Source organism: Sorex araneus, chromosome 6 (assembly GCF_027595985.1).
Source record: "Sorex araneus isolate mSorAra2 chromosome 6, mSorAra2.pri, whole genome shotgun sequence".
Taxonomy (NCBI): Eukaryota; Metazoa; Chordata; class Mammalia; order Eulipotyphla; family Soricidae; genus Sorex; species Sorex araneus.
In genome coordinates this window covers 136,670,646-136,814,824 of record NC_073307.1, presented here as the reverse complement: position 1 = coordinate 136,814,824, position 144,179 = coordinate 136,670,646, and the positions used below count along the sequence as shown (strand labels likewise).

The following is a 144,179-nucleotide window of genomic DNA, read 5'->3' as shown; positions in this document are numbered from 1 at the left end:
AGCTTTGAGGAGGGAAGCTTAGGATCATGTTTGGGACTGGGACAATTTTGCTATATCCTTTCCTGGGGGCTTTGATGAGATAAAGCCAAGGAGAAAAGAGCCTATCATGGGCTTCTCTAAGGACTATGTAGTCTTTCCTTCTTTCTGTTTCCTTCAGAGACCCAGATCCTCTACCTAATTATCTCTCTTCCTTGAGTTTTCCCTTCTCTCACCTTCTTAAAATCATCAGTTTCCAAGCCCCTTAACATTTGTATTTTTTATAGTATCAGTTATATAATGGCTGCTATATATACATGTATATATATGCATATACAAATATATTATCTCTTTATGTATGTTCCCACACGGCAGAGCCTGGCAAGCTACCCGTGGCGTATTTGATATGCCAAAAACAGTAACGATGGCCTTCATTCCCCTGATCCTGAAAGAGCCCCCAGTATACCATCAGGCTACACTAGCATATGACAGGGGCTAATGGAGACATTACTGGTGCTTGCTCGAGCTAATTAATGAACAACGGGATGACAGTGATACAGTGACATAGAAGTTATATGGTTGTGTTTTATACCTATGCTTCATCATAAATATAGTTTCCATAGTATCTATGATATACATATTAGTTTCGTTAAAGCTCCTAACAACCCTCTGAGGAAGAAACCATGAATGTCTCAATTTTACAGATGAGAAAACTTACAGACACATCTGACCACATGCCCAAGGTCACACACGATAAAGTGGCAGAGATAAGATTCAAACCCGGACAGACAGTCTCACTACAAAGTCACGGTCTGAGTTGCTACATAGTGATGACTCTCCAATGTTGAGCAGTATGCTTTAAACTACGATTATTTCCAAGGCCATTAGTATTCCAATAAGAAAATAACCTTCAGCTGGGGGAATAAAGGACTTCAAAGTGGGACTTCTGGTAGTGAGAAAGAGGAAGAAATGGGGAAACCACTGCCTGGAAGGTGTTCTTTTTTTTAAAAAAAATCTATTAATTTGTTTTATTTTTAAAATTTAGCTTTTATTAAAAACACCATGATTTACAAAGTTTTTCATTATACAGTTGCTTCAAGCATTCAATGTTTCAATACCACCAGTGTGACCTTCCTCCACCAATATCCCCAGTTTCCCTCCCAATCCCAAACTTTGTTATGTGCAAATGTACTTGATATTGCGTATTCTAACAAAATTTTAAGAACTGGAAAATAGAATGATCATAAAATAAATCAGTAAAGGACAATTTGTGATTGCTTTATGATTTGGCCTATATAACTAAGAAAATTTGAACCATTTAATACAATATAAAAATGACTATTGTCATTTACATACATACCTTTTTTAACTCTGGAATCACTGTCACTATATCACTATCATCCTGTTGCTCATCAATTTGCTCGAGTGGGCACCAGTAACATCTCCATTGTGAGACTTGTTGTTACTGTTTTTGGCATATCGAATATGCTACGGGTAGCTTATATTAATTTAATTTTAGTTTATAATTGGATCTCATTATGGTAATAATCATGTCTCACCTGACATTAATAACTCTTTTAAAGTAATTCTGTGTTCATATATTTCGGCATTTACACGGGATAAGTAAGGCCTACATATGTAAATTTCCCCTTACACTTTATGTCAAGATTGTGGTTTGCAAAGTTGTTCGTAATGATTTGTCACAGACATTCAATATCCCAACACCAATCCCACCACCATCACACCTTTTCTCCGTCATTGTCTCCAACTTTTCCAATCCCCCTTTAAGTCTGCCTAATAGCAGACCCTCAACAATTTATTTTGCATTTCTTGTTATCAATAATTTGCTAACAGAATGATCAAAAGATGTTTTCTTAGAAGAAAGTTAGTAAAAATTGTTGTATTTTACCATGGAGCCCTTAGTTTCCTTGTATAAGAGATGACTAAAACGTTGTTACAGGTTAAGTCTTCCGTGTTTATATTTTGCTAAGTTGAGACCAGTTGCCTTCTACATTGCATCCCCTCCAATCTGGTGTGCTACTTCTGGTTTTTAATCAGTGTTGTGGAGTTTGAGATGTTGCTCCGGGAAGTCCAGAATTTGTAAATGGGTGGTACAGCAGGAGCTAAGTATTTGACTGAGTGGCAGCTTTGGGGTGGGTGAGAGACTGGCAGGTGTCCTTTATCCATTTCATATCCTGTCGCCCAAGCTGAGGGATGCACAGGGATCCCATAAGGGAGAATGTTTTGAATAGGTGAGCTCCACCTTGTGTAGTTTTTTTTTTTTTAAAGAACTGCAAATAACATTTAGAATGTGGAATTCTACTAAGCACCAGAGGCTGTGTCAGGAGCTGTTCACATACTATATCAACAATAGTGTCGGACTAGCTAATATTAATTATCTTTTCAGGATTAAGAAATTGAAGTATCCATTGGAGCAGAGGTAAGTAACTTGGCCCAAGTCACACCAGTTAAACTTGGCACTTTTAGGTTCAGCTGAAGCTAACTCTTGGCTGTTATTTTACTACACACACACACACACACATACACACACAAACACACACATGACTAAAAGATTAATGTTTCCAGTTTTGTATATTTTATTTTTAGTAAAATGTGTCCATTTTGGCAAATGGCAAGGTAAGAATATAACCTTTCATTTCCCATACAGAGTTCAATTACTCCCTCAGATTTTCACATCATGGAACATTGTGAGTGAGCAGGCACTAGAAACTGCAAGATGCATATCGCAGTTTCTAATACTAAAAGATGTTTCTATAGAACCTGTGTGTAGTGCTAAACTGGGAGTCAATCACAAATGAGAAGAGAAGGACAAACAACGGAGATCTTATCCCTGATGATATCACATGGACCACTAAAGGCAAACGTTACATAGTGTTGCTGTCCGAATATTTACAAAGAACAGATCAGCATGCCCCATGACTTCATTTCACCAGAAAAGAGTGGTACATACTTCTCTCACCCCCCACCAGCTCACTACTCTTTTTTGCTTCTGTCAATCTCATCTACAAGCTCGTAGCAAACCCCAAGCCCTAACCTGAGAGTAAGATGGGCTTGGAGAGCAAGTCAACCATATTCTCAGGTTACTAGGTTACTGAATAATATATTTTATTCACACCAACTCTTGTCTTTTGAAGGATGACTTTCAAGGAGCTGGAGAGAGAGTACAGGGGGTAAGGTGCTTGATTTGTATGATGTCAATCCCAGTTTGATTCCTGGCTCTATGTATGGTCACTTCCAGGAGTGACCCCTGAGTACAAAGTCACAAGTAAGCACTGAGCACCCCCAGGTATGACCCCAAAACCACATCACATTTGCATCACAATTTTCTATGCAACATTTTATAATTAATAAAATAGTTTAAAATAAAAATAGTTGAGAAACTGATGGGTAACTGGACCTCAATTTTGGCAACAGTACAGCATCAATATTAGCTTAGGTACTCACAATTTAAAAACCCGGGACATTTTCCGTTTGCCAGCAAGTCTATCAATGCTACCTACAAAATGCTTCCTGAGACCATTTACTCTCTCCATCTCCACCAACAGCCCCTGAGTCCGGGTGCCACAACCCATTGCTCATCACTCCTGGCCGTGCTCAGGGGACCATATGGGATGCTGGGAATTGAACTCAGGTCGGCTGCATATAAGGCAAACGCCCTACCTGCTGTGCTATCACTCCAGCCCCGGCCATGATCTTCTTAAGATATGAGTTGAATCTTTAAATTAATCTCCCAGTTGGATGAGATGTTACTTCCTGCTCTCTCACTGGTTTCCAGTGTTGGTGGAATTGGAAATGCTCTTCTGTATTTGGGTCTTTGAACCCATGCCAATATCATCTCCCCTGTACTCTTCCTATGATTACTGCCGCCTCAGAAAGATCCACTAAATATGCAGTAGATATTCTCCTTATTCTAAGATGAAATACATCCATCCATCCAGTTTGCCTCTTAGCAACTGGCTTACAATAAGCACTCCACTAATGGTTTGGTTGTTGTTCTAGTAGATGCTTTAAAGTGATTGCCTAAATGATTAGATAAATAGAGTAGGAAAGAGAAATAATAATAATATATGGGTACACAGAAGCTTCTAAGTAAGGTTAAACATTGTTTAAAGAATGTGGATTGTAAATCCTCTTCTCTGACTCAAAAAAATGCCACCCTATTATTGTTACACACAATTACTGCATATATTTAATGGAACCATATTCCATATTTACAACAGCAATGTAAAGAGTATTTGGGAAAAGATAGCAAGAACACTTAAATTTTAAAAAGCAGTGTCTAGACCTGTCTGATTGATTTTCCTAAATAAGTTTCTGTCTGGCTTTTACAGTTTCTTATCAAGCTTTCTTCCCCTTAAGACTTAGCAACAAAACAAAGTCTTGGTTTTAATTTTTCCATATTCTTGATAAAAATCTGGGAAATGACATCCAGAGACATGGAAATAAAAAAGAAATGAAAAAAAGTTGGATAATAATAAAACTTCTTAATTAGATATAAGATTTGGAACAATTAAGAATTGCCTCTAACAGAAATAATGATAACACCTCACAGCCAAAATCAGACTCATCTGTGATAAATAGTACACTGCATTATGCACAAAAATAGCCATGCCAGACTTACTTACAATACTCCATGTCCAATACTGAGGGTCAACTTCAGTGAGTTATGGGACAATCATTTGATGGAATATTTTAAGATCCATTAAAATAATAATGGCAAAAATTATAACACATAGAAAAAACCTTATAATATGGATAGAGAGGACCCATAAATAAAACATGTGATTGTCCTGGTCTTAATTAGTTCATTTTTTAATTTATAATTTTATTGCAGTTAATGTAACATAGTTATAATAATGTTACGAATTTTGATTGTGATATACAAAGATACTCCACCTTTAGCATCACTAAAGTTTCTTAGAACCTCTACCATACTTATCGTACTTACATCTCTTCTAATCCACCTTTTTATAATTCCAACTCTCCCCACAACTGCTTGGTAATCTGAGTTTCTTAATCCAGGGCCAAGGCTTTTATGTCATTTTATATTGTCTATTCCCTTTGTTTTGTTTCTCTGTAAACTACAGATGCAGTCATACAGTCTTCAACCTTTCTCTGACTTATTTTTCTTAACACAGTACCCTCCAGTCGCATTCAAGTAAAAGCAAATTGTAAGTTTTCATCTTTTCTTATAACTGTGTAATAGTTCATACTACAGCTTCTTTATTTCTCATCTGCCGTTAGATATTTGGATTATTACCATATCCTAACTATTGTACTTAGGGCTACAGTGAATATAAGTGTATACATATCTTTTTTGGGGAGGAAATACATCAGTCAGTGCCCAGGACTTATTTTTGGTTCTGTACTTAGTGATCATTCTTGGTGCACAGGGAAGAGTGTGTGATTCTGGAGATAGAATTGGGGTCAGGCACATGAAAGGTAACCATTTTTAACCTCTGTATTCTCTATCTGGCCCCTTAATCTTTTCAAATAAATGTTTTTGAGTTTGTAGGGGTATATTCAAAGAGACGGAAATGCTGGACCACGTGGAAGTTCTATTCTTAATTTTGGGGGTAGTCACTATTTTCTAGCCTTACTTATTAAGCTGACTTAATTTTATTCTAACCTTACTTTTTTGCTTCGTTTTATTATCATTCCCACTGTAGCACTGTTGTCCCTTTGTTCATCGATTTGCTCAAGCAGGCACCAGTAACATCTCCAATGTGAGAATTGCTGTTACTGTTTTTGGCATATTGAATAAGCCACGGGTAGCTTGCTAGGCTCTGCCGGGCAGTCCGGATACTCTTGGTAGCTTGCCAGGGTCTCCGAGAGGGATGGAGGAATCGAACCCAGGTTGGTCACGTGCAAGGCAAACGCCTTACCTGCTGTGCTATTGCTCCATTCCCAGATAGGCAGAAATAGAAAAAAATGGGGGAAAGCAATGCCATGAGATCCCAAGCTATGTTTCCTGATCTAAGAGCAAAGATTGGGAAGACACCAAAATAGTATTATGCATTTTATTCACTGCTGACTGTTCTTGGTTCCTCTCTATTTTTCAAATATTCTGATGATTTTTCAAATAAGATTTTTATTTCTAATTTTCTCTGGAAACTTTCGAAAGGTCAGTGCTGCGGGCTTACAGAAAGTTCCCTCTCCCCCAAACATGTATAAATAAAGACATACCTTTGTGTCTGTCCTTTGAAGCAAGTCAAATTTTCCCCTGTAAGTTGATATTCTGACCAGAAGTTTGTGGGTGGCATGGGTGTTGTATTTTTGTTGTTGTTGTTGCTGTAGCTTCTTTTGGCTGATAAAGTAGCAGTTAAATGTTTCCCTTTTCCAAACCCCCAATTAACAAGTAAAGTGGCCCAACCACCATTCCCAACAGTAATGGTTCTGAGGACACTTATTTTTAGTTTGCTGTCTAAGCAAGAACTGGGCTGGGTAACTCGGAGTCTTGGGATCTAAACTTACAAAATCCTGAACGTGGAGTTAATGCAAAGGAAAGCCAAGTGAAGCCAGCAGACCTCACTGGGAAAGTCCAAGCATATTTCTCTAGGTAAGCCAGAGGGAAGAAGCAGGGCTCCTGTCTTGAGTGAAAGAAACTATCATATGTTTCATGCATGGCTTCATCTTATGAAGCATACTGTGGACTAGAGCACATTAACTCAACTTGGATCTGGGCAGCTCTGAGGAACTAATTACAGCCACAAGACTGGTGATAATAAGCAGAGACTGTGGTGGACATCTGTCCTGAGACCTGCTTAGCACCCTGCTCTGCCTTCTAACAGCCTGAAGCAGGGGGTATCACCATCTGCTGGGCAAGTGATTGGCACATCATCAACTTGGGCCAATTAAGTCTTTCCAAGAGCAGACATTCTGAGTAAAGGGACCCATAGGTCCACAACTTCTGGAGAGTTCTTTGGCTTCTTCCACCCAGGTCACTGAATTTCCTATCTTATATAAAACCCACATCAACTGTCTGCTTAATTCTGTAAACTACCCTGTGGATTTCTTATTTAATTTTTAACTTAAATTAGCCAATGGTGGATTCTTCTGTTTGGAACTCCCCTGAAAATGAAAAGCCCAATATTTTTTACTGTATATGCAAACCTTGGCTTGGCGGACAGAAAAAATTTCTACCCCACCATGTACTTACCATGGTGAGTGCTTCTCTGCCCCCCACAACCTGACCCAAACGTCTTCAAGTAAGGGAGAAATGAGTCCTCCCTCTATAATAGGAACTGTGATGTGCAGGGTTTTTACGAAAGCAGTGATGATTTTTCTTCCCCTTCCTTTTCCCTTGAATGCAAGATGCTTACTATTTTTCTAGTCAGGGGCAGTCAAGCAAATCTAGCCTCGAAAGACCCCGTCAGGCAGGAGAGGGCATGAGGGCAGCCCACTTCCTCCTCACAGCCTGCCTGACTATCTGCATGACGATGCAAAAGATGGTGGCTTTGCTCACTCAGGGTCTCATTCACGAACTGGTCTCCTGGCTCTTGCACTGACCCCTGAGAGCCTGCCAACCCCTAACAGAAGCACCCTGGACTCCATGATAGAAAATTTCAACATCACAAAGCTCCGCTCTTGCCTCTTGGGATGTGGACAGAGCAGGAGGGTGCTAAGTGAAATAGGCCAGATGAAGAAATGCCAGATGATTTCACTCATCTGCAGAAGAGAAACAGAGCAATTGTGCAAACCAAGCCAAGCAAATGAAAACAAAGTCTTACATAGAAAGATTGCACTCATCTGTGGAATATAAAATAACATAGTGGGAGACTAACACCCAAGAATAGTAGAGATAAGGATTAGGAGGCCTGCCCCACAGCTTGGAAACTGGCCTCACATGCTGGGGGAAAAGGCAGCTCAGATAGAGAAGGGAACACCAAGTAGAGGATGTCGGGAGGACCCATTCGGGTTGGAAGATGCGAGCTGAAAGTAGCCTATAGACTGAACATGATGGCCGCTCAATACCTCTATTGCAAACTACAACACCCAAAAGGAGAGAGAACAAAGGGGAATGCCCTGCCATAGAGGCAGGGTGAGGTGGTGGGGGATGGGGTGGGGGTGGTGAGAGGGATACTGGGATCATTGGTGGAGGTGAATGGGCACTGGTGGAGGGATGGGTAAAGGATCACTGTATGAGTAAAATGCAAACAGAAAAGTTCATAAGTTTGTAACTGTACATCACAGTGATTCTCTAATAAAAAATAAACATTTAAAAACAGATGAAACTAATAAAAAAAACAAAGTCTTAGAATCAGAGAGCAGATTGATGGTTATCAGAATGGAAGGGTGTTGAGAGGCAGGAAAAAAATGGGTTAAAGAGATCAACTCTTCCATGTGGTAGATAGAAACTTTGGTAGTGGCTATAAACAGATGCTGAATTATGCAACTGTATACCCAAACTTTAATAATGTCATAAACCAACATTAATAACAACTTTTTTACTTTTTTGCTTTTTTTGGGTCACACCTGGCGATGCACAGGGGTTACGCCTGGCTCTGCACTCAGGAATTACTCCTGGCAGTGCTCAGGGAACCATATGGGATGCTGGGAATCGAACTAGGGTCGGCCGCGTGCAAGGCAAACACCCTACTCACTGTGCTATAGCACCAGCTCCAACATTAATAACAGATATTTCTAAAGTAATGCTTTTTGCTGTTGTTGTTTTGGGGTCACATCCAACAATGCTCAAGATTTACTCCTGGATCTGTGCTCAGGTATCATTTTCGGCGGTGCTCAGGGAGCCATGTGGAGTTCTGGAATCAAACACAGGTGGACCATGTGCAAGCCACTTCCCTACTCACTGTATTATTTCTACAGTCCCAGCAATGCTCTTTTTAAGAGAGGAGGGGAATTGGGTCACAACTGACAATGCTCAGGGCTTCCCTGCTTGCTCTGTGTTCAAAGGACACTCCTAGTGATGCGCAGGGGACATAAGATTGCATAACATCCAACCAGGACCAGATCCATGAAAGGCAAGCTCCTTATACCTCTACTATGACTCCAGCCCAAAAGCAATGTTGTTATTATTATAATTATTATTATTACTATAATATAGCACTGTCGCACTGTTGTCCCATTGTTCATCGATTTGCTTGAGTGGGCACCAGTAACGTCTCCATTGTAAGACTTGTTACTGGTTTTGGCATATCGAATACATCACGGGTAGCTTGCCAGGCTCTGCCGTGCAGGCGGGATGCTCTCGGTAGCTTGCCGGGCTCCCAAATGCAACATTCTTAATAGTAGAAAGTTCTGTCAAAGGTTATGCTAGAAAATCTAACCCACTCACTTCAACAAAATCTGGCTTCTTACAACCATAGTTAAAGGCACATCAATGTAATGGTATTGGATAGACAATTTCTCTCCTACCACCACTGCTATTTATATTATTACTTTGCCCAATATAGTCAATAGCTCAAGGTCACTCTCCACACGTTCAGACGAGTCTCATGCATGAAGGGGTTGGCAGAAGAACCCAGGTGTTTGGGACCCGGGGCTGAGATTTCCAAATCTGCTCAGATTGGGACTGGGCCTTCTCCACCCAGACCCCTCCATTTTCCAGTAGTTTGGCAGCCACACCCACAAACTTCCCCCAGTGCCGTGTAATCCCACCAATGCCAACATCCAGAGACTATAAGACCAAGCTCCCGTAGACATCTAATAGCCTTGTTCTCTCTCTTGGAGAACCTGACAAGCTACCAAGAGTCTATTGCCCACACAGGAGAGCCTTGCAAGCTCCCCATGGCATATTCATATCCCAAACACAGTAAAAAGATATATACATACCCTTCGAAGAGCCCAGCAAACTACCGGGAGTATCCCACCCGCACGGCAGAGCCTGCAATCTACCTGTGGTGTATTCAATATGCCAAAACCAGTAGCGATAGGTCTCATTCCCCTGGCCCTGAAAGAGCCTCCAATCATTGGGAATGAAGAGTAAAGAGAGGCTGCTAAAATCTCAGGGCTGAGTGTAATAGAGACGATACTGGTGCCCTCTCGAGTAAATCGATGAACAATGGGATGACAGTGATACGGAATACAGTCAATATCTCCTATCTTCATAAGTATGTCCCACCACCCCCTATCCAGAGTATCTCTTACCCCATCATCTAGCAAGCTAGGAAGGGCCAGTAACACTAGTTACAGGTGATAATTTTAAAAGCCGGAGTGCAATGGTTATGTTACATGGGATTTCTGTTTCTGTTCTTAGTATTATTTATATAGATGTCTCCCCAGCATTGCTGGGGGTGCCCAGGGAAGCTACTGGAGATAATCAGCGTGATAGTGCAGTGCTGCTCAGCCAGGCTGTGTGGGGGTCACCAGGGTCACACCCACTGGTGCTGGGGACAGGAGAATTCAGTATCAGACATAGAATTCAGGACTTTGTGTGCTAGTTCTAGTAGCTGTCTCCCCCACCTCACTACTAAATCTAAATAGTTAGCCATTTGACATAACAATGCTGTTCATACAAGTCAAATTATCTCCCCTTTAAGTCTCTTCTGAGCACAAGAAAGAGCAGAATCATTCACACTTATTCAGTGTTCCCTCTGAGACTTAAATTTTCTAAAGTAGGGGTTTAGAAAGATTCGGTAATCTGCCTACAACCCCATGATTAGTAAATGATGGAGTCAGCATGTAAGCCCAAGTGGTCTGACTTCAAGTCATGCCCTGGACACATAAGCCATGCGTCTGTTGATCCTTTCTTTGGTTTTGTTTTTGCTTTTTGGGTCACACCCAGCGATGCACAGGGGTTACTCCTGGTTCTTCACTCAGAAATACTCCTGGCAGTGCTCACGGGTCTATATGGGATGCAGGGAATCAAACACTGGTCTGTCCCATGCAAGGCAAACGCCTTAGTCGCTGTACTATAGCTCCAGCCCTGTCGATCCATTTTTAAAAGAGAAACTCCCACTAGAGTCTTCAGTCAGATCCTTGTACTTGGTCCTGTTTTAAACAGACCTTTCTGTGTAACCGGTGGTAACTGAGGGCAAACATCCTCTATCCACTACAGAAGTGGCTCTTCACTAACATATAAACTCAGAGTGAGAATGTGGAACAACTAGGAAGGAAAGGTGTCCGAGGCCGTTCCACAGGCACAGATGACTTAAAGGACTTGAGCAAATACTTAGCTAAAAAAATGTTCACAAAGCTCCCTTTGTGGTGATTAGTGATTGCTTCAGTCTGTGTGTGGCCGACCAGCATAGAGTATCAAGGATCTGTCCAGGAATGCACACTGAAACCAAGCTTGACTTCCTCTGCTGTGTTTATCTCTGCAATTCCATCGACATAGACTGTAGGCACCAACAGGTGACTGGAGACCTAGTGACTAGGCTAGCAACATATTAAACAGCACGGGGATGGGGTGCAAGGGGAGAAGGTTAGTAATAAGACACAACATTAATTCAATCAGGGCATTTGCCCTGAATGCTTTGCTTACAGAGGCAGTCCCAGAGCTCAGGGTTGAATGCAGGAAAGTTGGTCACGTGCAGCATCTAAGGGAAACTCCTTGACGTAGGAAGTCTCTTCCAGAGACTCACTGTTCTCAGGTATTATCTATCCCCAGAAGTGCGGTCTCTCAGATGTCTTCCATACAACTCTGGCCTGTCTGATTAAGTCTTTGGGATGTTTGTTTCATGAAGAAGGAATCTTAGTGTTTTCCTCATAGTCTTTCATTCCTTCAAAGTATTAATGATGAACTCAAAACAATAGGAGAATTCATGAGCTTTCTGTGATTTTTATGGTAATGGAGAGACATTGGTAATAATGGCTTAATACATGATTACTCTCATAGACCTCTGGAAATTTAACCCAACAATAACTAATGGAATTTTTCTGGAACCCTGCAAGGTTCAAACACCAGTGGGAGTGACTCACAAGCACCGAGTCAGGTGTTGTGTATGTGTGAATACATGTACCACACAGACGTGCACACATACAAATCCCACCTGATTCCAATGCATTCTCTATTAGCCCAACTAGGAAGATTTTCTGTTAGAGTGAAGTCCTCATCTCTTGTAAATAACTAGTTCTTGAGTCCATACGCTTACTCTGGGACTGTTTGAACCATTATGAGTGTGACTCAGAGTGTGACTTTGGCTTCAAAGTTGCTCACAGAAGGAGGCTCTTAACCAGCCACCCCACTTCTCAGGTGTCTACAGACCACAGCCCACAATTCCTCCTGATTTTCATAAGTCATTTTGCTCCATCTATTCACGCAAATACCATCACCCTATAAATTATAGAGTGTAATGCCATTGGGGAATAGGTCATCTCAGAAGGAAAATTATAATTGTATTAGCTAAAGGGTGAGGTGCTCCTAAATTAAGGTGTTGTGTTTGGCTTAAACAGAATTCTGCAGAGGGAGCTCATTGCAAATCCAAAATGATATGAGCAAAATGCTGCAGACAATTGGTCACACTCTGCAATGGACACATACATTTGTGAATACACAACTACTGATCATTTACTGTGGGTATGTACTATTCTGAGAAAAATTCATAAAAGGCCTGACAAAGAGTTTATTCCATGTATCAGCCTCTTCCCTTACTCTGGACTAGAAGGGAATATGTAGTATGTGGCATTAAAAAAAGAAGACTGGTAGAATATACAATTCCAAAACTCAGAATGGAGTCATGTCTTTAGTTTCAAGAAATGGACCAGTTCATTTCCAAGGATAAGTCTTTCAGAAGCTTCCTCCATGGCTTCCAAATGGGAGTTTGCACAAATAAGGAAGAGTAACAGGTAGGAAAGGCAGATAAAAGGAAAACCCTGGGGTCTGGACAGGTAGTACAGTGGGTACAGATGTCTTACATGTGGTCAACCTGGGTTGAATCCCATATGGCACCTCAGCATTGCCAGGAGTAATTCCTGGGTTCAAAGCCAGGAGTAACCCCTGAGCACTAAACAAAACAAAACCAAAAAATGGAAAGTTCCAGAGAACTGGACTATTGGCTACCTTTGCTTCCTGTCCTCCTAAGAGAGGAAGTTGAATCTTTATCAGTTTTACATTTAGGATTTTGTGTAAGGTTACATTTAAGAAAAGGTTCCCTGGGGCCAGCGTGATGGCTAAAAAAACTTGAGATTTGGGTTCCATTTCCTATACCTCATGATCTCCCAAGCACTATCAGGTCGAGTCCTGGAGACCCCCAGTACCACTGGGATTAAGCACTGAACTTTCAGAACTGCACAGCCAAGTTGAGTATCATTGGGAGTTGCTCTTGAGGTCCCCTGAGCACTGCTTGGGAGGCAAAAATAAATGAATCCAATAACCACAATTTCCTGGATCTTACCTGAAACCTGTGGAAATAGAATCTCATAGGAATTTTTACTTCCTGATGGATATATCTGACAGATGAAATAGAAGACAGATTACAGACAGCAGACATAATATATCATTCAAATTTAACAGACTACTAATTTAAAATGCATATTATAATAGACACAAAAATATAAAAATGTAAAAGATGAGACAAAATTAACTAATAATATTTTCCTTCTCAAGGGATAATCTTGATTACTTTCAATATAGCACAGCAAGTAGGGCATTTGCCTTGCATGTGATTCCTCCATCCCTCTTGGAGAACCCAGCAAGCTACTGAGAGTATCCCACCCGCATGGCAGAGCTTGGCAAGCTACTTGTGGCATATTCCATATGCCAAAACCAATAACAATGAGTCTCACAATGGTGCCCGCTCGAGCAAATCAATGAACAATGGGACAACAGTGCTTCTTTAGATTTTACACAGGACCATTCTCATAGTCTTGTTAGTAATGTAATGTATGGGAAATAAGGGGATCACTTACAACTACTTGTAGGTGCAAATCCACCTCTTTCTCTCTCTCTCTCTCTTTCTCTCTCTGTCTCGCTCTCCTTCTGACTCTCTCTGTCTCTCTCTGCCTCTCTCTCTCTCTCTCTCTCTCTCTCTCTCTCTCTCTCTCTCGGTCTACACGTGACCAAAACAGAGTACCTGTTCCTTCCTTTGTACCAGGACAAGGCCTAGGGCTGAGTAGATAATAACTGTAGTTGATTACAAAACAGGGAAAAGAATACATGTCTTCTCCAAACTAGATTATATGTCCCCTTCTCTTTCAGCATAGATTGAGCAAAGCAAAGCTTTCAAAACTTATACTATCACCAATGTTTACAATATTTGGAAGAATTGCCAGCACTTTAGTTGATGATGTATCCTAGATCTCATCTCTGAAAATTGGTCAAGAACGCATAGCCACTGCTCTGAGGAAGACTAGAGAGGGACCCCAAAGAGAGCATCACCCAGTGCTAGGAGATGTCAAGGTCTGAGAAAGCAAAGGCAAGTATCATCAACACCCTGGGGAGAACAAGAGGCATGAGAAAGGCACCAGATGTGTTTGTGTCATTTCTGTGACTCAGCCTCTATTTCAGGAATTGACAAATAACCGTTTCCAGGTATGCTATCCTTGGTTTGGTTAAAATCTAAACTTGAACATTAAGTATAGCCCAAAGTTACTAAACATTCATTGTTTTAAACCACAATTATTTCACAGATGTTGGACTGAGAAGAAATTAAAATTAGAGCACAAAGGAAAATGAAATAAATATCTGTGGGTTTCCCACACGATCTAAAAATCTCCCTTTACTATCAGTTTAGCACAGGAGTTCTGCTTCTGTTTTGACAGCTCTCTTTCCGTCCCAGAGACCTGCTTTCAGTAGTATTTCTCCAATGTAATTTCCCACCTTTGGTTCATTCACATTTTTCTTCCTCCTCTCGGACTCGGTTCCCTCCAAATTCCCAGTTGTCAATCTGCCTTCCCAGCCCCACCTCCGGATGCATGTACAGACTTTGCCCCACAGCCTCCCCAGTGAGCAATATCTTTTTCTGAGGAGAGTAAGCACTGTGACTCATTGCCTCCTTCTTACCACAGTTTCCAAAACACAGTCTTATTTCACCCTTGTCTCTACCCAGATCTTCGTAGGTCTGGGCCACCGTGTGCGTAAACAGATTCTTAATGGGAGATCCTACCTCACCTCCCTGACTTTTTCACACTCCATTCTTCTGATGCTTACCCTCCCAAGTTTCTGAAGAAACCAGAACCTCTCAAGATTCTTTTTTCTCTGCTTCTCAAAGTCTAGTTCACCAAGGAAAAGACATTTCTGTCACCAAGCTAAGACTCTGGAAGTCTTGAAGTTAGTGATGCTATAAAAAAAATAGCCAATAGAACTTTCATTTCCATCTCATATTCAACACCTGGACAGGAGCAACATAATCTAAATATAAGTCAACATTGTCTCTGAATGGAGTTACTGCAGAGTCACAGAAAGGCGCTTCAGAATCTTCATTGGTGTATTCTTCTTCAATCAGAAAGAAATCCTCTCCCTCCTACTTTTTTTTTTTTAAGTGAAATTTCCACTCAGTGAGCTATGTTAAAGAAGGTCTGACTTTTATTTGATTCAGGGCATTCATTTCCTTCTATCAAATGAGAATATTTATTTAAATATTACCTAAAGACTTATGGGTTGGGGGGAGGGTGGGAAAGGGGGGTTATACCGGGGATATTGGTGGTGGGGAATGTGTATTGGTGGAGGGATGGGTGTTTGATCATTGTGAGATTGTAACCCAAACATGAAAGCTTGTAACTATCTCACAGTGATTCAATAAAAATAAAAAAAAATAATACTTATGGGTTGAGGAGCTTTGAAAGGGGGACCCTGAGGCAGTAGTAAAGGAAAATGGACACTGGTTGGTTGTGTGATATTGGAATGTTGTGTCCACGAAACTCTACCATTGAGAGTGTTGTAAATCAAAATAATTTTTAAAAATATTTTAAAAGACTTCTCTGGAATGGGTTCAGAGTGATAGCATAGTGGGCAGGGCATTTGACTTGCAAGTGGCCGACCCAGGTTCGATTCCTCTGTCTCTCTCTGAGAGCCCAGCAAGTTAGCGAGAGTATCCCACCCGCATGGCAGAGCCTGACAAGCTACCTGTGGCATATTCGACATGCCAAAAACAGTAACAATGAATCTCACAATGGAGAGGTTACTGGTGCCCGCTGGAGCAAATCAATGAACAACAGGACAACAGTGCTACAGTGTTACAGTGCTCTGGAATGGATCATTGAAAATACTTCAAGTGTTCAAATATGCATGCAAGAATAAACACTCTTGCTTTTTTCCCTGTAATGTGCCCTCTCTATGCTCCCCAAACACACAGAACACACACATACGCACACACACACACACACACCAGTGGTGATGCTGAAATGGAGTACCGCAAGACTGCAGAAGGAAGTAACAGCGTCACAGAACACTCCTTGTGCATCTCCTCTACCCCGAGGCTTTGGAAGAACCAACTTCCTCAAAAACCACATCTGATGAAACGACCCCGAGCAAGTTATACTCAATTCCTGTTTCCTAACATCCTGAACAGGGGGCCCAGCAGAACTGATAACATGGTACTTCCCCCAAGTCACTGACCACAAACTGAAAGGGGGAAAACCATCTACTTAGAGACAGCCAGTAATGGGGACACAAAAAACAAGCTTGACCTGGGGCAGCCGCTTGAAAATCTACAGGGGTAGTTGGGAGTTTCTTCTCCCAAAATAAGTCATGTTGCACCTAAGTCAACTCCTGGTTGTAGTGACTTCCCTTCCCTGACTCATTATTGCTCTTGAAATTGCACTGGGGCTCCATCACCATCCGGAGTTTCCAGTGAAGTTGTTCAGTTACATATATAATTTATTTATTTTTGCTACACCCAGAAATGTTCAGGGATTATTCCTGGCTCTGCACTCAAAAATTACTCCCGACGGTGCTCAAGGGATTATATGGGATGCCAGGGATCAAACCTAAGTCGGTTGTGTGTGAGGCAAGTGATAGTGAGGTGAGCGTTCTATCGATCTCTCTGCTGAGTAATTTATTGAGTGTCTCTTTGCATGTCGGGCTCTGCAGCAGGTGCAGTGAACAAGATTGACATAACCTGTGCCTTTAGGGACTTCTGTATTATGTGGAAAATGGGAAACAGACTAATAAGTAGCTATAGTGAGTGACACTTAAAAAAGGAGTGCAGTGCATTGATAGAGGAAAATGAGAAGGGACATGTGAAAATATATTTGTGTAGAGTGACTACAGAAGTTCTCTCCAGGAAGGTGGTGTTAAAGAAGGGGACTGGAGGACAAGAAGGACCAGCTATGAAATACAAGACAGGGTTAGGAACAGTGTGTAAAGTCTGATGGTGATGGAGTGTGTATGATGTGTGTGATGTGGGGGATGTGTGTGATGTGGGGGTTATGATTGAGGGTGTTTCTAGCATCTAGTGGTATATGCATGTAGCGTGTGTGTGGAGTGTGTGCGATGTAGTGGTGTGTAGGTAGTGTGTGATGTGAGTGGTATGTATACACATGTGGTGTGTGTGGAGTGTGTTTGTGTGCATATTCTCATATTAGGAGTGAGGGAAGCAGTAGCTGTACTGGCAGAGGGAAAAGTAAGTTGGTAGGAATGTCAGCCATCCATGCTGAAAGAAGTCCTATATGGGTGAAGCAACGGGGAGATGAAATTAAATAAGAGTAGTTAGCTTGGCAGATAGTAGAAAAAGCAAAGGTTTTAAAAATATTATATTTTTCCATAAACATTTCCCCCTAAATTCAATAGGAAAGGATTAAGGCATTGTAAACAGAAGAATAACATAGCTATTTGTTTCTATTTGTTCTGTGAATAACAGAATAAAAATTAGAGTAAAATTGAAAGCACGAAGGCCAGGCAGGAAACTCTTGTTATTATTTAGTTAAGAAATAGTGCGATACGTGTGTGCGGACTCTCCGCAGCTGCTCTAGTGTGACTCCAGACACCAGCTAAATTTTTCGGCATGGGCAGCTCCTCGCAGAATGTCTCCAGACAGAGAACTAAGTCACGGCCCCATGCCCGCCCAGGAGGGGAAAGGTATTCTCTCTCTCTCTCTCTCTCTCTCTCTCTCTCTCTCTCTCTCTCTCTCTCGCCTCTTCCTTGCCAGGGGTGAAGGGCGTGGTGACCGCCATATTATGATGACCACAGATGGGGTTTACAAACTTGCAATGATCCAATATCTGGAAGAAATCTCCCTGGACTTAGTTGCTAAAGTACAGAAATCCAAAACCGCGCGGCCGTGGTAGATAGAGACCTCATATCTCTTCACAACAGGTCTGACTAGTGGGGTACTCCTAACAATAATAGTGAGGTTTGTGTTGAAATATTGAATGTAACCAAAGTAAATAGAAAGTAAAGTGAAATTTATCAGTTACATGGCTGGGGGGAGGGTGCGGGGGGATGGGATGGGAGGTGTACTTTTTTTTTTTTTGGTGGTGGGATATGGGCACTGGTGAAGGGATGGTTGTTTCAGCATTGTATAACTGAGACTTAAGCCTGAAAGCATTGTAATTTTCCACATGGTGATTCAATAAAATAAAATTCTTTAAAAAAAATAAAATAAAATACCAACAACTGCTAATGACTTTTAAACATGTTGGAGTGACATCTTCAATGCTCTGCTAATACTATTTCAGTGCTTGGAAATCAAATAATTACAAGTTGAGGCATTAAAACAGCAAGAAGGAATTACAATTCTGTGAATTAAAATAAGAAAAAAAGGGTCCATCACTGACATAAAGAAAAGGAACACTCAAGAAGTCATTGTTCAGTAGAAATCAGCAATTGCCTAACAATGACTGTAAAAGCTATTCTTAGATATTAAATGTATATCTATGTATATTTTTCCTGAAAGATTTAATTTTCTGAACTTACAGACTGAGTTTTTATATGTTGAACCATGATCAAAGTCTCTCAGATTCTGTTTCCTTTGTGAAATACATATAGCAAATATACTTGTAATATGACTATATATAGACACATATCTCATCTACCTCAAGTATCTCCTTGCTATTTATTCTATAATGTATTGTGTACTATCCGTTGTCCTTTTTCTTCATTAATTCTCCTGTTGTTCCAATGAGTCTACATTAATTAAAACAAGGGTGAATTCTTATCATTCATGAGATAATTGATGAAATAGTAGCCTATTATGTACAACACCATTGACTGGAAGGTATTGTGTAGAATGGGCTTAAATGGATGTTATACTTAGCACAACAACCATTTTCAATAAAGATTTGAAAAGAAAGAAAAAGAAATAGTGCAATAGCAGGGCTGGAGCGATAGCACAGCGGTAGGGCTGCCTTACATGCAGCAGACCCTGGTTCGATTCCTCTGTCCCCCTCGGAGAGCCTGGCAAGGTACCCAGAGTATCTCACCCACAGGGCAGAGCCTGGCAAGCTACCCATGGTGTATTTGATATGCCAAAATCAGTAACAACAAGTCTCACAGTGGAGACATTACTGGTGCTCGCTTGAGCAAATTGATGAGCAACAGGATTATCATGATAGTGATAGTGAAGAAATAATGATGGAACTTTGTACAAGTAGCACTTACTTTGCACAACCAATTTGCCTGGCACTGCATGTGGTCTCCCAAAGACCACCAGGAGTGACTCCCAAGAGTGAAACCAGGAGTATGCCCTGAGCACTGCTAGGTGAGGCCCCCTTCCATAAAAAAATAAATGGTGCTGGAGTGGACTGAGTTCATGGCTCTTAACTCAATTTCTCATGGGACACTTGACAATGTCTGGCATCTAGCAGATAGAGGTCAAGTATGGTGCTAAATATCTCAAAATGTGCATGCCACTCTCCCACAACAAAGAATTATCTAACCTAAAGAAGTCAATGTTGTTCAAGATGTCAAACTCTGCAGTAACGAGACGAAGAATGTAATGGGATGAAGTAATTGGATTCCAGGTGCATTTTGAAACCGAAATGACCATCATTTCCAGAGAAATTAAATGTGGGTGTGTAGGAACAATTCAAACACCCAGATGCTATCAGATTTCTGCCTTACATAACAATGTTGGATTGATGGGTATGAAAATGTCAGTTCAGTAGAAAAAATTGGTTGCTTAATTTAAAATTACAGATCTATGATTTTTACCAATTGTGAGCTGGAAGATACACAAGCAACTTTTGTCTCAGCTTCTATAAAATGAGGATGACTATGTATCTGCTTCAAATATATAGGATAAAGGTCAATGACTCAATCATGTAATGTAGTTCTAAAAGACCTGGCATGTGGCCAACACAACAGGTTAGTTAATTCTGTTGTTGTTGTTGTCATTGTTACTAGAGCTTGGACCATTTATCACCATCATTATTATTGTTACAGCTACCTGGTAGTAACTGTAAATTTAATCCATCACTTTAAACCTCACCCATGGAATAGGAGCCAATCAAAATACATACTGGGGATAGCCAGGATAGGATGGCGGATCAGGTAGGACTGGTGTGCCCAGGCAGATGGCAGATCAGGCAGGGTTCAGAGACCCAGTGACAGAGATGAGCACAGGCATCTTACCCACACGCAGGTGTGGAGTGGAGAAGCTGGAGTGGAACCACAGGAGAAGAGTCCAACGAAAGACCCCTCGACAAGACGTCAAACTAGGAAAACATATAACTGAAGAGAGAGCAGCAAAGGGACAAGGCCAGGTCACTGCAGGCAGGTAGGCGAGGAGGAACAGGACTTAGGAAGCCACACACGGTACTGGGCAGCATGGGGCAGAATGAGGGACATTATGCAGTGGGAAAGCAGAGGCCTGGACAGTTGGGGAGGGACTCAAACCCCTCTATTTGAACTGTATAATAAACTCTCATGTTTTAACCTTCTGCACTTTTTTGTTGTTTTTTGGTTTCTGGTTTTTTTTTTTTTGGGTCACACCAGCAATGCACAGGGGTTACTCCTGGCTTTGCACCCAGGAATTACTCCTGGTGATGCTCAGAGGACCATATGGGATGCTGGGAACCGAACCTGGGTCAGCCATGTACAAGGCAAACACCCTACCCGCTATGCTATTGCTCCAGCCCCAATCTTCTGCGTTTTTTATGAAAATCTTGAATATAATTCTCAAGAACTCATGAGCTCAGGAAAATTCACCTTTGTGGAAACAATATTATGAGAGTTTGTACCTCATCAAATCTTCCAAGGCGGAATGTTTGAGAGGTATCAGATAGAGATTGCTATATCAGTATTTAAAGCCAGAAACTGAAACACTGAAAGTCTTGAGACTATATCAAAAATTTCCAGAGGGTCCAGAGAGAGAGTACAATGGGTAAAGCGTTTGCCTTGCATGCAGTTGACTTGGAATTGATCCTAGGCATCCAATCCCCTGAACCCCAGCACCATTAGGAGTTATTTCTGAGCACAGAGCCAGGATTAAGTCATGAGCACTGCCAGCTGTACTCCCCTTTACCTCTCCCTCATGCCCCCCCCTGCAAAATAGAAAATGATTAGGACTAAAACTTGGATGCTCTTCTGTTAGGATATAAAGGGGATATCAAGTGACCAGTCAAGGAGGCTGAGAAAGATCAGAGAATGAAGTGAGAGAAAAGAAAAGAAAAATAGGAAAGAACATTTAAAGGAAGTAGAGCACACTGAATTGATGAAACAGGGAAAAAATAATATCTTGAATTTCAAGATAACCCTGACAAAATTCAAATTTAGTTAAGAAGTAGGGATGGGAGTCAGTATGGAATGAGCTAAAGATAAATTGGAAAACATGGCACAGAGTATGTGGAAACTTTTAAAGAATTATGGCTAAGAACAGCATAATAGGGAGAGGACTGTTAACACCATATAAGATGGGATATTTTCTTTAAAGTAAATCTTATAAAACTACGTTTATATGCTGGTAAAAATAACACAGATGAAAGGGAAGCATTAGAGAGTTATGGGGGGGAGAAGAAATATGGCAAATATCAAATTTCTTCTGAGGGGGAGAGGAGGTGGGAAGGAGGCCTTTGCTTTGATGAGACACAAAGTGCACTGGAAAAAGTTAGTTGAATGTGGGGATCATTTAGGCAGATTTTCAGTTTTTATATTTGGGAAATAAAGATGGTTTGTGGCTGATCACTTTTATTTTCTTAGTGAAGTTTGACAGAGAAGATGAAGATGAGGAGAAGAAGATTGTGTGCTTTCAGTACAAAATAACCTTACCTAGGGAACTAGACTATTTTGATATTCATTAATTCAAAGGAAAAGAAAATTTTCTCATTCTGTGACTTTTATCTGCAATGTTCCATTGTTTTAACACAAACACAGAAAAGGTAGACTATTGTGCTTGTGGAGAAGTTGAAGTTTGGTCCACTGAATAGAACTGGGAGAAGATAAAGTCAGGATACTTACAAGACAGTGACTGCGATGGTAAGGCATGAGATCTAATCTGGGGTATGATGAAATGCGCTTAAAGAATTGATTGTGGAAGAAAGTGGTGGAGAGTCAGAGGATTTGCCTCTGCGTTAAAGTAGAATGGAGATGAAGCAGGAGAGTTAGTACATTGATAGGGCATGTGCCATGCATGAAGCCAAGCCAGGTTTGATCTGTGGCATCTCCTATGGTCCCCCAAGCTCCTCCAGGAGTAATTCCTGAATGCAGAGTCAGGAGTAACCCCTGAGCAACGCTAGGTGTGGCTCAAAACAAACAAAAAGTAGATGAAAGGAGGAAGTGAGAAAAAGGTGGGAGATAATTGAGTGGTATTAATACCAGATTTCAAAGGTGGTATGTTTTCTGGAGTGACAGTGTCTAGTGTATGATGAGACAAATGATACCTAAGATGGAGAGGCTGGGTGGGGGCCAACTTATGTGTAGGGACGGAGGAACAACCAAGGAACAAAGGCGCTTGATCAGTGTTCCCAGAAAGTTGAGTCACTGAGAATGACCATGGGGGTTGACCTACAGAGGAAGACAGAGATCTAAGTCTCAGAGGTCTGACAAGTCCATTGAGCAATGAGGGAGGGAGGGAGGAAGGGAGAGAAGAGTTAGTAAGAGAGTTTGTGTCTAGAGACTTGAGGGAGGAACACTTTCTCCTGGACCTGTATGAAATGTTTAGAAACTAAAAAACTTCTCTCTGATTGAAACAGTTGAAGGCGAAGGATGGAGTCATAAACTACCAAGTGCTAGACTGAAAATGTGTAGTCTGGAGAAGAGAGTTCAGTCCCTCTCACCTGCAGTTGTAAAGTTAATTACACAATATGATTTCTAAGCCAGATTGGTAAAAAAAAAAACAACAACTCATCATTTTTCAGGAGAAAGGAAAAATGTTTGAGGGTATTTATAAGCGAGTAAAACCCCAATCCCCATTTCCTATTCCCATAGCAAAGAGAGTGCAAGTTAACTAAGTGGCGTGGGTGATTCAAGCTACAGCCCACACTTCACACTAACGTGGATTGGGTGGAGACTGTTTTTCTCGGATTCACATTGTTTTGAGAGCCTCTCCCTAGCATTTGGGTTTAAAACATACTTCTAAGTTTGATTTTTAATAAGCTATAATTCAAAACAACATGGAGGAATTGTGAGAAAAATGAGAAATTGCCAGATTCACCCCAGTTTTCAATAGGGTTTCTGTTTGTTTTGGAGTCACACCCAGTAATGCTCAAGGCTTAATACTAGAGATTTCTAGCACCATATGCCACATTGGGGATCAAACCCTAGTCAGTTACATGCAGGACAAGTGCCTTTTTTTTTTAATCTCTCAGGCTCTTCCATGGACTTTTAAAATCTGATCCAGATCCTTACATTTTATGGAGTTTCCAAAGCCATTCATTATAATTTTTCTAGGATAGCAGAGAGAGCTATTTTATGTACCTAATGTTTACTGAGTGCTGATTGTATCCGGGCATTGTTCTTGCCAATGTTCCTTTGTTCTAGCAGTTAATGTTGAGGGGTTTTATCTCATTTTCACAAATTGGTTTATGAGACACTAATGAGATAAGTCAGCTGTCTAAGGTCACCAGCTATGAGGGATTGTAATAAGACTATCTTCAGAATTTGTACTACTGACAATTATTCAAATATAAATACATATAATACATACATATTTCCCTATCTCCCATTTCCAGGGCAGACATCACCTGTCAATTGCAGAGCAATTGTTCTGGTGGTTCCTCTAAGTGGGTGAGTGCTGGCACTAGAGAAGAAAGGGGTCCCCTCTTTTCTCCCTAAACCCTCTTTTTTTGCTTACTCCTGCTCTCTCTTGGACCCTGTCTGTCCTGCTTCCAAGGTGGGTCCTATTTTTCCTCTGACCCTCTTACCCTCAGTATGATAATATTAATGATAATCAATAATTAAGATAATAAGTTCTCTTACTTTTAATCAAATGAATTGTAAACACAAAATTATCTTTTGGAGGAAATACTGGATATATGTTATTCATTGAATATGCTAAGGGGGGCATTGAAAATTAGTGCCTTCAATGGAATACTACACAGCTATTAAAAATGAAATCATGAAATTTGCATATAAGTGGATCAACATGGAGAGTAGCATGCTAAGTGAAATGAGTCAGAAATAGAGGGACAGACATAGAATGCACTCATTTGTGGAATATAAAGTAATATAATATGATATTAATGCCTAAAGACAATAGAAATAAGTGTCAGGAGGATAGCCTCATAGCTTGGAAGCCGATCTTATATGCTGGGGGAAAAGGTTGCTGGGATGGAGAAAGGAACACTAAGTAAATGATGGTTGGAGAGATCACTCGGCATAGTAGATGCATGCTGAAAGTAGGCTATAGACTAAACATGATGGCCGCTTGATACCTGTATTGCAAACCATAATACCCAAAAGGACAGAGAGAGTGATGTGTCTGCCAGAAAGGCAGGGGAGGGGGAGGGGTATGGGTGGGAGGAAGGGACACTGGGAACACTGGTGGTGGAGAATGGGCACGGGTGGAGTGATGGGCACCTGAACATTGTTTGACTGAAACGCAATCATGAAAGTAGTTTGTAAGTCTGTAACTGTATCTCACGGTGATTCATTAAATTAAATAAATATATGTGTAAATATATATGTATATTTTAAAGAAAAGTAGTGTCTTGTAACTGGTTGGCTATTGCTGGTGTATCACTTAGTCTTTCTGAGTTGTGGCTGGTCTGTAAATCATGCCAAATAAATGCAGGGTATCTTAAGATCTTTCAGTGTTGTGTGTCAGTTACCACAGGCCAAAGGATGTGATACCTTTTTAGCTGCATCTCTGCCATCACGTTTTCCACATCCCTCCACCCCCAATAAAACAAAACAAAACTGTACCATTACTTTGAGTGTTTCCTGAGTGGCTAGTTCTACGGGCTCTAATGCCTATCAACTATCTCCATCATCTTGGTTCTATGGTACTAATGTCCTTCTGATACCAAAACCCTTTTAAGAATTTGTGTTCTGTGTTGTTGAGATCTGAAATAGGACTGCCAAACTCAAACACTGACTTTGGAATCTGAGAGTGTTTACTCGGACTTGCGGTAAACTTTTAGAGTTTAGAGGAAACCTTGGAGTCCCTATCAAAACCTGACAGCATGTCAATTTCTTCTCTGTTTGTATCTAGATCAGTACGTTGCTAGCTGAGCACCGGAGACCCATTACATAGAGGACCGAAAGTCACTGAGGCAAGGTCATGTTCTGAGGAGCCAGGACAAGTTATAATTAGACAGTTAGTGAGTCAGAGCTCATGGGAGCTGGCTGTGAATTTCCTCACTTGTAAATGACACACTAGTTTGACGTCCACTGAGGCTCATCCTGGGCATCAGAATTCAGCCTTGCTTGTCCTTTGAATGAGAGACTCCTGGAGATGAGAAAGCTTAATGGAGCCCTAAAACTGTTCCTAGAAGCCGAACCTTCTTATATGAAGGCGGCATCAGATATAGCAAGTGCAGACAAGTGATAACATTTTCACTACGGGGCGGGGGGTGCGGGGGGAACACCACTCCCTTCATGGCAGAGGATTTCTCTTTCATTTTTTTTTTTTCTTAAGATGGTGCAGTTGTTAATTAAAGTCTTTCACATGTCTTGCCAGCAGGGAATTGCATTTATGGCTTCACTGCACAACCTTCCATGTTGAGAAAGGAGATGAACTTCAAAATCCCAGATCTATTATTTGCCTAACTGTGACCATGAATAAAACTGCCAAACTTAAAGGTCCTTTTATTTATAAAGAGGGACTTTCATGAAGCATAAAAATGTAATCATTTACATTATTATTAGGAAATAAGGCAAAGCATCTGGCTGGGGATCCCACACGTGATGGATGGTGAGTCAATGTCAGTCTTGCTGTCTCTGAACACAGGCCATCAGATGATACTGGCTGCAGATCTCTCGGGGAGACACAGAACACACCCTTGAAAGTGCTAACGCTGTTTTAGCTCATCAGACACTTCGTCTCAGGAAAGCCATTAGAATCCCCCAAAGTACTATATTTTTCTCCTGGTAAACATCTCACTTCCCACAACTTCCCATCACTTTATATTAAGCGAGCCCAAGCAAATGAGTCACAACTACTTACAGAAGCAAATTTGGGAGCCCCGCCCCAAAGAGAGGCATCTTGACTTTTCACAAGAAACTCAGTCCCAGCCAAAGGAGGCTTTGGGGGGACCCCGCATTTTAAGTTAGAAAACTCCCATGTCCCCAGCCGCCTATGAATTTGTATGCAAACCCAGCAGCTTGGTTCAGATTTTCAGTGAATTCTGATTCGCTGCAATGACAGAGAGTTACTAAGGCACTTAGACTTTTGCCGAATGTGTGGCTTTGTCAGGTGGGAAGGCAAGAAGAAAGGGACACAAACATCTTATCTGTAATGAACGACTGTGAACTACTTTATGAAAATGAAATGTACAAAAATTGCAAAAAAAGTGTTATTACCAGAGGACTGAACTTAAGTAAGCAATCTAAGAGAAAACAAGGTAAGTATATTTCAAATGTAGTGTTCCAGGGAGAGATGAGGAAATAAAGGAAAACAGTCAATGAAATAAAAGATTAACAGGACAGTAAAACCAGTTTAAAAAAAAAAGTGAAAATTAGTCATTATCTGAGAAGCTAAAACATTATAATTAGACAGCTAATGAATTAAAGCTGCAGAAATATATGGAGTATATCACATAGTACAGAAGGAAAAAAAAATAACCAGATAGGATAAAGGCTGGATTAATCAAATTCCAGCTCATAAAATATAGGGCATGCACAATTAGAAGGCTCACCTTTTTTTTTTTTTTTTTTTTTTTTTTTTTTTGCTTTTTGGATCACACCTGGCGATGCACAGGGGTTACTTCTGGTTCTGCACTCAGGAATTACTCCTGGCGGTGCTCAGGGGACCATATGGGATGCTGGGTCGGCCTGGGTGGCCACGTGCAAGTCAAACGCCCTACCCACTGTGCTATCGCTCCAGCCCCAAAAGAAGGCTCACCTTTCAAAGAGAATTCAACATGAATGGTATTTCTTGGATGATTGCCACCATTTTATAATCAGAATTATAGAAGGCAGGAATACCCCATGATGATAAAATAATAAAAATTAAAAAAAAACATACAAACTTTCCTAAAGCGAACCAAAACAATAATACAGTGGGTAGGGTACTTACCTTACACCTTGCATGAAGCTAACCTGAGTTCAATCCCAGGTACACCATATGGTCTCATGAGCCTGCCAAGAGTGATCCCAATGTACAGATCTAGCAGTAAACTCTGAGAACAATTGAGTGGAGCCCCAAAACAAAACAAAACAAAATTATAGTTTTAGTGGACTGAGAGATAGTACAGCAGATAGGTCACCTGCCTTGCACTTGGCTGTCCCGGGTCTAATCCCTGGTACCCCATATGGTTTCCTGCTCCCACTAGGACTGATCTCTGAGTGCAGAGCCAGGAGTAAACCCTGAGCAATTCTGGGTGTGAATTAAAATACAAAGGGAAAAAAAAACCCTTTCCAAAAGTTGAAAAAGACCTATATTCTCAGTTTTGAGGGGAAAAAATGTATAAGAATCCAGGTTGAAAAAAAAGTTAAGCGTATAACTTAAATAATTTGTGAGAAAAATGAAACCATCAAAAACAGTGAAAAAAAAAAGATGGGGCTAGATATAGTACAGTGGGTAAGGTGCTTGCCTTGCATGCAGACTCAATCTCCAACACTCCAAATGGTACCCTGAATCCACCATGAGTGATTCCTGAGTGCAGAGCCAGGAGTAAATCCTGAGCACTGCCGGTTCTGTCCTAAACCACCCCACCCCTAAGCAATATTTTTAAATAAATAAAAATAAGAAACAGAGATAAAAGATGTTACCTAAAAATTAAAGAACAATAAAAAGGACTGAAGACTTTATACCAACAGTGCATGCCAGAAAACAATGAAGAAATAGGATCAAAGAGTGAAAGCAACAATTCTGGCATTAAAAGTTCTAAACTCAGGGCCAAAGTGATAGATAGTTCAATGGGTAGGGCACTTGCCTTATATGTGACTGACCCAGACTCAATCCCTAGCATCTCTTAGAGTCCAGAGAACTCGCCAGGAGTGGTCCTTAAGTGCATTGCCCTGAGTAAACCCTGGCTATTGGCAGGTGCGGCTCCCCATTTTTGTAAAATTCATGCATTTTTATTCAGCAACAGGGTGTGGCTTAATCGTGCCAGGAAAGTTCCCAATGGAGAAAGAACATCGTAATAATTCGTAAATGAGATATGATCATTTTAGTGTGAGAAATGAAAGAAGATGGGTACAGTAACTCCTCAAAGAAGTATTGTAATTGGGAGACCATGGAGGAAGACGAGAAATGATAGGATAGGGGTGAAAGCAATCATTATACCATTGACAATCTCTTTAATATTTTAGGTGAGTGATCCCTTTACTAGGAACACAAAAATTTCTAAGAATGAATCTGTAAAGAAATAGAAAAGCTGAAGGTGTCATTAATAAGTATGAAAAAAGAAAAAATAAAAAAATAAAAACCTTCTAACAAAGGAAAAACCCAGGTCCATGGGAAAGGCATTCAGTGTCATGCAAATAACCTTAGAGATGATGGAGGTGTGGCAGGCACAGCACTGGGAACGGATTCCACAGCCCCAAACCATCTGCTTAACATTCTGGAAATAGTAACTTTTCTATTATAAGCATTTGACCACAATTTGAAGCATTGCCTAAGTGTAGATGCCTTAGAAAAGCAATTTAAAAAGTGGAGTTTAAAACCAATAAGTCAAAAAAAGGTTTCTTTTTTTTGGTGGGGGTGGGGGAGGTTGTTGATCCACACCCGGAGGTACTCAGGGCTTATACTCTTGACTTTGTGCTAAGGGCCACTCCAAACGGTGCTCAGAAGCCATTTTGGTTGCCTGGAATAAAACCCAGACCACCATGTGCAAGGTAAGTTCCCTATTCTCTGTATATCTGTTGGACTCCCAAATAAATACTTCTACTCAAAGGGAAGGCAACTGTATAGGGAAGGAGAGAGAAAGAGAGGGAGGGAGGAAGGGAGGAAGTGAGGAAGGGAAGAAGGATGGAAGGAAGGAAGGAAGGAAGGAAGGAAGGAAGGAAGGAAGGAAGGAAGGAAGGAAGGAAGGAAGGAAAGAAGGAAGGAAGGAAGGAAGGAAGGAAGGAAGGAAGGAAGGAAGGAAGGAAGGAAGGAAGGAAGGAATATTTTACAAAATAAATGTTATCACATTCCTGTATGCTTTCAGTACTCCTGCCACATTCTTTGTAGCTATCATAATGGGATATGACCTACATTGGGAGCCCAGGGACAGATCCCTGGATTATAAAGTCAGCTAATCTTTGAGAAAGGAGCTAAGAGAATGAAATGGAACAAGGAAGTGTTTTCAATGAATGGTGTTGGGAAAATGGTCAATCACATGTAAAAAAAAAAAAAAAAGGAACTCAAATCCCTATCTCACACCATGCACAAGTCTATTCAAAATGGATTAAAGGCTTTGAAATAATCCTCAAATCCATAAATTATATCGAAGAAAACATAGCCCTTGATATTAAATCTAGAGTTATCTTCAATAAATCAGTGCTATAGGTCTAGCAAAAAAAAAGCAAAGATGAGCATATGGGACATTAAATTAAGAAGCTTCTGGACTGCAGGAGAAATGGTCAGAATAGGGCTTGCACACAGCCAACCCAGGTTCGAATCCCAGCATCCCATATGATCCCCTGAGCACTGCCAGGGGTAATTTCTGAGTGCAGAGCCAGGAGTAACCCCTGTGCATTGCCGGGTGTGACCCAAAAAGCAAAAATAAATAAATAAATAAATAAATAAATAAATAAATAAATAATCAGAATAAAAAGACACCCCACAAGGTGGGAGAAAATATTTGCCCAGCAACTGAAGTCCCTGATTTATAAGTTCAGAATTTAGATTAGATTTTTGTTCCTCCGGTCTCCAGTGTTACTGGGGTAGCCATTTGGTGCTGTGGCCACCCCTGCTGGCCACTTGAGGTAGCAGTGAGCTGTGTACAGACCACTGCCACAGTTAAGAGAAAATACCAGGTCAGAGGGAAATAGAAATTCTGGTTCAGATCTTTAAGACATGTGCGGAAGTAGAGGTTGCCCAGTCCCACTGCAGAGTATAGAGAGAGCTCTCAAAATCGTCTTGAGGAGATTTTGTCATCAACTGTGCAACATAAATCTACAACTGTTTGTTTTGTCCCTTGACACTTTTGCAATAAGTCCTATAGGCAACAATGAGCCCTCTTAAAAACAAAACAAAACAAGAAAAGCAAAACCCAAACTCAAAGTGTTTGGTCAGTGAATAAGCAAACACTACATTTCTGGGTCTCAAGACAATGGTGTAACTGTAATAATGTTCATAAAGTATGTCCGGCATTGACTGTTGCTAAGGGTGTCATAGTGACTTCACAAGTAACGCAAAAACCAGAAGTGAGATGAAGCAGCTGAAGGAGCCTCAGCTCTGCCTGACTGCTAAGTACCTGAAAGAAGGTTGTGCTAATAGACAAGGATGGAAGCTAGTTTCATACCAAGATGCTCTATATTTACAACAAGAGAACATCTTCCTAAGTTAACCTTGCTTTATAATTTCAAGCTTTTTGTGCGCATTGAAAGTGTACAATACTCTGCAAACAAGTAATACTTGCTTTTTGCCTCTTTTTTTGTTAATCACTACCGGGTGATATCTCAGAAAGAAAATCAGTTTAGTTATTTTCTGATAGGGTTTTTCTTGGTTGGTTGTTTTGTTTTGTTCTTAATCCAATTTTTGGAATCCAAGAAGAGTTTTGGAAGCCTAGCCTGCTTGAAGTGAGACTCTTGAACTTTTTTGTGAATGTAACTGTAAGTTCAAATAAAATGTTTAACAGTGAATGCAGAAGGCAAACAGTCGGAATTGACAAAATGTAAACACAGAAGGTTTAACCTGTAACAACGTCTCTTATTCAAGGACTTAATGGTTCTGTGGTGAGATACAACAATCTTCACTAAATTTCTTCTGAGGAAACATTGTCTGGCCATTCTGTTAGCAAATTATTGATAACAGCAATATAAAATAAATTATTGAGGGCCTGCTATGGGGGCAGGCTTAAAGGGTGGTTGGGAAAATTGGAGTAAGTGGTGGAGGGAAAGTGTAATGGTAGTGGAGTGGGTGTTAGAATATTGAGTTGAACTGTAACAAATCATCATGAGCAACTTTATAAACTACAGCATTTTTCTTGGCATTAAAGTGTAAGGAAAAAATACATAAAAAAATAAAACACCTAATTTTTTTTAAATTTTATTGAATCATTTTGAGATAGTTACAAGCTTTCATGTTTGGGTTACATTCACACAATGATCAAACACCCATCCCTCCACCAGTGCACATTCCCCACCACCAATATCCTGGGTATATCCCCCCTTACCCACCCTCCCCCTGCCTCCATGGCAGGCAATATTCCCCATACTCTCTCTCTACTTTGGGTCATTATGGCTTGCAACACAGACACTGAGAGGTCATTGTGTTTGGTCCATTATCTACTTTTGGCACACATCTCCCATCCCAACTGATTCCTCCAGCCATCATTTTCTTAGTGATTCCTTCTCTAAAATACCTAAAATGTTTAACAGCGATGATAACTTGTTTTTTTTTGCTGGTTAATATAAACCAAAGTTTGGCAAAATGCAGACATATAATTAAAACATAGTTCTTAATTGTTTAAAACAGAATAGAGGGTGAAATATAAAACTAATTGGTTAGCATATTCATAAACAAAATTTTGAACAAACAATCCAAAATATTTTGCTAAAAAAATAGAAGCTGTACATCTATGGTATATAGAATAACAGAGTGGGAGACTAACACCCAAGAACTGTAGAAATAAGTACCAGGAGGTTGACTCCATGGCTTCGAGGCTGGCTTCACGTTCCGGGGAAAGGTCAACTCAGAGAAGCGATCACCAACTACATTGTAGTCAAAGGCCATGTGGGGGAAGGGAGTTGCGGGCTGAATGAGGGCTAGAGACTGAGCACAACGGCCACTCAACACCTTTATTGCAAACCACAACAGCTAATTAGAGAGAGAAAACAGAAGGGAATGCCTTGCCACAGTGGCAGGGTGGGGTGGGGGGGAGATGGGATTGGGGAGGGTGGGAGGGACACTGGGTTTACGGGTGGTGGAGAATGGGCACTGGTGGAGGGATGGGTTCCCAAACTTGGTATGAGGGAAGTATGAGCACAAAAGTGTATAAATCTGTAACTGTACCCTCACGGTGATTCTCTAATTAAAAATAAATAAATTTAATAAAAAAAAAAATAGAAGCTGTAATCAAAATTGATACTTACCAACACACAACACAAACACACACAAGGCAACTAAACTACCAAATTTTTGTGGCAAAACTCAAGTTGGAAAAAAAATTCACATAGTAATATGAATTTTATCTCTTTATTGCCAATAATTAGTCATATTTTAGAAAATTTCTAGCTTTTGAATCATTGTTTTATAAGCTATCACATATCTTAATATGAATTAAATGTTTATTTTGGAGCAATACGTCTAAAATCCTATCGAATTTTATTTAAGATAAGATGAAAATCTTATAATATACAGTGCCTGGAATGCTTCCAAATGTTTTGAGCTTTTGGAGAACTGCCATAAAGCAAAATTTACAAAAAGAATCCTTTGAAATATATTGTTATCAAAAATATATGTATTCTTCTTATTAGCAAAAAATAAAAATAATATAATAATGATCCAAGCAGTATACGAAATTAGATTTGGAAAATTGGTGATTGAATCTGGAATTTCTCAACATGAAAGAAGTATAATTTGATTTAGTTCTATTTTTTAAATTAGATATAATTGATATTCCGAGCCAGAATGGGAAAAAAGACATGATTTTTTTTTCAGCATTTAAGTTTTATGAACTACTAAAACCAATAAAAAATGTAGGGAGATTTTATGATAAGTTTTTTATTTTCTCCACGAATTTTATGTTATTAAAGCACAAATAGATACAAATTTATCCCTAGTTAGGATTTTTTTTTTCTTTTTGGGTCACACCTGGTGATGCACAGGGGTTACTCCTGGCTCTGCACTCAGGAATTACCCCTGGCAGTGCTCAGGGGACCATATGAGATGCTGGGAACCGAACCCAGGTGGGCCGAGTGCAAGGCAAACGCCCTACCCGCTGTGCTATCTCTCCAGCCCCCCTAGTTAGGTTTTTGACGTACAATGTTGTCATAGATTCTGCCACCAGTGTCAGCTTGCCTCCACCAGTGTTCCAGGTTCCCACACCACCACAGCCCCAGCCTGCTGTCATGACAGGTCCCTTTCAGTTTAATTATTCAAGTTTGTGTCTCGTGATTTCAGTGTTGTGGACTCTGGGTTTGGGTATCTTGCTCTACATAATTTAAGTTAGCAGAGGAAGAGTTGGTTGAACATACTCCGTAAGTTTGTTTATCTGATAATTATTCATGTAAATAGTGCTTATTTCCATAAGAAGCTTTCTGAAAATCATTGGCTTCCACTACTCAGACACTAATATGGGCCAGAGCAATAAAATAGCACAGCAGGTTGGGTGCTTGCACTGCATGTGACTGACTTGGGTTCAATCCTCAATACCTCGTGTGGTTCCCTGAGCTCACCGGGAATGATCCCTGAGTGCAGAACCAGGATTAAGGCCTGAGCACCACCTGAAATGTCTCAAATACACACACACACACACACACACACACACACACACATCACAATATACATTAATGCTCCACCACCAAACACTAGGATAAACAGCTCCTTTCTCATTTTTATTATTATTATTATTATTTTTTAAATTTTATTCTTTTATTGAATCACCATGTCCTTTCTCATTTTTATCTTTTTTTTTTCTTTTTGAGTCACACCCGGCGATGCACAGGGGTTACTCCTGGCTCTGCAATCAGGAACTACCCCTGGCAGTGCTCAGGGGACCATATGGAATGCTGGGATTTGAACCCAGGTTGGCCGCGTGCAAAGCAAATGTCCCACCCGCTGTGCTATTGCTCCAGCCCCCCTTTCTCATTTTCTTATGCACAACAAACATTGCCTGGAATCTCAGCTGCTCTGAAGTGAAGATTAGAAAATTTAACTTCATTTATGGTTTCCATGAATCAAAAGTCAAAATCAAAGCACAACCACTTGTGTCCCATTAAAATTGTCAGGATGTGTAAGTACGATAGAACCTACTTTGAAGAAAGCCTGCTTGGAATCTCAATGAATCTTCTCCTTGTCAAGGATTGCCTTTGAGGTTCACATCAAAAAAATCAAGCAACTAGTGGGGACATCTGGTCTCACAATTTTGAATGTCTGTGGTGTAGAAATACTTGTTCACTAACACTAACATAATTTGTGAAATCAATATACTTGCAAGTGCCATCAGACTCCAAGCTAACCAGACAAACTCTACTAGCAGGTATTGTTGACTAATTGTCTGCAGTCATTGAGTTCCCATTGTTTGTCTATTTACTCGAGCGGGCACCAGTAATGTCTCTATTCCTCCCAGCCCTGAGATTTTATTTTATTTTATTTTATTTTTAAATTTATTTATTTTTAATTAGAGAATCACCGTGAGGGTACAGTTACAGATTTATACACTTTTGTGCTTATATTTCCCTCATACAAAGTTCGGGAACCCATCCCTTCACCAGTGCTCATTCTCCACCACCCATAAACCCAGCGTCCCTCCCACCCTCCCCAATCCCATCTTCCCCCCACCCCACCCTGCCACTGTGGCAGGGCATTCCTTCTGTTCTCTCTCTCTATTTAGCTTCTATGGCCTGCAATAAAGGTGTTGAGTGGCCACTGTGCTCAGTCTCTAGCCCTCATTCAGCCCGCAGCTCCCTTCCCCCACATGGCCTTCGACTACAATATAGTTGGTGATCGCTTCTCTGAGTTGCCCTTTCCCCAGAACGTGAGGCCAGCCTCGAAGCCATGGAGTCAACCTCCTGGTACTTATTTCTACAGTTCTTGCCAGCCCTGAGATTTTAGCAGCCTCTCCTTACTCGTCTTTGCCCACAATTGGAGCCTCTTTCAGGGTCAGAGGAATGAGACCAGTTATTATTACTGTTTTTGGCATATAGAAAACACCATGGGTAGCTTGCCAGGCTCTGCCTGTGTGGGCGGGATAATATGGGTAGCTTGCTGGGCTCTCCGAGAGGTATATATGTATGTATATATATACACATATATATGTATATATACACATATATATACAATTTGTTGCCTACTGAATAACATAATATATATATATATATATTTGTTACTGAGACTTGTTACTGTTTTTGGCATATTGACTACGCCACAGGTAGCTTGCCAGGCTCTGTCGTGTGGGCAGGATACTCTTGATAGCTTGCTGGGCTCTCTGATAGGGATAGAAGAATCGAATCCGGCCACATGCAAGGCAAACACCCTACCCGCTGTGCTATCGCAACAGTAACAACAAGTCTCACAATGGAGACATTACTGGTGCCCACTTGAGCAAATCAATGAACAGCGAGATGACAGTCCTATAGTGCATATATATATATATATACATACATACATATACACACACACACACACACACACACACATATCCCACATTGAACCTAGGACAGCCGCATGGCAGACAAGTGCCCTGAGCACTGCACTATCTCTGGCCTCTCTCCACTGACTTGAAAGCCAGGAGTGTTCTGTGGCTTCTTCCAACTCCAGAGCTCCAAGTAATTTGCAATTATGCAATTACCTGCAAGGGGCTGGAGTGATCGGACAGTGGGTAGGGAGCTTGCTTTTTATCCAGCCAGCTCAGCTGACACCCCATATGGTTGATCCCCTGACACCCCATACTGTTCCCTGAGGACCCCTACCCCAGGAGTGATGCCTGAGCACAGAGCCAGGAGTCATGCTTGAGCACTGCCGAGTATGACCCCTCTCCCCCTAAAAAAAAAAAAAGAGCCATCATGTGATACCCAGGGCACAAATCTAAAATAAGGCAAATATTACAAATTTCAAAAAAAAAAGTATCAGGGCTGAGTGATAGTACAGCAGGGAGGGTGTTTGCCTTGTACGCAGACGACCTGGGTTCAATCTCCAGCATCCCATATGGTCCCCCAGCACCACCAGGAATAATTCCTGAGTGCAGAGTCAGGAATAACTCCTGAGCATCGTCGTCATTGAGTTAGAAAAGACAAATTGAGAAATTAAGAAGCATGCAGCAGCCCAGCAGAGACAGCCAGGCAATCTGTTTCTTTCCTCTGTAATAATTAGCAAATATTTCTTTCTTCATCTTGTCTCTTTGTTTAGGTCATCTCAGCAACTACCTGCTCTCCAGTTTAGGGAAACCTACCTGAATAATTCATGTAGTAGAAGAGCTTATCAACTTTCTTCCATGTCCCTTTGCCCAGGAATGACTAGCAATGAAATATTTCAGACACACAGAAAAAAATTTTTTTTTTCGTTTTTGGGTCACACCCAGCAATGCACAGGAGTTACTCCTGGTTCATGCACTCAGGAATTACTCCTGGCAGTGCTCGAGGGGGCCACATGGGATGCTGGGATTTGAACCTGGGTCGGCCACGTGCAAGGCAAACGCCCTACCCGCTGTGTTATTGCTCTAGCCCCCAACACAGAAAAATTTTTAATAAAATCACCATGCACTAAAAGAGGATAACAACTCTACTTGGTCTATTGATAATAAGGCTCATCATTTATCCCTGTCACAGTTGCAAGACTACCTGGCCTTTTATTGTAGCCCGTATTCTAAATATATCCTTGTAAGTCTCTTATGCAGTTCTCTGAAGTGGTGGCATAGCCTCCAGCTAAATGGACTTAATTTTTTCAGTACAGTTATTCCAGGGGGGCGAGGCTGAGGAGAAGTGGAGCATTGCGAGGATGGAAGCCATACCATTCCTACCAGCTAACAGGGAGGATGGGTAAAGGCCTGTGTCAACTTTTCTTGTCCAAGTGGAATAAAAACCTCTATCTTATAGAGACATTGCGTAATGATGACAGGGAAAAGGTGTTAGGAGAGTGTTCAGTGCATCCTGGGTGATGGTCAGCAGCTTGTTTATCTGTTATCTGTGCTAAACCAAGGTTTCTCGACGGGGAGCCTTATGGTGATATTTCCAGGGCATGGGTGAAAACTGCACCAATGAGGGGGTATGATATTAGAGTAAGAGGCCAACTGGTAGGACAACCTGCACAAAGCTTCGATCCTTCTCTAACTGGACTTGTATTTCCCAGCAACCAGTGAAGCCACTGTCCAGATAATTAACTGCTTATTTGTGGATTCTTTAAATCCAGTTTAGTATCTTTTGTATGAGGTCAGGTTTAACCCACCCAGTGAAACGATGGTCTTCATTTTTCTTTTTAACAGCCAGAAGTGGCTTTTGCTCATAATTGATATTTCAAAACTATGAGAAATTTTATAATTTTGTAGCACTTATCTTAATGTGATGTAGATTTTTTCCCAAGGGATAAGATACCTTACAACCATGAAATGAGCTTTATTATGACCCTGGGTATTATTTAGCTCTCTTTGTTCTGTAAACATCTCGTTCTCTCCCTATCTATATGTGTATTTACTGTCTTTAATAAAAATTGTCTTTAAAAGCCACACTGTTACTTCATATTGTTAACTTGGTAGTTCTATGCTTGAGCTTCAAACTTACTTTGTTTGAAGCTATCACCTAACTGTCATCTTTCTGTCTCTCTCACATCATACTGGGATCCTTGAGCGGGCATGACGGTGGTGGGAATGAGGAGAGAGGAAAAGCTGGTGAAGCTTAATGGACCCAGGGTTGAGAACCACATTACAGAGGTTTAAATGCTGCAAATGGTCCCCTTTCTGAAGAGCAGTTCAAGACTTTTGGAATTAGTCAGAAAGTCGTTTTTCCCCTCCTTAAATAAATTTGTAGGCAGAATGATGTTATTCCAAATCTTCTGTTGAGAATTATGTCTTCCATAAGAATAAAGTGTACACAGGGTGCATCCCAGCAGAGTATAAATCAAGACACATGTCTACAGTTGGAACAAAACCATTTGTCTCATCTAACTGGATTCCACAAGAATGAGCCTGTGTGACAGCACACTGAAGTAATTGTAAACAGCCTCCCTAAAGAAAGCTGCATGAAGGATAGCTACAACACACACAGACACACATACACACACACAAACACATACACAGAAAATTAGACTTGACACAATTTTTTTTTTAAAAATCAAGATACACTATATAATTTTTTTATAAGGAACACCACAGCAAATGTCAAGTTGACCTAAGTGTACATTGTTTTTCAGACGTCGAGCCCAGACTTGTACCAGCCAGTCTTTGTGGTACTCTGCTCTCTCCCGCTCTGTCTTTATTCCCAGTAGCTTTATGATCTCACAGATCATCGGGCCCAGAAGCACATGTGACAAAGGAAACCATCAAGAAATACGCTTCTCTTTATTTATTAGTTTCCATGGGGAGAGCAAAATAAAAGACAACGGTTTCAAAGCCACAGCAATAGAAGCAGCATCTCTCCGAGGCAAACCTTATAGGGAAAATGAAGGCTACACTTCCCTGAGTGACAGAGCCCTGGCACATCAATTTCATTGGGCCAACTACATGTAGGCACAAACTCTGGAGTCTAAGAAGATTCTTCTAGGAGGTTCTACCTATTTCTACTTCCTTGTGGGATTTTGTTGCAAAGTTTCTCTTTCAAGGGACTGCCAGAAATCAAACTACACAATCTCTGGGGACTTTCCTGGTCACCTAAAACAAAGTATTGAGAAATCCAAGTCAGATCATAACGCTGACTGACTTAATTCAATCAAAAAAGGAGCTAAAATTGGGGTGACTGAGACTGTTTGCAAGTTCCAGTTCTTTGGATAGAATCAGCAGGCAAAATTCCCTGGATAGGGTAGTTGGGTTTCTAATGCCTAAGGCAGGCCACTTCAAGGTTCGAAGCACCTTCTCCCTTGAGTCATCAGCACTGTGCTATTAGTAATAGTGTAGTTTATGGCAGATCCTGAAACAACATAGTTTTATTCAATGCAGTTTCATTATAACGTGTTGGTGACAAAACCCAAATTCACACTGATGTTGAAGAAAAACTCCGCTTTTTTTTTTTTTTATATCTTCTTTGGTTTAAAATTGTAGTTTTCAAGAACCCACCTACCGTGGTGACTAAGTGAGAAATTGCCCCACTCCTCTCTCTTCCTCTTATTTTTGTTGCTATTGCCTGGCACAGAAAATGCAAGGGTTTGCTTTCTTTTCAACCCAAACTCTAAGTATCCAATCTTTGGTTTCCTCCACCATCCACCCCTATGAAAGTTTTCTTCTTCTTCTTTTTTTTGAAGTAACAGATTTTATTTTAGAGGGTTTTTGAGGGAAGGAGGAAGGGATAAGCGGAAAAGAGAAAAACAGAAGGAGTAACAGAAAAACAGAAAGAACGCGGGCTCCTCCGAGGATGGAGAGAGCTGAAAGTTTTCTTCTTGATGCATCTCCGGGAGATGCCTTTTAAAAGAAAGCAGCAAGAATAACAAAAATAACAAAAGCAGTAGTTTATACTCATGTTTTCATTTTCCTTTTTTAAAGGAGGAAATTCCCTCAGCAGATTTGCTTTATGTAAAAGAATAGTAGCTGGCTTATTATAATATGTAGATCCTTCTCTGCTAACAATTGGGGGGGGGGAGGGAACCTCCGATTCTTTCATTTAATCACATCCAGCTATGTTTCTGTGGGCTATTAATTTTTTTGTACTAAGCTTCATTTCAGGTACAGAAGCCTTGTTGGAAGGAAAGGAAAAGACAGGTTGACTAGACCTTGTCTTGCTCTCTGAGTGAGAAGCCCTGGGTACCACTTCCCAGCAGTCAGCACCAGGATTATTTAACACAGAGCTACTTCAAAACAACAGCAGTCTCCATCTGAGAAGAAAACATAATTTGCTTTCCAACTTGTCTGGGCTCGGGAACGCAAGAAGAATAAAACACATCAATTAACTGATGAAATCTGGTAATGACCAGTTCAGAGAACCAGAGAGAAAATGGTGCATTAGCCTCAACTTCAACAAAGGGATGAAGAGTTTCTCTTGATGCAACTAAACCCAAAGCATCACTCATGATATACTTGTCATTTTGGAGAGGTGCTCTTCTCCTGTTTTTGGGGGGCGGAGGGCACATCTCCTAGGAGTCAGTTAACCATTCAACTAGCAAGACTGAGAGATGTACACAAAACACAAAAGTACTTGACTCCGTGGCTGATTTCATTCTGAGGGTTCTTTTTAATTCTTTTTCTTGTTGCCACAGATGTTTATATGGTATCCCAATCCCATCTTTATGCCAACATTAAATCACTTTTAAATGAATCTGGAGAGACAGCAAGGAGGCAGAAGTTGGTAAAGAGGGAACAACAACAAAAAGATATGCCATAATGCTTACTTTGCTTGACAGTCAGGATTTGGGGGAAACAATACATAAGCTATGACTAAAAAATAAAGATATTCACTTATGACTTGGCTAGGGAAGTCAATTTCAATACTGTGCAGCCAGAATAAAGATGTACATAAGCCACAAATCTTTAAAAAAAATAGCTTAATTCCAGAAATTGCATCAATTTCTAACTTTTCCTATCCTTAGGACATTACTGAGTTACTGGCTACCATTGAAATAAGTTCCATGATCCTCAGAGTTAGATAGTTCTGACCAAGAAACATTTCTTCTTCTGTGTTCACATTTCTTCTTTCTGTGATCAGAAATTGGCATATTTTTTTCCCCATAAGGTTTAAAGTCCTCTGCTTTGGAAAGCCTATGCAAGTAGTAGGATGAATTAATCTAGGAAATGATAAATCCTCGAGGCAGAAATCTATGGAAAATATATGAAAATCAAATCATATTGCCAAATACTAGTGGCCCCTCAAAAACTTCCTCAGATAACAGGGTGTCACACAAGTGTTAGGTCTTCCTCTGACCTGACTAAACATTGGACTTTGGAGCAAGGTCTGTTTTTTTTTTTTTTTTTGAATTTCAGTTTTCTCCTTTTGAGAAGAGTCAACATCAGTCAAAGTCTATACTTTTATCAGCAACATGTTCTCTACTTTGCAGAGAACTGAAGACCAGAACTGAAGAACGGCTAAAGACCAGAGCATGTATGCACCTCAGACGGGCTTAAAAATAACAGTATTTCACACACAGGCACTTCGCAAGTACGAACTCATTTAATCCTGTCTGGAACCCTGGGAGGTAAGTACTATGCTATGTTCCCTACTTTTCAGATGAGGAAAATGGAAGAGAGAGGTTGAGCAGTTTGACGTGTGTTGTACCGCAGTAGTGGTAGAAAGACACTCAGACTCTCGGGCTCTGGGCACCAGGAATGTAGGATATTGGGTGACCCTGAGAACTGACCTTTATTGAGGGCTGCTTGCTTAGCTAAGAGAAGAAGAAGAGAATTATAGTTTATCTGCGAGTCACTCGCATTGACAAAGAGACAAAGGTTGAATGAGGTCGTGTTTTCTTTACTCCCTGTGGGGTGCACCCACATTTCTAGTGCAGACACGTCAGCACGGACAAACAGAAACCTTAGTGGCAAGATGTGAGGATGGATTCACCTAAGCAAAGCTTAGAATCACTCAGAGGTAAAGAAAAGGCAGGTTAGCATCTTTTTGTACCCATAGACCCGGACTGTGCATTAATGTGGTTTGAAGAGGGAAATATTAAAATGTTATTGAATGAGGGAGTACAAGAGGTCAGGCAAAAAGAGGCATTCTCATGACGAGTTGAAAGAAATAAAGGTCTCTGTGGATCTTTAAAATAGTTACTCTGAGGTCATAAATATTCAATTCTGACCTCCCAGTTTTAGCGTCTTCAAAAGTACCAGAAAGGGAGATAATTCAAAGGGCGAGTGCTCATGCTTTGCACGTGGGAGGCCTGGGTTTGACTTCCAACACCACGTGCATGGTGCAAGCACTAAAAGCACCCGAGTACCAAGTCTGGAGTAGCCCCTAAGCATCACTGGGTGCGAGAAAGAGAGAGAAAAGGAAAAGGAGAAATAGAGAAAGGAAAGAGGAAGGAAGGGAGGGAAATAGAGAGAGAGAGAGATATCTGTCATCTAGTCCAAATATAGCTTAGTTAGCCTAGTGAGAATTTTTCAGAGGAAAACATATGTATCCATTTAAAAAGAAAAACAAAAGTCCATTATAACCTTCCAAACCCAACAAGGAACTCCTAAAGGAAAGTTCTCACCAGTTCACTGCAGAATGGTAGAGATGAGAACATACGATGTTGTCTTGATTCTAAGCGTATTGCCTGAACTGGGTTTCTCTTAAGCTTTTTAAAATTTTTTTGCTATAGAAAAATTTTATTAAAATTAGTAATCAAAATTTGAATCTGTGCCCTTGGGGTTTTTTTTCCCACCATTAATCTTCACGGAGCAGTATGGGATAGAGCTGGAGACACCGTGTTAACTGGCTCAAACTATCCTATGCAACCAACACAAGCATGAGTTAATACTATTCAGTACAGCTTCAAGCTTCAATAGTACTGACGTGTACTATCACCAACTTGGAGAGAGTGCTGTAACATATCTACTGGTATTTCCTTTGACCTTATCAACCAAAGGGCTATGTGGTGTATAAGCTATCAAGACTGAGTGAAAGAACTTTCTTTCCTTCGTAAAAAGCACACTGTAATAAGAAACTAGATTCATTGCTGCCATGTCATTGATTTATCTACTGTACTCAGTAACCCAGGAGAGCTATGATTCATCCTCCCTAATGATCCAGCGAACAAACAGGCTTCTTTTGATACAATCTTTTTTTTATCTAGATTTATTTGTTCCTAAGCCTGATGTATTCTTAGGGCAGTACTTCTTACTGAAGACTGCTCGCCCATAATATTTGTTTAATGATAATTTTCATTTCAGGCTTTTCCTGAGTTAGCATGCTTGCCTTTCCTCAAGGCTTTGTATTCCTAGGAATACCTGAGTCACACGTCAGACTCCAGCATTCATCAATCACACGTTAAGAGATTGTTTTTAACTCTTGTTTCCACAGACAACTGAACAGTGAAAATTCTGGTTTCTTTAGACATCAAGCTCAGAGGCACTCTATTGTCTTCCTTCTTTTCACATTCATTAGTTTTTAATTTCCAGGTAAGCAGCAAGTCATTTATTCATTCATGCATTCGCTGAGGAATTACTATGTGCCTTTTACCACGGGCTCTTCCCTGAGTGCTGTGGAGACAGAATTAAAGAAAGAGCCTGTTCTCAGAAGGCTCACAATGGCTGAGTGAGGCAAGAAAGATCATGATTAGACCAAGCAGGTGTTCTAAAGAAAGACAAAGGAGTGTCTCTCTGCTACACAACAATGCATCTGCAAGGCAATTACAGATGTGCTGAGTAGTGTGCTTGACCCAACCTCGAAGATCCTGGAAAATACATCCAAGAGTCAAGAAGTGATGTTTGACTTGAACTTACTTTTAAGGTTAAGCAGCAGTCATTTAAGAGGAGTACAAATAACAGAAGGATTGCTGTGGATATGGGAAGCAGGGTGTGGGGACGTGGGACGGGGGAGTGAGAGGCTGGAGAGTCATGGCCAGATCACAAAGGGCATTGTCCCTGCGTCTTCATTTTAGAGAGCAGTCACTGAAGGGAGAAGTGTAATATAGAAGGGTATTATGCACGAAAGAACAAAAATCTCTAAATTCATTTCAGTTGGTAAGACTCCATGTCCTCATTTGCTTTATCCGGCATTGTTTCTCAGCCCGTGGTCATCTAGGGAGGATGGGGAGATGAATCAGGACTTAGCACTAAGCTATGGCTCCAGGAGATTCAATGAAAATCTTCAGTTATCTCCTAGAGAGCTGTGTCTGTTCTGTACTCTGGTCTGCCGAAGGTTTGATGACCGTGATCATCCTGGAAAGCATTCTGGAACAGAACTTCTTCGCATGAGGTCATGCAATGAGAAATCCAGATGGTGGTGATGTGTAAATAAATGGCACAAGTAGATGGGAAGATAGTGTGTGTGCAGAGGCAGAGACAAAGGTCAGCCCTCTCAAATACAGAGAGAGAGAGAGAGAGAGAGAGAGAGAGAGAGAGAGAGAGAGAGAGAGAGAGAGAGAGAGAGAGAGGCCATGAAAGGGATGAGATCTGTTGCTTCGAATTGTTCCATGAGGACATTGCTGCCCAGAATAGTACGTATTTCCAAGTTGGAAAAGGAAAAGTACAAAAAAATAAATGGTCTTGGCACAACTAGGAAACAAAAAAAAAAAGCGAATAAAAAAATCACAGTTTGATTGTTTCTGCTCAGTTCTCCATGCCCAAGAACAGCCTGACTGTCATATCAAGTTAGACATTATCCCATTGAAATCATGCATTCACAGAGTTTCAGGAAGCCTAGAAATGGAAATGGCATTACTATGCTTTAAACAAAGAACCAAGCAGTACCTTAATCATCTCTTTTGACTTATACATGTAGTAGAACTCACATGCTCTAATGTACTTACGACCCCTGAGGGAGGTTGGAAACTGTTCAGGAAAATGATTTGACTCCTAATGATCCCTGAACAATCTTCTACCGTCCTACCCACCTCTGAACTGTATCACTGTATCACTGTCATTCTGTTGCTCATCTATTTGCTTGAGCGGGCACCAGTAACGTCTCCATTGTGAGACTGCTTACTGTTTTTGGCATATCCAAATCGCTACGGGTAGCTTGCCAGGCTCTGCCGTGTGGGTGGGATACTCTGGTAGCTTGCCAGGACGGAGGAATTGAACCCGGGGTCGGCTGTGTGCAAGGCAAACGCCCTACCCGCTGTGCTATCTCTCCAGTCCTCTGAACAGTGGCTCTATTTGTATTTTGAGTAACATTAATACATTTTTTGAGTGCTTGAAACTTTCTTTAATTTTAAACAGAGAGCCCTCGCTCCACAACCACCTATAACTTATCCCCCTAACATACATTTAATACATGTTTTTAAATTTTGTTTTTTTGGGGCCACATCCGGCAATATTCAAGGGTTACTCCTGGTGTTCCATGTAGAAATAACTCCTGGTAGTGCTCAGGGGACCATCTGGAACACCAGAGATTGAACATGAGTTGGCCACGTGCAAGGCAAGTACCCTACCCATTGTGCTATCTCTCTGGCCCACATTACATAATGTGTTTTTAAAGCTGTCATTCAAGCTAAGATTCCATAGCAACTTCACTGGCCAGAATGTGTTAGACAGTGATTTCCAAAACTGCTGGCAGAGAAATGTGGCCTGCAAGTGATTCAGCCTAGTAGAAAAGGTTTCAGTTGTGATTGTCCCCAAACATAATCTAATGCAAGAATGTAACTTCTGGGGGCTGGAGCGATAGCTCAGCGGGTAGGCCGTTTGCTTTGTGTACAGCTGACCTGGGTTCGATTCCCAGCATCCCATATGGTCCCCTGACCACCATCAGGGGCGATTCCTGAGTGCAGAGCCAGGAGGAACCCCTGAGCATCGCCAGGTGTGACCCAAAAAGCAAAAAAAAAAAAAAAAAACAATGTAACTTTTTTTTTTTCTTTTTGGGTCACACCCAGCAATGCACAGGGGTTCGTCCTGGCTCTGCACTCAGGAATCACTCCCAGCGGTGCTCAGGGGACCATATGGGATACTGAGATTTGAACCCGGGTCGGCCGCGTGCAAGGCAAACACCCTACCCGCTGTGCTATCACTCCAGCCCCCAAGAATGTAACTTCTGATTCCCTCCACTTGTCATATTTCCTATTTCACCTCTTATAGATAGGGTCTATACACTGTAGGCAAATACAGGTTTAGTATGTTTAGAGTATAGGTGTATTCCTACAATCATAAAAATGAGGGTTATGTGAGCACCACTTCAAGTCATTTTAATGGTATTTCTTAGGTACACCTTTAGTTTCTATTCTTAATCAAAAGCCCCTTTGAAAAAAACAGTGCTCCCAACTTCATAGACTAACCTGTGAAAAAGAGGTCTTTTTCATTGGTTGGCCAAGCTCTACACCAACACGAGTCAATCCTGCTTTGCTGCTAAGCTTTATAAACCAATTACATTTGAAAATGTAGGTTACTGAGACAGGAAATTTCCCCATGAGTCAGCAGTCAAACCCAGCAAAATATCTTGTGATTTCAACGAAGTTCCCCACAGCCTTTGATGTCCAGTTCTGCTTTCTCGGTGGTCTCTAAGAGTCCAATTCTTGGTTAGAAACCAAGAAACTGGGTTGGTTTCTACTTTCATTAGACAGTAGTAGTGCTAAGTCAAGGAACCACGTTAACAGGGCAGAGTAAGTGGCAGAGTCCCGGGGTGCCTGCTAAAGAAGCAGGTTTAGGGGAGGGGAAATGGGGGACACTGGTGGAGGGGAAGGCACGCTCGTGGTGGGACTGGTGTTGGCATATTGTGTACCTGAAACAACTGTATTTGGAACAGCTTTGTAAATCACTGTTTAAGTTTCAATGAAGGCAAAAAAAAAGCTTATTAAGGGAACACTGACTTATGACATTATTCCCCCTCTTCCCATAACATTATTTTTATAAGTGTACCTAGAGCTCTACACTTTGACATCCTTATATACTAATTAAATCGTAACCATCATTCAAACTTGTATCTACCCATCACCATAAAATTAACCCATAAAATTGCTATTTTACCCCCAAATCTACCCTCTTTCCTTTCTGGTAAACATCAATCTGTTACCTGTATTTAAAATGGTTTTTGTTTAACTTTATCTGTTTTCCTTATATTTTGCCAGTGTGAAATCGCCATCAGACTTTTTTCGTTTGTCCACTCTGCCACAAAAAGCAATGTTTTATATATTAAAAAAAAGTTTATTATCCCATTGTATGGATCTTTACCCCCTCCACCAATGGATACTTAGGTTGTGTTTATATATATATCTTTCTTGTTTTTGCTTTGGGTCCACACAGGACGTACTCCTGGCTCTGAGCTCAGGGATCTCTCCTGATGGGGGCCTGGGGAACCACGTGGGGTGCTGAGGATTGAACCTGGGTCAGCATGTGCAAGGCAAGTGCCCCACCTGCTGTACTATCTCTCCAGCCTGCTCTGAATAATACTACAGTAAACATAGGGTGACACACATTTCTTGAATTAGTATTTTTAGGACTCTGCTCCCAACCTTGATGTGGTGGGTCTCGGGGAACCAGACTAAACTATAATTGTGGTCATACATCACAATTACCTGAAGAGGCTGTACTCTTCCAGGTCTCTCCTCAGGCTCCAGGGGGAGGATTCTGGATTGTTCGAAGAATGTGTGTGGGCACATGCGTCCCCCACCCCTACCACACCAGTCTAATCTTTTTACTTTTTACTGAATCACTGTGATTCAGTAAACAAATACGAAATTATTCATGGTTGTGTTTCAGTCATACAATGTCCCAACACCCATCCCGTCACCAGTGTAATTTCCCAGCAACACCTATCTAATCTTAAAGTGTAAGGCTAGTGGTGTGCTGCAGCTGGTACTGTCAGCTTGTGAAGGCTGTTGAATACTAAAAACTAAGAAATACTCAGGGAGGGCCAGGGAGAGAGCTCTAGTCGGAACACATGCCTACCAGGTGCAATGCCCTCAGTTGGATCTCTGGCACAAGGCCCCCAAGTACCACTGCCGGGGGGAGAAGGGCTGTAAAATATAGCCAAACCTCATTATTTTTTTAATCATTTATTTTCATTATTTTCTATGCTGAGTTCCCCTTACCCCCCCCCCCCCATCTTCTATCTGTGACAGTGGCAAATATTTCCGAGGAAATACTCTTTCAGTATTTGAAAACTGATTTCAGTAAAGGTGTTACTGCCTTCACTTGTATGTAAAATTCCAAATGTTTCTGTTATTTTAACCTTATTTTAAACTCACAGTTAGTTTCCTTTAATTCTTTCAGCTAAAGGAAAACATTACTTGTGAGTTGTCTTTATTGTGTTATAAACGCATGCTACACATCTATTATATATTAACAGTATTACAGGCTATTAAATTTGTAAGCTGTGTATTTTATTATTTGCACCTCAGTACAGTTTTAATACTGACACTTGATTATATATGCTCATACATTTCTCAGAGTCGGTTGTTAAACCTTTCCCAGCACAACATTGTGTAATTCGAGAACAAAACAGGCTGAACAGTCTCTCTGTGGTGTCTCGTATATACGTTCATCCCTTTATTTTGGCGAGTTAGCTTACTATTCCCAACATGAAAAATGCAAAAAGCTCTTCAAGAACACTAATCAAGTGGAAGAGATTTTCCTGATGATCCAAAGCAAACGTTCTAACGTGCCCCGATGGAGTCCTCGGAAGGCTGCCCTCGATAGAGCAATAGCCCTAGGCTGCTCTAAACACACCTGCCATGGGGAAAGAAAAGGACAAAATCTGCACAGATGGCAGTCCTGGCAGCAGAGCCAATCAATATCCTCGCCCTTGAAGCCACATCAGATGGCTCCTGGTAGGGGTGGAGGGGAGAGGCACAGAAGTAGGAAATAAAAGGAGTTTGAATTGTGGGCCCCCGACAAAGGACTGGTGAGCACCGTCCACAGAGCAGAATGCACACACGTCGTGGCTCCCTACACATGCGCTTTAAAACTGTCCTGGCTTGTGATTTCAATGTGTCTTTCTAAAGGTAGCATAAAACACGCTAACAAAACCACGCTTTACAGAAAGACTGAAAGTTCTTTACTTGATTGCTTAGTTACTGGTAGCTTCTAGTCAATGCCAATTGTCAACACTCTACCACGTTTCCTTTCATGCTATGGGGGAAAAAATGCAGTGAAATATTCATTTTGCTTAAAAAAATACTGACTAGTCCTATCTCTTAAAGAGATTACTGACGCTCCGGGTTACTCTTGAGAATTTGTCTATGAATACCACGACCTACCTTGAACATCACTCCTCACCTTAGTAATTTTTCTTTTAAACAAAAGCCCAGCAACTATTTGTCATCTAGTTACCATGAAAAAAAGCTTTCGATAAACCATTACCTTACAATTGAAAGGGAGTAAAATGTTTCAGTTATATATGTTAAAAAATAAAGGATGTAGATCTCAAAAAAATTACCTTAAATTGCTTTTGAATGTTTTAATTAACAGCAGCGCAAACAAATACACACAAAGGACTTCTCTGACTTCCAAATAATTGATGAGTCAATGCTACCAGCACAGACTTTTCACATATCCACCCACCATAAAAGGGAAACTGCCCTCAGAGAACCTTACAGAACATGCACTGTGATGGACTAGTCTTGACAAATAAATGGTAACACTTTTACTGATTTGGTAATATTCTTGAAACTTAACTATGGAACAGGCCTAACAAGATTTCCAGGTCCTAAAAAGAGGAGTGTGTTTGGTAAAGGTCAGACTGATAACACGTAGCGGGCTGGGAAGTGGGGAAAGCTGGAGAAAGCCAATCAATTGGCACGTAATAAACCTTGTGTTATATTTTATGTCATAATTTGTGCTGGTAACAGGAAGAGCAGATGGGTGGGAAAGTGATATATGTCAAACACAAGCATCAAAGAAAATGTGGGTAAATAAAGGCAGTATTTCTATTTGGTATCAGCATGGATCAAATATTTTCGACTCCCCACCCCCAACTTCTTCCTCTAAACTTGTAATAGGACAAAAATCAATTTTTTGGTCGTCACCCAATAACATGCCCTCTGAGTAAGAACATCAGGTGGTGTTTTCTGTTTGACCCTTATTAATCTGTAACAGCTCACCACCCCTTCATGCATTAGAAGGTTAAAGGAATATTCCATTCATTAATATTAAAATCCAGAATACACTAAGTGTCAGATTGTTGCGGCTTTAGCCACAAACTTACTTCTTTGATATATGTAATTCCGCAAGATGTTTTTATTATGTCAATAGATTGGTATTTCCCTACTCATAGTCTTTTTTTTTTTGCTTTTTGGGTCGCATCCGGCGATGCACAGGGGTCACTCCTGGCTCTGCACTCAGGAATTACCCCTGGCGGTACTCAGGGGACCATATGGGATGCTGGGAATCGAACTCGGGTGGGCCGCGTGCAAGGCAAGCACCCTACCCGCTGTGCTATCACTCCAGCCTCGCTACTCATAGTCTTTATGTGTTACAATCCAGAATTCTCTGATAAAATGACATTTTTAAAGAGGATTCCTAGATTAGAGAGATTGTACAATGGGTAGGGTGCTGGCTTTGCACACTGCCATCCCTAGTTCAATCCCAGGCATCTCATATGGTGCTCTGAGCATTAATAGGAATAATTCCTAAATGCAGAGCCAGGAATGGCCTGAACATCGCCAGATATGGCCCCCAAACACAAGGGAATAGAATTCATCTGCAAATCAGACCTCCTTCCACTGCTCCTTGCCACTTGCTGGCAGTGTAGTCATGGGTAGGGTATTTTAACGGCTCTTCTGTGAAATATTAACACTACACATCTCTTCTGAGTTTAGAGGACTTGAGTTAGAAACACTACAAAGCACTCAAGGAAACGTCTGAAAGAAAGGAAGTTAGCTATTACTACTGACTTGTCATAATCTGTATATGTACAGTTTGGAAAATGGGATTGGATCACTTAATGAGAACCAAGTAATTCTGATAACTAGAAAAATTACATTGAAAAATCTACCCAGGAAATGAAAGCCCTTTAGGGAATTTCCCAAGTAAATCACTATTTTTTAAACCAGTTTTTCCATTTTGCAGACTTTTTAGGAAGCTATTCTTCTCATTATTTTCCAATGCTGAGATGACTCATTTAGGAGACAGGAAAACAAATATACAAAAGTCCTACATTTCACCACATTGAGTTTTCATTTGGCTAACTCATGAGCTATTATAATCAATTTAAGCAGGAACGACTTGATGCATTTTCTGAAACGTGGTTAAAAAGAATTCTTTATAGAGAATTAGAATTTATACATAATAAATATAGCATCTATTCTTATTTTTCCAAAGCTGTATTAAAGCCTGGAAAGTTTAAATAGCTGGAAACTCATCAAGGTATTATATTAGTGAGATAAAACTTGGCATGCTAATAATTTATCAGATTCATAGATTATTTGATGTTAAGAGAAGATGTTTCATTTTTAAATTTATTTTTAATTTATATTTTTGGCTTTTGGGGTCACACCCGGTGATACACAGGAGTTATTCCTGGCTCTGCACTCAGGAATTACTCCTGGCCGTGCTCAGGGGACCATATGGGATGCTGGGAAGCAAACCCCGGTCGGCTGCGTGCAAGGCAAACGCCCTATCCACTGTTCTATCACTCCAGCCCCAAAAGAAGGTGTTTTTACACAGTAAAACTAAGTACTGAGAAATAACATGAACTCTAGGGATTTAGTGACATGTAAAAGGTGATCTGGTGCAGCTGGGTGCAATGCTCCTACTTTTTTTTGTAATTAAAAAAATTTTTTATTGAATCACTGTGTGAAACAGAGCATTACAAAATTGCTCATGATTGCGTTTCAGTCATACAATGTTCCAAAACCCATCCCTTCATCAGTGTCCCCAGTTCCCATCCCACCCCTCAGCCCCACCTGTCTCTATGGCAGGCATCTCTCTTCTCTTTCTCTCTCATTTTAGGCATTATGGTTTGCGATAGCTATTGCTCCTACATCTTAAGTGTTCACGCTGAACCAGAGAATTTAGAGTTCACTAGTTCATGCTAACTTGATATGTATCATTAAAGATAGGGCTGGAGAGATAGTGCAGCAGGTGGGGAGCTTGTCTTGCACACGGTCAAGCTGGGTTTGATCCCTGGCATCCCATATGATCCCCTGAGCACCACCAGGTATTGTTCTTGCGTGCTGAACCAGGAGTAACCCCTGAGCACTGCCAGGTACGGCCTCAAAGCCCAAAACTAAAAATACTTAAGTAACTCTGCACATCAAGACCATGAAGGTGAACAGTGTTGTCAACACACAAATAAACAATAATTCAAAATAAAATATAAACAGTATTTAAAATCGCCAATGACAAAATAAAACTTGACTTTCACTTGCTTCTACTTTTGCTTACAGTCGAAGGTGATTAGTCTCTGAAAATAAATTTATCACCTTGCAAAACCAGGTGTGAAGGCGCCTAAGGGAAGAAGCTCTTTAGGCAGGTGACTTTTCCATTAACAAAATGCGTATGTGCACATAAGACAGCTCCAACAAATTATGGACTGGAGAAGAAGTAGGAAGGGGAGGTATCAAAATACATCTAAATTAAACAAAGCATGAACATTTGTTCCTAAAATACCAACCTTTCTTTCCTTTGGTGTGAAGCCCAAGAAAAGAACGTTTTGCGAGCAGTACTGTAAAGCTCCTGTCTACACTCCCTCCACTGAGTTGCTTTCCTTACAACCAAGCTTCTGAGCGTCGTTGGAATTAGTTATTTGAAATGATCTGTACAAAGACAAGATGCCATCAAGGTGAAGGGAAATGAATGGATGAACTTTTATACTAGGTCTAGGATAGGTGCTCAATTGACTACTGAAATGAAGAGAAATCAGAAACAAAAGTGAACTGGTTAAAAAAAGTAATGTAAAAATATTACTCCTCTGTGCAGCCCTCTGCTCAACGCAGGTCCTATACACAATTCTGATCACAGAATTTACAGAACTGTGCCTTGGTTACCTAAATGATGTAGAATGGTGACCACTTCCCCATGGCCCTCCTAACACATCTCATGTCCCAGATCTACCACCTGCAGTGGCGCCCTGAATCCATCAGGGTAACTGTGAGTTCGGTACCTTTGGTTGACCAGGGTTTGAAGGGCTGTTTTCCATTTCTCTAGCAACTGGGCACAGATCTGGCCTGGGTAGCCCAGTGAACTTCTCTGCCATCCAGAAGCTGCCTTGGTAAGTTGTCACTAAAGAAGCCTGTAGTCCTCGAAATAAAAACTGGTATTTTGTTGTTGTTGTTTTGGGGTCACACCCAGCAGTACTTAGGTCTTCTTCCTAGCGCTATGCTCAGGGGTCACCTCCGGATGGGTGTGGGGTCCCATGTAGGCTGCAGGGGATTGAACCCAGGTTGGCCATGTACAAGGCAAACGCCCTCCCTGCTGTACTATCGCTCTGGTCCCCCAAACTGGTAAATACTTTTGGTTCTGAGCTTGTACCAAATTTAAAGCTCTTTCTTAAAAGTAAGATATTTGCTGTCATGTTTTTATCCCTGGAGGTACTAAGATCTGTAATTTTTTAAGCATATATTTTTTCAAGTCTTTCATTCGGAGATATGAGTTGTAACACTTTCATTTCATGGGAAAAACAGTAGTCCATTACAAAAACAAAATGCCCTGCAGCACATTCTGCACACAATTACCAGCAAGATACAAGAGAACTGCTACAGAGAAAAATACGAATCAAGCGTGGTCATATACTGAGCATATTAATGCTATTATTAAAGAACAAGAACTTTGGCTATCGTAAGTAGAAAATATCTTTTAGTACAGAATTATTTCAGCAGCAGTAATATAACCTATAATGCTGTGTACAAAATGTGGAGAGCTTGAACACTTTCACACCCCACAGACTATGGTTCAAATCCCAATTGTGACACTTATGAGCTTTGTGTCTTTGGTTAAATTCTCTATTTCTGAATTTATTTCCAACCCTATTTTGCAATAATTGTAAAGAAGAACACTGCTGCCTTATAGAACAGAGAATATTAAATAAGATAAAACCACCACTGTGACTGAGTGCCTCTCATTTCCTTGTTTTATAGGTACAAGAAATTGATGCTGTGAAATAAGGTTTTCCTTTCTTTCTTTTTTTTTTAACCAAGAGAGTAACTCATAAAGCTGAATTAGAGCTAAAACAGTCTTGACTTAAGTAACCAAATATGTGATAAAGGCTGGTAATTACATGTATTACATAAAGTAGACATCAAATTAGAAAGCCATTTTGCTAGGAAAAGTTGTTTGGATTTGTAGTAAAAATTAAAATGTCTTAGTAATGTTTCAAGCAAAAATATAAGGGATATATGCTTACAAACCTAGATAAACTATACATACTCTCTTCCAAATCCTGCTTGTTCACATTTTTAGAAACCAGGGAAAACGAATTAAAAAAAAAATAGAAAAAGGGTTTAAAGTGACCTTCGTATGATATTCCTTTGTTTTCTGTTTACCAAAAGTTTAAATGTCTTGGGGCCCGAGGGACAGTACGCTAAGCAGGCACCTGCCTTGCACACAGTTGACCCAGTTCAATTCCCAGAACCCCAAGTCCCATCAGAAGTGATCTCTGAGCACAGAGTTCAGGAACGTGTGGCCTCAAAACAAAACCAAAAGTTTAAGGGTCTTCTGAAATACAGTAAGAGTATCCACAATCTTAACTTTTCAGAGACTGGTGACATAGGGGATGGAAAGTTATATTCAAAATTTATTACTGGTGCACTGCCTGATAATACACACTCATATCTGTAATAAACCACAATAAAATAACACAGTCCAATATTCCTCACTTTCTCCTCCCTGAAATGCCACTTGATCCAGTGCAGAATCTGAGGAACTCACATCTTTATTAATCCTCTAGATGGATTCTGTTGACTACAATTCTCTCCTTATTTTGACCTACCTTTGCCTATGGGGGCCAGATTAATTTTAAATTTTCATTTGTTTTGCTTTTTGGACTATATTTAGGGGCAACTCCTGGCTTTGTGCTTGGAGGTCACACCTGGTGGTGCTTGGGGTAATCACATGCAGTGGGGGGATCTGAATCAGAGTCACAGCCATGCCCAAAGCAAGCACCTCAACCTTTATACTAGCTCTCTGGCCTTAGATTAGCACTGTTGTCCCATTGCTCATGGATTTGCTCGAGCGGGTACCAGTAACGTCTCCATCGTGAGACTCATTATTACTGTTTCTGGCATACGAATACGCCACAGATAGCTTGCCAGGCTCTGCTGTGCAGGTGGGATACTCTCTATAGTTTGCCGGGCTCTCTGAAAGGGACGGAGGAATCGAACCCAGGTTGGCCGCGTGCAAGGCAAATGCCCTACCCGCTGTGCTATCATTCCAATCCCTAGGTTAATCTTAAGTAATTCTGCAGGGCTATTTTCTTCTTTTAAAAAAAAAATCAATAAATCCATATTTAAATTGGTTAATTTTTACCTTCGATAAAATTGGCTGCTTCATTCCTTTACCAGAGCCAAATACCATCATGATGTTCTATAAGTCAGGAAAATCTTTTTCTAAAAACTAGAATTTAAATATCACTTCAATGTCTCACTCACTCCACAGTATATTAACTCACAGCACCACCTACCTTTCATTAAACACTTAGGAAACTAGTTTTACTTTCAGCATAGTGAGCCAATGTCTGAAGTGTCAGTTAGAAACTGTAATTAGGGAGCAGCAAAAACATTTGACTTACAAGTTCTAACATTCATTATATATTTTTATATTCAGTTGTGAACTGGTGTGTTGCATTTCCATTACAAGTTATCTCAACATTTCAGTTATTCCCTTGTTCTCAAGATAAAAATGATAACCAGGCATAAAATTTCATTTTATATTTTTTCAGTGCATTATCTACAAAAATGGTGAATGAAAAATTGCTCATACAACACTTCATTTTCTTGTAATGACTCAAACCAAGTACACCAGGGTTCTTTCGAAAATCAGTATTCTTTGATGCTATGTTACAATAGAACTTTTTTTAAAAATAACAAATTCTTTACAGAAACCTAGTCAACATGGAAATATTAGTGAAAATACTTTGAATGAAAATGAATATTAATACCAGCAACAGAGAAGTCAAACCATGACAAGTAATTGATTATATGACAAATCTGATTGTGATATTCATGAAGAATTAAATCTCTTGAGTTTATATAGCATTCTCACTGTGCAGTTCAGAACGACACTGAAAGGCAGCCTGAAGAAGAGTAAGCCCATTGAAACTACGGGGAAATGCATGAAGTACTATTTATGCACACAAGTCCAAGGAAAACAGAACTCCCAGTCAAGGCTTATTTATGGCTATCTCAGGCTCTGTTTCTACAGAGAGAAAAGTCGAAAAGTTTTTTTATTTGCTAAAATTGACTGAAAACAATTTAACTGAATAAAAGTTATTTCAAAATTAGCATCTGGTTAGGATGTGAACAATCATAATTTTCAGTATGACTGTTGATATAAGAGTTTTGAAGTGATTGGATTACATATCTTGATTGACATTTTGGAGTTGTCATTATTTTAGAAGACTTTTATTAGGCATGAAGGAACCAGGGAAATTGTGTCACCACACAACTCATCCTAGCCTATCTTCAGTTTATTCATAACAGCAGACAATACCACCAACTTTAATGAGACTGGTGATTAAATTACCATTCGACTTCAGCAGCACTATCTTGTCCGTTGTAGCAGTTACTGAATTAGCTTTCCTAAATTTTAGAATATTTGTGAAAATCTTTATTAACTAAAGAGTAAAAAGTCCTTACCTATTTCAAAAACCTCCCATACTTTCGAAAGCTTTGCATTATGTATCAACTATTATTCTAATGACACATTAACTTTTAAATTCTTTACTCCTCTAGAGTTCCTTTCAAGTTTCCAAGGAGATTACTAATCCAGTTCTAGGTTTTACGTAAAACCTGTGTTATAACATTTCAAATAAGCAATAATTTTAATTATTTTCTCCATTTTATTGTACAATTAAATCTTGATTAAAAGTAAGCAGTAATATTTTGTGTTTAAATCAGTAAGTTAAAATTTTTGGTAGGTATAATTTTATATACTTCAACTCAATATATGGAGGCGAGCAGATTATCTCAAAATGTTTAGATATTTTAGCTATAATTTATCACTGAAACAAACTGATCTTTTTCCTCATTTTTGATTTTTAATTCTTACTCTTTAGAAATTCACAATGTCATATAAGTGAAAAATAAGGCTAATAAATACCACTCTGAAACATATTATATACAGAAGAATTCAGTAGCCACAACCCTTGATACAATGCAATTCTTATTTATTTACTATTATCCAGAATAAACTTCTGTACACATTAAATTCTTCAAGTATGTCTAGGGCAGTGCTTGTAAAAGTGAGGTCTCACTGCTAAATTAACAGGCATCTTTCTTTTGATGACTATTTCTATTTTTAATATATGCCAGAATTCTAGCATTTTTTGATTTTACAAGCTATTATACAGTCTCAAATATTGTAAAATACTCAAATGAGCCAAATACATAATTTAATTTACGTCTAGCTTAACACTCCTGTTAGCACCAGAAGGTTAAGATAGGATCTGCCTAACCAAGTGTTCTTTCGTTAGTTACAGTCTGTTATCTCGTATTTCTGCATTATACCCCAACTGGAAATAAGGACAACCTCGTCAAACTCTTTCACCTTAAATAAATAAGCATCCCATACACGTCAGTCTTCAATACCTGTCTTCCTTCTGTGTGTGTTTCTTTGTAACAACTATGTCATGAAGCCAAAGTCCGACTTCTCACTGCTTGAGAACTAAGTGAGCAGCATAGGATTCTCTAGGTTTGCTTTGAAACTTTCCAGGAACCGGGTGGCCAGTTCACCATCGACCACTCGGCTGTCGCTCGACAGTGTGACGGTGATGAGCTGGCGCTGCTGCAGTCGGGCCTTTCCCTCTTCATCCTCCGTGAGCTTCAGCACAGGCCGGAATCTCCCAACGGCCAAAATGCAGGCCTGAGGGGGGTTGATCACCGCAGTAAACTCATCAATGCCAAACATCCCCAAGTTGGAAATACTAAGGGAAAACAAAAATTTTAAGGTGAAATGTCCCAAAGATTCCTTTTTCTTTTTTTTTTTTTTTTTTTTTTTTTTTTGCTTTTTGGGTCACACCTGGCGATGCACAGGGGTTACTCCTGGCTCTGCACTCAGGAATTACCCCTGGCAGTGCTCAGGGGACCATATGGGATGCTGGGATTCGAACCCGGGTTGGCCGCGTGCAAGGCAAACGCCCTACCCGCTGTGCTATCACTCCAGCCCCAAAGATTCCTTTTTCTAAAGCATACATTTTTACTTTTTGAAACAACTCTGTTACAGAAGTTCTACAAAGTTATTCAGACAAAAAAAAAATTACCATATTTACATATATATTATATATAGTGTTGAAAACAAGCACCTATAGACATACAGATATTGTAACTACTTGGCATTGAAATGGAACATTTTTGTGGAATTTAGAGAAAAAAGTTTTATGTGTAAGGAAAACATTCACAAATGAATTGTGTACACAGACAACCTAAAACTACAGATAAAACAAATTCAGCAAATTTGGCTAGGATGTTAGTATAAAAAACTATTTTATGCCTACAAATTGTATGATTCGTACCTATGACTGCTATAGAGAAAATTATAAAACACGATGAAAAGAACCAAATGTACAATGGTGTGTGCCATGTTTACTAACCAGAAAACTCAATACTATGAAGATGTACATTTTCCCCAAATCGATGTAAAGTTTTACTAATAATCTCAATTGAAATACCGCTAAGTGGGGTGTTTTTATCTACGTACATAAATGTATTAATTAAATGGTGAACAAAACTGTAAGATTTTCATTAGCAGATATCCAATAATGGTAGTATGGTGGATACTGCACAGAGGATACACAAACAAGTCAATGGAAAAGAATTACTTTTTAGAAAATTACTTGAAATAAAGATAAATAGCCTACAAAAGTCTGAGTATCTGGAAATAAGAACCACTACAAGTAATTTTTTAAAGTGAACACAAGATTTCAACACTTTATCTGATGAGTTACCTAAAACAAATTGCTGACAGAGTGAAAACCACCAATATGCGTTTCTCTGACCACAAACAGTATCATTCCAAACCCAAGAAAAGTTAAAATTTAAAATAAACATTACTAACTGTTGGTAAGAATATGGAACAGTGGGTATTTTCTTATGCTGTTGAAACCTTACTTAGTGTTTTGAGGGGGGGCGTCACACCTGGCAATGTTCAGGGGTTACTCCTGGTGATGCTCAGGGGACCATACAAGATGCCTGGAATCAAACCCAGGTCGGCCATATGCAAGACAAATGCCCTAACAGCTGTACTACTGCTCTGGCCCGACTGTTGAAACTTTGAACCCGGCACGTTTTCTCTGTCTATATAATAAAAATATGCACATTACTTGTGAAAGCACACATTGTACACAAGACAATCTGTCAACAGTGAAATAGTAAAATATTTGCATAATATACTCTATACCTCAATAAAAGAAAAGAATTGCTTCACATAACACAGTTAATTTCACAGGCATTAATATTATGTGAAAGCTGTAAGACATTATAGGACACATATCTCTTAAAGATCAAAGCAAGCAAAGGAAACTATGGTGATAATTTTCAAAGTATCTTCTCTCTGATGAGAAGATAAACAAAGGGAAACTTCTGGGATGCTGAAAATGCTCTTTATCTTGCTTTGATTTATTCAATTAATAAAATATTCAAGCTATACTCTGTACTCTATGTAAGTAATACACAAAACAGCGAATGATAACTCTAAGATCTAAGACTAAGTATTTTCCACAAACACAGTTAAATAAAAGAGAACAAAGACAGAAAAAAGCATAACTAAGTTTTATAAATCTACTGCTTCTACAAACTGAAAAGACAAAAAATTTAGCTCCCAAATGACATTCTTTGGATATTTGAATAACTTAAATGACTAACTGAATGGGTTAGTTACCAGCTTTGCTATGAAAATCTGACTGTTCTGAAGAATGTTTTCAACACATTCTGCTACTTAAAATGTGATATCTATCTTAAATTTCAAAAACAATTTTCAGAAAACAGATGAAACAAGTTGACATGGACTTTGTGAGTCCTCTGTTTGCTGCTTCTGATAATGAAGATGTTATATTTTACCTGAAAGATCCTCCTTGGTATTCTTCAGGTAACAATTTTCCATCTCTTGCTTTCTTTGACAGAACCTGATAAAAACACAAAGAGGGCATGACGACCAACACTATGCGATAGAGCTGACTGTCACCTGAGAAATTTCTATAGGACATACTCTTATCTCTAATAGGTCTCAATCTGATTTCATAACATGTATCATAAAAATGCTTCCCAATACAACTTTAAAAATAAATTGGTGCACAGATCGTCTAAAAACTAAAGATCTGATACAAATTCTAAAAAAAGAAATCACTCCCTTTAAAACTTCAAAAACTGTAATTACTTCTCCATACCATTACTAGGCAGAAAATTTCAGTGTTTTCTGAATATACACTGCAATTTTCTTCTCTTTCAATAAAACGCTTTTCTTTTAAGGAAATAAGAGGCCAATCTTGACAATCTAGCAGTGTAAAAAAATTTATCCACTGGGAGCAAACCCATCTGTTTTCACCTTTGAGTTTTTGTGCCAGGGATGGAAAGGAGGGCCCCCACATGGACGTGCTCGATCGCCGAGACACAGCCTCTGCCCGCAGGTTTTGCTTTTTCATCTGTCATACATGTAATTCCAGAGTTGCAAAACAAAACCCAGCAACCCCAAACTTTGTTTTTCACTTTTCAATATTGTAATTATCTTCTCTATTAATTTTTATGATTGTCTTTCTAAAATCTGCTTAAACATTCTAAAGGCTGCATTTGCCACAATTCACTATTTCCCAAAGTTAAAAATGCACTGTTTTTTTTTTCTGAATTATTTCATGTAAAACTATCTGAAGTGCAGTTCAAACACTTTAAACTGGACTTTTAGTTTTTTATGCTATCACCAAAACTGTTCCTGAATAAAGTGAATCCAATTCTGCATGGAATAAAAGAATGAAGCACTTTCATATTCTTGACAATACTGTTTCTAAAAGAAGGCGTATATGGCATAAACTCTGAAAAATTTTTTTGGGCGGGTGGAGGCTTGGGGGTGAGCTTCCAAGCAGTGTTCAGAGGAACTGGGGGTCAACACTCAGGCCTAGATATGCAATGCCACTCAGGGGGCTATATTGGGGACTACCAAAGCCATGCAGGGTACTACCAAAGTAGAATGCAGAGAATGTAGTGGTGTTCAGGCAGCCATGTGGCGTCAAGGGTCAAATTTGATTCCTATGCATGCAAGATATGTACCCCTGATTCCTGAGCTGTCTCCCCAGTCACTGAAAGGTATTTCTTCGAAGACAAATGATCTACATATCCTGATGTATTACTAGGCTCACCAAATAAAAGCAATGTTTATTTAAAAACCTAGATTGGGGACCAGAACAATTTTACAGTAGGTAGGACGTTTGCCTTGCACACGGCCAACCTGAGTTCAATCCCTGGCATCCCAATGGTCCCCCAAGCACCGCCAGGAGTAATTCCTGAGTGCAGAGACAGGAGTAACCCCTGAGCATTGCTGAGCATGACCCAAGAAACAAACACAAAACAAAACAAAAACTTAGACTGTAAGCCCTCATACTCCACTGGGAAAAAAAAATCTCATTGACCCTAAATACATCATCAGGATATTTCTATCAGTGACCTCTAGAGTCTGGAGTATGAACAAAATCCAGGAAGACTAATGCCTGAAATTTAATTTTTTTCCCCTTGAAAATTCTTAATTCTCAGAGGAATTCCTGCAGTGGGAACTTAAAGTGAAAGTAGGTGTTCCTAAAGCATTAGTTGAAAGGATACACTAAAAAATAACCAGCAAATATTTATAAAATTTATCAAGTTTCTTACTAGATCATCCAGAAAAATTAGTGGGAACTAATGAGGTTAAGTTTTTCCACTGCTTTTAGAACTGCTACAATAATAAAGGATTAAGCAAAGCACGGGATCTAAGGTGTGTTGTTCTATTATTACTTTAGAAGAGAATGCAAACTTGAGTTAGCAGAGACACACGCTTAGTCCCACACAGTGACACCCCGGACAGCCTAGGGATTACTGAGGGCAAGAATAACATCGCCAGTGCTTGGGTTCGGAACCTGGGGTGCATAGATGGATTTCTCAGTACCAATGAACTCCTTGAAAAATTCATTTTGACTAAACAGCTTCAAATTCTTTTTTTAAAAAAAATCCCCTTGAACAGTTACAAGTTGTGGAACAACTATAGTGGTCCAGCCACATTTGTGAAATTCAACAAATGGCAATGAACCAGCAGTCAACATCAGGTAAGAAATGCAAAATGGTTTTTTAAAAAAAGGTTAATTTTTAAAAGACTGGTAACCTGATAAGACCTGAGAGTCAGGAAGCTACTTTAACTATGAAAGCCCCAGAAGGTCTTAAAACGTAACATTTGGGGCTAGTGAGATAGTGACAGGGGTTAGGCTGACCCCAGCTCAATCCCCAGCACTGCATAAGGTCCCTGAGCACTGTTGCTAGCAGTGCTCTCTGAGCACAGAATCACCAGTGAAGTCCTAAGCACTTGCGGTGTGGTCCCACAACAAAAACAAAGTGACACTGGAACTACTAAAGGGGCTAAAACTCAGCTTCCCCCTACTTAAAATGGGAAAGGTAAGGATCCGACCCTAGTACTGAGCTGAAGCAATAAAGGGCTCCGCCTAGTGTCTGGTGTGTCAGAGAATGGAGTGTCCATAGAAAACGGGGAAACGGGAGCAGCAGAGGGCAGCGACCTTCAGTGCCTTGGAACACAGGGAAGGGGCTGGACTGCCTTCACCCTGGAGACTGCTGGCTCGGTTTCTTACACCTGAACTTACCTTCTTCCCACATGCAAGGAACAGGGAATGCTGAGAAAGTTTCTTTTAGAACTATGAATCACAACAGTAAACACAGTAAAGTGATCAGAGGCAAAAACAAACATAAAACCTCACCTTAATGGTTAAGTAAAATAATAAACACAACTGACGTTTGAAAGGAAAAAAAAACAACCAAACAAAAACCCAACAACAAAACTGTAACTATGTATCAGTGTGATCTGATGTCAACATTTAATCAGAATGCAAATTCTAGCATTTTAAAACCACAAGATTTTTAAGACATACCTTTACAGAGTTAGCAATTTCCTGAATACCCTTAGCAGCTACATCTTTGATGATTGGTGTAATTAAACCTTTGTCTGTTGCCACAGCCACTGAAATGTCAATATAGGGAAGTTGTTTTGCGCCCTCTCCATCCCAGCTTACGTTGACATCTGGCATTTGCTAGAAAGCAGAAATAGAAAAACAGGTTAAATTAAAAATAAAAAGAAAGGAAAAAACAGTTAAAAAAGAAGTTTCAAACCCACAGTGGTTATAGAAAAATAGTTCATATAATTGTTAACTATTTTCAAAAGTGAATATAATTGCAAGATAAAGATAAATATTCGGTTTGAAAAAAGTCATTCAGATCTGAGTGCGAAATATTTTTTTAGTTTGGAAGAATATCTTATTATAGTTACAAAAAGGTCTCCTTTTTTTTGATCTATGGGCTACATAGTATTCAACATCTTATGTACTTTGTCCTATGATGAGCAGCAAGATCTTATGAAGAGGGGAGGGCGAAAGGCCAGTGACAGCCAGTATCACCATTCCTGGGGCGGCCTCGGGAGAAACAGCAGGATCTTAATAAGCAAGTTCCCTTTTTATTTTCTTTAATAATTAACTGTGATTGACAAGATTACTGAATAGTCGAGTTTTAGGCATATAAGATTTCAGTTGTTGCAGCTCGGAAGGCATATTTTTGGTGATACTGAGCCTGTGTTTGGATGTATGGCTAGATCACCTACCCATATCATTAGTATAACTAAAGCCCTGATGCCTATTAATCCCATTTTCTTCCTCCTCCCTATATTTCTTTCCTTCTTTATCTGTTTCCTCTCTAAGCACTGGAGTCGAGTGGTCTAGGCATTCCCCCTTTTACTACAATACATTTCCTCATCCAGTATTCTGTATACCACAGGTAAGTGAGATCCTGTGCTTGTCTTTCTTTTTCTAGCTTACTTGATTCAACATGGTATCTTCCAGTTCCAATCAGGCTCCAACAAACTGCATGATCTCATTATTCCCTGCTGCTGCATAGTATTCCCTGGTGCATATATACATCTTCAGAATCTATTCATCTGTCGTTAGACATCTAGGTTGATTCCATGTTTAAGCTACTATAGGGAGCACAGCAATGAATAATGGTGTGCATATGTCCTTTTAGAGAGTGATTTTATGTCTTGGGGGTAGATGCCCAAAGTGGAATTGCTGGGTCACATGCCAGTTAAAGTCTAAGTTTACTGAGAACTCTCCATACTCTTTTCCATGGGGGTTGTATGACACAGCATTCCCACCAGCAATGGATGAGTTTCCTTTTCACTGCATCCCTGCCAACACAGATTGTTCCTACTATTTTCGATATGTGCCTCTCTCACTGGTGTGAGATGGTATCTTATTGTTGTTTTGATTTGGTTCCTCTGATTGTAAGTGATGCTGAGCATTTTTTCATATATCTACTGACCACCTGCCTATCTTCCTCTGAAAACAGTTGATTCATTTCCTCTTCCCATTTTTTTACTTTTTGGGTCACACATAGTGATGCTCAGGGGTTACTCCTGGCTCTGCACTCAGGAATTACTCCTGGTGGTGCTGGGGGACCATATGGGATGCCAGGGATTGAATCCGCGTCAGCTGTGTGCAAGGCAAATGCCTACTTGCTGTACTATGGCTCCGACTCCTCCTCTGCCCATTTTTTGATAGCGGTTTTTAATTTCTTTTTTTTTTTTTGATTTTTTTAAATTTATTTATTTTTTAATTTTTTATTGTGGAAAGTTACAAAGTTACAAAGTTTTCAGGTTTAAATCTCAGTTATACAATGTTCGAATACCCATCCCTTCACCAGTGCTCATATTCCACCACCAAGAATGTTGATCTTAGAGAGTACTTCATGTATCCTGGCTATTAAACCTTTATCTGATGTGCTGAATGAAAATATTTTTTCCCAGTTTTAGCCAGTCTTTTAGTTTTAGCCTGTGTTTCTTTTACTATGCAGAAGCACTTTAATTTTATGTAGTGCCATTTGTTTATTTTTATTTTTTGCTTTTGCCAGTGGTATTAGATCACTGAAAATCCTTCCGAGGTCCAAATCTTCAAGTGTTCTGCCTATATTTTCCTTTCAGATACTTTATAGTTTCTAGTCAAATTTCAGGGTCTTTGATCCACTTTGAATAGATTTTTATGTGAGGTGGAGAATATGGATCCAGCTTTAATTTCTTACATGAGTTAATCCAGTTTTCCTGCACCATTTGTTGAAGACGCTATCTTTACTCCATCTCATGTTCTCAGCTCTCATATAGAAAATTAATTGTCCATATACGTGGGGTTTTGTCACTGGGTATTCAGTTCCGAGCCACTGATCAGATGGTCTATCCTTATTCTAGTACCATGCAGTTTTGAACATTATAGCTTTATAATACAGTTCCAAATTAGGTAATAAAATACCTTTCAATTTCTCATTTTTCAGTATAGCTATGACTACTCATGTTCCCCCCCCCCCCCCCCGATTCTATACAACCTTTATTGGCTTTTGTAAATCCTGGAAGTAGGTCATCTGAATTTGGATTCAGACTGCACTGAATCTATATAATAGCTTAGGTAGGATAATCATTTTTAATAATATGGATTCTTCTAATCCATGAAGATGGAATATTTTTCTATTTCCTAAGGTTTTCCTCTATCTCTTTCTTAACTGATTTAGTTATCATGGTATAGGTCTCTCACATCTTTTGCTAAGCTGATTCCTAGATACTTGCTCTTTTTGGATATCACTTTCAATAGGATAGACTCCTTGATCACTTCTTCCTCTGATTCATCCTTTTTATATAACAATGAAACTAATTTTTGTGTATTGATTTTGTGCCCAGACACTTTGCTGCATTGGCTTACTATTTCTAGCTTCTTTGTGGATTCTTGATTTCCCTCTTTAAGAGAGATTCCCTAGGTTCAAAAATATATGATGCTATGTTTGCATTTCTATAATGATATGAATATAGTTGCACTATAGATAAAAAAATGCCAGATGAAATTATCGAATGTCTGCAACAATATAGTCATTATTTCGCCAAATATCACAGAAAGATAAAAATTAGGGAAAAAAAGGTATTTTCTCAAAAATTCTCTTTCTACGAAGTAAGATCTAAGGCCCCCCAGTACACAATTTAAGCCTCATAATGCATAATAAATAAGGTCCACTGTACCTCTCCGATTTCATTTACTTACTCTGGTTTTTGGGGTGCATCTAACTGTGCTCAGTTCTTATTCCTGATGCAGTACTGGCTCAGGGAACCAAGTGGTACCAAGGATGAAATCCAGGTCAGCTGCATGGAAGGCAAGGACCTAAACCACTGTACAAAACCTCTCCAGCACTTCTACTTAAATTTTATTCCTGACCACACCATGAAAATAAAATTTCTACTCAACTTTGGCTCTATTAAGTGGCACTGCTCATTTCTGTCTCATTTCTCAGTCGTTCTTTTCACTTCTTTCAAGACTCAGTTCATCCATTTAACAATGCTTCAAGCTCAAAATAATAAACAAGAGCCCCAACCCCTCAGAAGACGAGGTTTTTTTCACAATGAGTCTTAAAGTAAGAATGGAAAATGAAAACCTCAAAAATCAAAAAGCAACTTCACAAGCAAAGAATATCTGGAAAATAGAGTTCATCAGAAAACGGTAATAAAAACCTAATAGGCTGCATTCAAAAGAAAAACTCATATATATATGTATATATATACATATATATATATTTTTTTTGTTTGTTCGTTTGTTCTGGTTTGTTTTGGGGGCCTTCCAGCAGTACACAGGGGTCACTCTGGGCTTTAGCCCTAGTACAGAGAAAAATCTCACTTTTGATGTTGCTTAGGCCAAAACACTCATTCATCTTTGAAATCCTATATCCAATCCAAAAGAAAATCCTGTTCCCTTTTGCTCTGTGACAAAAACCTCTCCCTCTAGTCCAGCTCCGCTGCCATCACTTTAGCCTACAGAATCCTAGGTGAGGTCACGGCTTCTGCCCTTTGCCGGTTACACACAAACACAGCACTCTCTCTTAAAGTGTAAGTTGGATTACGTCTCCCCTCAAAACCCTCCTAGGGTTCCTTCTCGTGCACAATGAAATCTGTACTTCATACAAGGCCTCACGGACCCTTCAAGACCCCGACCCTCTCCCCTCTCTTCCTGTGAAATGTCACTCTTACCCAAGGCACACTTTATCCTCAGGGTTGTGTTTGAAGCAACCTGATTCTCAATCTTCAGGTTTGCTGCTCCGAAAAAATGAATGAGCAGAACATTCTTACACCACTATGTGGCTCCCTCCTTCCTTTCTCTCTGCAAACCTTGTCTCAGTGACCACCTTGGTGGAGGGGCTCTACTGACTAATGCTGCACAGCAACACTCCAGTGACCCTGTCGCCATCCCCTGCTTTCTTCTTTCCCAGCACTTTCTCTACCAGATGAAACTTTGCCCTCCCAATCACAGAAGCCCCACGAGAGCAGATTCGATGTAGGCTTTTCTTCACCACTGTGTTTCTAAGGCACAGGCTGTGCTTTACTAGGGGATCAGTCACTACTGGCTTACTAAGTGGTCTTTTTCCTGCTATAAGTTGCAAACCCTTTTGGTTCTCAGTTACATCATCCACAAAACTAAGGAAGATACATTAAATGATAGAATATTTTTAGCAATGAAATTATCAACATTTTTGATTCAAATTTTACTTATTAAAAATCTATAGTGTATGAATATTTTCAAAGTCAACATGTCTGGGTTTGCTACTTACTTTAAGGGTAACTGCTACTGCCTTGATGATAAAATCATTTACTGATACTTTAATGTCATCTGAAAGAAAAAATATTAAAATTATTCTTCTAAAATATTCTTCATAAGATTTCTCTTACCATTATGATTTTAAATTTGTTAACTATGGAATGCAAAGCAATGACTAAAGATAAAGGTTTTTTTGTTTGCTTATCAATATGGTATACAGGGTTTAAAAAAACATGCATGATATAAAACTTGCACCTAGGGGGCTGGAACGATAGCACAGCGGGTGGTTGCCTTGCACGTAGCCAACCCGGGTTCAATTCCCAGCATCCCATATGTTTTTCTGAGCCAGGAATGATTCCTGAGTGCAGAGCCAGGAGTAACCCCTGTGCAACGCCGGTGTAACCCAAAAAGGAAAAAAAAAAACCAACAAAAAACTTGCACCTATATTTTATTCTCCAATAAATAACATCAACATTAACATAAACTTAAAAGCTTACTCTGGAGTAACTATTCTATGTTGCTCCAGTATCTAGAAGAACTTGGAGGATACATTTCGACCATAAGCAGAAAGAAGATAAACAATTATTCTGTCTCTAAAAAGACAAATTTTTTCAGTGGCAAACAGTCAGGAAGTTTACAAGGTGACTGCCTTTTTCTTGCTTTTTTTTAAAAATGATATCCTTATTCTAAGCAGGCTTTAAAATACAATCACTATACCGAGAGATATAGTGCTCATGTCATCACTAAAATTTCTTTCACCTTTTCCTTTTTTGTATATGCCTAGAGGGTCCCCTTTGGTGGTGCTTGTCCTTGCAGTGTGGGCCTGACCGCTTTGGTCTAAGGACCATCAACACCACACCTAATGGTCAATCAGGAAGCCTTGTAAGAAGGGAGTTTCCCTAGTTCTCATGTGGTTACTGAAAATAGGCAGATATAATAAGGAGTGGCTTGTTTTTTTTTTTATCAACTCAGAGTACAATGAAAAAGATTAAGGCCACTGCATTAAACAAGAGCTGCTTTTTAATTTAATAAGACAGGATATAGTAAATGCCAAAGATGAAACAATGTTGGCGTAGATCCTAGTGTAATAAATAAAATGAGGTTGACTGTTTAGTTTTACAGGGTGAATCCATATGAATCAATATCCTTTTAATACACAAAATGATTTTAAGATAAAACTGGGGTTCCCTCCCTTCCTACAGAGCTGATCATAACTAAAATATGCCATTATCTTATTTTGCTTTTCCCACTGGGTGTAAGATATTGAAAAAATAAAATACTATGTGTGTTTTACTAAACGAGCTCCAAGGAAGAAAGACTTAAAGGGGTCAGAGAGATAGTACAGCAGTAAGGCAATACTTGCACAAGGCCAACTTGGGTTCCACCCCCAACATCCCATATGGTCCCTGAGCACTGTCAGGAGCATCCCCGAAGCTCAGAGCCACTCTCCTGCTCCCTTCTTGCTTTGTCTTCTTAAGCCCGGCAGTGTCTGGGTGCCATGTAGTGCTGGGAACTGAACCTGCGTCTTCTCCTGCATGTTGACCATGAGTCCTTCAAACTATCTGCCAGCTCAGCTCGAAACTTCTCATTGCTGTTGTTTGGTGTTTGGGCCCCCTTCAGTGGTGCTAAGGGCTTACATCTCGCTCTTCACTGAGGGAGCACTCCTGGTGGGTTTGGAGGACCACATGGGGTGCCACAGATCAGATTTGGGTCAGCTACATGCAAGACAAGCACCTTCCCCAGGAACTACCGCTCTGGCTCATTAAAAAATTCTTTCTCCTTTTTTAAATTTTTTGGGCTTCATCAATGTCTGGATTAATCAGATCTCATGCATTTAGTTTGGAAATTTAGTTGGAGCATCTTGGCCAAGTACGGAAACTCTGCGAACTGAGAGAGCAGAACAGCTGAAGATGTGCAAGCTCCACAGTCAGTATGTGTGTGACCACCACCCACCAGCCTAAAACAAAACCAACAATGATACAGCAAGATGGACGAGGAAATACAAAATGAATAATAATAATGATGATAATAATAGTAACATAAATGGCTTCACTGGTGAACTATGACAAGCAATTAAAAAAGGCCAGTTCTTTTTTTTAAAAAAAAAGGCCAAAAATACACAAATTGTTGCAGAAAATAAAGGACAAAACAGTTCCAAACTAAACGCATGAGCTCTGATTAATCCAGAAGAAAAGAAGAAACTCAGTAAGTGGAAAATGCTGACCAGTATTTTTTATGTGCAGAAATAAAAAGATTCTTAAAGAAACTTTCAAAACTCTAGCAATATATGAGAAAATCAATGATTAGCAGTGTTTTAATTAACAATAATGAGGAGTCACTCAAGTAAAGAAGGATGGGGCTGTAGAGATAGTAAAATGGGTAGGTCACTTGCTTTGTATACTACTGATCGGGTTCAATTCCTGTCACCCCATATGCTCCCCTAAGCCTACCAGGCGTGATCCCTAAGCACAGAGCCAGAAGTAGGCTCTGAGTGTGGCCCAGAAACAAAGAAAATAAAAAGCTGACTCAACATTTGGGTATCACCGAAATGAGTACTTCAATAGAAAAACTACAATCTCAAATGACAGACAAAAGCAGTCTGTCAGAGATAATTTAACATCTAACAAAAATTCAACATACACTCATGCTTAAAACTTTCAGCATTAAGGAAAGGGATCTTCTCACAGAATACCAATGTACTGGCATTCTAGGTTTTCCCTGTACTTATAGCTCACATTAGACTGAATGCCTCCCTCCAAGATTCAGGCCAAAATGTCTGCTTTTACCAAGCATCCTTGTACCAAGTGCTAAAACAATACAATAAAGAAAATAAAATTAAAAAAATATACAGATCAAGAATGAAAAAATGAAAACACCAGTTCATGATATAAAAAAAAAAAAGTGTGTGTTGGGGCTGGAGAAATAGTACAATGGGTAGGGTGCTTGTTTGCCTCCAGCCAACCTGGGTCTTGATGTCTTATAACCCATATGGTCCCCTGAGCCCAGCCAGATGTAACCCAATTAGAACCTGAGTGATTCCTGAGTGCAGAGTCAGGAGTAACTCCTGAGCATCACTGGGTGTGGCTCAAAAACAAAAACAAAAAAACCCAAACAAAAAACACATGTGTCTCTCAGCAACACTGGTTTTTAATTCATACAAGAGTTTTAAAGTATACTGTAAGGAAACAAAAACTTAAAGCTTGTATGAAAAAGGTATTTAAAATACATTTACGTGATCTGAACAAAATCCTAAATTCATTTTCAATTTAGTAACTTTACACTTACTAAAACATTAAGGATTACTTTGTTCAAGTATGACGATAAAAAATGATTTACTAAATATGAAGGATCCAACTAATTTCCTTACAGGAAAGAGTACAATTCCTTACGATAGCCCTAAAACATACCTAGATGATAAAATTTATTTTTTATAGGAAAAGAGTACCGCTTCGTTACTGTAGCCTCTAAATATATCTACATGATGAAACTGAAATATACACAATGTGCATTTTATAAATAAAGGAATTTTTAATAGTTAGCATGTGTATTATAGTTAATAAATTCAACTTTACTAACCTTTGACCAGTTTTTGTCTAACTTTTAGGACAGCTCCAAGGTCACAGTCAGTAGAAGCATATGCATGAGGCACAGTGCTTTTAGATTCAGTTAACCTCTTGGCAATCACTCTCCGAATATTGCTAGCAGGTATTTCAGTGAACGTACCCTGCAAAGAAACAGCAACCTGTCCCTTACACTGTAAATAAAAAAGGCGGACAACCAAACCTCATACATGAAATCTAGTCTTGGTGACTTATGACAGTACTTAAAAATTAATGCAGGAAAATTACTTTTACAAATTAGTAACAGGAAGAATATGAGAAAATTTCCAGGTTTTAATGAATATGACTGAGAAACAAATGGTATATTACTGTAAAAAAATTAGTTTTGAATAAATGAAAGGATCAAGATGAATAAAGGGAAACCTACCTACTAAACCATATACCTTTGAGGGTGGAGAACTACCTGTGGTATTGGAAAGTGCACCCAGCCTGGCCACACACAAGGCAAGTGCCCCACCTGCTGGACTACTGCTCTACACAGCATTTCCAGATGAAACTCAAAGCAGCCAATAAAATTAAAAAACTTAGAACTATTCTTATAAAAATGGCTTGCAGTAGAAAACAATAACCTGCCAGGTTATTTTTATTTTGGTTTATAATTTAAACCACATAACTGCTTTATTTCCTAGAAATTCATAATCTAAAGTAAGAAGGAGAAAGTAAAATCTTCCTGTAAATTCATTGGAACTTTCCTATTGTTTTGGAAATTTCCTATTTCCTTGGACTTCCAACAAAAGTATAATGGCCTTAAGTGGTATCTAACTTCGTCCTTGTCCTTTTCATTACAGGATCAGATTTTAATCACTGTAGAATGAAAAGAGGCAAAAAATACTGGTGTTTTCTTTTTTAACAAATGCTGTCTTAGGAAATTAAACATTTGACGTTAGCAGTGTACTTGATAAGACAGAGTAAGTACTCTCTATATAAGAATTGAACAGTAATGTGCATTGTTCTAATTTAAGTAATTTATTCATTAACAAAGTATTGCATCATAGAAACTTTTTCTTTCTCATGAATCAAAATGATGAAGTAAGTAGCACTGTCGTCCCGTTGTTCATTGATTTGCTCGAGTGGGCACCAGTAACATCTCCATTGTGAGACTTGTTGTTACTGTTTTTGGCACATCGAATATGCCACGGGTAGCTTGTCAGGCTCTGCCATGCGGGCGGGATACTCTCGGTAGCTTGCCGGGCTCTCCAAGGGATGGAGGAATCGAACCCGGGTCTGCCGCATGCAAAACAAATGCCCTACCTGTTATGCTAATATACTATATATTATACTATATCATATATAGGCTCTATAATACCTATAATAAGCATATAGCATTATAGAGCCTATATATGGTACTGAGGCTATGGAATTGGTGTGTCAACTAAAACATGGTGGTTCCAGTGTTCTACTAGGAAGTTAACACTGCACAGATATAAATTTGTGTAAAAATCTGCAAAACAAAGCATCTGAAGGGTTTTTTTGGGATCACGTCTAGCTACTACTATAGTGGGTTAATAAAAGAATTCATACAATGTACTATTATGGTTCCCGATTTCTCTCATTTTAATCTTAAGAATAAAAATTCATTCAGACAACGTTACCAGGGTGTTGGGCTGACCAGGTGTTGAAACTGGTGGGATCATTGGGCGGGCATACGGTGGCGCGGCTGTGGCCTGGGGGGGCACAGGCTCTGTGGGAACAGCTGAAGGGGCTGGCCGTGGTCTGGATTCAGTAATCTTGCCCATCTCCTTTAGCTGAACCAGTTTGAGAGCATCTCTGAAGAGAAAATTAGAGAAACAGTATTAGCCAACAAGAATGTAAGAGGAACATTGGAAAGTAGAGAAGAAATGTAGAAGACAGATATAAAAAGATATAGACATTAAGATTATTATGACACAAAATTACTAGAGCTAGCTAAGTAAACCTTTTTCCTGTCTGCTGGTTCATATTATTTGTTCAAAGGTTATAATACCTACACATTTTCAGAACCAAAATGTGTAGGTTCTGAAAATCAAAAGGTTAATAAAGCTCTTTTTATTAACTTTATCAAAATAATAATTTAATTATTATTTAAAAATAAATTGAAAAGGAATTAGTCTTTCAACTATAAATAATAAATTAATAATAAATATAAAATATAAAATAAAATATGAAATATAAAAATAAATAAAATAATCACTGTCATTGTCATCCCGTTGCTCTTCAATTTGTTCGAGCAGGCACCTGAAGGGTTTTTGGGGGATCACTGGTGCTTGCTCGAACAAATCAATCAGCAATGGGATGACAGTGACAGGTGCATTTTGTGCTCGCTTCGGCAGCACATATACTAAAATTGGAACGATACAGAGAAGATTAGCATGGCCCCTGCGCAAGGATGACACGCAAAATAATAAATTAAATTAATTATTTAAAATAAATTAAAAGGGAATTAGTCTTTCAACTGTAGGCTGTACCATACCCCTTATTTTCTGTACCTGTAATTTCACATTTCATAAATAAATAATAATCAGGAAGTATCATGTTTCTTATACATATAATTTTCACTGGGACATCTATAAAGTCATTTTTAATTCTAGTGAAAATTAGCTTGATTATAGCTAGGCAATCACACCATATAAAATTTTGCTTAAATGTCATCAACACAACCTAATATATTAAAACTAATTTTTAGCATCAGTCAGACTGAAAAGTACCTAATAACAGACTGGTCTTCGTATTATTCTGTCTTTTTTTTAAAAAAGGCATATATATGTACATATATATATATACACACACTTTTAAAAAAGACATAGTCAGGAACTGGAGCAATAGCACAGCGGGTAGGGCGTTTGCCTTGAACACGGCCAACCCAGGTTCGATTCCCAGCATCCCATATGGTCTCCTGAGCACCGCCAAGGGTGATTCCTGGGTGCAGAGCCAGGAGTAACCCCTGTGCATCGATAGGTGTGACCCCAAAAGAAAAAAAAAGGCATAATCAGAAAACTAGACTACAGAATATGCCAAGGTGGGAAACTATGCTAATTTAGAATAAGTAGAGAGGAATATTTTTAAGCAAAATAAGAAAATTTCTGAAAGTTTTAATATTGCCCAATTAGTAGAAATATACCTTTCTCAAATAAAAAAGCTTTACATTTAAAAATTCTTTAAAAATCTAAAGCTTTTGAGTTATAAAATAAAAACGCTAGGTAAAAACAGCATAAAAGCAAACTCGTAAAGATTTCTCAGTCACAGTTAATACCTTGGTATTACTTATCAAAGTATCAGTGAATGGTAAAACCCAGCAAATTTGTTAAATATATGTTAGATGCTAGCTATCCTTCACAAAACAAATCTTTTACTTCTATCTTATGGCAGCATTGTAAGCAGAATTCCGAAATGGCACTAAGATGCCTGTTCCTTGTGCAAACATGTCCAAAAATCCCTTGAGTGTAGATGGGCCTATGAATATACATGTGAGTGTCACTAATACGACAGAAACTGAGAATCCCTTAAAGAAAAAATGTGAACAGAGACTCTCCAGCGATAGTAAAGAAATAAATAGGTCACTTGTGAATAGCTATGGTTTGACCATATGGAAAAGACATGCATGAAGGAGACTTTTAGGAGCAGAGTATGGTCTATCCTTGGCTGACAAGTAGCAAGGAATCGGGTAACAGAGTCCTATTGTGCCAAGGAACTAAGCAGTATCAACAAGACTGAGCCCCAGAAGACTCCTTGGTTTCGCCCTTGTGAGAGAATGAGCTGAGACTCCTACTGCCATTAGGTAGGCCTAGACTTCTGACTTTAAGAATCTGATTATCCTGCCTGACTCTGAACTGATGGTGGAGAGAGGAGGGGTGCTCCTCACTACTTGCACTGTGTATGCCAAGGTACTTTGGAGACAGTTATGCCAAAGCCTTAAAGTTTGCCATCGTATCAGAAGAGGAAAACATTTCTGTAGATTTCCAAGTTTCTTCCAAAGTTCATTTTATTGTTAAATTCAAAACACAGACATCTTTAAAAACAGGCAGAGTAAAACCCTCAATAATGTCTGCTTTATTGTCTTCAATTTTTTTACTGTCAATTTTGAAAATTGAGCTCCTATGGTGAATAGTTAAAGAATAAGGTGAGAAGAGAACTGAGGGTAACAGAAAAGATAGCAAAAGTAAATAAAAAACTAGACTTTGTCCATACAGTACTGAGCAAAGAGAGTGTTATTTTCCCTAGGATTACTATTTTAACTTTCACCTCCGTTTTTTTTTTTTTTTCTTTTTGGGTCACACCCAGCGATGCTCAGGGGTTACTCCTGGCTCTGCACTCAGGAGTTACTCCTGGTGGTGCTTGGGGGACCATATGGGATGCCGGGGATCGAACCCAGGTCGGCCGCGTGCAAGGCGAATGCCCTACCCGCTGTGCTATCGCTCCGGCCCCTCACCTCCGTTTTGAAAAAAAAAAAAAATAAAGGTGATGTTTCTTATAAATGATTTAGGCATAAATGTAAAAGAAAGCAAGAAAACTACTTCTTTATTCCACTGCTATAATGTCCCTAAATTACGTTCTAATGAAATCACTACATCAAAATTTTTCCTTCTCATATTCTATCATCCTTGAATTTCTGTCTCCTAGAAATCTTTCAACATAAGATTTTCTGCCTTACAGAAAGTCTGCCTGTCAATGATCTCAATAATAACTAGCCCTTTACTATATACAAATCCTGTGTCTAGTGCCAAACTATTTTCTGAACTGCTGTCCCACTGATAGTAACACTGACGATAAATTTCAAACCAAACATCCCACATGTACATACCAAAACAGTTTCCAAAAAATTTCATTACCTGGACCAGAACCCCCAAATCATGTCATTGCTTTATTCCTATCCTGGTCTATGCTCCACATTAAATCCTTTTCAAAGGTATCTGCATTCTCTCCTGGATGCATTTCTAGCATCAATCTCCCTGTAAAACTTTCTACCCACACTTCAAGTATTTACTGTATACTCTTACCTGAACTATTATACTAGTCTCCTCACTTCGAGTCTTTTTCTCTTCCAGGTATGATTATTTCTATAATGATACACATGATCAAATATATAATGACTAGTGAATACTCTTTATACTATCAGAAATCAAGATATGTTTACTTTGTTTTAAAGAAATTTGCTGTTATAGGGATTAAGGCACATGCCTGGCATGTGGCTAACCCAGCTTCACTCCCTAATACCACACAGTTCCTGGAGCATCACCAGGTGCCGCCCTGGCAGCCCCTATGTACATCCACGGTGTCTGGGAAACCCGGGCACTGCAGCACACAGCCTTGGGCCTTCCCATTAAACCACCAGTTCGGTACACTGAGAACTGCCAAATCCTGGGCCTCTTGAGCACCATTTGGGAAAGAACCCTCTGATCAAAATTTTTTATTTTATCTCATTTTTAAATAGGAACCACACCTGGCTTTGCTTAGGGGATGAATGAAGCAATGTGGTACCAGTGATCAGGGGTTAGGGCCTCGCACAAATGCTGGGCATGTGCTCAGCCACTTGAGCTATTTCCCCACTCCTTTATGTACAGAAGAAACTAGTAGAAGATAAACAAAACCAAGTTATGGATTGTATATATTAAATAAAGATTAATGTAGAAGAAAAAAACTAGGTTTAGTTGGCTCTCAGTACTCTTAATTTTTTTTTTAAACAATCAAGTAAAAATTTTAAGGTTTTTAACTAAAATACACATTCTTGGATGCTGTTTTTCAGCATTTGGATTAAGATGTTAATTTCTAGTTCATGCTCCATGGCATAAACTTCACAGTACATATTTAAGAGAACCGTACACCTAACAAATCACTGAGACTGTAATAGACAAATGAAAATACTCAAGTATTAAACAGTACTATATACTGTTCTCAGTTAAAAAAAAAATCCCACCAATAAAACTGCTTTAATGGAAAAAAAAAATTGGTTCCAGCACCTGTATCTGTATATTTTATAAACTTTGCTGTATCTCAATTGACAGAAGTTTTGGTCAATACTACATATCATTTCTTATCAGTATGAGATGAACATGACTAAGCATATATTACGCAACATAAGCTCAATTTGAAAAAATTCCTTTAACTGCGAAAGAAATATGGCATATGCATCACTATATCCATTTTACCCTAGTTCATAGGCATGTCAGATTAATCTTTAGCTCCCCCATCAGAGTAAGTTTCCAAAGAGCAGGGACCATCGATTTCAGTATTCCTAAAAACCCAAAATTTAAACAAATAGGAGGCTATCCCAGTGTTCCATCACGCAAAGTCAGTTCTAGATGGCCAGATAAGAAGCTATGGTACATACATGCAATGGACTACTAGTCAGCCATAAGAAATGATGAAGTTACACAATAGTGCACGGGCAGATCTGCAGAGTGTTATGCTGACTGAAATGAGTCAAAGGGAGAGGGACAGATACAAAATGATTTCGTAGGTGTGATGAACAAAGAACTGGTTCTTAGTAGGAAGCTTGAGAGTGGGGGCTGAGTGGAAGGACAGGGAAGGGACCACTCTGACAAGGATAGAGGGAAGTGGGCACTCTGAACTAGCCCTAGGTGATGGAAGCTCTAAAAGAATATGCATAACACCCAATCAGTATAGTATTGTAAACCACAGTGCCTAAGAGGAAAAAAGAAAGGAAGGAAGAAAAAGTGTCTGCCAAAGAAGCAGTCTAGGGGTGGAAGGGAAACCAGGGGCAAATGGTAAAGTTGAAAACGAGTGAAGGGATTGGTGTTCGATGATTGTACACCCAAAATTCAATCATGAATAACTTTTTAAGTCTGAAATTCATGGCGATTTAGTATGAAAAATTAAAAAAAAAAAGAATGTCAGTTACTTCAATCAGTAAAAGATCACGGGAATGGAAAAGAGAATCCAAAGAGTTCCAACAGCATTTTGGAACTGCTTTGATAATGTGAGTGAATAAATTCTAAGTAAAAAAGTTCAATTATTTCTAAGCGTGTATTTCCATGTTCTAGAAATTTAAATGAATACGTGATTATTTTAATACAAATTCAAAACAATAAAGTTTCACCAGCCTGCACTCTAATTTTCTGCCTCTATTGCCATTCCTAAAATTCTGGCTTAGTTACCAAATTAGAATTGTTCTTCAGTAATGCTGCAATTATTCAGAAAGCAACCCTTGCATAGAATACAATTTTATACTGACTAAAGCAATTAAAAGAACAGTGTACTTCCTTTTAAATCTTAACACTGAGTAAGTTTTCCCTTGAATACTTTGAGAAAAAGATGATCATGATAAATAATGGAATCAGTTAATACAAAAAGCACACACATACTCTTTAGTGAATATCCCCCGAGGGCCAGTAGCTGTGCCCTGGCTAGCATCCAAGGCATGTTTTTCCAGAATATTTCGGGCAGCTGGACTTAAACGGATCCTAAGAAGAAAACATGAAGATTAATGGAACCAATTAACACTTTATATATTTGATTCAACCATATCTAAATGTCAACAGTTTTGCTGCTAATTAGGAAGAGAAAAATAATAAGCTAAAATTCTGCTTTACTACTGAAACATTTTCATACAAAATTAACTATTCATGTATAATCATATATTTGCATATGTAAAACAAAATACCTCTGACTAAAAATTTTTCATACGGCACCTCGTGTCACACATCAATTAAAAATAATACTGCTTCTTTATTTTTCTATGGTAAGTGTGTTACTACTTTGACCATTTTTAGGTGTACTATTAAGTGGCATTAAGCACAGTCACGCTCTTGTATAACCATTACCAAGATCCAGCTGTAAAACTCTGTCATCTTTCCAAACTAAAATTCTGCACCAACTAAATGGTAGTTTCTCAGTCCTTCCTCTTCCCAGCTATTGGGAACCATGATTTAACTTTGTCTAGAATAATCTGATTACTCTAAGTCCCAGCTTCTTACACCATGAGTCACAAGGTGGTGACATAACAGTAAAAGATTTCTGAAAGTGTGACAATCAACAATCAATTCAAAATCAAATGCATAGTGGATCTGAAGTATTTCTGGCACTGCTCACTCATGCTGTATTTCTTGAGCAAAAGGGTCCACCAGTAAATAAAAGTTTAAGAAGCCAAAACCTATAAGTAGAATAATTTAGTATTTGGAACTTTATGATGACTTATTTTAACTAGTTTAGTGACTGCAAGGGTTCACCTATCTTATAGTGTGTTGTCATCATTTCCTTTATTAATACTGAATTAACATTCCATTGTATATACATAGTACTTTTTGGAGACGTGGGTTATTTCCACCTTTTGGCTATTATGAATAATATTTTTTATATAAACATGGGGGGGATGTAGAAACAGTTCTTTGAGTCTCTGCTTTCAGTACATACGCAGATAAGGAATTGCTGGACGATACGGTAATTCTAGTTTTAAATTTTTAAACAATTGTCCTATTGTTTTCCATGGCAACTTTACCATTTTGCATTTCTACAAACACTGCATAAAAATTCTAATTTCTATCCATATTTGTCAATACTTGCTGTTTCCCATTTTGGGGAGGAGGGAGCCATGCTAGTAAGTGTGAAGTGTTATCTCCTTGTGGTTTTGATTTGCATTTCTGAACATGAGCATCTTCTCATGTACTTACTAGCCATCTGTACCACTTTCTGAGGAAGAAATGGCTTTGTGCGTTTTAATTAGGTTGTTTTGTTGTGGCTGAACTGAATCTTTCACACACATTTTCAAAGATTTCAGTGTTTATATAAAAGCATTTTTACTTAAATATGCTTTAGAAAAGAAAGTGAGACAAAAGCAATGCTCATATGTTGCTACATACACATGAGAGCCAAGGGCTACCAAAAGGTCATGTGACTACTACAGTTACCTCTTCAATTAAGATCACTAAGTAAAGCGACAAGCATAAATGACTCAGTTAGAAAAAGAAAATGAATGAAATGGACAGAAGTTCATTCTAGAACAAAAAATAAATGCGGCACTTGCTGTGCTTCAGGGAAACAGCTCTAGCTGTGCAGCTCTACCAAATCTTCAGATTTTTCAAAAGAAACTGCCATTTTAGTTTTTTATGTAAGGTTAACTAGCAACCCACCAATTAAAAATTTTAGCAAATCATAGCACCATGTCTATCAACACTGCAAGTTCACAGATCAGCTGGTTTTAACTCACACTGTGGGGCTTCACACATGCACATTTCTAATGATGGGCCTTAACACGATGACAGAACACACTAGTGTCTTCACCAGAGGAAAAAGAACAGAACATCCATGAGCCTACCTGGTATTTCTCAAGGCAAACCACCAGAAAGTGTGTGTGTTTAATGGGAATGTAAAACTTAGTACTTCTTAAAACACTCAATTTTTTCTGACTACTGACACTGAGGGATACTGAAGGAAAAATAACAACACAATAGGACCTTTCCTGTACAAGAAATTTCTTTCTTTTTCTAAGCCACATCCAGTGGTACTCAGGGCTTACTCCTCGCCCTGGACTCAGGGATCACTTCCAGAGGGGCTCCAGGGACCATATGTGGTACCAGAGACTGAACTGGGATGGACCATGTGCAAGGAAACCACCCGATCTGCTAAACTTTTGCTCCAGCCCACTACAAGGAGCTTTTTATAATGAAAAAGTAAATTAGAGGACATCAAAATAGATCAATTAAACTTGTTAGAATTTTCAGAGTCCATTAATTAAAGCCATATAAAGCTGAGGCAAACAATGCTTACTAGCATCTGGATTACTACAGAAGAATGTTACAAATCTGAACTCTATCAGTGACAGAAAGTCCAATGCATATAACTGGGAAAACATGCTAAACTACTAATTTCATTTTATACCAATTTTGAAATTGGAATTCACATTAGAGTCATGAGAATTCCACTACTGGGAAGAGAACATGAATTTTAGGAAAAGAAATTCCATTCTGAAATCTTGGAACTTAAGATCAGCACGGACAGACCATTAAGTCCTCCACTGTGGCAAACAAACCTTTCCCAGTACCTAAACCGTAGCAGGTATTCAATGACTAAGTTTGTGAGTTAAGAATGGTGGCACTGGCTTCTGTGAGAAAAGGGGAAGGACTATGGTGACATAATGCATGAAAACGCTTTCAATGCGGTGACAAAAAAGACCCTAAGACCAGACACAACACTTTCTTGTTTTTGTATTATCGTTCAAATAAACACTTACGGCAGTTTCCCTGTGGTGGGTGTCTTTGCAACAGGGGTAGAAACCTGTGGCTCTGGTGAAGGATGAGGCACTGCTGGTTTAGCGGCTGGAGGAGGAGGAGGAGGACCCACATCTTTGGGAATTTGAACATTTTTCCAATCTTCCCCTTCTTCAACTAGCAAGCCAATTAGTGAACCCAGCCGTATATTCTTAGATCCTTCTTCAACCTGTATTTTAAAAAGAAAGTTATTATAGAAACAGAAGGGCTCATGACTTCATATCTCTACTAGGGAACAGTGTTGATTAGAAAGATTAAAATTCACTTCTAAGCAGCCTGCCTCCTTCTCTGAGGTCCCCACCAGCCCTGCACCCCACTCCGTTGCCATCAGCCCCATATATAACTCGACACCTTGCCTCGGTCACTTATTAGTACTACCTCTTGAAATAAAGGGAAAAATCGATTCACTCCTTTTTCTAGTCTCCAAATATATTAAAGCCATTATTCCTTCCTTTTCACATCAATCAGTACAAATCTAAAATAGAGACTTGTTATATATCAAATATTTGTCTTTCCTGTGAGTTTTTATAGAGTGATTAATTAATTTCGAACTTATAAGGCATTAGCTCTTTTAATTAGTCAATTAATAAAATGAAGTAAAATCTTTTCAATAAATTTATTTCCTGGGAAAAAATTAATAAATATCCCACATCCAGAGAACTGTTTAACTACTCTGGTTAATGTTAAGTGTAGTTTCAGTCTTTCTTTATACTTAATTCTTTCTGTATCTCTACAAAACTTGGAAATAAAAGCCTTCTGAATATTTTATAAGTACATCAGAAACACAGCAGTGTTTCAATTAAGCAAACACTTTTTCCTAGATAATTGCACAAATAAGATCAAGAATAATTTTTTAAATCTTAGTTATATTTTAAGGGTTTCAATGGCTAATTTCAACTTTATGAAGAAAGTTGATTCTAATTTGCTGATTAAAAGAAGTCCCCAGGAGAGCCTTTAGAGACAATATTTTATAAGTTCAATGCTGGAAGAAAATGTCATTCCTTTAAACTTTTCTATTATTCTTTTCAATTACTTTCAATAAAATTCATTACAGATGCAATTTAATGAATAATAGAATAACACACTAAATACAGGATGTTCGCTAATGCAGTAATTAAAGTAACAGCATAATTCTTAGAAAGGGTTTGACATTTCTAAATAACACTGATTTTGATACTTATTACTACATGGACTAATCTTAAAATAACAGAACATAAGTTGTAGAAGTTAGAAAAGCTAAGTTCACTAATCAAAAGGAATAGCAACAATTTTTGGACGAAACAAAATATATTTAAAAATTAAGTACAAAACTAAGGAAGTATGTTTGAATTGCAACTGAGAAAAAACACTAACCCAAGAATAGTTGGTGTTTGTTACGTAAGACAAAGTTATATTTCTGTAGACTGCTTATTTATCCCTACACAACTCAAAAATGTTAAGATTAATAGGCTAAAATTTTTTTCTATACACACATTATATATAGTGTATCTCAATTTTCACCACAGACTGGAGCAATAGTACAGAGGGTAGGGCATTTGCCTTGCTCTTGGCCAACCTGGATTCGATTCTTCCATCCCTCTCAGAGAGCCCAGCAAGCTACCGAGAGTATCCTGCCCAAACGGCAGAGCTTGGCAAGCTACTTGTGGCATATTCGATATGCCAAAAACAGTAACAAGTCTCACACTGGAGACATTATTGGTGCCCGCTCGAGCAAATAGATGAACAACAGGACAACAGTGCTATAGTGCTACAATTTTCACCACACAGATAAACTAAAATTTAACTACTCATATTTCCCATAAAAAATGACATCATGTGGCATGAACCGCAAAAGCATGTTCAAAGCATGTGATACATTATCATACAACTTGAACTTAATTACATTACATCACTATATGAGTTCAAGATATTGTGTTTATTGCTTTAGTGCTAATTTTAGTTTAGATCTGCGTTAGTTTCCTACACAAGACTTCCTTATGTTGCAATCTGCAAATAGTTAAATATTTAAAGCTGTGATCCCCAGGGATGGAGTTTAGTGGTAGAGTACTGTAAAAAAATACGAGCACGTGCGCTCGGACAGGTGATGTGTGTTCTCGGGCTCTTAGGGCGGCTCTCTCTCTCGCTGCTCGAGTTCAGTGCTCTTGAGCTGCTGTGGATGGGCCAGACTGGGATGGCTCCTCCCTTGTGCTCTGCTTCTGTGTGTACAGCTGTGCTCTCTTCTGTCTATCTCTCTATCTCTGAAGTCTCTCCTCTGTCTCTTCCTACTTCTCTCTGTCTCTGTCATCTCTCCTCTGGTCTCTTCTGATCTCTCTCTCCGGAGCCCTTCTGCTTCTCTCTCTGGAGCCACACTCACTCTCTCTTCTGACTCTGACCCTACTTCTGACTCTGACTCTGATTCTCCCTACTTTGCTCTTACAGTCTTAGTTTATACAGCAATCACATAGGGTGGTGATACAAAGGTGGGCTGAACATTAACAAATCAACAAAGAGGTGTAAGACCACTCCTCCAGGAGATTAGCTCAAGGACCAACTCTCATCTAAGGAGATTACTCCAAATTACTAGGAGATCTGCTTAAGTGCAAGATCCCATCCAGGGTGTGTGGCTTTCTTCTTTCCTCAGCTGGTAATCCACTTAAATAGTTATAGTAAATTTACTTCTAATATTTTTAGCAATGTCATTCTGTATGAGCACAGTAAGAGATGTATTAAACTTAAAGTTTGGTTCTTCCTGAGGACATCTCACTATATTTTCTAAACCACAGTCCTCAGGTCAGGTTAGTCTTCCTAACCCCAGCAGGGTCCTAGTCTCATTGTTACTTTTGGATCATGACAGCATTTGTCTATGACCATACTCTCAACTTATAGTTGAGTATCGTGTCCAGATATAGTTGAGTATCTGGCCCATTTAGGAACTAAGGGCAACTGAATCGAGAAAGCAGATGCCCAGGAGTAAATATTATTGGAGTCAATCAGCTCCCAAGTTGCAAAGCATAATATTAACTGTCTCCCTGTGTCCATACAGAAAGGATATTGCTTTAAGGTAAACTAAGTTCCCTGCAGCAAGGCTGAAAGGACAAACCCAAAGTTATCCTACAGAGTACAGTTTGCATGCATGAGCATTGGTAGAGAATACAACTTACTTGTGTGAGTTTTGGTTTTAACCCCTGTACACAAAATTGAAATCTAGTACGTACTTTAGTAACTGAAGTGAGTAACGCACTTTTGAAAACTGTGTTTGGATTCCAAACTAGCCTTCATTACTGCTCTTCTGCACTGGGTCCTGCCAGGTGTCACACCTGATCAAAGCCCTCTCCAACTCTGAGGCCACAGATTTTGTAATAGCAAATGTAGGATTTTAAAACTTATTTTTGCTAAACACAACTCACCTAAGTTTATGAGGGCACACAAGGATATGAGGATATGAGATGCTTAAGTCAAAATACAAGGATATAAGATGCTTAAGTTGGGGTGGAGAGATAGTTCAGTGGGTAGGGCACATGCCTTGCATGCCGCCGACTCTTGAGTTCAATCCCTGGCACCCCATATGGTCCTCAGAGCCCTGCCAGGGGTGATCCCTGAGTAAGGAGTAGCCCTGGTAAGCCAATGTTGCCCAATAACCAAAGAGAGAGAGAGAGAGAGAGAGAGAGACAGAGAGAGAGAGAGAGAGAGAGAGAGAGAGAGAGAGAGAGAGAGAAGGAAGGTTAAGTGATTATTTAAGTAATTTTCTTTTTTAAAACAGAATAGTTTGAAAGTGCCTGAAAATTAAAGCATGAGTCTCCAGCCAAGCTACTGAAAGGCACACAGACTCCTCTGATTTCATAATAAAATCATGAATAGCACAGATGAAATGAACTACTCATTTGACTTGGGTCTGAAAACTCAGTTAACACTTCTCCATCATAGATGAAACTATTATACAATTTTCAGTTCTTTTCTATTCTTGAATTTACATAGTTTTATTTGTTACATGTTTGATGAACTATGGTTTAAAAGGAAAGCTGAGAAATTTATGATAGCAAAAATGCAGTAAAGTTAATTAAGTTCTTAAATAATAGTCTATTTGGCATTCAAGTGTCAGGCACTGTTTGTTCTAGTATATTATTAACTTTAATTTTATTTCCCTCACAAGCATGTGAGGTAAGTGCTATTGTTAATTCCATTTACAAATGAAAAAACCGAGTCTGGGGGAAAAAAAAAATAACGTGTTCTCAATTATCTGACTAGTAAATATCCAAGTGCAGTCTGACAACAGGTATGTTCAATACCAAATCTATAAATTGTACTCCCATGACCAAAATAATGCCATTCAGGGGGCATACTGATGTTTTTAAAAATAAGCTTGAAATGGAGCTGGAGCGATAGCACAGCGGGTAGAGCATTTGCCTTGCACGTGGTCGACCCAGGTTCAATTCCCAGCATCAGATATGGTCCTCCGAGCACCGCCAGGAGTAATTCCTGAGTGCATGAGCCAGGAGTAAACCCCTGTGCATGGCCGGGTGTGACCCAAAAGCCAAAAAAACAAACAAACAAACAAAAAAACACCAAAAGCTTGAAAGATTTGGCATGGAAGACACTTGAGGATATCATGCTAAATGAAGTCAGCCAGAAGAAAAAGGATAGAGAAGGATCTCACTCATATGTGAGACTAAGATACAAAGCAAGGTAGTGACAAAGAGCTAAAAGCAATGTGAGGGTAGAAGTGATCTAAAGAACTGTTTGTAGTGTAGGAAAGATGTTGAAAGGGAGAGATATTGGGACCTTTGACAGAGGAAGGTGAGTACACTGGAAATGGATGTAGTTTTGGAATAAGTGCACAGGGAACTATCATTAATAGTGTATCTCACAGTACCTCAATACAAAGAAGAAATAAAAAACAAGCTTCAAAGAAAAGATACAGAATAGACTGCAAATGATTTAGCTTTTAATTCTGGATAGAGTAGACCATTTTCCACTTGATTATGGAATTTGCCATTTCAATATGAAACAATGAGAACTGAGAACATCATCTGTTGAATTAAATTTGCTCTTGAGTTTTGAAAGCATACAACGCAATTAAAAATACCGTCAGCAGAAAAGTCTCAAAGGTTTCATAACTTCAACTTTCACCCATAAATGTTCAAACTATAAAATTCAAGTAACAAGCCAATTTCAGACAATTAAATGAAAAACAGGGGAGGAAGAACCTAATAAAAAAATAAAACCATATGTAAAACATACGTTCTTAGGAAAAATAGCAGTGAGATACTATGAGAGCGGAACACAGACTGGAAATGAAGTATGTATATAATAACAAAATAGTAATTTTTTTTTTAACACAGAGGAACTGGGGGGCGGGGAGCAGGGCCACTACTGGCAATGCTCAACCTAGAGGTGACTCATGCTTGATGACAGACCCTAGACAACAGGCAACCCGAGCCCTGGCAATGCCTGGAACCACCAGGGTTTCATAAGAAGGCACTCAGCACCTGTGCTCTAACACTTGAGCTCTCTCTCCAGTCCCACCCAAATAATTATTATATTTATTAATATTCAGATAACTACTATAAGAAAGCGCTGCTTTATTTGCTTCAATATCCATACACATTAGCTTTACTGCAGTGTTGGAGATCAAACCTAGGGCAGGACTCATGAGACAAGTGCTTCACCCCCGCCCACATCTTCCGCCCTGCGTTAGCTTTGAAAAAGAATCCTACTTTGGAAAGTGGTTTTAAACAGTGGTCTACCAATGAAATAAAAATTTACCAATGACCGAATTACTAGTACATAAATTAAAATTTAGAAAAAATTCTGTTTAGCCATAATATCCCACACTCCTTACACCATCACAGGTATCCTGGTTTATGACAATTTACATAATGACCCTGTATATAAGAAGCCAAGTTAGACAACCAGTAATAAACTCTTCAAATATCATTCTAATATTCCACCTTATTAACGGTCATCTAAAATACCTGGGGGTTCAATGTGCTGAAAAATTCATTGTTAAGACTAAGCTTAGAACTATTATCTAACAGTTTAAGATTTTCTGCAAAATAAATTAATAGTGATCTAATAAGGACTGCATTATAACTTAAGGACTGCATGATAACTTAACGCTCCCCTTAAATGAAGTAAATTGGAACTAAATTGGAACTAAATTACAAACTATCTACACTAACAATGTAGACAATTATTCAACTGTTTGCAGCTCAATTATTATTTAACATCGTTAGCAGCCTCTAAGCTTTGTTTCTGGTTCTAATTAAAATGTAGTATCATTTTCTATTTGTAATGGAATTCAGATGTAAAACCTTTAAGACTGCAAAGAATGAAACTGTGATGAAAAAAAAAATAAAAACCTCTCAGACTGGAAATAAATTCCTTTAAAATTTATACACTATAATTCATATTTCTATAATTCATATTTCTAATTGCAATTAGAAAAATTAAACTTGTAATTTATATATTTATTTTAATAATTTTTGGATCTATACTTTCTTCAAAAATGGGGAAACATAAAAATGAGAGTTTAATATCAACACTCGTCTTTAAGGTTCACTAATGCACCTCTTTTATTCTTAAAGTAAACATCTCATTGTATTCCTACAAAAATCTTATTATGTGTGTCAATAAAATGAACAGTAGTTCACAATGAAAAACAAAGGTTGAACCTGTTAGCAGGGAGCTTGGAAATGGAGTGTGGTGAAGCTAAAAAAACCAAGACACTAGCAATATCACATTTATGCTTTTCTTCTCTTTTTCCCCACAGAAGTATATACATTATGTCATAAATACACTTCCATTCCTATTATCCAAGAAGAATGCTGAATAAAAATAAAGCTGCAAAGCCCTAAAATAGACACATAATCTTTTCTTTAGTGAGGAAATAACTATTTGTTCTGCTAAAGTGGTTATCCATCCCATCTTCCAGTCCCCCACCTTTTCAGAGCATTAGGGGGAGATAAATAGGCCCTGTGAACCTGCAACACTGTTAGCAATTTAAAATGCACTGCTGAGCAGCTAAGTGGAAAATGCCATGAATTCTGGAAGACTTTCATAGTCAAACAATACAGAAGTAGGGCCAAGAACACAGCTTGCCAAAGATGTACACAATAAGATGAAGCTGAGCTTATTACATATGGGAATTAAAACAATTTTTTTCTTTACCTAAATGTCACATAAATTAGTCAAAAAACTAGTATGATTATATTTTCTTAGCTATAAAAGTACAGAAACTTTAGCTATCTATGTCTCTTAATATTACAGGTGACAAACAGACTGAGCCAAAATGTCAAAAGTAAAACAGAAGTGATTTCAGAGCAGAGGTGAGCTGACAGATAATTTAAAATGCATCAAAATAACAGACTAACAGATGTGCATCTCATCTGCAGTAATCAAATTACAGAGGTACAAGTGGAAACTTACTTTATAAACACCAACAATCAATACAAATCATGAGACTGACATAAATGTTAAATCTCCGATTTTGGGGCTGGAGTGATAGCACAGCGGGTAGGGCGTTTGTCTTGTACTCGGCCAACCCGGGTTCGATTCCCAGCATCCCAAACGGTCCCCTGAGCACCGCCGGGTGTGACCCAAAAAGCAAAAAAAAAAAAAAAAAAAAAAAAAATTTCATAAACACTTACAATAATAATGGTAATAGCAACATTTATTGACACCAAGTGGGTGCCAGGCCCTGTTTTATTTCACTTAATTTTCACTACTATCCAAAGATATATGGGGCTGGAGCGATAGCACAGCGATAGGGCGTTTGCCTTTCACGCAGCCAACCCGTGTTCGATTCCTCCGCCACTCCCAGAGAGCCTGGCAAGCTACCGAGAGTATTGCGCCTGCATGGCAGAGCCTGGCAACCTACCTGTGGCGCACTGGATATGCCAAAAAACAGTAACAATAAGTCTCTCAATGAGAGAAGTTACTGGTGCCTGCTCAAACAAATTGATGAGCAACGGGATGACAGCGACAGTGACACAAAGATATAAATTGTATTATCATCTCTTCTTTATAAGAAAAAGGCAGATGTTAAAGAATCTGCCCATCATCATGTAGCTATTTACTTGTAGAACTCACAAATGTGACTCCAGAACCTACGATCTTAATTGCAACACTATCTGCAAAATACTCTAGTATTAAGAAACAAACATGCTCCATCAGTATATATGCTGCATAACCTTAAATAATGATGCATTAAACAACCCATTTTACTTTTATACATTAATAATCTATTAAAAATAAGTTATCTAAAAAATTTTAGAACACTGGAAAATAGAAAAAGTGGGATATTAAAGGGAGAATTATTTAATTCTACTTCCCAAGGTCCTCATTTTTATAACATTTTTTTTATCTTTCTATGTATGCATGCTTTTAAGTGTTAAAATATTACCATCACTATCCATAGTCCAAAAGAGTTAAGTTTTATTAAAGTATAACACATATGAAGAATGCACAGTACTTTTTCTGTACATGTTTTGTATTTATTTTTAATCATGATTTAAAAAAAATTTATTTTTATTATGCTATTCTTCTGTTATCTCAGTACCCTCTCAAGCAGATACAAGATTTTGGCTAAGGGCTACACAAACTTAAGACTTCCACTAATCTCATTAGAGTATCCAAGTTTTGGCTCAATAGCTTTGGTTAGAAGTAACCGATTACTTAGGGAAGAATATTCTCAACTGACACATATATAAGAGGAGGTAAGACTAGAAGGAAACTTTATTTCAGGGTACTGAAGACATTTTATCCTTCTGAAGACAATCACAATAAAAACTTACCACGATCTTGGCCAAGATGCCATCATCACCCGCATCTAAGGTAACCACAGCTTTGTCCGTCTCTATTTCACATAAGGCATCTCCAGCACTCACAGCTTCACCTACAAAACAAGACGGGGTTGGTTTGCTTTTAAAGATGAGTGCCCAAACACTACAGAAAAGGCCAGGACTGGTCTTAGCAGAAAACTTGCCACAAAGCAGGGAGATAAGTCAGAGAAGGGGTAACTCTGACAATAATAATGGTAGGTGATCATTCTAGACAAGAACTGGGCGCTGAAAGGAGGCAAAGTGATATACATGGTATCACTCTCAGTAACAGTACTGCAAACCACTGAGCCTAACAAGGGGTCGAGGGCGGGGGGAGAGGGAGAGGGGGAGTGCCTGCAATAGAGGCAAGCTGGGGAGTAACAGAGAAACCAGGGGCATTGGTGGAGGGATGGGTGCTTGAACACTGTAGGACTGAAACTCCATCATGAACAACTTTTTATCTCATGGTGGTGCAATTAAAAAAAAAAAAAGAGCACCAGTATGTGAATTGGTATGTGTACATGTGTAGAACACCTAAATAATAAAGTAATACATACAAAAGTACTCAGTAGCGATTTCTGGGCCATGGAATTACAAGTAATTCTGAGGGTATGTGTGTGCATGTATCTCTCTGTGTGTATGACTGTAATTACAGATGCTTTGCTGGCTTTACAAAAATTCTAGAATACAGATAAATTGCATTTGTTATGATAAAAAAGCAATTAATGATTATTTAATGTAAATATTTAAAATGAAATCACAAATAACAGACATGTCAAGGAATGCATATCCTCCCCCAAACAAATCATAGCAAAATCTATTATTTCATGAAGAGAAAAGTTTCACATTTACCTCTGGGTTAATGTCATAAAGCAACTCTAGACATCCAGCGGGACAGAGCACCAATTAAAAAGTAAACTAAGAAACAAGAGACATTTCAAAAAAAAGAAATGAAAATCAAATCACTAAGAAAAATTATGAAAACTCAAAAATAATAAGCAGGACTAGACTCGGTTTCTAAATCAAAACATAAATTGCCAGCAGGGGAGGGAGAAAGAAGGGCAGAGGCTCTCTCTTCTAAAGTAAAGAAACCAGAAAGTGACGTTTGATGGAGACTTAGAATTCAAGTCAGAGTTATGACTTAATGCCAGCAATGGTTGGCTCCTCTACTTACCAAGGGGCTGAAAATATGAGAAATTAAAACCAACCAAGACTGATCAATAAACATGGAATTATTAGATCAATAAACATGGAATAATTTACATGCTCATAATTTACCTGCATCTATGGTAACCATGCCTTTCTCTACTTCCCATTAAGTATATACCTTAGATTTCACCTAGTTCAACTCACTCCAAAGTATGTATATTTCATGGCACAGTAGAAAACTCAGCCAGAGTTCCTTTCACATAAGCTTTCCTAGCCTAGACCACCCCCCACAAACAAACACACCCCTATATACAATATACAATATGAGCTGTCATAGCCTAGGCTAACCCCTCCTACCCCAACACACACACTATATATGAATTCTCAGTACCTCGGACACACATTCACACATGTACATATATACACAAATTCTCACAGCCCAAGTGAAACACCTACACATTTGAACTCTCATAGTCTAAGCTAAACAGTACACACACACACACACACACACACACACACAAACACACACACACCATGAGTAATAGTAGTTGTAGGAAGTATAATCTCAGATTTTAAAAACACCTTGAAAAATTTGTAAGATTAACCTGTTTTCCACTAAAGGTTATCACATCATTAACTTCTGCTGTTAAAAAAAAAAAATCCCCACTAGATTCAATTAAATTAAAAATAACTTTTAATTTTCATGAAAATAATTTGTCCTCTTAATATCTGAAGAGCTAAATTTATGGATTTAAACAAATTGCCTTACATTAATAAAAGTCTCAAGATTAAAAAAAAATTAAATACAACTGATAAGAAAAGGGCTGGAGCCATAGCACAGCGGTTGGGCGTTCGCCTTTCATGGGGCCAATCCAAGTTCGATTCCTCCGCCCCTCTTGGAGAGCCCGGCAAACTACCAAGAGTATCGAGCCCGCATGCGTGGTAGAGCCTGGCAAGCTACCCGTGAGTATTGGATATGCCAAAAACAGTAACAATAAGTCTCACAATGAGAGACGTTACTGGCGCCCGCTTGAACAAATCAATGAGCAACGGGATGACAGTGATAAGAAAAAAGTATATTAAAAGGTATTCTGTGAGATCACAAATGTCTGACTACAGGATGGTGAAACCAAGTTATTATAAATGTACCTATCAAGCACCAAACATACTCAGACACATAAAAGCATACCCATCTGTACTATGTGTTAATGAAAAGAAGTTACACCCAAAAGATCACAATTAAATCACATGATAAATTAATAAAAGAAGCCAACAAATTATTAAGAATTGAGGATTAAGATTACTCTCAATTATTTATAGTGTATTGGTAAACACACATTGCTCAGTTGGCAGAACACAGAATTTCAGGAGCTACCTTCAGGGAAACATGCTCCAGGGGCTTAAAGCACATCCGGGCCTATCTATGTGAAAGGAGCACATTATAATCAAGAGGAAAAAAGAATAGAATGATGAAACCATATGTCTCCTGGCTCCTGATCACATTCTTCATATACTAATGGGTTTGAATAACTCATCAAATTGCCAGCGAGCTCAAAGTCTGAGAAATAAATGTGCTTCAAAGAATCTTCTGATGTGCTTGACGATCAGTTCTCAAACTGTGAAGAAATTTAATCTTTTTATAATAACCCTACTATTTAAAAGGCTGTTCTATGTCTGATTCATTATTTGATGACAACAATACTCTATCATATTAAATATAGAAATTGCCATGCTCTATAATTCATTTAGGAACAATACTAAAAATAGATTTCAATTGATTACATTATTAATAAAGGGGAAACTATCTTAGATAGTAATAATTATTTTAAAAGATGACAGCAGCTGCTCAGCCAGTTGCTCAAAGTGCTTCCTAATGAAGCACAGGTTCTTTCATTTCTGTGACGTCTTTCTCAAATTCTAGAAAATTCTAAGTATTATCTCTTCCTCATTTGCTCTTCTCCATGTGGAGGATTATTGAATTAATACATGATTATTACTGAATTATTACATGATTTTAACAGGGCTAAAATTACCCTCCTGTACCAAAATGTAAGTCATGATATTGTCCAACAGTTTGCCTGTACTGTTTCTATTACCTGGAATGGTCCTCCTTCTTTCACTTCAAAAAACAGAAAACAAAACAAACAAAAAATGTATTCTATTTTTATAGAAATAACATATTACCCTAGATAATACTTCCACTGCAAAACCTTCTCAGATCCAAGCTCTGGGCTCAATCTCTGCATTGCCAAACTATTTATTAACCAACCATTTATAGTGCTGCCAAGTCTCACTACCTTGCTAATTCTAACATGGGAACCCAAATATATTCCCATGAAGAAAACAAACTAAGTAAGGCTTCAATTTAATGTGGTATCTAACATAGATCCTGTCTCAGCCAACAGGCGGCCTCCCTGTGCCATAACTCCTAATCTCCATATTAGCCCAATCCACAGTCCTAAGCTTCTGGGTGTGAACCCATGTCATGAGCTATCTTGTTGCCTTACCTAACAAACAGCCTATTTTCTCCCAAATAACTCGGAGATCCCAAGTTCATGTGGCTAGGGCTGTGAAATAAATACTCACAGGCTTCATCCTGATTCTATTTGTCACCACTGGCAAACGTAATGCCATAAACAAGCCATTTACCTGTATCACAACTGTATCAAGCCTCTGAACTCTACCAGTGCCGATTACATTCTTTAAACACTAGGTTAGACATTAAGGGTCCAGATGACATCTCTGTCAACTGAGTCACATATCCTCCTGAATCATTCAAATCCTCCCAGGCCAGGTCCACTCTTCCAAGTTGCTTTTCCCTCCTCTTTCCATTTTAAACTCTTGATTCACTGTTCCCAAGATGAATCATAATAAGGCTGCAGAGAACTTACCTGGTCACCTATAATTTTTGTTTGCTGTTTGAGCCACACCCCGCAGTGCTTAGAGCTTACTCCTGGCTTTGTACTCAGGGATCACCTCTACTGGTGCTCAGGGACAACATGTGGTGCCAGGAATCTGGCTGGCTTCAGTCACATGCAGGGCGAGCATCCTACCTGCCACAATCTACTCCAGCCCCATCACCTATAATTTCTCTCCATACCTGCCAAACGAACTTTAGTAGAGACTGGAAGATTGTGCATTTTGCTCCATAAAAATGTAGTATGTAGGTGAATGAGTAAAGCAGACGAGAAGATGGCTGGATGCTGATCTACAGTCAATACTATTCAGTGGGCAGAGGGAGAAGTCAAGAGACAGGAGCAGTGTTTGCCATCATTACTTTGCCCACAGGAAGAAAAGAGAAAAGAAAATGAAGAAAAAAAAAATCAAGCCTCCTCTAACTTCCTTCCAATGAACTGTTACTGTGTCCTCAGGAGAGCAGTGCTCAGGGCTCACTTCTGACTGCACTCAGGGAGCCCTCCTGGAGTGCTCAGGGGATCACATGGAGTGTCAGGAATTTAACCTGGACCTGCCGTGTGCAAGGGAAATGCCTGACTTAACTGCCTCAAGCTATATGCCTTCCCTATGTAGGAAAGGCTAAGGAAAAATACTTGTCTTTTCATTTAGAGTTAACTGATCAACAACTCCAAAACAAACAAATTATTAATGTTTTTTTATTTGGTATTAGAATGAATTTTGGATTCAAATACACTCATTCTGCTTCAATTATTAATTTTTTTCAATTATTAATCTTTTTAAGACTGGAATCAGTTTAATAAAGACTTAATAATGCACTTAACATTCAATACAGCTACAACCACCCTCCTTCCTCTCTGTTCCTCTTTCAAGAGTTTTTTAATTCTTACTTGTTCTTCAAGATTAAATTATACTCAATTTCCCTAACTCCAGAAAATACACATACACATTCATTATAAAGTCGTAAACCAACTAAATGATACTGACAAATTAGTGATTTTGAACCTAAAAGCTAAATGTAGAAACATAAATTTAGAAGCAAATTCTAAAGAATTGTACTAAACTCTGCTTGTGAAAAACAAATCAGAAAACTGCTGCAGTGTATGGTTCAAATTTAATTTTAAAAATCTAGATAAGCAGAAAAACATTTCATTTACTTCATTTGTTGTATAACAACCGTTTTTTTTAAAAAACAAAACTCATCGCATGACAGAAGCTATCTCACGCACTTGCTCACCTTCCTTTTTCAGCCATTTCACGATGTTTCCTTCTTCCATTGTGGGAGACAGAGACGGCATTAGTATTTTAATAGGATCAGCTGAAATAAAAAAATAAACAGATCAGTCACACACACACATAAACGTATCTCACAAGGCATTATCTGAAGAAGAAAATACCTAGAAGACTAAAGGACTCCCCCAGCTGGTCAAACTAGTTCTCTGCTATCAGTACAGAATAATCAAACTCAATTTCTACAGAAGAAAATTCTTATTTGAGATTCCTTTTACTGGGGTGCGGGGGAGGGCTCCCCAGAGGTGCCAGGGGCTAGCAGGGCTCCACAGGTGCTGCCTCGAAGGCAGTGACCCCGGAGATGGAACCCAGAGCCCGGCACATGCCAGGCCTGAACGCCAGCCCTGAGAACTCTCTCCAGGGCCCTTGAACACATGGACAGCTTCAGATTCTTTAGGCTGCCTGTGCCATTTTTTCTAGCCAGCTACTTGCAAGATTTAAAAAGAAAAGTCACTTAGGATTCATCTCCTTCTCCCATCCCTTTAGCTATTGCAAAATATATTTTTAAGTGATCAGAGGAAAGACATAGAAAAACATCAGAATTAACAGGGTTCTTGTAGGATAACATTGGTTTGTCCTTTCTCCCTTGCCACAGGGAGCAGGTTTATTGGGTACATCATTCACAGTGTTCCCGAGGCACTCCCGTTCCTTTGTGTTTATCTTTAATTTCTCCGAGCTCTCTTCCCCAACCAGTTAATCACCTATTTCCCCTGAGCAGTACCTGTGGCTGTAAAGTCAAATTCCTCAGAAATCTCTGATTTTGTATTTGTAAGTGAAATATTGCTTTTTCTCCTTCCCTTATGTTCTCTGCATAGTTTACTTCAGAGCAATGTCCCTTTTTGTATAGACAGGACGATAGTTAATGCTATGCTTTTGTAACTTGGGAGTTAACTGACTCCAGATAATATTCATTCCTGGGCACCAGATTTCTCGACTTAAGCCTCAGTTGCCCTTGGTTCTTAGCACCCAAAAGCAGGGTCTCAACGAGAGACTGGATGCTCTCAGGGCAAGCTGTGAGCTTCCCTGGCACTGAAATGGGCCAGGCCAAGCACCATAATACTTAACTGTAAGTTAAGAACACGGTCATGGACAAATTCTGTCGTGATCCAAAGAGTAACAACTGGATTAGGACACTGCTAGGGTTAGGAAAGACCAATCTGGCCTGAGCACTGTAGTCTGGGATCTAGAGCAAGATAGTCCTAGAAAAGCCAAGCTACAAGCTTAATATATCTCTTACTGTGTCCATCCAAAATGACTAGAAAGATTATTTAGAAGTAAATCTAAGATGGTTGCTGGACTAAGAAAAGGAGAAACACACCTCTAGATGGTATTTCACCCTTGGGCGGATCTCCTAACTGCAGGTGATCTCTGTCTTAGAAGACATTCCCTCCAAGGAAGGGCTTTCATGTGTTGACTGTGCTACGTGACCTAGTTGCTATCCACAATGACTGGAGGTTGGGCCCTAGAACAAGGCTGGAAGATGGAGCCGGGAGAAACTAGCATGGGGCGCTTAGTGAGACTGGAGCAGGCGCGTGGGGAGAATGGAATAAATGGCAACGGAATCACCAACCAGTCTGGAGGCCCTGTTCCCTCGTTCATGCGTCTGCTGGAGGCGGCGATAGGCCAGGGTGGGGAACGCACAAATGCACGTGGTGGGAGAAAGAGACCACATCTGCCCTCACTCATTTATTTTGTGATTACACAGGTTCTGATGACACCCACAATAAAATAATCTAGAGTTACAGCCAAGTGATTAAAAGGAGACATTTAAAAATGGGTTGCTTTAAAAGTTTTATCAATGCTAATAAGTAATGAGATTCAAACTTTTTTTTTGCTGGTAAGTGTAGGGGGAAAGTTTTGCCTTGTCAAGGATGATCTGGAAAATAAGATGAAGTGGTTAAATTAATCTGTTTTCTATATCCACTGTCACTGTATCATGGTCACTGTCATCCCGTTGCTCATCAATTTGCTCGAGCGGGCACCAATAATGTCTCCATTGTGAGACCTGTTACTGTTTTTGGCATATCGAATATGCCATGGGTAGCTTGCCAGGCTCTGCTGTGCAGGCGAGATACTCTCGGTAGCTTGCTAGGCTCTCCGAGAGGAATGAACCCGGGTTGGCCAAGTGCAAGGCAAATGCCCTATATTCACTAAGGATTCGAAAAAGTAAGAGTCAAATCAAGGTGAGTTCTCAGGGAAGAAAAGCTACTTTAGCCTTAGCTGTGTGTCCAGACTGCTTCCTAAGTTCAAGAAAATGCGCAAAGAGCAGCATAAAACTGATAGATGACAATTTATACCTCCCTGCCTTGGGCGTAAGCAATTCTTATACTTAGAAATCATTTACTGATAATGGATATTAAGAAGTGAAGAGGCAATCCTTAAATGCATTATGGCCTGGAAATAAGGAAAAATAACCACAACAGTTTCTTAACTCTTGGTTTATTATTTTCATTTATCATTATTTTTGCAATACTATAAACTGAACTCAAGGCATCAAGCACAAAGCAAGTATATTGTAACACTGGGACACATTTCTTCTACCCCCATTGGTTTATTATTAAAACACTTATATCCTACACAGGTCATCAACTTCCATATACTCGGTTGGTTCAATAACGAGAATGCAACAGTTTCATGCAATTTACAAGCTACCTTTGGTTGAAATGCAAATTATGACTAGAATCTAGTTTTCTCCCCCATCCACCCTTTATGTTCACAGCAGCTTTATTCAGAATTGTTAAAACTTGGAAGTAAACAAGATGTCCTTCACTAGGTAAGTGGGTAAATCAATTGCAGTATAACAAGAGAATAGAATGTAATTCAGCATTATAAAATAGTCTGCTCATTAATTTTTTTACAATAAGTAATGGACAAAAAGAGGCAAATTATTATGCCAAATAGAAAATAATACACACAACCTCAGTGCATTATTACCTATAAAACAATGAAGTACCCAATTTTGAGAATGTCTGAATTAGGGAAATTTAGGGGAAACATGCAGAAAAATATAACAATATTGTTGAACCTCCAAACCTAACTACAATCAACCTATACTTAATTGCAAGAATTCTGAAAAAGTGCAAAGCTTGATCTACAGAACACTGTAGCATGGTAGCACTTTCCTGTAGCACTGTCATCCCATTGTTCATCAACTTGCTCCAGCGGGCACCAGTAACGTCTCCATCGTGAGACTTGTTACTGTTTTTGGCATATCTAATATGCCTGGGGTAGCTTTCCAGGCTCTGCCGTGCGGGTGAATTATACTTTCGGTAGCTTGCCGGGCTCTCCAAGAAGGACGGAGGAATCGAATCTGGGGTCGGCTGCGTGCAAGGCAAACGCCCTGCCCCCTGTGCTATTGCTACGGAACACATTTGGAAATAATGAATTCTTTGGTCATCTATAGTATACTGTGTCTACTACTACCTTTTTCATTTTTGGCTTGACTAGATGAAGAAAACAAACACATGTGATGTGTGAGACACCGAGTTTGATCACTAGTGAGCAGCACTCAGTTTAACTTCAGCAGCCCGAGTTGCTGGCTTTGACCCCGGAGCCCATACCTGCCTGGCTGGGCACCAAGCTGTCAGGTCTGCAGGTCTCGGACTGGCACCTATTTTCTAAAAAGGCAAACAAGGAAGAAACCTCCCTTCTCATCACAGCACTATGATAAGAGGCCAACCTTATATCTTGAAAAAGTACTGTCTCATATTTCATTGTGAGATGAAGGGTTTCATAATTACATGCGTATTAAATTTACATCAAATAGAGTTCCACACCAAAGAACCAAAACAAATGGACTTCAATGATTTTATGTCCAAATTCCAATTTATGACAGACACTAAGTCGATTCTCTGAAAACAAAATCTCTCTTCAATATTTTCATATGTTGGTTCTAGTTGCCATGATACAGCTGATATTTATTTTATGAATTCTATCTCCAATTATAATCTCTCACCTCCAGACCTTCACATTTCCATTATCCCTGACATTGAGAACTACATTATAAAACTTTTGCATTATTTCCCAAATTATCACTTCAAGAATCTCAATTGTTTTATATTTTAAAAACAAAAAGAATATAATCATTCCTTATATAGCCACCCTTCATGGATGAATAGAAATTGCTTCTTTGAATAATGACAATATAAAAAATTCTGTAATAGATCACTATCCTTTCTCTGAAATGAAGGTGACAAAAAGCAAAGAAAGACATTCTGGACATCTCCATTATTCAGTACTACCTCTTGATTGATTATACTGGCTTACTATTAAGAGTGAAAAAGGCAATGTATTTTACTAATTTAACCACTCTCTAGCCTTAGCCTCTCATGTAGAAAATAATTTTTAAACTATAAGCATTTATTCACTAATAAACGTATGTATTTTATTCTAGTATATCCTCTTTCAACTAGAATATACACATCTTTTTCAAATGTATTTTACTGGGGGAAAAGTAATTATATAATCAGCTTAGAATTTTAGGGCTACACATAATATTTCCCCTTCATAGCTTTTGTCAATTTTTTTGAGATTCTGTGAGCTTTTCTAGACCTTGATTTTTAGCCTGTGCCTAATGAAATTTTATTTCATTAGTTAGATATGGGCTGGAGCAATAGCACAGCGGTTGGGCATTCGCCTTTCACGAGGCCAACCTGAGTTCGATTCCTCCGCCCCTCTCGGAGAGCCTGGCAAGCTACCCGTGCGTATTGGATATGCCAAGAACAGTAACAATAAGTCTCTCAATGAGAAACGTTACTGGCGCCCGCTCGAACACATCGATGAGCAACGGGATGACAGTGACAGTTAGATACAGCTTTTCGTTCCATTTCAGTAAGCAGTACTATACTCTCCTCCTATTGAATCAAGACAGTTTTGGAATCCATTCCACTTGTAGTTTGTAGTAAAAAAATAAAATGGGCACAACTATGGATAAGAATCCATGAAGTATGCTTTTTTTCTACTGAGCACACACATTACTTCAATTATTTCTAAACTAGAGCATCCCCACGCTGTCCCAACCCCCAGGTAAGCACTCCCAAAGAATCAGGCAGGAGCCCAGGGGAGGAAGCCTGAAGCCTGGGAAGGTCAGCAAAACCCCAGACTAAAGTTCCAGCCCAGTCCCTTCTCAAAGACGTTCTGGGGTCCGGAGCCTGCCTGCAGCATTACTGCGCCCTCCCCATCCTGGCAACAGGCACAACGGAAAAGCAGTGCAGAAACACACCATGCTTAGGTGAAAAGAGAATGGCCGTGTCCACCGTGCACAAAAATCAGATCAAAATGGAATAAAGATCTCAGTATCGGACCATAAGTTACACTGAAGAAAACGTGGGCAGAACTCATACTAGGACAGTGAAGGCTTCAGAGGCATCTTTACGGAGTCAACACCACCAGTCAAACAAACAGAACCAATGGAAAGGTGGGGTGGGGAGATAGAACAGTGAAGAAAACACAAGTGACATCTTTACAGAAACAGTATTGTAAGCCACACAGCTTACAAGGAGAAAACAAGGTGCTATAGAGGTAGACAGGGGGGCTGGGGGGGGAACTGGGGACACTATTGGAGGGAAGAGAGCACTAGTGAGGGAACCGCTATTCCTAAAACTCAATCATGAATCTTGTAATTCATGGAGACTTATTTAAAAAAAATATATCCAGCCCAGAACCTAGAACTTGTTTTTATTTTTTTAGCTACTCCTAGCTGTGCTCAGAGTTTGGAGGGCAATAAGGGTGTCAGGGATTGAATCAAGGCCAACTGCATGCAAGGCAATATACAGCAGTAATAGCTCATTAACTATCTCCCTCTATACTATCTCTCCAGCACCCAGTTTAACCCTTTTATATGTAATGTTCAATTTCTTTCTAATCAAGCCAACAAATTATATCTAATGGCTTATGAAGTTGGCCTCCTATTGCTATTAGTATTACTACATTAGAAAAAACATTTTTTTACATACCGATTTTATTTCCTTTTTGGATTGATCAACAATGAAAGCTGTTTCAACAAGTTGAAGTAGGTGAAATAACAGTTGTCCTAAAAAAAAGTGTAGGTTGCTCCTTACCTCATATGGAGATGGACCCTGTTTCTTAGCTAATGCTTAAGAAATGTTCTGTGGAGAAGCTTGAACAATAGTGCAGCCGGTAGTGTGGTTGCCTTGGATGAAGCTGACTTTGGGTTGATCCCTGGCACCACATACAGTCCCCCAAATCCTGCCAAGAGTGCTCACACAGTCCCTTAAACCCCACCAGAACTGATCCCTGAGTGCAGAGTCAAAAGTAAGCCTAGAATACCACGAGGGGTGCCCCCTCCTCACCAATAAAGGTGGAAAAAATGTTGTCTTGAAAATTACACTTTTTAAGATGACTAAGATAAAATACATTTCAATTTAAATGCCCAGGTTTTAAAAGTAGAGTATCATAGTCCTTCTACATGTCTCGATCTTTTTCTTTCCCTAATAGAATAGCACAATCATAGCTTAACAGTTTTTGCTTTAGGATGCAGCCTGCTCTTAGAAGATATTTGAGCCGTCTATCAATTTCTGAATTTTACAGCAGATTCTTTAAACAATTCTTCCATTTCTTCAATTCTCTCCTCCCAATTTTTCAACATAATTTTTCGTTTCACTTTTTGGGGTGCAGTTGTCACTCTAGGCAGGCTTCAGAACTACTCCAGCACGCTCATGTATGGCTCCCAGGGGTGCTCAGGAGTCAGGTGCCGAGATGAACCCAGGCTTCCTACCAGCAAAGCAAGTGAGTATCCACTGAGTTGGAGCATAACTCTGTCTCCAACTTCACATAGGGCACAGTGATCTACTTCTAATCTTCGACCCCTACAGTGTAATTCTTTCTCCCACTTCATATATGGCACAGTGATTCTACTTTCAATCTCTTCTTTCCTAGGTACAATTTTTAATCCTAAAAACAGAACACTCATACTTCTGCAAAATCAAATATATAAATGCTTTAAATCGATGACTTAGACTTTAATTGCAAAAGGTCTCCAGGTTAAAAAAAATGTTGAAAGTCTGATATAAGCAAACTCTTAAAATATAAATGCAGAACAAATGGCAAGATGAAGCAGAATTAAGCTCCACTGCTCTGACTAAAGCAATTAAAGAAATCAGCAGTTTACATTTGGTAGAGCTTGAATGTCATGCTTGAGTCCATTTATACGACTATAACCCACACACCAAAATCAGGAAGATAGACAAATGAAGAAGTAAATTACCCAGTACTTTCTTAGTGTGGTTCCCTGTTCCTAACATTAATTTGCTTCCTCCCTAATAGGCGGAAATGCTGCTCACATAATCACCTCTCTTTCCAAGGCAAGAACTCATTAAAGGAAACTGAACCTTTTAAAATGTGCTGGAATAAAGCAAGTCTGCCATCTGCAGGTGAAACGAAGTAAAGCATAATGATGTGTGGGCGATCTGAAAATGAACACCAGGACACTGCGGCTTTGAAGAAAGGCAGATTAAATAAGTGCCTGTCCTGTAGTTCAAATAATTCTTAAATCCAACAGATACTGTGGCACGACACTGGTGAAATAGGCCAAAAATGTCAGTGGACAGCAACAGACAAGAAACTCAGGGTGAGCTGCATGAAAGCAGCATTTACAAGACTGGGGACAAACCTCACAGGGCTGGCACACGAGTCCTGCATGCATGCTGCTGAATCTCATATCAGCCTCTCTCCGCAAAGCAGCAGAGGCTGGACCTGCTGGTTCCCAGCAATGCTGGCATAAGCATCTCTGGGAGTGATCAGTGGGTCGTCTGGCCCCGTTGGCCGATTATCTCCGGGAGTTACCCACAGGTCGCCTAAACATTGCTGGAGTCCACCATCCAGCCTGACCCAGAAGAAAAGAGCATTTACAGGTCTGGAATGGTAACAAACATTAAAAGCTGCCCCACAAAGAGTGCCCCTGACACAATCCAATCTCCACCTAAGACTGAGAAGCTACACTGACCAAAGAAAGGCAAGGGTGATTATCTCTAGTTGGTGACATTAAAACAAATGCTCTTATATTCTTTATTGTACAGAGTCCACTTTTTAATGATTTTCTATAATAAACATTCAATGGCTGGAGTGATAGCACAGCGGGTAGGGCATTTGCCTTGCATGTGGCCAACCCGGATTTGATTCCTCTGTTCCTTTCGGAGAGCCTGGCAAGTATCTCGCCCGCATGGCAGAGCCTGGCAAGCTACCCGTGGCGTATTCAATATGCCAAAAAACAGTAACAAGTCTCACAATGGAGACGTTACTGGTGCCCGCTCGAGCAAATCGATGAGCAACGGGATGACAGTGACAGTGACAAATATTCAATGTCATTCCCTCTGTAAAGCCTTTCTAACACTTAAATAAAACATGTATTTTATTTTCCATCTTAGACACAAACCCCCAAGGATGGGGCAAAAAGAAGGGGCCTTGACAAATAACTTTGGAAGCAGAAAAGTAAATAGATACGTAATAATCAACTGAATTCAAAATCGGAATTCAAAAACAGCAGCAGGAAATGTTGCAATACTTGAACTGGCTTTTACTGCAGAATTTCCTAAAGGTCTGAAAGCTGGCACTACTAGGGCCTTTGCAATAGGGAGAATGACTTGGGTAAATGCTACTTGAGACAACTGAATCTTTTCTCAGTTCAGTGCTGGCTAACAACCCAGTGTCACCCATGAAGAGACTGCGTGGACAGTCTTTCGTGAAGAGGGACAACCCCTACATCTGGGAGCTATAGAAATTGTAAAAATGTTAACAGAGATGATACGATGTGATTAACAATACACAAAATTGTGCCAAGAATATATAGGATAATTTAGCAATGGTTACAGAAAAAAAAAAGCCAAAGAAAAAAACGAAGTAGTAAGATCAGTAAAGAACAAAAAATAAAAGGGTAACTTTATTTTTGTTATAATGTGGGGCCATATACAAAAATCCTTAGTTGTACTTAGTGTAAATACTGAATTTACTCAAGACTTGCAAAATAACTTATGCAGGGAGAACAGAGAAGGCAATACACAGGGAAGGCACCAACTGGCAGTCACCTACGCATAACTATAAAAGAGAAGTGGGGGGGTGTAAAAGCAAGAAGAAGTAATAGCTCTTTGCTTCTGGGCAAAACAGAAACTAGGGAATCGGGGAGAGATGAGCAGAGGCCACTGGATTATTATGGTTTGTTCGCTATTACTCAAAATTATAGCCCTGTATTGCTTTAAGTATTTTATTACTTAATGAAATGTTTAATATTTGTAACTTAAACAAAAGCAGCATACCATAGTGATTTAGAGAACAGGTGTTGAGGCAAAACTGCTCAGGTTTAAAGTACAGACATACAACTTACTGAATAATTTTGTGCCTCAGTTGTTTCTCAAATAGCAAGGAGAATCAGTTTCAGAATTGTCATTATTTATTATTGGTAGGCAACAAAGAAATAGTTAAGTGCCACAAAAAAACCAGGCACAGAAGGGAAATAAATACACACAAGCACACACACACACAAAAAAAACCCTCAAAAAAACCAATAAAACCAATTTGAATTTAGTTACAGTACTACAAATATATCTGTTTGCAAGTCAGTCTATTATTTATGTCCAACCCTCCCCCGCACCCAAATGAACATTCTTTGAGATGACCACAGTTATAAACCTTGGATTAAAACTAATACCAAGGGAAAATACCCGGGAAGGTGCTACATGCTCTTCTTTACTTAAAACATTAAGGCTGAGAGACTGAGGCAGCTCAGGACCAGTTTTTTTTTAATGTCTGGCCTCCATCCCAAGAATAGTAGAGAGCAGCGACAGGTTTTAAGGCAGGAAGCAGGGCTTTCTGAAGATCACTTCATGGAGCAAGAATGGGGGAGGGGGGAGGAGAAAGGAAGACCTGTTTGCCCACTTATTCAACCAATTTTCCAGCAACTTCCACCTACTAGCTGGGTGTTCTCTGAGTTTGGAGAGATGAAACATGAACAATGCAGCCAACCATGCCTACTCTCATGGGGTTTGTTTCCTCAAGTGGGGAGATCAAAGTCAATCAAATATCTGGTAGTGATACGAATTCAAGAAAGAGAGGTAAAGGCATAAGGTGACTGCGTCCTCTGATGGCACAGCTGCGTGGAAGAAGGCACACAATCCTTTAAGAAGAGACTTTCAATCAGAGGACGGACGAGACAGACTGAACACAGAGTAAGGGGCTTGCCTCTCATGTGGTCAACTCCTTAGTACCCCTGGCACTATGCTTCTGAAGCACTCCCAGATGTGGTTCAAACTACACCCCCACACACCACCGAGAGAGAGAGAGAGAGAGAGAGAGAGAGAGAGAGAGAGAGAGAGAGAGAGAGAGAGAGAGAGAGAGAGAGAGAGAGAGAGAGAGAGAGAAAGAGAGAGAGAAAGAGAGAGAGGAGAGGAGAGAAAGGGAGAGAAGAGAGAGAGAGAAGAGAGGAGAGAGAGAAAGGAGAGAGGAGAGAAAGGAGAGAGAGGAGAGAGAAGAGAGAGGAGAGAGAGAGAGGAAAGAGAGAAGAAAGAGAGGAGAGAGAGAGGAGAGAGAGAGGAGAAAGAGAGGGAGGGAGAGAGAGAGAATAGCATGCAAAAAGAATGAGTCCAAGCGGGCTTGATAAATTCAAAGTATACTGAAGAAACCATAGGTTGGAGTGCACAAAAAGCAAGGTTAAGTCAGAAAGAAGGAGGGCATCTGTGTCACACTGGGCCTTGTAAACCACAAGAAGGACCATCAGAGTTTATTCTTAATTCAATGAGAAGCTCTTGAAGGGTTTTCAGCCAAGGAGCACGTGATCTGACTTAGAATGAACAAGGAGCACACTGAAAGCTGCATGGGAACAGGCTGTCCCGGGCCACGGATGGTGGGGAGGCCATCTATTGGGATGCTCTGGGAAAATCTGTGACTGGGATTAGCCTAGATGGGAATGGTGGAGTTGGCGAGCAGCGGTCACATTACATTTGAAAGACAGCGCTAACAGAACTGCGGGTAGACTGAGGGCAGACTGTGAAAGTCAGGAGTGAAGGATAACTTAAGTATAGAGTGAAAAAAAAAAAAGAAATCACAATTAGTGGCTACAGGGCTAGTACAGTGGTTAAGGCACATGCCTTGCACACGGTCAGCCCCAGTCTGATCACCAGCACTAGAGTCCCCTCAGATAGCAGGGCGCAACAGGGGGGGCCCAGGCGATCCCTGGCCCCACAGGGCCCCTGCAGCACCACACCCGTGGGCCCTCATGTTGAAGAGCTGGCCCAGCTGGCAGCGAGTCACGGGAAGGGGCCTCTCACCTCTTGAGTACCACTTTGTTGGCCTCTATCAAAATGAGATTCCACAGGAGTGAAATCCACCTTTTTCTTACTATAGAGTATGCCCACTGAACCTTAAAAACAACTTAGACTCAATTCCTAACCAATTACTCAAAAACCCCATTGAAAACTAGGTGAATCATAAAGATCCTGTGATTACTCTTAAACCAGCCTCGGGCTTGGGGCCACAATCCAGGGAAACTATACCGATTCCGCTATAGAGATTATACTACAAGGGGCAACACTGGTTTGTCCTTTCTGCCTTGCCACAAGGAGCTTAGGTTTACCGGGTTACTCCTATCACAGTGCTCCCATTCCTATTTACTTGTAACCTCTTTGTGCTCTGCTTCCCCAACCGATCAATCACCTTTATCTTCTAATCAAACTATTAACTTATAAATATTGCTTTTCTCTTTTCCTTAAGTCCTTTGCACAGTTAATTCAGAGCAATGTCCTTTTTGTATAGACACAGGAAGACAGTTAATGCTATGCTTTTGTAACTTGGAAGTTAACTGACTCTGAATGATATTCACTCCTGGGCATCTGTTCTCTTGACTTAAGCCTCAGTTGACCTTACTTCCTAGCACCCCAAGAGCAGAGTCCTGACAAGGGACTGGATGGACCCAGGGCAAGCTGTGAGCTACCCTGGCATTGAAATGGACCAGGCCAAAGCGCCATAATACTTAACTATAAGTTAAGAGCACGTTCATGGACAAATTCTGTCAAGATTCAAAAAGTAACAGTTGGATTAGGACCCTGCTAGGGCTAGGAAAGATTAATCTGGCCTGAGCACTGTAGTCTGAGATCTATAGCAAGATGTCCCCAAGAGAGCCACCCTACAAGCTTAATGTATCTCTTGCTGTGTCTACACAAAGTAACTAATATTAAGAAGTAGAATTAAGATGCTAATTAAGATGTTAACACCCCTAGGTGGTATTTTGACCTTGAGTAGAAGGGCTTTCATATGTTGATTGTGTGGTGGCTCCCCCCAATGCTGGGAGTTAGAGAGAAGAGAGAAGAGAGAGAGGAGAGAGAGGAAAGAGAGAGGAGGGGGGGGAGAGAGAGAGAGAGAAGGCAGCAAGTGAGTGTGGAGGGATGGGCGAGGGAGACAGGAGGAGAAGGGAATGAGGGGCAGAGTGAGGCTAGAATGGGGAGTTTAGTGAGATTGGAACAGGCGCGTGGAGAGAATGGAATAAACGGCAACTGATCACCAACTAGCCTGGCCTCGTTTCCTCCTTTGTCCATCCATGGCATTGGCTGTCCCAGGTGGGGAGGCGGCTCGAGACCACCTAAAGCAGGAGGCGAGAGAGAGCTCCCGGGCTTCCTAGTCACATGGTGATTACACACTGTATGATCATTTGTGGGGTAAGAACTTCCTTCTATACACACATGGAATTACCTGACCTTTCATCCTTGAAAGCTCCAGCGCTAACACCAGGCATAAAGCATAAATGGCAGCTGGGAGTGAGACAGGGCGTGGGGGAGGTTATTCCTTTGCCCTTCCAGACCTCACACGGGCTACATCAACCCACAGGCTTCCTTTGGCTCAGCCTCCAGCTGGGTTCAGCCAACCGAAGCACAGCAGGAAAGGAAGGGGCAGAGGAAAGGAGTCAAGGTACTGACTTACCAGCTCCCCTCCTGCGGGTCCCCTGGGGCTGACTTGATCCCTTGGCTGAAGGGCAAGGCTCCATCACTGAAGCTCCCCACAGCTCTCTGACTCTGAAGACTCTTTTCCTCCCAGCTCACAAGTGGTTGCTTTCAACAGCCCCTCAGTACAGCACCTTCCTTACAACACAAGAGGTCACTTTAGCACCCTAACTGGGAAGAGGTCACTTACTTAACACTCCTCAAATTAGCCATTTGGGGGGGATGCTATCTGTTTCTCTGCTGGGGCCCTCCAGAAGATTACCGAAAGGAGAGCAGGCACTTAATTAGAAGTTCAAAGCACAAGACCTGGAAGATCACACAGGTTTGAATCCACACCACAGTGCCTGCCCAGCGCAGAAGTAAGCCTGGGAGCCTCGGTCATCGTCCAGGCAGCTCTAGAATCCCCAGCACCACCGGGCCGGAGCAGCTCCGCATCCTTGAGCGCTAGCAATAAAACACTGTCTTGGCCGCCCAAGTTTCTCACAGGGTCCTGGGTCCCATGAGCAGCATTTGGGAGGGCCAAAGAACAAATATTTAATTAAAAATGTTTTTTTCCCCCAAAACTCAAGCAAGATCATTCTATTAGATCGGAAAATATGAGTTAAGAGGAAAAGTAGTAGATATTAGGGAATGAGTATGTGATGAGTATAGGTATCTGATGAGTATCATCTGATGAGTATCATCAAATACTGATGAGTATCTGATGAGTATAGGTATATGATGGGATGCCAATATCCACACAGATCCAGAGCTGAATCAAGAGCTCCAAATCATGGCTTCATTGCAGGGACTTATATAGAAGCATCTATAAGTTATGTGCTCATAGCTGGAATGCCTATATAAAAAAGAGGCTTTCTTATTCTCTGTGTGGAAAATGTCCTTGTAAAAGAGGAAATGACCAAGATGTTTATGAAAACAGGCTGGAGATTAGGTGATATTTATACTAAGTTAAGGGAGAGTTATAGATTCCCTTGAGCCATATACAAAACTTTGCACACATGCATTCTCCTGAAGAAAGCGCTGTAGCTTTCATTAATTTTGAAACTATCTTCGGGCTGGAATGATAGTACAGTGGGTAGGGCGCTTGCCCTGCACACAGTGGACCTAGGTCTAATCCACGGCACCACATATGTTTCTTCTGAACCCTGCCAGGAGTGATTCCTGAGTGCAGAGACAGGAATAAGCACTGAGTATCACTGGTGTGGCCCCCAAAACAAAAAATAAAGAAGAAAAGAAGTAATCTGTACTCCTCTAAGAACCAGTACCAGAAAGTTTCACTAGGAAGATTTTCTGAATTATACACCTGGAACCCTATTCATCATGTAACAGAAACGTTCATGAAATAGTTCTTGTTTCTCTTACACGAAATGCTTCATGTAATAATAATCCTTGGGGCTGGAGCGATAGCACAGCGGGTAGGGCGTTTGCCTTGCACGCGGCCGACCCGGGTTCTAATCCCAGCATCCCATATGGTCCCCTGAGCACCGCCAGGGGTAATTCCTGAGTGAAGAGCCAGGAGTAACCCCTGTGCATCGCCGGGTGTGACCCCCCCCAAAAAAAATAATCCTTGATTTATACAATGTAGACAAATATTAAGTAGTCACTAGCTAGTGACTAGTAAATGTACAGCCTATGAAATTTTTTTTTTTAAATTTTTATTAAATCACCATGTGGAAAGTTACAAAGTTCTCAGGTTTATATGTCAGTTATACAATATTCAAACACCCATCCCTTCACCAGTGCCCAAATTCCACCACCAGAAACCCCAGTTTACCCCCCGCCCCCACCCCCTACCCCCTACTGTATAACTAATGAATTTCACTTCATTTTTTCTTTACCTTGATTACATTCCATAATTCAACACAAAACTCACTATAGTTGACATAACTCTCTCTCTCTCTTTTTTTTCTCTTTTTCCTTTTCCATTTTTTTTTTTAATTTTTCCCCCTCATCCCCCTTCCTGCGCCTCATAGTATGGTGTACTCCACGCCACGTTGGCCAGCGTGGGGCTTTTGCTTAGCTCATAGTCCAGGGGTGGCTGTTACATTAAGAACCTTCAATATTTCAACAAAAACTTACTGTTATTATTTGGAGTTTCCCCCCCAAGTCTGACCTGTTCAAATGGAACCCTTTCACATTGATGACAATTATAAATGTTAAGTCGCGCGGTTTTGGATTTCTGTATAAAGTCCTGGGAAAATTCTGCCAGAAATTACATATTTCCTCCGTTAGCCGGCGTGGGGCAAAGGCTTAATTCACAGTCTCCATCCATGGGTGCAGGCACTTGCTGGAACCCCAATTCCTAAAGCTGTCTCTGGTTCCCGCTTGTTCCACATCCACCGGCTCTGCAGGGGCATGGGCGCCCCGGCCGAAAACCCGGCCGGCCGGAGCCGAGCACGGGCCCAACTAGGGCTGGCTCTGTATCCTGCGGCTGTTTCAAGTTCAAAGCACACATTTTTTTTTTTTTCCGCGCCACCAAGTTCGTACCTTCTCAACGGACCCACAAAATGTCGGACTCCACGCCTTCTCCCGGAGGGGAGAGAGACCAAGAAGGAAGGTTCTTTCCTCCGTTAGCCGGCGTGGGGCAAACAGCCTATGAAATTTTTAAAAATTACCCTATACTGAAATTTGTTTAAAGAATGTTGATTCTTTCGTGTACTTAGAACTTGACAGCATTCTTTTTCAAAAAAAATTTTTTTTTGATTCACCGTAAGATATAGTTACAAGCTTTCATGTCTGAGTTATAATCACACAATGATCAAACACCCATCCCTCCACCAGTGCACATTCCCCACCACCAATATCCCCAGTATGCCCCCACCTTTCCCACCCTCCCCCTGCCTCCATGGCAGACAATATTCCCCATACTCTCTCTCTACTTTGGGGCATTATGGTTTGCATGCAGATACTGAGAGTTTATTATGTTTGGTCCTTTATCTACTTTCGGCACACATTTCCCATCCCGACCGATTCCTCCATCATTTCCTTAGTGACCCCTTCTCTATTCCAGCTCTGACAGCACATTCTTACGGAAGCTGAGAATTTTTATGATGAGAAAATTTCTATGATAGGAAAATCTGTAGTTTTGGGAGATTCATGTCATTTCTTCTGAGTCTTACTGTTTTTTGTTTGTTTGTTTGTTTGTTTGTTTGGGGGAATTCTCAGTGGTGATCAGGGCTTACTCCTGGCTCTGGAGAGGGTTTTGGGAGAGGGAGGGACCTTATGGGGTGCTGGGGATCAAACTCGGCTTAGCTGTGTGCGAAACAAACACCATATCTGCTATACTGTAGTTCTGACCCCAGTCTTATTATTTTTTTTCCCAATAAAATGCAGATAAATGCCAACCTTACTAGTTTGTTGTGAGAAGTGAATAAGGAGTTCCAGGAAGTGCTAATTACTCAACAGTTTATCATGGCTCATTAAAATGCTGCCAACAAGCATCCTTCAAGAAAATCGAAACCTCAATTGTATTCTCAACTGTGATAGACTTTTAAATCCTGGAAAGAGGTAATAGTTTAATAACCATACTTAATGCACATAATTTCTAGAATAGTCTAGAATAGCAGATAGTCTCTTAGTTTTATGAAATTATAATTTCTACCAAGATCAGAGAAAAACTATGTGTTTTTACAAAACCAATGTGCCTTGGCATGGCAAAACAAAACCCAGTACACGTTTAACAAAAGTCAAACATTGGTGTTGGGGGGGTGGGGGATTCTGATTCAGTCTTAGAAAACAAAAACAAGATTTCCCAAGAATTTAAAACTATCAAACACCACCATCAGCTTCTATGGAAGGCAAAGCAATTCATCAGCCACCACCACCAATCTTCCTGCAGATGTCTCCCTAACATTCACAACCCGTTACTTCCCACGCTGTTACATGGAAAAGGGTAGTAAAGCCATAGAGAGTCAAGGCTGTACCCAGTCATTATCTAGGTGGGCCCCCAAAACCACCGAAAACAACAAAGAATGCACACACTGCTTTCTCCCCTACCCTTGCCTCCCCCCCACCCACCCAAGTACCTTCCTCCCTTTACAGAAATATTCAAACTGTTAAGCAAGTTGTTCTTATAGTGTGTCAAGGTAGGTAAAGTGTCATGGTTCATCAGATAAAGATTGCTTAAGGAAGTTTCCTAAGGCAAGAGTCTTCTTTATCGCTGCTTCTAGAGAAATGTCCTAAAACTAACGAGAGAGAGAGAGAGAGAGAGAGAGAGAGAGAGAGAGAGAGAGAGAGAGAGAGAGAGAGAGAGAGAGAGGAGAGACAAAGGGAGAAAGGGAGAGAGAGAGAAGGAGAGAGAGAGAGGGAGAGAGAGAGAGGGAGACAGAGAGAGGGAGACAGAGAGGAAGAGAGGGAGAGAGAGGGAGAGAGGAGAGAGGGAGAGGTGCACGTGTGCAAATTTATTCTTTTCTCTGTGAAGGTCTGAAAGGATTCACTTCTTAAAAAGACTTCACAACAAGCTTTAGAAGACTCTTCCTAGATTCCTCCCATCACTGAGTTTATACTAGTCCACGATTTTCTAAGGTCATGACTCTCAGCAACCCTATCGAACATCAAAACTCAAGAGCTGAAGAGAGAGTCGAGCAGCCAAGGAACTTGCCTTTCCTGAGGCTAACCTGGGTTCGATCCCGGGCACACCATATGGTCCCCAAGCTCACCAGGAGAGAACTCTGAGTACAAAACTGTAAGTAAGGTCTGAGCAACACTGGGTATGGCACCAAAACAAACAAACCAAAAAAAAAAAAAAAACCACAAAAACTCATCTGTTGTTTGCAAAATGCAGAATCCTGAGCTGCATTACTCCAGCCCCCTAAGACCTGAGCTGTAGGAAAGTTCAATATTTAACCAGCTGAGGGGAGGGGTGACACTGGGAGATTCTATACACAGATAAAAAGCACTAATGCTCAGACCACTATTTTACAAAACATCAAACCAGGAAAAAAAAATGGTTTCAATCTAATTTCTAAAATCTCAGGACGTTCTGAAATTTATTTTAAGAGCTTCTCACAGTTGAGAATTAAAGTTCATGATCAGTGCACCTAATTTTTTGTTTGTATCTGGGCCACACTGGGCGGTGCTCAGGGATTATTTCTGGCTCTGTCCCTCAAGGATCACTCCTGGTGGTGCTAAGAGCACCTAATGGGATGCCAAGGATCGAACCTGGGTCGGCCACAAGTAAGGCAAAAATGCCCAACACCGCTATACTATCGCCCCGGCCCCGCGCCCTCCCCCTTAATTTTCTGTTTTGTTTTATTTTTATTTGGGCCACATCAGCGGTGCTCAGGACTTACTCGGGCTCAGTACTCGGGGGATCACTCTTGGCGACACGAGGGAACCTACATAAGTAGTGCCAGGGATTGAACCAGGTCAGTGACATGTAAGACAAGCGCTGTACTACCCGCTGTACTAACTCTCCACCCCCAAACACCTAATTTTTTTTAGACTAAATCTAAAATTTTTCAGACTAAAACTTACTCAAAAAAGCAAACTTACTCCAAAACTTACTCTGAACTTTTGCTATAAAGGTGCCAGAATGATGAACAAATAACACATCACACTAAACTTAAAAGAAAAAAAAGAAAAAGAATAAAAAGTTAAGTCTTACGCCACCCTGCACCTCTGTTCTAAGTAAAGAAAAAATGCCCGGGTCAAAACCATAGCGTTACATAGCGTTAAAAGGCTGGAAGTACTGCACCTGTCAATCACTCTGAACTCGGTGGTAACTTTGTATAAAAACCTTCTTCCTATACTCGCCTCCTTCTCACTTTTGGTTCAAGCGTGTCCCGGGGTTTAGGTGCCAGGTGCCTCCGACGTTAAGTCCCTCACTAGGCGTCCCTCGGAATCAGCCTCCAGAACAGAATGAATCAGAACCGCTAACAGCGGCTCCTGGGCTCTCCCGCCAGCTCGGGCGACTCTCACCCCTACAGGAACCCGGGATGAGACGCAGAAGGAGCCGCCAAAGAGAGCATCCGGGACTTCTCTCTGCGCCCCACCAATACCCCCAATTCCGAGGCAAGGTCACCGAGAAGCCACGCTCAAGGGGGCCCGGGGGGCTGAGTCAAGTTCTCCCCGTCGCAAGAAAGGCCTTCACGGGACTCACGAGGCCAAGTCGGCGGGCTCCGCTCCAAAATTAAGTAAGATAAGCCAAGGGAACGAGGGACCGCCGAGGAGGAGCGCCACCCCTCCCGGGACGGGCCTGCATCCGCAAGCCCCTGACCCGGGCCCCGTTGCTCGGCTACGGGGAAGCTGGGCAGAGCCACGGCCACTCACCCCATTGCCGCGGAGTGTTGTGAAACCATCTCCAACTAGCTCCGGAGCCGCCAGACCACCCAGCAGCCCCCTTAGCCAAGCCCGGGCTCCGCCGGCCGCTGAGCCCCAGGAGATAGCGCAGCACCCGCGGGTCACAGCCAAGCCTCCAGGAGGCCGCCATCTTCCAGGCCTTCAGCCGGGCAATCGGCCGCACAGCCGGAGCAGCTCAGGCGGCAGGACCCTCCCAGGCCCCGCCCCGGACCGGCTAGGTCCCGCCTCCAGGACGGGAGCCGCGTCTGATTGGACAATTTGGGCCCCGCCCCAAGCTCTCCAGTCCCGCCCCGCCTTCCCCGTTCGGCAGCGACATCACGTGGTCTCCTTCCGGCCCCGCCTTCCGCACGGTCAGCCCCGCCCCCGGGCTGTCCTCGGCGCCGCCTGATCGCACTGGGGGGGACTCGCCGCATCTGCCTTTCGCGGGGACGCGTGGTGCTTCGGCGCGTGGACATCGGAGGTTCTTGCAGGTTCCCCCGACCCCTCCCTCGTCCCGGCTATGTCTGGCTGCAACGCTGCGGAGGGAAACTGTTGCACGCGGCGGGGCGGCGTGCAGGTAGGGGCGGAGCCGTCGGTGACCTTTAGTGCCTGAAGTCTAGGCACTTGGTGGCGCGCCAAGACGGGAAAGGGTCTGGAGCGGGTCGGGTTGGGGCTTCAGGCGGGTTCTGACGCGACTTCCAACCACCAGCCGCCTACGCCGAGCTGGTGGATCGGAGGCCAGGAGCCCTGGCTGTCTCTGCACCGGGACCTGAGCTCCCCTAGGGCGGGGACTTGCAACTACCTGCTAGACGTTGCAAAAAGAATTAACGGTGGGAGAAGAACGTTTCGCTTCCTAAGTGTGAATTTTAAAAACAACTTACCCTCCAGACGAGCCAAAGAAGGGACCGTGACGCGTTTACGATGGGCCGGGAACCAAGACTGCGTCTGCGTGCCCGCTGGCCGCCAGCTTGAGATTTGTCACGCAGTTGGTGCTTTGCAGAACCGGAGCTGCACTTTGGTAGCCCGTCTGTGTTTTGAGTGAGCTCTCGCTCTTTGCCTCTTTTTATGGGAGGAACAGAGAAATGATTACTTAACCCCCAGGGCAAAGGAAGTCCACCCTTGCGCCGCTTGTACTTTTCACTTAGACAACTTTATTGAACACCTTCACTGTGTGCAGAGATGCAGACGAGAGTGGAAAAGATGCCCCGGCTTCTAGACAAAAACTAGGAGGATTAAACCATGGAGTAAGTTGGGAAACCCAGGGAGTACTCCCAGGAGTAAGTTGGGAAACCCAGGGAACGTCTCAAATTCTACCCTTAGCCCCGTTATTCTTTCTTAGGACTGAAGGTTCCATTTGAATATTGACAATGCAAGGGACATTTGATGTAAAGTTGTTCATGATTGTCAGTCATACAATGCTCCAACTCCCATCTCTTCACCAATGTCCATTTCCTGCCACAATGTCCCCAGTTTCGCCCTATGGCACACACACTTTCTCTCTCTCTCTCTCTCTCTCTCTCTCTCTCTCTCTCTCTCTCTCTCTCTCTCTCTCTCTCTGCCTGTCTCTGTTTGTCTGTCTGTCTCTCTCAGTGATAAACAATTTGCACTAACATTTGAAATCCTAAACATTTCCAGCTGCTTTAAACGTTTAGAACGTCTGGGGCCAGAAAGCTAGAATAGGAGCTCAGGTGCATGTCTTGCATGTGACCAATCCCAGTTTAGATCCTGGCATTTCCGTTGCAGCCCTGGAGACTCCCAGAGTGCTGGCTCAGATAAAGCTTCCACTGTCCCCCTACCCCCACCAACAGTATGGGGCAATCCTTCTTCCTTGGGCCCACGCATCCCTGGCCTGCTTGGCTGGGCATTAACATCCAGGGGGCTTCCCTGGTCTCCTGAGCACTACTCAGGAACTCTCTCCTCCCTGCAAAGAGAGTTCAGAATATCTTTATTACTCCTGGGATCTAGATTTAGGTGAGTAATGACTATCACTTTTTTTTTTCTTTTTTGCTTTTTGGGTCACACCCAGTGATGCACAGGGGTCATTCCTGGCTCTGCATTCAGGAATTACTGCTGGCGGTGCTCAGGGAACCATATGGGATGCTGGGAATCAAACCCGGGTCGGCCACGTGCAAGGCAAACGCCCTCCCCGATGTGCTGTCACTCCCGCCCCCATGACTAACACTGTTAGTGTGACATATGCTTGCCAGATTGCCCCAACTACATTCCTCACACTAGGTTTGTATATGCACTTATATGCCAGGGACATTTGCTTTTGTTTGCAATAAAATATTTACAAGTTCTTAAAAGTTTTACAAGTTCTTTTTTTTTTTTTTTGCTTCACACCTGGCAATGCACAGGGGTTATTCCTGGCTCTGCACCCAGGAATTACTCCTGGCGGTGCTCAGGGGACCATATGGGATGCTGGGAATCGAACCCGGGTCGGCCACGTGCAAAGCAAACGCCCTACCCGCTGTGCTATTGCTCCAGCCCCCAAAAATTTCACAAGTTCTTAAAAGTGCTGTGTAGTGATAGTTTGTGTAGTTATAGTCTGTGTAGACTGTAGACAATTGACAGTTGACACAGTCCGTCTTTTAAACTTTAAAAAAGGGGACTATTGTCAGGGATTAATTCAACTCAACCAGCATTTGCTGAGTACCTTCCATGTACTGGGCATCGGAGGTTTGATAGCATGAAAGCTGTGTCTGCTTCTCTGCCCCCTAGAGCCTGTTGTCCAATGGGAGTCACAAGGACTCTTTGACGTCAGGCGGTAGTGGGAAGTTTCGGGGTATGGTAAGAAGACAGACGTGAGTGAGTGAAGCAGTGTTCATTTCTCAGGGTGGCCTTCATGCCTCAGGCGTGCTGGACAGATCCAGGGGTAGAGTACTAACCTTGGGTGCTGTTGGGGAGCACTCACGGTTCACTTAGGGATTCCCAGTGTGGGGGGGGAGGGGTGCGGAAGAATGAGGTGGGGTCCACTGAGTGAATTTTTTAAGGATTTTTTTCTGTATAAGGGGCCAGCTAAGTTTGAGAATCTTTGGGTTGGAATGCCTTGGTTAAGATTCCAAGAAGCCTTCAAGTTCCTGGAAGCTGTAACAGTCTTCAGTGGTTGGAAGTGCTCTTTCTGGTCGAGGAAACAGCCTCCCTAGAGTTGAGAGACAAGCATCTTAAGAGAAGGTCGGTGCTCCTGGACTATAAAGAACAGCATAGGAACTTGGGAAAGGCTTAAGCTAACGTGTAAAGCTTGTAAGCCAGCATGACAATTACATATTTTCATGCTGCGGATAATGAACTAATAACAAAGATGACAGAAGAAAGCCTGGATTTGGAGATTAGAGGCTTGGAGATAAGCTAGCAAGCTGTGGCTGAATCCAGGCAAGAGATGACCTGTGAGGGACTCAGCCATAAAATCAAGGGAACTGCGTTATTGATTGCCTATGGCAAGAGAAGGAACCAAAAAGCATTTCTAGATTTCTGATGGTACCATGCATATTGCTTTGTTGTTCATGACAATTAGCTTCTTTACTAGGTTGTATCTTATTCAATATTCATTTCTTCAGGAAATCCAGTAAGTGAGAGACTGTATAGTAATACCAGAAGAAAGGTACAGAGTTGTGCCATGGAGTTGACGGAGAGAACGCTTCCTGCCGAGAGCAGGAGAGGCAGAACCAGGTGAAGAGTGAATGGGGAGCTGAAGTCCTGGTGCAGGGATGCAGCAATTAAGCCGTCAGCACAATCTGCAGTACTCTTGAGACTTGACTAGCCACTGAGGAAGCTGCTTCCATGCTCATTCTCATGGTTGCTGACGGATTTTCATTCCTCCTCACCAATTACTGGCCCCAGACCTCAATCTTTCACCACAAGCCCTCTGCAAAGGCGGTCAGAGTACCCCGAGGACCTGACAGCTGGCCTCCCCCTAGTGATCCAAGAGTGAAGGGCCAAGATCGAAGCTATGTGCTTTCTTTACAACCTGTTCTCCAAACTGACATGCTTCCACTTGCCCTATAGTCTGTTGATGGTATGGACCAGCCTAGATAAGTATGAGAAGGGACCAAGGTGTGAAAACCAGAACGCAGAAAACATTTAGAGCCATCCTATACGTGGGCCACCACAATTGATTGGTGCAGGGTTGAGAGACTTTTGTTAAGAGGGGAAAGAATATATTTGGAGACTTAAACTGGGGAGAGAACGTGCAGACTTAATCCAAATCAAGGAGACAGTATTTGAGCAGTGATGCAAGAAATAGAGTTCAGTGATCGAAGCAGTATATGTAGTACTAATACTAAAATAAAGGGTAAACTAGGATACATTGTAACAAGGAGACCAATTCCGAAACATAACCTTAATCCCCCTCAAGTCCAAGTCCCTGATAGTGTTCTGTGTTGACTGCTGAAAAATAAGAAAAAGACCATGTGAAACTGAACTTCACAAAATTAATTGCATGCTTTTTTTCTATTCTGAGATTATCTTTTTCAGTTTTACTATGTTAAAAATTAATCTTTTTCTGAGGAAGGTGAGATTAGTTGGTTAAGTAACAATTAAAAACTACTGATCTTGAAGTTCAGAAGTTTGGGAATCATAGATACAAGGAAATTGATATCCAAAAGGGACCACTTAACAACTTGCAAGCCTTAGAGTATTTAGTTGGGTGGTGGGTGGGGCAAAGCTGAAGCCAGGCTCTGCCTCCTGGGGAGCCTAGTCAATGTTTGATGGATTTGAATGTGGTGGAGTAGAAGGGAGAAACTGTTGGATTTATGGGGAGGTAAAGTTGCAAAAAAAACATTACTCATGGAGAGCTGAAAGTAGACTATAGACTGAACATGATGGCCAGTCAATACCTATATTGCAAACCACAACACCCAAAAGGAGAGAGAGAGTAAAAGGGATACCCTGCCACAAAGGCTGGATGGGGTGGGGGAGATGGAGGTGGGGGATGGGGTGGGGGTGAGGGGAAGGGATACAGGGATCATTGGTGGTGGAGGAAGGGCACTGGTGAAGGGATGGGTACTCGATCATTGTGTGACTGAAATGTAAGCACGAAAGTTTGTAAGTTTGTAACTACCTTAATGGTGATTCATTTAAAAATAAAAAAATAATAAATTTTTAAAAATTACGCGTGGAGAAAATCAGATATATGCTGAAAGAAAGGATTACAGTTTTGCTGTGTAGGTCCATTCAGGCTTCCAATGGCTATTGTAAAAGGATTCCAAGATACATTGGGGCCTTTCATGTCTGTGTAAATTGAAGGATACTGACATAATGCAGGTTGTTCACATTTTTTGCTCTTTGGATATGGCCCAGTGTAGGATATCATTGGTTTGTCCTTTCTCCCTTGCCACAAAGAGTTTAGGCATATCTGGTAATAATCTCTAAACAATTCTAGACTACATTGGTATGTCCTGCTCCCCTTGCCACTAGGAGCTTAGGTATATCAGTCACACCCATCAAAGTGCTCCCGAGTCACTTCCATTCCGTTGTTTATCTGTAACCACTTCTACCAGTTTATAGGCTCTTCCCCTAATCAGACTGTTAATTTGTAAGGTCAGACCTTTCTAGGACAATGAACTTGTATTGTAAGTTAATATTGCCTTGCTCCTCTCCTCGTGTCTTTTGAATAGTTTACTTTAAAGCAATATCTTTTTTTTTTTTTTTTTTGCTTTTTTGGGTCACACCTGGCGATGCACAGGGGTTACTCCTGGCTCTGCACTCAGGAATTACCCCTGGCCGTGCTCAGAGGACCATATGGGGTGCTGGGATTTGAACCCGGGTCGGCCGTGTGCAAGGCAAACACCCTACCCGCTGTGCTATCTCTCCAGCCCCAGCAATATCCTTTTTGTATGGACAAAAAAAAGACAGTTGTTAATATGCTTTGGTAACATGGGATTTAATTGGCTTCGAATATTATTCACTCCCGGGCATCTGCTTTCTCGACTTTGGCCTCAGCTGCCCTTACTTCCTAGCACCCCCAAAAGCAGGGTCCCGACAAGGGATGGGATGGACCCAGGGCAAGCAGTGAGTTATGTGCTACCCTGGCATTGAGATGGGCCTGGCCAAAGCGCCTAATGCTTAACTATATGTTAAGAGCTTGGTCATGGACATGTCATGTCATGATCCAAAAGCAACGACGAGACTAGGACCCTGCTAGGGATAGGAAAGACTAATCTGGCCTGAGCACTGTAGTCTGAGATCAAGATGACCCCAAGAGAGCAATTCTATAAGCTTGATGCATCTCTTGCTATGTCCATACAAAATGATTAATATTATGAATGCTTATATGTTAGTTGGACAAGGAGAGGAGAAACACACCCATGGGATTTCGCTCTTTGGTGGGTGTCCTACTGAAGGAGTATCTGTCCTAGAAGAAGCATCCCCTGAGGGAAAGAACTTTACCCCTGTTGATTGTGACCACACCTATGTGTAAGCCCCAACCCCTCATTCTCAGGGATTTAACTAGGCTTAAAGAGTGGTCTGGGCATCAGTCCCAGGGCCAGTCCCAGGGCCAGTTCCAGTGCCAGATTTGGAGAAGCTAGATCCACATCCAGATCCAGAGGAGAAAGAGAATGAAGTAAGATGAGGGAGGAAGAAGCAGGAGGAGAATCAGAGGAGAATGGAGATGGGAATGGAATAAACTGCAACTGAGACCAACCACCCTGGCTCCGTTCCTTCGCCTGCCTCATCATCACCATCAACCTCCCTGGGGTGGGGGAAGTGGCATGGCCCCTTCGCCCGCTCCCTTTTCTTTTTTTGTTTTTACATAGCCCAGTTCTGCTTTTATTTGTTAATCCAGGATTCTTGAGCACATAGTTCATGTTTTTTCAATTTCTTTGGAATGAGTTATAACATCTCTGTGATTTATCCATTGGTTAGATGATATCTGTGACACTTGTTTTTACATATTTGTATGTGAGTTACCCTGGACCATTTCTGTTTTTGAGCCATACATGCCTCTGTTATGCTTAAATGGAAAGAAGGCCGAGAAGAAATTGGTCATTGTTGGATGTGAGCAGGTTATAGCAACACATTTGAAATAGATTTTCCTAGAATAACTGGGTTTTCTTAGAAAATAAACGTCAATTGCAATCTTTTTAGACTATTTTTTGGGGGAAGGGGGTGGTCCCATGCAGTGATTAAGGAGCAGAGAGGGCCACTCCCAGCTCTACTGAGCCTCTGATTGTTCTATGTCCTGACCAGTGAGTAGGATAGACTTTCTCTGGGTCCAGGGATCAAAAGTGGGTGAGCTGCGTGCCAGGCAAACATCTTGCCTCTGTACCTTCTCTCTAGCCCCAATGGCGGTTGCTTGTAATAATACAAAATAGTGCTAAATGTTTCTCTGTCACTTAGAGTAGAACCTCTATTGTCTTTACATTTGATTATAACCTTTCTCGAGATACAACTTTCAGAATTCCTGTTCTCATAGAAAATCAGACAGTAATGACAGATGGGAAATGCTGACATTCGGGGAGAAATACATCTTAACTAACCCCTCTTGCTAATTCTTATAAAACATATGTTCTGATTTTTCCATTTCTGATCAGTCTGGACAGTGTAAATGACTCCATTTTGTAGGTCCTACGGCTAAGTGATTATTTTCCTTGAATTCGTAATTTTGTGGGTTTGTACATTTGGATGAAGCTTTATTAACAACAGCTGCCATGTCATTGTTATCCCTGTAGCTCGAAGCTCACTAATTACTGTACTATTGCATTCCTAGAGGAGACAGAGGAAAAGGGGAGCCCTATAATAACAGGCCATTTTCCATGATGTTTTCAACTTGCTGTGCAAATTGGTGGTTTTAGGGATTGGAAAACAGCAGGAGTCTTCTCATTAGCTGTACTTTCATATATAATTAAAATATCGTTTATAGTCCTAAAAAAGGAAATAGCAAATTATATGGGCCATGGATAATTTGGGCTAGATTTTATAAGGACAGATATAAGAAAAAGCAGCATGGCTGTATTATTAATTTTAATTCAAGATGTTTTTTGCTCGTTAAAACAGGAAGATAACTGATTTTCCTGTGCTACACTTGTGCCTGGTGTATTGTGTTGTGTATCTCATTTTGTTACAGTGTTCTCAATTTATAGATGATAACTAAGACCCAAGTCATATAAGCATACACAGTATAATATGTACTTGATCTTATGCCACTTAACTTCTTTGCTTGTATTATGTCACACTTTAAATTTTTTTCTATAAACCCGTGTTCCCAATTTCCTTTTTTGAACCCTACATCAAATTATCAGTCATATAACTTACCTAAAATCAAATGTACAATTTTGGTAATGAGTATGGAGAAGAACCACAATTTCAGCTATCCTGTTAGGTAGCTGATATTTCAGTAATAGTAATGTTAATAATAAACTGGCTTCAGACATACAGATGTTTTCCTCTGTACCCAGTGTCAAGATAATCTAGTAAGCTTCCATGTGTTTTTCTGACAGGTTTACTCCTTATTTCTCCTTGCTGTAACAGTTAACCTCTGGTGTTCTCTAGCTTATGTGATGATTTCCTGCTCACTACCCCATTTTTCCATTTTGAGCATCTCATGGGTTTTTCTTCTTCTTCTTCTTCTTCTTTTTTAAATTTTATTGAATCACTGTGAGATAGTTACAAGCTTTCATATTTGGGTTACAATCACACAACGATCAAACACCCATCCCTCCACCAGTGCACATTTCCCACCACCAAGCTCCCCGGGATACCCCCCCTTTCTTACCCTCCCCCTGCCTCCATGGCAGACAATATTCCCCATACTGTCTCTCTACTTTTGGTCATTATGGTTTGGAATACAGATACTGAGAGGTCATCATGTTTGGTTCATTATCTACTTTCGGCACACATCTCCCATCCTGACCAATTCCTTTAACCATCATATTCTTAGTGATCCCTTCTCTATTCCAGCTGCCTTATCCCTTTCTCCCATGAGGCAGAATTCCAGCTATGAAGCAGTCTTCCTGGACTTTGTATCTACTGTTCTTGGGTGTCAGCCTCATGTTATGTTATTTTATACTCTACTAATGAGTGCAGTCTTTCTATGTCTGTCCCTCTCTTTCTGACTCATTTCACTCAGTATGATACTCTCCAAGTCTATCTATTTATAAGCAAATTTTATGACTTCATCTCTCCTAACAGCTGCATAGTATTCCATTATGTAGATGTACCAAAGTTTCTTTAACCAGTCATCTATTCTAGGGCACTTGGGTTGTTCCCAGATTTTGGCTATTGTGAACAGTGCTGCAATGAACATATAGGTACAGATGTCCTTTCTACTGTGATTTTTTTGCACCCTTGGAATATATTCCCAAAAATGGTATTGTGGGGTCATACGGAAGCTCAATTTCTAGTTTTGAAGGACTGTCCATATTGTTTTCCAGAAAGGCCGGACCAGTCGGCATTCCCAGCAACAGTGAAAGAGCGTCCCTTTTCCCCCACATCCATGCCAGCACTGGTTGCTTTTGTTCTTTTGAATGTGTGCCAGTCTCTTTGGTATGAGATGGCATCTCGTTGTTGTTTTGATTTGCATCTCCTCATGGATTTTTCTTATGGTTCTGTTATTGACAAGAGTGAAGATGATGGTGGAAGGGATGGTGGTAACTTCCGTTCCTTGGGACTTCTATATTCTGGTCTTTCTGGGCCAAAGAATTGGACCCAGTGGCATAGCATTCCCCACAGCCAGATCTCAGAGTAGGGGAGAAACAGAAAAAGGGAAATGCACAGAGTTTATTGAAATAGAAGTGTGTCCATGAGAGTAGAAGGTGGGCCTTTACTCCGAGCATTGGAAGACCCATGGTCTCCTTTATCTTAAAAAAAAAAAAAACACCAATATTTCGGAGTTATTTTTATCTCTATAATTTGAAAATAAGAGGAGAAACCCTGGGATTTACATACTTTACTTGCATGTGAGTTCCTTTCTGTGCAGATCTGCTCCCATCACAAGGGTGGCATTCAGAGGGACCGAGCGGTCAGAGATGCTTCCCAGAGATGAGGCTGGAGAGAGTACAGCGGGTAGAGCCCTTGCTTTGCAAGGTTTGACCCGGGTTTGATTGCTAGCACCCAGTACGGTCCCCTGGGCACCTCCAGGAGTGATCCCTAAGCACAGAACAGAGAGTAAGCCCGGAGCACCACCAGGGCAAGCCACATTCCTAAGTGGTATGTTCTCTAAAGTGATAAGCTTGCATATTTCACTAGTCCAAACCAGGCCAGTGCCCCCAGTGGAAGTTCAGGGCAAGGAACATATATAGACAGGAGGAAATTCTCTTATTGGGTTGGTGATTCTAATGAGCGGAGTTTCCAAGTGTAGTTAGTGTGTTGCAAATCTTCGGTGCTCTATACTCACACATTGTGAGAGCCTGTTTGAACCTTGTCGTGCCCAGGACTCACTTTGGACATGAATCTTTTGGGCTCCCACTAAGATTCCCTGTTTGTAAAATCAAATCAACAATGAGATATCATTCACACCACAGAGACTGGTACACGTTCAAAAGAACAAAAGCAACCAGTGCTGGCGTGGATGTGGGGGAAAAAGGGACGCTCTTTCACTGTTGCTGGGAATGCCGACTGGTCCAGCCCTTCTGGAAAACAATATGGACAGTCCTTCAAAAACTAGAAATTGAGCTTCCATATGACCCCACAATACCACTTCTGGGAATATATCCCAAGGGTACCAAAAATGCACACTAGAAATGATATCTGAACCTATATGTTCATAGTACTGTTCACAATAGCTAAAATTTGGAAACAACCCGAGTGCCTGAGAACAGACGACTAGTTAAGGAAACTTTGGTACATCTACACAATGAAATGCTCTGCAGCTGTTAGGAGAGATGAAGTCATTAAGTTTGCTTGTAAATGGATAGACATGGAGAGTATCATGCTGTAAAATGTGTCAGAAAGAGAGGGACAGACATAGAAGGACTGCACTCATTTGTGGTGTATAAAATAACATAGCATGAGACTGATATCCAAGGACAGTAGACAAAAGGGCCAGGAAGGTTGCTCCATAGTTAGAAGCCTGTCTTATGAGTTGGGGGAGAAGGCAGCTGGAATAGAGAAGGGATCACTAAGAAAATGATGGTTGGAGGGATAAAGATGATGACCTCAAACATGATGACCTCTCAGTATCTGTGTTGCAAACCATAATGCCCAAAAGTAGAGAGACAGTATGGGGAATATTGTCTGCCATGGAGGCAGGAGGAGGGTGGGAAAGAGGTGGGTATCCTGGGGAGATTGGTGGTGGGGAATGTGCACTGGTGGAGGGATGGGTGTTTGATCGTTGTGTGATTGTAACTCAAACATATGAAAGCTTGTAGCTGTGTCTCATGGTGATTCAATAAAATTAATTTTTAAAAATATCCCTGCTTATAACATCTTAGCACATTCTTGGGTATCCTAAATACTTTGGTGGTCTGCATTAAGCTTATAAACCTTATAAAATTCAGGAGCCTAAAGATTTGTGCTTTATCATTATAAAAATTTTTATTTTTATAAACTTTATTGTGCTCGAGGTCCTTTTGGTTATATGTTTTGGGGTTTTCTCTACTAAAACCCCTCATTGTTTCTGCTTTCTACTTAAGTTCTCCTAATGCCTTCCATAGTTATCAAAAATGAAACTCAAGGTCACCAAAGTTTCGCAAAAACCTTCTGGGAAATTATGGCTCTGGAGCTCACTTCCCCCTGAGGTTGTCTCAGTCTCATTTCTTTTATGGCCCCTGTGAAACCCTGCTTTCTTGCTAGCTGTACAATTTATTTTGAATATTAAAACTAATTTATTTGGGACTCTTTAGTTGCTCTCAAGATAAGGATTGCATATCAAACTGTCCACTATGGAGTTTATTATATTCTTTGTATTTTTTAAATTTCTGTAATTTGAGAAAAAAGAGGTGGAAATATTGGTTTTACCCCTAAAAAAGTAATCATTATAATTATATAAAAATATATCCCAGTGTTTATCCCAACATACATGTTTTTGTAGACTTACGTCTTCATAGAAATGAGCCCAGAATTATTGATATTGTTTCCTAGACCTTTTTATGTTAAACTCTATAGTGAGTCTATGTTGTTTTTTAGTAGAGAAAACAATATAATTGATATGGGAAAAATATTTTGGAGTAAAAATAAAATTGAGCACTAGAATGTGAACAGATAATCTTAGTATGCTCTATATTATGTCTTATTTGAATCAGCTTTTTTACATAAATAAATTTTGTCGATAGACTGCAGCATTTTGTTTTGTTTTGTTTTGTTTCTTCGGTAGTGAATTTTGTAGCATTTGAGCCACTTGAACAGATGCTGTGATTAATATATATATACTGAATATTTTCCCGGTTCTTATTCTTGTAGACGATTTCAGAGTGTTTGACTGTTTGATTCCAACAGTAAATGACTCTAGGTTGCCAAATAATAGAACAGATCCAATTTCTAGGCGTTAAAGACCTAGTATGTTTTGTTCGCTTGCATTCTCTTCTCTTTCCACAGTAGATTTTCCTAAACTTCTTTCAAGTGGCTTCTAAATGGAGATGTCAGCTAGCACAGTCACTTGATAAAATAATGGCTAGTGTGGAATCATTATCTCAGGCCATAAAGACAGGTCAAAGGGCTAAACACATGCATTGTGTATAGGAGGCCTGGGCTCAATCCTTGGCACCACCTGGTCCCCCAAGACCTCCTGAGAGAGTTGCCCAGGCACTGAGCTGGGAGTAGCCACTAAACACCACCACATGTGTACCAGAACCCCCAAATAAAATCTTTCTCTCTTTGAAGGACAAGGAACATCCAAGATACCTGATCCCAGAGCTTTGCAAACAATTCTACCATTTGGGCTGGGTCACTGGGACTGGAGGAGGAATTAGCTTGAAGCATGGGTAAGTTTCCAAGCTGAATTAATTTCTGGGAATTCACCATGTAAGTACCTGTGGAAAGTCTAAACAAATCAATCTTATATCCAAAGAACAATTGATGAGTAGTTTTGTGTTACATGGAAGGTATTTTGCGTCTAAGTAGAGATGTGGATATTTACATAGCTAAATAGAATAAATATGTAGAAGTTGCAATATAATAAATGTCAAAGGTCATAAAACTTCAGTTGCTAATCAGTTGCTGATCTTTGGAGTATCAACATTAAATAACATGCTGCCAAGTAGGTTCATATAGCTGGAGTTATGAAGGATTCCTCCTACATAGACAGCATATGATTTAAGGTTCAGATACATATTTCAGATTTAAAGGTACATCACTAACCATTAAAAATCTTAAAAGTACATTTGAATCCAGTGCAGGTGTTACTAATTCAGAACACTGTAGTGGCTGGCTCTTTAGAGGGCCAAACAAGAGTTACTGGGCTCAAATTGAGGCAAAAAGAGTAACTGCAACTGTTCATTTAGATTATTATTGTTATTTTAACGGTTCATTAGATTAATTCAGTGTCCCCCCCCTTTTTTTATAAAGAGGAAAAAGAAGTGAGTAACTTACATGAAGGAGAGGTGTGGAACCCCTTTCAAAGTTTTTCTAGAATAGGATTAGTGTTTTCTTCCTTAGCTGATTTAGAAATATTATTGTCTGGAAGCTGAGTGTGAAAGTAAGTTACTTGGGGCCAGAGAAATAGCTCAAAGAGCTGATCACATGCTTTGCATGTGGGAGACTTAGGTTCAATTCCCAGCACCACTGGATGTGGCCTAAACCAAAAATAATAATTAAAATGAGTAACTTGATTGTCTATGTAATCCACCTTTTTTAACAAAATCAGAATGCTATGATATAAATGCTCAATTCAAAATATGCATAGTAACACTCCTCCCACCACCACCACCAATGGAATATAAGATATTGTCAATGCTTTGACCAAAAGTGGTTGTATGGCAATATCACATTGTAATTTTGTACACTTCAGCTGACCAAGTGTCTCTTGAAATAGTAATTGAACTGTGTGGAACGACAGGAGACTCCTTAGTGAACAACTAGATGTTGGGATGTTACAGATGTTGGGATGAACTCAGTCTAGTAAAGCTCTTACTCCCCTTGGTACCACAGATGTCCATCCCTGTGTCCTCTCTTGCCATCTACCTAGAGCTGATTATGTGTTGGTTCAGCATTTTGAAGGTCTTTAGGTTATTTTGCCAAGACTTAAGTTCATCTATTTCACCAAAGCCCTCCGATGGACAACATATGTTGCTTTTTCGGTGTGGGCCCCAGGTGATAAAACTTTCTGAGGGGCTGGAGCGATAGCACAGCGGGTAGGGCGTTTGCCTTGCATGCAGCCGACCTAAGTTTGATTCCCAGCATCCCATATGGTCCCCCGAGCACCGCCAGGAGTAATTCCTAAATGCAGAGTCGGGAGTAACCCCAAAAAGCAAAAAACAAAACAAACAAACAAAAGAACCCATTCTGAACATTCCCTTTAGTTAACTTTTTATTTTTGCATGCACAGAAATAATTTGTGCATGAGTGAAAAAAAACTTGATTAAGAGAACCTTCCTATGAAACTGATTAAGAGAACCTTCCTAATTGGCTCTTAAAGTATTAGGGGCCAGGAGGTATTACCATGGTCAGGGTACATGCTTTAGCATGTGCTGATCCGATCCACTGATTCTTGGAGCAGTTCCAGGTATAACCCTGGAGGTCCCCAGCCACCACTGATGTGACCCAGGTAATCCTGCCACCACAGGGCCCAAGCAGCAGTGTATCCTCAGATCTTTGCATTGTACTGTGTGGGGGACCCCCCCGCAATTTTTTTTAAAATTGTAAGTTTTAAAATTTGAAGTCTGAAATAGATAGAATGCAGCTAAGGGGCTAGTGAAAATCTTAAAAGGAACTCTGTAATTATACAACGCCAAAAAACTGTATTCTTTTCTAGAAGACCTGTACTTACCCATGCACTGGAGTTGCGTGTGGCCTCCATAAAACACTGACTCGAACCTTTTAAACGAAATGACTTATATAACAATCAATTCATATAAATCAATTTATAGGAAAGTTGCATCATACGTGTGAACGTTTTCCTTTCCTTGGATCCCTAATGGGAAAGGAGCACCGCCTGGAGGTCACAGGTGGAAACCCTTGAAGTTTTACGAAATTGTGGATCATATATGATGCAGAGTAAAAGGAGCATTTCAAAACAAAAGGTTGATGTTTTTTCCTCATATTTAGATGAACTTATAAGCTTTTATCACTGACTTTTTTTAGCAGTATTTTGTGTTACGTTGTCAGTGAAAGCTTGGTTTTCTTTAATGCTTAGAGAAAAAAAATTGGAATAAATTATAATTCAGTTGATTATATTTCTAGAACATGCCAACAGTAAGCTCTTTCGGAATATAAAATACTTAAATTGATTAATAATTCTAAGGTTTGTTTGATACCATCCCAGCTTATGTTACTATGTGATATCAAAAGTTGTAAAAGATAGTTTAAGACATATATGAAAATCAAATCAGGACAAGAAAATGAAGGACCAACAGAAATCAATAAGTCAAAGATAATCAGAAGCCATTGTACTTAGGTTGGGCTCCTACTATTTAAATATATAAACTGTTTAAATATTCAAATTCAGTATTTCTTGTTTTCATAGCATAATTTTGGTACACGTGAAGTAATACTAATCCTATTTCATGTTACAGAAGTTGGACTGGAGCAGTAGAACAGCGGGTAGGGCATTTGCCTTGCACACAACCCACCTGGGTTCGATTCCTCTGTTCCTCTCGGAGAGCCAGGCAAGCTACTGAGAGTATCTTGCCCGCCCAGCAGAGCCTGGCAAACTGCCCATGATGTATTCAATATGTCAAAAACAGTAACAACAAGTCTCACAATGGAGACATTACTGGTGCCCACTTGAGCAAATTGATGAACAATGGGAAGACTGTGCAGTGTGATATTATAGAAGTTAAAATAAATAAATTTATATTGTGACAAGGTAACTGAGATATAGTTGAATTTAAATTATATATCGAAAGGTATATGTACCTATATTTTTGGGTTGTTTTTGTTTTTCTTTGTTTGGGGGCCATGCCTGGTGGTGTTCAGGGCCTGTTCCTGGGTCTGCACTCAGGGGTCACTCCTGGTGAGCTTGGGGGACCATATAGGATGCCAGGGATTGAACCCAGGTCAGCTACATGTGAATCAAGGACCCCACCCTCTATACTATAGCTCTGGCCTTTTAAATGATATTTTTAATGACTAGGCAGAAAATCAAAATAGAAACAACTGTGCAGAGGTGTATTATAAGTGCTTAGATTTTTTGTCCCACTTCTTAGTACATAATGAGAGAAGAGGGGGAATATAGGATAACCAACTCCAAAACTTAATACCTTGAAATTCAAAATGCTTTTTGTTCATGGCTTACGTCTCCAGGTAAATACTTCACTTTAGTCTTTGGCATTTTTCCTCCTAAAATAAAAGGCCTTTCATCTTATATTTTTACCCAGCTACCTTTCTTTATACGTGTAAATATTTTTTTTCAAAACCTATTTAGCTAATCTTTTAATTACCCAAAGTTGATCAAAGTCTGACCTGATTTCCATTTACAAGGGCAGTAATAAATACAGATTTCAGATTGAGTGTACCAAATCACTTGACTAAACAAAATAATACCCTGGATTTTCCTACTTAATAGATTTTATTTACTGGCAGAGTGTTTTGTACTTTATTTGGGTCTCTTCCAGGACTGCATAAACTTCTCCCCACGTAAGACCTACATGTCCACTTACGGTGTAGGCGATTGCACCGGACACCTACTACCCATGATTCTAGAGTTTTCTTCCATGTTTCCCGAAGACAAAAGGATTCAGCTCCCTGCTAGGGCTCTTCTTAACCCAATACTTCTACCCCATCTCTCTTACCCCACAGGAACACCACTCCCTGGCTCTATGATTCTCTTAGACAGCAGGTTCCAGAGCAGTAATATTTGGTGAAAACAGTTTTGTGAAAACCTGACCCATTTTGCAAGCCCCGCTTGGATTTCACGCCCACAACCAGCAGACCTCAGTTCTAGACCTCAGCTAGCTACTGGAGCCCTAAAAGCACTTTCCCTTGTCCTTCTCTTTCTGACTGTCCCAGGTCTATAAGTGTATTAGTAATACCAACTGCAGCAGTTCATTTTTGCTGTGAAACGGTTACTGTTGGTTGAGTCAGTGTCCGCTGTCCAGGCATCTGGCCGGGCAGGAGGACTTGGGTCACAGACCTTACCTCCCTTTGCCTGTCTGGCGGCTCTGTGCCCAGCAACTAGAACTGATGGGTGAGCCAGAGAATCTTTGTTAGGGCTAGAGAGAACATCAGAATATGGTTGGTTGGTGGGTTTTTTTTTTTTTCACAGAAGAATTTGAAATTAATTTCCAAATTAGATCTCAGGGCCCCATGTGGCAAATGGTAGCATGTAGCATCTCCATTATCACAGCCCCCTGGAACAGAATGGTCTCCAAGACAGCCCTTCCTTTCCTGCTTTTCACTTTTTTTGCAGTTGTTTCAGCATTATTGCCAGTTACTTTCACAAAGCAGACAGGAGGCGCACTGTTGCCACCCAGAAATGTAAGTGCTGTCACTTAGCAAACTGTCCAGCAGAGGTCTCTGAACTTCATGTTTTATTATAAGAGCCTTTCAGACAGCAAAATTAAACGTGGTTCTTTGTAAGACAGAAATCTAGTGAGCCCGTTTCTTTTGATTATGTATTAAGATAAACTCTTTTTCATGCTTGCTTAAAGATACTAAGACTTCCGTTTTAAGTTTCCATTAGCCACATACAAGCCTGGTTATGTTGATTTGTGCAACATAAAAAGAAATGCATGTATATGAAATAGCAAAAACAGCTCTCAATGTTTTACATGAAATCAGCAGTGGAAAGGCATTAGTTTGGAATTGTAATCTTGGTATTGATATTGTAAGCAATTACAGTACAGCCAAATCTATTCCTTAAGTACTTATTGATATGATTTGGTTTATCACTGTATCACTGTCATTCTGTTGTTCGTCAGTTTACTCGAGCGGGCACCAGTAACATCTCTATTACACTCAGCCCTGAGGTTTTAGCAGCCTCTCCTTACTTGTCTTTCTCAATGATTGGAGGCTCTTTCAGAGTCAGGGGGATGAGACCTATCGTTACTGTTTTTTTGGCATATTGAATACGCCACAGGTAGCTTGCCAGGCTCCCCGAACAGGTAATAGACTCTCGGTAGCTTGTAAGGTTCTCCAAGAGGGAGAACTAGGCTATTAGATGTTGCACTATTAGATTTGGTTTATAACTAATATTAATGATCAGACTGTACGGATATGCTTTTCATTGTACCAAAGCAGAACATTAGCGTTACATGAATATCAATTTATTTATTTTGTTTTACCAGCAATGAAATCTACATTGCACCTTCAGGAGTGCAGAAGGAGCGGATACAGGTATAGTAAAGGGATAAAGGGATGCTTTTTAAACTAAATTGTTGTGTGTCCTCCCAGTTGCTGTTTTGTGAGATGAAATTAATTTTGAAAAAGATGTTAGTTTTGGAGGTTGATTATGTTGTAATGATTTAAATAATCAAATATTTGTGGGGTAACTACTAAGATGTTTTTGTAATAAGCAGATACTTGGTAAGATACTTCAGAAATCACTGTGTTTTGAAATCTCATTCATCCTCTAGAGGGCAAAAGTGAGCAATACAAGCTTAATTCATAATAGTGATTATCACTATATTAGTAACACCATCTTTATCTGGCGAGTAGGATGATCAGAATTATGGTCTCAAATGAACCAAACTAATCATATTTATTAATGGTAAAGCTCTCCCAATTTTATGGAAGGTTTTATGTTTGTCTTTCGTTCTTAGTTCAGTGATCACTTCTCGGGGGCTCAGGGATATATATGGCATGCCGGGAGATTGAAACTGGGTCAGGCACATACAAGGCAAGCACTTTACCCACTAAATGTTTCTCTAGCTCAATTTTAAGTTATAATGTTATTTCAGAATTTTCAGATGAATCAGTACTAGAGTGATGCCCAAAATTTAGTTAAAACAACCATGTGCTACCTAATTTCTGTGAACTTAAAATGCCTCATTTATCAAACATATTCTTATAAACCTGATTTTCCTCTTAGAAAATACCAAAAAAGTATTTCTCATCTTAAACTGTTATATATGTATATATATGCATATGTATGTATAGTTAAGCATATATTTGTAGAGTTTAAGCAAGTATATATATATATATATATGTATATGTATATATACACACACACACAGTTTTTCTGCAAGAGTAGTTGTGAAGGTATAAGGAAAAATTGAGAAGCAAGCTGATTAAATCTGACCACATCATGACATACATATTAAATTTCCCATGCCAGCTTTTTCTTCAAATTTTAATGGACTTTTCTTTTTAACTTGAGAATAATTTATAATAGAAAAATTGTTTATTTCTGAAAAAGACTCAAAATCTTTGAGAAATGAATAAGTATTTTTTAAAATATGGGCTTAAGATACACACATATGTATAAATATCTTTTTAAAACCACTTTGTGTGACACAATTTTTGTGTGTGGGGGGAGGTTTTGATTTCTTTTGCTTGGGGGCCATCCCTGGCATTGAGAGGTTATTCCTGGCTTTGCACTCAGGAATCACTCCTGGCTGGCTCCGGGAACCATACGGGATGCTGGGAATTCAGCCCCAGTATGCTGCATGCAAGGCCAAGCGCCTTACCCACTGCACTGTTTCTCTGTCCACTGTGTGACAATTCTAATGGGTATCACTTCAACTTTTGTTTTTCTCCCTCTATATAGCCTGAAGACATGTTTGTCTGTGACATAAATGAACAGGACATAAGTGGACCTCCACCATCTAAGAAGCTAAAAAAAAGCCAGTGTACTCCTCTTTTTATGAATGCTTACACAATGAGAGGTAAGCAAAAAAAAAAGAAAGAAAGAAAAGATTCAGCAGGAAGAATGTTTGCAGAGTAGGCGTCCCTCATTAATGGTAATATTACTGTCATTCATGTTTCTTGAGTACCTGCATGCAAAAATTTTAACTCTGTTCTCTCATTCAGTCCTCATGTCAACCTGTGAGGGAAGTCAAACATCAGTCCATTTCTTTTTTGGTTTTGTTTTCTGTTTTTGGTGGCAGTGTCTGGAATTAACACCCAGCAGTGCTAGGATTCGATTCCAAGCATGTGGCTCATCCCCTGAGCCACATTCCTGACAAACCCTTGCCTTCTCCTTGTGAGAGAGCAGAGGCCTGGGAAGATTTCCCAGTTAAGCAGCTAGTGAGAATAAGGGCCTGAATTCCAGCCGAAATGGATCAACCATCACTAGACTGTTAAAACGGCTCCCATATTTGCATTTGAATTCCGGTTCTTAGCTTAGAGATTACCTCAGAAATTTTATGTCAAAGTAACTGAAGTTACTAAAAAGGGGAAATTGTGAACTTAGCTTCACTGGGGATGTTCCTCCCTTTTTGAAAATTTTACTGTGTAATATAAGTAGAAGTTGTATTTTAATTTCCAGCCAGCCTAGAAAGGTAGAACTCGAAGAACATTGTAAAAATAGACAGTTTTAAGTGAAGTACTGACTCAGTCATATTTATAAACTTCATATTTATAAACTCTTTAGAGCCATGCTTTTACATGTGTTTAATATAGTTCAGCGTTCAAGGCAGCATTGAGTAAGGAATCAAACTGCGTTCTCTTGTTCTTGGACATTGTCAACTATTACTGAAAAAAAATTAACAGTGTGAAGCTCAGTGAATCTTCAGTTGGGAAAATAGTCACTACTGAATTTTATTGCATACAGATCATTTTGAGGTAAATCCATGATATCTATACCTTAAAATCCCTACCATCATCCCATTATATTAAAACATGAACTGAGCCATAAAACCTAGCCTGGTTATTAAGAATCAGATTGTCCTGAGTTCAAATTCATGTTCTTTCCCTGCTATTCATGATCCAGGGATCAGTTTTTTTTTTTTTTGCTTTTTGGGTCACACCCGGCGATGCACAGGGGTTACTCCTGGCTTTGCACTCAGCAATTACTCCGGGCAGTGCTCAGAGTATGGGATGCTGGGAATTGAACCCCGGTCGGCCAAGTGCAAGGCAAACGCCCTACCCGCTGTGCTATCACTCCAGCCCCCAGGGATCAGTTATTTACCAACTCTGAGCCTCCAGTTCCTTGACCACTAGCTGGTGAAAACAGTATTTACCTCCACAGTGACTGTGATAATGCACAGATAGAACATATATAAAAGCGTATATTTACTTAGTGCCTGGCTCATAGGAATCTCTTATTTAATAGCTGTATTACAATGATACGCTCCATAGTTACAGCTCTACCTTAGACCATCAGAGAAACTGCTTCTTGACCCTGTATACAGATTGTGTATTGTCCTGATGCTGGTTAAATACTTATAGCACTGTCGTAGCACTGTCGTCCATTGTTCATCGATTAGCTCGAGTGGGCACCAGTAACCAAGTGAGACTTATTGTTACTGTTTTTGGCATATCGAATATGCCACGGGGAGCTTGCCAGGCTCTGCTGTGTGGGTAGGATACTCTTGGTAGCTTGCCGGGCTCTCCAAGAGGGATGGAGGAATCAAACCCGGGTCAGCCGTGTGCAAGGCAAACGCCCTACCCGCTGTTCTATCACTCCAGTACTTATATATGAGAGGGATGGAGGAATTGAGCCCGGGTCAGCCGCGTGCAAGACAAACGCCCTACCCGCTGTGCTATTGCTCCAGTACTTCTATATTTATTTATTTTCTTTTTCTCTTTAACCCTCTATTAATATATCTTTTTCCTTTCTTACCTGATTCCTACCAGCAACCTATGATTCCCAGGCCAAGAAAAGCAAATTTAGAACTTAGTCCTATTCTAAATTTCTCCCCACAGGGGAGTTCCTTTTCTTTTCTTTGACTTTCCAATAAACTTTTCTCCTCTTAAAAAAAAAAAAAACAAATTCATAAAAACATATAAATATGTATGTGTGTTTGTGGATATGTATTAGTATATTTTTTTTCCCCTCTGAAAGGTACCATTGAGTTCTCGCTGAGCAGGACCTCTCTTTGTCCCCCAGGTGCAGGGGCAGTGATTCATACCCACTCCAAAGCAGCCGTCATGGCCTCCCTGCTCTTCCCAGGACGGGAGTTTAAAATTACACATCAGGAGATGATAAAAGGAATAAGGAAGTGTACCTCAGGCGGGTATTACAGGTATATTTTTTCTCTTTTTGCTTAAGTAATGTGAAAAGTGTTTTTCCTTCTTGTGATAAACAGGATGCTGATCTTTCTTCCAACATCTAATGAGATGTTTCAGGATCTCCGTTAAATAATGCCCCACTTCAGAGCGTGCGTCCAGGTCTGTTCGCCGTGACACAAATCAGGCGCCGCCCCGCCTCCTCCCCCCAGCCCTCCCTGGACCTTGATTATTCGCAACATGAAGGATGAATTGTTTGAGTAAAGTGAGAAAAATGGGAGTGATTTGTATGGAGCTGGAAGGATTATGTTCCTGGGTGAAGCACCTGACAAGCATCGTCTCCTCACCTTTGTGTTGTCTTGGGGAAGTTTGAGCACTGACCTTAGGTGCATAGTTTTGATCTAATGCAGTGTTTTGTGAGTGCTTTCATGTTTATGCAATTGTTTCTAATTATTTTAATGAAGTAGATATCTGGAATTTTTCTTTCACTGTGGAAAGTGGCGTAGATACTGTAGAAGAACAGACCTTGCAGATAAAAATCAAATAACTTCTCCAGCCCACAAAAACGCAGTAATTATTTGGAAATTTAGAATATGGTGATGTGAAGAAACATGTTTGCAGCGCTCAGGTGCAAACTAAGCACTTCACTTGGACGTGTTGGCCTTCTCCCTCCAGAGCCCTCACTTCTCATTTCTACCGGCCTAATTCCCCCGTTCTGAAGTGTTTTGATAGCAGCATCCTGCTGTTAACTGCATTGCGTAGTATGTACATGTTTAAACTAGCATGCTGAGATATTGATTGGATTTTAATTAATATTGTATGCTTAAAGCATTCCTCAGCACGGTGAACACCAGTTTACCAAAGTTAACTATTTAAATGATGAATGCGCACCGCCTAAGGAAGCATGGCCCTGTCTTGCCTTTTTCTTGCCTGTGTCATGGAGGAGAGGTTTCTGTGCTGTCTTTCAGTCTCGTCAGCATTGCATTGCTTTGATGAAGAGGTAAAACTAGGTCAGAGAACATGTAAGAAGGTGGAGGAAGAAAGGTTCAATAGAGAGCGTTTGCAAAGTTTTGGAAGAGACTGACAAAGGAAAAGCTGCCATTTATTGTGTAACATAGCATATGGATTTTATATATGTTCTTGAATGTTTGACACTTTTTGTTTTGGACCCACACTTGGCTGTGCTCAGGAATTACTCCTTGCTCTGTGCTCAGGGATTCCTTTTGGTGGTGTTTGGGATACCATACATGATACCAGAGAAGAAACCAGGGTCCAATGCGTGCAAGACAAATGCTTTACCCACTGTACTATCTATCTGATCTCAAATGTTTGACAGTTCATAAATGCAACCTGTATCTCCAACCCCACCCAACTTCCCTAACTCCTCCCTCACCCCCCCCCACACACACACCCATGGTGCTTGGGACTCTAGGGCCATTCCCAGCAGTATTCAGGGATCATATGATAATTGGGATTGATTCCAGGGCCTTGTACATACAAGTTATATGTTCTTTCACGTGAACCACAACCCCAGCCTTGAGAATACAATATTATTAAGATACCCTTGAGTACAGCAGGTTTGCCTTGCATGTAGCTGAATCAAGTTCAATCCCCAGTTCTCTCCAGGCACTGCCAGGAGTAGTGCCTGAGAATAAGCCAGGAATAATCTCTGAGTACCTGAGCCTTGCCAGGTGTGGGACAAAAACCAAAAAATAAGTTTTTCAAATTTCTAGTTCTTGTCAGGGAGAAGGGATTATCATATTTAAATGCAGTGGTTTCCATTGGGAAAGTAGTATGTTATGGTAGAGTGAAAATAGCAGTGTTTGGTGGTTAAAGTACTGACCTAGCTCTATTCCCCACTTCTTAAGGATAAGTGTTCTGTCTGTAAAATTAAGCATTTGAATTAAATTAGTGTTCAGGTCTTATTTTGCAGTGAAATTATTTTGTCCCTAAAAATATTCAGGTTTGCTATATGGTAGAAGAAATTTTAAATTTATGGTTCTCCTGGCCAAAGGTTGGAAAATATTTGGACCGGAACAATTCTTTTCTTACATATTTGAGATTATTTTATAATTGCCTCTGTTTTTTCCTTAAGATAATGGGCAACTTCATACTATTAATAATAATGACTGGCTAACTTCTTAATCACAGTATTTACGTGCCTGCGAGTAGTGACTTCTGGTAATACTTTAGCTCAAAGTCTTGTTTGATAATTTTAGCCATTACAGAGGTTACAAGAGTTAAGAGTTGTATTATTAAGGCAAGGGTTAGTGATGTGAAAAGAAAAACATGTCTGAGTTTTGATTGACTATAGATGACCTTATGGGTAGCTCTAACTTGTACCAGAAACTTTGTAATTAAATATGATAACATGAACAAAAAGAAAAATCCTATTTTGATTCCATCACATGTGTTTACTAAGAGCAAGTGGCAAGTAAATGAAGTTATAATGCCACAGATTTGAAAACATTTTATTTCCAGAAAAGTTCTTGCTATCCTGGTGCCACAGGTCATCCCTGGATTTTTTTTTTTCTTAATTTGCCTTCCCAAGACATTTTGAAGTCCTGTAGAGATAAAATGATTTTTTTTTAATTCTTGGGAAATTTCTATTTAGTAATTCAGCTGTGAATCCTTCTTCCACTTCTGATTCTGAAATCTGTTATTTCCCATCTCTTGTTAAAAATGATGCAGTTATTTGCTTCAAGGAAAAACTTGCATGATCTTGATATTTCTTTGTTAGTTGTTGGTATCCTGTACAATTTTCTGCTTCTTAGACTGGCATTCTTAGACTTTCTAGAACAATGCCTGCCAAATTCGCAAGCCATCATTTGGTACAGGTGTTTATACAGGATGCACAACAATAGCGTGCAACATCTTGTCTATAATTTAGTGTCTTTTTAGCCCTAAAAGAATGTGTAGTTGATTCCTTGAAATTAATTAATTTTACTTGTGAATGCCTTTGGTTTATAAAGGGGGAAAATGGCTTCTTTTGTCCTACAGATATGATGATATGTTAGTGGTCCCCATTATTGAGAATACACCTGAAGAGAAAGACCTCAAAGAACGAATGGCTCGTGCAATGGACGAATACCCAGACTCCTGTGCAGTGCTAGTCAGACGCCATGGAGTGTACGTCTGGGGAGAGACATGGGAAAAGGCGAAAACCATGTAAGCATTAATAAAAGAACATCTAGGACAAGTCATCATGCTCTTAATGTGAGAAACAAATGTTTATGATTCAAAAGGAAGGTGATTTAATCAAATGGGCTTAAATTTATCACTATTGTTTCTAGATACTTTTTTCCTAGATATAATTTCTAGATACAATTTTATCTAGATACAAGTATCACAAATTCATTTATTGGATGGGCTGTTATTTAGCATGATTATATACTTTGCTGATTGGGTTTTTTTCTTTACACAACATACCACTACTTTATAATTTTGTTCTATACACTTTGCTCTAAAGAAGGATGCAAATATCCTTTTCTCAGAGTTGAAGTTACAATAAAGACTTAAAGTAACCTAGGTTTATAAAAATGATTTTCTTACATTTATTTCAAAAAGTGCGGCACATAATGAGAATTTTAATTTATAGAAGTAGCATAGTTTAAACTCCCTTTCGTTTCCTGAGACATATATGACATAGTTGCATGATTCAACACAATTCATTCCTTTCCATGTTTCAATTATGTTGGAGCAAAAATAAGGAAAAAAAGTTGCATAGAATTGAGAAAAATAAAGATTTTTGACAAAGGGATAGCAGGTAAGAGAGGAGAAATGTAATTGGACTCGAGATCTGCTTTTCTAAATACTTTGAGTTCTCTTTGCTTTTTCTTTCGTAGGTGTGAGTGTTATGACTATTTGTTTGATATTGCTGTATCAATGAAGACAGTGGGACTGGATCCCACACAGCTTCCAGTTGGAGAGAATGGAATTGCATAAGCCCCATGGAAGTTGAATTGTATAAAGATAAAGTTTATCTTAATTATTACGTAAATGAAACTGGACTGATTTCTTTAATGAATATAAGTCTTTCCAGAATCTCAGTTTGTCATTAAGCACTGTGGATTATCACCCTGAATCTCTTCTAGTAGTGTATGATTTTTCTTATATTCTTGTAATTTTAAATAATGCAATGGAATAACTATTTTATAATAAATGCTTTTATGTTTATTTTTAAGTCTTGCACTAAGTATTTTCCTTTAAATTTCTTTTTATGTACACTCAGAAATCTCCTATTCTTCAAGGTTGACAGCGATACAGAATAAATTGGAAAATCTAAGTCAATATCGGTGGCATAAAATTGATGTGAAAGAATTAAGGGTAAATTTATCCCTCATTGTGATGTCAAAGCAGTGTTATAGCTTTCCCCTTTGTGCTGGAGTGCTTTCTTCTATCATAACATGTGGCACTCATTCTATATTGGAATTGACTGTAAAAGTCAAATTACATAATACTAAATTAAACTGCTCCCACTGAATGAACTCTAACCAAACCCGTCATGTACTCAGAAAGTATTTGTATGTGTAAGTATCATAGCCAAAGAAGAAAAATCAACTTGACTATAACGGTTGTATTTGGTTAATCCTTTTAATTTGTTCGTTTGTTGGGCCATACTCAGTGGTGCTCAGGGCTTATTCCTGGCCCTGTCCTCAGAGCTCACTCTCAGTACCATAACAAGTGCAAGGATTTGATCTGGGGCAGCCACATACAAGGCATGCACCCTATGCATTGTACTGTCTTTCCATCCCTGATTAATACTATATTTTTTTAAGTTGAGGACCAAATCACTAATGCACCATCCCCAAAATTTTGTGTGTGTGTGTTTGTGTGTGTGTGTGTGTTGGGTGCGGGTTTTATTTTTTTAATTAAAATTTTTTTCCTACTATATTTAATGTTACTGATGCCCGCTTGAGCAAATTGATGAACAACGGGACAACAGTGCCATACAGTGCTATACTGTATTTAAACACCATGGTTTACAAAGTTGTTCATGATACATTTATTACAGGGGTTCAATATTCAACCACCATTGTGACCTTCTCTCCGCCATTATTTCTATTTTCCCAACCACCCTTTAAACCTGCCCCCATAACAGGCTCAAAACATTTATTTCATATTGCTTGTTACCACTCAATGACTAATGGGAATGTAAAAAATAAAAATACTTCAATAAAAGAAAATTTGTGAAAATTGTTATCGCACTATGGGAACATTAAGTCCTTGTCTGAGCATATACTAAGCTGCTGTTACTTGTTGAGCATTTTGTGTTAATGTTTGTGTTAATCGAGTTTACTTGACTTCTGCATTACATTTCCAGCCAATCTAGTGTGCTCCTCCTGGGATGTAGTTTGGAGATGTCGGTCCAGAAAATTCAGAATATTTAACCGGGCAGTGAGTTTACGTGGTGGCAGTGGTAGAAGACAAAGAAGCCCAGGAGTTTTCAGCACGGGGTGGGGGGGGGGCGGGGAACAACAGTGTACCTGAAATTTTTGGCAATTTTGGCCTCTCAGTAGGGTTCAGTCATAAGGTGGTGGAGGCTGGTGCTGGTTTGTGAGTGGTGACCTCAGGAGTGGGGCAGGGGCCAAGTCCCTCCCTGCCAAGTGCCTGTCAGCTTCATTCACATCCCAACAGCTCCCACCATGCCATCTCCAAAATCTTGATCTTATATACTGCCCTATCTTCTTATTGTCATTTACCTTTTGTGAACTCATTTACCGTTTTTTTTTTTTTTTGCTTTTTGGGTCACACCCGGCCATACATAGGGGTTACTCCTGGCTCTGCACTCTGAAATTACCCCTGGTGGTGCTCAGGGAATCATATGGCCTGCTGGGAATCAAACTTGGGTCAGCCGCATGCAAGGCAAACACCCTAGCCGCTGTGCTATTGCTCCAGCCCCTCATTTACCCTTGTTCTTTTGTTCCAGTGATCCCGATTCCCTGGCCCCTAAGATCCCTTGGGGTCTTACCATTGGGTCTTACCCAAATCTTACCATTTGTCATTACCCCTGACTTCTTTCTTTCACTTCTTTGCTTTATTCCTTATGAAGTACAGATTATAATCCATATTTGCACCTGATTGCAATCATCCCCAACCCCTTGTATTATTTTTTGGTGAATGGTGGGCAAGGGGAGATGGGGCCACACCTGCGGGTTCTCAACAACTTACTTTAGGCTCTGTACTCAGGGATCACTCCTGGCGGGCTCAGGATACCATATATCATGCCAGGGATTGAACCTGAGTCAGCTGCAAACCAAGTCAGTTACATCCAAGGCAAGTGCCTAAACCCCGTACCCCACCCCTCTTGTGTCTTGATCCCTCTAGCATACTCAAACTTGGCAAACCTCTTGTCAAGTCTCTTACTTGGTAACTGCACTCAAGCAGCAAGGCTTGCTGGGGAAAAATCACACAACGCTATCAATTGGTCTCCCTTTAGTTTAGATTAATGACCACAAATCTCAGGTTGGTACTTGATACCGCCACACCTACAATTCTCTAGTCATTTAAATTTCTCAACTTTTGTGACGCTCCTCACCCTTTAGTCAACTCTCCAATATTTTTCCCCCTCTTACCAAGTCTCAGATGACAACCTGTGAGATAAAGTAGAAGAGATAAAGTAAATTAATTGCAAAGAGAACTTACTGTCTCCACACTTCAGTATTTCACCGACCTATCTGCCTATAGGCATTTTGGCCACATTCTTTCTGTGGAGTTGGTTCTGAGACCCAGTCCAAAGAAAGATCTTCCCTATAAGCCTGGATGCAGTGTCTTTTGACTCAGACAATTTTTGTAAGGGTCCCAACATTTATCCCGTTTTTCTTTTTTCTTATTGGGCTTTCTCTAGCTACTCAGTTTTCTCCCCTAGAGACCAGTGTTATCAATTTTAATACTAAATATTTTAAATTTTTTGGGGGGGTCACACCTAGCAATGCTTAGGGATTACTTCTGGCTCTGCA

The 144,179-nt window shown here is 40.1% G+C and overlaps 2 protein-coding genes and 1 non-coding gene across 3 annotated transcripts; 2 read left to right on the top strand and 1 right to left on the bottom strand.

Annotated features, from left to right (window-relative positions):
• Positions 1–49,323: 49,323 nt before the first annotated feature.
• On the bottom strand, positions 49,324–115,295 carry PDHX (pyruvate dehydrogenase complex component X). Its single transcript, XM_004607973.2, has 11 exons — positions 115,072–115,295; positions 95,808–95,888; positions 90,482–90,582; positions 81,674–81,879; positions 78,810–78,908; positions 73,104–73,278; positions 71,468–71,615; positions 67,905–67,963; positions 63,155–63,313; positions 60,099–60,163; positions 49,324–57,967 (listed from the first exon to the last, which is right to left on the bottom strand). The coding sequence occupies exons 1-11, from the start codon at positions 115,229–115,231 to the stop codon at positions 57,709–57,711; spliced, it is 1,512 nt and encodes a 503-aa protein (XP_004608030.2). The 5' UTR covers positions 115,232–115,295; the 3' UTR covers positions 49,324–57,708.
• Positions 73,805–73,911, top strand: LOC129406181 (U6 spliceosomal RNA). The gene has a single exon (XR_008630844.1). It is a non-coding gene; the product is annotated as a U6 spliceosomal RNA (small nuclear RNA).
• Positions 115,296–115,465: 170 nt separating the features above from the next.
• Positions 115,466–141,403, top strand: APIP (APAF1 interacting protein). The gene is made up of 7 exons (XM_004607897.2): positions 115,466–115,657; positions 127,837–127,937; positions 133,398–133,446; positions 134,819–134,936; positions 137,102–137,237; positions 140,221–140,388; positions 141,066–141,403. Exons 1-7 carry the CDS (start codon positions 115,601–115,603, stop codon positions 141,163–141,165), a joined length of 729 nt encoding a protein of 242 aa, XP_004607954.2. The 5' UTR covers positions 115,466–115,600; the 3' UTR covers positions 141,166–141,403.
• Positions 141,404–144,179: the final 2,776 nt, after the last annotated feature.

Coding starts and splice junctions, on each gene's coding strand:
- APIP (XM_004607897.2), top strand. CDS start 115,601: ATGTCTGGCTGCAACGCTGCGGAGGGAAACTGTTGCACGCGGCGGGGC. Junction 127,938..133,397: donor GGAATTAGCTTGAAGCATGG/GTAAGTTTCCAA, acceptor TTGTTTTACCAG/CAATGAAATCTACATTGCAC. Junction 133,447..134,818: donor TGCAGAAGGAGCGGATACAG/GTATAGTAAAGG, acceptor CCCTCTATATAG/CCTGAAGACATGTTTGTCTG.
- PDHX (XM_004607973.2), bottom strand. CDS start 115,231: ATGGCGGCCTCCTGGAGGCTTGGCTGTGACCCGCGGGTGCTGCGCTAT. Junction 78,909..81,673: donor CCCACCACAGGGAAACTGCC/GTAAGTGTTTAT, acceptor TTTTCTTCTTAG/GATCCGTTTAAGTCCAGCTG. Junction 73,279..78,809: donor CGGGGGATATTCACTAAAGA/GTATGTGTGTGC, acceptor TTTTCTCTTCAG/AGATGCTCTCAAACTGGTTC.